At 46.2% G+C, this 143,136-nt stretch overlaps 3 protein-coding genes across 3 annotated transcripts in view; 2 read left to right on the top strand and 1 right to left on the bottom strand.

The window, feature by feature from the left end:
• LOC119400018 (protein CLEC16A homolog) overlaps positions 1-44,564 on the top strand; it is a 68,707-nt gene extending 24,143 nt beyond the window's left edge. The window contains exons 9-27 of the mRNA XM_037666927.2: positions 1,228-1,414; positions 1,625-1,675; positions 4,139-4,252; positions 8,879-9,134; positions 12,027-12,153; positions 13,104-13,204; positions 19,990-20,042; positions 20,859-20,928; positions 24,130-24,284; positions 24,944-24,994; positions 25,536-25,664; positions 26,609-26,729; positions 27,888-28,039; positions 29,572-29,890; positions 30,826-31,018; positions 31,124-31,271; positions 31,928-32,154; positions 35,866-36,101; positions 43,979-44,564. Coding sequence (XP_037522855.1) covers positions 1,228-1,414; positions 1,625-1,675; positions 4,139-4,252; positions 8,879-9,134; positions 12,027-12,153; positions 13,104-13,204; positions 19,990-20,042; positions 20,859-20,928; positions 24,130-24,284; positions 24,944-24,994; positions 25,536-25,664; positions 26,609-26,729; positions 27,888-28,039; positions 29,572-29,890; positions 30,826-31,018; positions 31,124-31,271; positions 31,928-32,154; positions 35,866-36,101; positions 43,979-44,082 — 2,794 coding nt within the window. The 3' untranslated portion in view covers positions 44,083-44,564. The remainder of the gene's footprint in view (positions 1-1,227; positions 1,415-1,624; positions 1,676-4,138; positions 4,253-8,878; positions 9,135-12,026; positions 12,154-13,103; positions 13,205-19,989; positions 20,043-20,858; positions 20,929-24,129; positions 24,285-24,943; positions 24,995-25,535; positions 25,665-26,608; positions 26,730-27,887; positions 28,040-29,571; positions 29,891-30,825; positions 31,019-31,123; positions 31,272-31,927; positions 32,155-35,865; positions 36,102-43,978) is intronic.
• A 4,263-nt stretch (positions 44,565-48,827) lies between these two features.
• Positions 48,828-106,652, top strand: LOC119399059 (protein CLEC16A homolog). The gene is made up of 24 exons (XM_049417517.1): positions 48,828-48,834; positions 53,508-53,575; positions 54,960-55,040; positions 57,232-57,337; positions 59,272-59,334; positions 64,799-64,919; positions 71,798-71,984; positions 72,193-72,243; positions 72,795-72,908; positions 76,644-76,902; positions 80,040-80,166; positions 81,100-81,200; positions 84,609-84,661; positions 85,471-85,540; positions 87,592-87,746; positions 88,396-88,446; positions 89,034-89,162; positions 91,999-92,119; positions 92,634-92,785; positions 97,565-97,883; positions 98,823-99,015; positions 99,121-99,268; positions 100,018-100,244; positions 106,021-106,652. The coding sequence occupies exons 1-24, from the start codon at positions 48,828-48,830 to the stop codon at positions 106,274-106,276; spliced, it is 3,159 nt and encodes a 1,052-aa protein (XP_049273474.1). The 3' UTR covers positions 106,277-106,652.
• A 17,653-nt stretch (positions 106,653-124,305) lies between these two features.
• Positions 124,306-124,816, bottom strand: LOC119400908 (acanthoscurrin-1-like). Its single transcript, XM_037667798.2, has one exon. It carries the CDS (start codon positions 124,737-124,739, stop codon positions 124,329-124,331), a length of 411 nt encoding a protein of 136 aa, XP_037523726.1. The 5' UTR covers positions 124,740-124,816; the 3' UTR covers positions 124,306-124,328.
• Between the last annotated feature and the right edge of the window lie 18,320 nt (positions 124,817-143,136).

The following is a 143,136-nucleotide window of genomic DNA, read 5'->3' on the forward strand; positions in this document are numbered from 1 at the left end:
GTTCCACCTTTCTTTGTTCGTGTTTCATCCTTTGAGTGATACATATGCACCTTTTTTGTAATCTATTTCACAGCTGCAATCTTGTAACGACTTGAAAACAAGGTAAACAAGCCAAGAACAAACTCTTGACCTCGCTGGGTCAGAATAGCACTTTTGCAAATGGCAGTGTGATTCTGAATAGCCATGAAAGGCAGGCAGCCTGTTTATGTTCGGAACTATTGTATCGTATTAGTGTGGCCTGGAATGATCCTGTCACAACTCTCAATAATTAATAAATGTACTATTATTATTATGCCCACGAGAGCTGTTTATTGAGATGCCACGTAGCAATAGCTTTGATGGTTTTGATCAGCCGAGAGCGTACCGAGATTCTGCTCACTAGCTGAAGGTCTTCCTCTTGTTCCCCAGCCATCCTGTGTGCCGCACTTCTTCTTGGAATGCAAACCCAAGATACATGTAAGGCTGTCGCAATGTGTGATTGAAGATGTGATGCACTTTGACAGGCTTAATGACCGTGTTTGTACAACAGTACCATTGGTGACAGTGTCATGGTAACAGCAGTGATGACAGCGTTGCAAAAAAGATGACAAGGACAACAGCATAATGATGCTGGCGTGATGTTTGCACCAGCGATGACGTCACAGCTGTGATGTGTACGATGACAACAGTACCATAGCATTGATAGCAACGGCAGTACTGCAGTGCAGTGGCAGTGGCACACAAACAATCGTGTAAAGTAAAATCTTGTTAGAAGAACCTCGTAAAGATGAAGTGTCGAGAAATACACCAGGAATTGAGGCAAGACGGGTCAGGTCGTGCCATGCAGAACCGAAGCGATGCAGGTTGCTGAAAGAGGCAAGATATGTTTCCCACAAAAAAAAAAAGAAGGGAGGGGGGGGGGTTCCATAAGTAAATGTACTAACAAGACAGTCGTTCAGGAGCAGATGTGGGCTTGAAGTTATGAGAAGTGGTCAAGTGAGGAACGCGCTGGAGCAGACGCTTTAACAATGGGAATTGTCTTTGTTCAGCAAAGACAAGTCCGCTGGTCGAGACGACATTTCCAGCAACATTTCTCGTTCGGCGACATTTCGCTAGTGAACGTCATTCATGGCTCTCCTTAATGGTTCCTTCTGGAGCCTTTGTGAGCTTTGTAGCATTAGGTGTGTCCTGTGCAATGTTTCACACGTAAGCACGTGTGTCACCGTGTCTTTTTTCTTCAACGCGCAGGCATGGCAACAGTACGCGTCTGTCCGACCTGGTTGCCGAGCACCTGGACCACCTGCACTACGTGAACGACATCCTGTGCCTTCGCATTGAAGCCCTAAATGCGGTGCTCACCGACCACCTCCTGAACCGGCTCCTGGTGCCCCTCTACGTGTACTCCCTCGTCCAGGGACCCCACCCGTGCCTAGCGGTGAGTGTGCATTGTGATCCAATGGCGTTTTCTCCTTGCAAGTTACGATACTTGGTCAGGAATAATGTAAAGTTATTCCACTCCGTTATGTGTGTGAGAGAATATCTTGACGTGTGCGTCCATCCTCGCGTGCTCTTTCACACATGTCTGTTTGCTGTGCCGACTTGTAGGCTGTCATTTTCGTGACCGGCGTGGCGTGACTTCTTGCAGGACGACCGGAAGAAAGTCAGCAGCATAGTCTCCTTGTTCCTCCTGTCACAGGTGAGTGTGATGAAATGTTGCCAAATGACTCTCCCCTTTTTTATCATTCCGGCGCTTATAACTGGTGTGTTGCTATTACGAGTAATCAGTCAATTAATCAACTAATCAATTGGTTTTACCAATATTTTTTTTTGCCGTTTCCCTAGCTGCCACTCTTACGTTCCAGCACCTCTTGCAGGATGCTGACTGCAAAAATTCGTCAAGTTGGTCTGCTTTCAGACAGAAATATCAGATAGGAAATAAATTTTTAGTACTTTCAATTCGATTCAGTTTCTACGAATCAAAATTTGTTACCACCCACTACTGTGACGCTCCTCTAAGCATAGTTTGAAAAGAGCCACTGTAATTGTAGCATGAGTTTATGCAGTGTCATGCTCACACCGTGGCACTTCGTCAGTGTCACAAACGAGCGTGTTATAAAGCGCGCGCGCGGCCGCTTTCAAGCAGCTGCGAGACAGAACGGCGCGAGCCGCGCGCCCAACAAGCGCGAAAGAGGAAAAAAAAACAAACATCAAAAGACGCCGGCGCACCGCATTGTCCTCACCCACTGGAGCCAGACGCAGACAACGCGATCAAACGCCCGGCAAAACCTGGATGTTTCTAGAAGGAAGGGGGGACGCATCCCCGAGCGATGCCGCCGCGATTCGAACCTACGAGAAAGCTCTCGCCCTTTCTCTAGCCTCAGCTGTACTGCACGCCGAAGAACTCTCCCGACGCTTCTGGAAACCGGGGGAGAAGGGATAAAAGCGTGCGACGACGGTCAGTCAGGGAGAAGTCGAGAAGTCAGTGAAGGAGTGAGCGAGTCAGTCGGCCCGGATGGTGAAGTTATGCTACGTGTGGCTCCGTTAGCCAAAGAAGACGTGTTTATGATGGTGTGCGGTCAGTCGATCGTCAATTTGGAAGAATCCGATGACGACACCGTGTGAGCCGTGACAAGTCACGACGACGGTTGAGCTACGACGATCAACGCTGGAGCTGGCGTGAGTGTTTCCTTGAAGAGAAGCATTCGATTACCGTCCAAGTATTGCGGACTGGATACGCCATTGTACATTCAGGACTTTAACGGTCATTGAATAGTTGTAATGCATGCGATTGCATTTGTAGCGTGTGATCTGTTTGTTTAGCTCCCGTTGTGTAAACACCATCTGAGTTATATTGTGAAGTTGTAACTGGTACCAGCCGAGTGTGCACGTGTTTGTGATACAGTAGAACCCCGCTGATACGTTTTTGAAGGGACCGTAGGAAATAAACGTAAGAGACGGGAAACGTAAGAGCCGAAAAACAGGAAAAACGGCAAAATATTTAGTGGTACAGAATTTTATTTCAATTCTTACGAGCAGCACGAAAATTGGCGCGCTCAGCCGCGATCTAGTCGATGGATAGAAACGCGGAGCTTAGGACGGCCTTATCCACAGAAATGTAATCAACGTATGTGATTTTTTTAACACCAACAGCTGTAGGCATGAAAGAACTAAGCACACGCAATCACGACCGGCGCGGCGAGTCCGACCGCGAACCGCACGCACGACCATGCGAGCTCCAACCAGCTCGAACTCCTCCCGTTCTCCGACAAATAACGATGATGATGAGTCTACGCCAACGCGATACGCGATGGCAGAAGTGAATGCCAATCTCGAAGGCCTTGCTTTCGCAAGCAATTACGTCATACACGCCATGTTTGTGCAATGCAAATCTCAGAGGCTATGCTTTTGTCAATAGTAAATGCCAATCTCGAAGGCCTTGCTTTCGCGAGCAGTTACGTCATAGACGCCATCTTTGCAATTTGAATCTCGAAGGCCATGCTTTTGTTTGCATCAATTGAAAGATTCTGTTGCTTGCACCTCTCATGCGGCTAATATTACGGTCAAACGAGGCCAAGCTGCGTGAAAATGCACCATGGCCGCTCTCTTTGGTAGTCACTCAGTCGGCTCCGGGCGCACTTCGCGACGTATCATACGGGAACGGTCCGACAGTTACGACGTAACAGCGGGGTTCCCAATACATTGTATCCTATGGGAGCTATGCCGGGACCGGCGGAAAACGACGTAACAGCCGGGAAAACGCAGCAGTGAGGAACGTAACAGCGGGGTTCTACTGTATTTGTATTGCCTTAACTGAGAATATATTTCGTTTTCGTTTGTGTTATCGACTCTCGGCTCTGACTCGGTCTTTGGACCACAACCGGCGTTCGCTGGCGCACCAAAGGACCAACTCTAAATTGTCCGCGCTTTCGTGGTGCGTTTTCGGAGGGCCTTGACGCCAGCCCTTAGAATCCGCCCGGCGATTGCCAACCCGATTAACGGGATAAGTGACAGTCAGTCACCGTTGATCCGGTGTCACCAAGAAGAAATGCACTTGTTGAAATTTGCAGTCGAAAAGGAGGGCTACATTAAGTTTGGCAGCGGTCGGGGGTTCAAGTGTGTCGTAGCAGTGTACTCTCAATGTTCATGTTCACATGTGCAGGTGTTCCTGATAGTGTCCCACGAGCCGTTAGTCAGGCAGCTGGCCAACATTATTCTGAACCGAGACATGAAAGTGTTCACCGCGAGGGCCAAGGACGACTCTGCCTCAAACAAGGTAATTGTTCTGTTCCATCACGCTCTTCGTCTTTTTCTATTTCTAACTATTTTTATTCTATTTGTAAATTTTCTTTTTCTGACTTCTTTGCATCAGCTTTGATTCCAGTGTCTATGATAAAGAGTTTCTGCTTCATGAACCGGAATTTGTGTACAAAAGCATGTTCTTGTGCAACGCTTTCGCAACTGGTTACATACTAGGGCATGCAGCTACGTACACAGTATACTCTCTGTAAACGGAAATCTCTTAAACGGAGCACAACATGAGTGGTTTCATACCTGAATCCTGCACCCCTGTTTATATCTCAGTAAATAGAACCCTTAAAATTAGAATGTTTTTCCTGGTCCCTTGAGGTACTGTTTAACGAAAGTCTACTGTAGTTACTAGCCCCCAAAAAAAGTGTTGGTACAGGACATAGCGCTCTGTCCTGTCCAAACAATTTTTTCCCCAAGATTTTCACGCTTATATAGCTTAAATATATCTCATATGCAACTTGCCGTATTTACTCGATTATACCGCGCCCTCGATTGTAACGTGCACCCATTTTCCGCAACAAAAAAAAAAAGTAATGCATCGATTGCAGCACGCACCCATTTTTCGTGAGAGAAAAGAACAGAAAAAGTCCGCAGGAGTCAAACTTCGCGCATTCAGAAGAACAAGTATTTGTGTTTTAAATAACTAAAATTTCAAAAAAGTAAAACACAAAGTCAAAAAGCAGGCCTTGCCGCTAAAACTGTCACCACTACGGTGGCAATACGAGTCGCGTAATGGATCAGTCCTCGTCACTGTCGGACACCACCTCCTCGCTGTCAATGCTCTTCAATTTCGGGAAACTGGCCCTGCGTTGGTCCACTGAAACCTTTTCGTGAAGCTTTGCTGTAAAAAATCTTCTGCTTCTGTTTGCGCCAGTCTCGCACGCACGTTTCAGGAACTCCGAACGACCGCGATGCGGCCTGATTTCCATCCGTCTCTGCACATGAACTATTCTTTTAAATGCGGCATCGTGGTGCACTCGTCGAGTATTTGAAGTCGGCACTTCCATGCCATCGATGCGAACGCAGAACGGAATGACAATCTCCTCAGCACACGAGAAATAGCCAAGGCGCGTAGGAGGCGGCCATTTCGAAATGCCGATGGCAATCTGACAACAGAGTTTCTTTTTTTTTTTTTTCGGTACTCGATTCTAACGCGCATGCAATTTTTGGACTCGTTTTACCGGAAAAAAGGTGCGCGTTAGATTCGAGTAAATACGGTATATGTCACAGAAGATGCATCAGAAACAACTAGCCCAACTTTCTTTTTAGCCAGGGCATGCAGGTTTATTACTCAGCAAGGCACATCCTTTAACCCCTTAAGTGCTTTATTTTTTTGAAAATTTCCCAACCAAAAGTGCCTATTTTTTTTATTGATGATTTCAAATCTGATTGTACGAAAAAGCAGCTTCTTGATGTTGAAAAAATTATTTGTACCACATACTTAGTCAAATCAAAACACGGAATAACGCAAGGGGGCCTGTTGCAGCTCGTGCACCAAGATCGAGTATCCTTGCTCAATTTTTTCCCGTTTTCTCCTCGCTTCCGAGAGCAAACGAAGCACATTTGAAGAAACTGCTGAATATATTCCATAATGTCATCTGGCAATGACAGGTTGAAAGTCTTGCCTGGAATCGCCAAGAATGGAAAGCGAGGAGGCTTCCCAGGAGGATTGTCCACATCAAGCAGGATCCACTGGCAAGCACTCGCGATGTTCGCTTCCGAGCTGTTTTCATCATCACCGGAGGAGATGCTCAATTCATTGCCTTCGCTGTCTCCACTTCCGGACACAAGATAAACATCTGTATCCGAATGATCATCACTCGAAGAAGATGAGGAAAATGAAAAGCCTCTTTTTCGTGTTGACGAGCCAGTTATCATGGGTGACCGCCACCGCAAGCCATCTTTTCATACAAAAACCGCGCTCTTTCCGCTGGAGAAAAATAAATTGCCAAGTAAATGCTGCCATCTGGTGGATTACATGCAATCTAAGCTGTAGAAGAGCGCCTCTTGTCTAGAACGCTAGAGGGGAGTACCTATTCCGCTAGGACGAGCTCTGCTCGTCCAAAGCAGTTTGGGGACAGTTTGGGCAGGACGAGCTCTGCTCGTCCAAAGCAGTTAAGGGGTTAAATTAAACGATGTCAGGCAGGTCACATGATTTTTGAAATTCTTATTTGCCACACACCCCTAACAAGTGGAATCGCGTTCTTGAATTCCTTGTCAGCATTGTAAATCGTGGCTCGTTCGTGAAAGTACTACCTAAGGTTGTGTGATTTTTTTTTTTTTTTTGTGAATGTACATATACTTGTGTATTTTTTATCTCTTCTAGGTGAATTTTTTTATCCGTACCTTTATTTTGCACATTTGTGTTCTACATCTCTGTGGTTACATCTCTGCCCCACTCCTCTCAATTGTTTTGTTCTTGAACGTATTTCAAGTAAATATGTAAATAAACAATGCTTAGAGCATGTAACGAGTGCTCTGTTAGACTTGTAGGTGATGTTGCAACAGCTGCATGTTTGTTGCTAGGACTACTGATTTTTCTTTTTTTTTTTTTTGCAAATTCTGTATAATAATAATAATAATAACTTCTTTATTTCCATCAACGATGGAGGAGACTGCGGGTAAAAGTTGCTTGAAACACAAGCAACTTGACGGAGGCCCACAGCCACCTCTACAATGCAGGCAGCGATGGCACAGTTTCACAAAAGAAAAGAAAATCATATAGAACACAATATTCAGAATACAAATATATCCAAAAAATTATACAATTTCATACAAAACAAACAAAAAAAAACAGCCACAACGGTAAAAAAGAATGAAGAAAGCAATATTTTTCTCCTATTTACTATGTGAGCATGGATTGATGAAATGTTCGCGCAGTGTTCGTGCAGAAGTTATCTGCAAATCAATTTGTAATTTATGAAATGAATTTAAAAGGGTTGGTAGCGTGTATGATATCCAAAGAACTTCTGTATCTCGAAAGATTTGCAAAATTTGGAGATACAGAAGTTCTGCGTGTAACCAACTTTTGTCACCTTCCACAAATACAACTGATGCTAACTCTTCAGTGAGTCATTGCTAAAGGGTGGTCAGCTTTTGCTAGAAACGAGCGGCAAGCAGTATTGATTTGATGAAACAAGCGGCAAGCTCGTTTTGATTGATTTTGATGAAACGAGCGGCAAGCAGTATTGAGAGTTCTGCATGACAACGTTATGCGCTGCCTTCGAAATGATAATGATTAACCACCTATCCCACCAATATTTCCCAACAACTTTTTGCTTTCCAATCAAGAATGAGAAATGAAAGTTTTTTTGTATTTTCTTCTGGATATTTGCGATTGTTGACTGCATTCTGATTGTTGGTCTGTCTCACACTAGCGCTACTGAGCTTGAGGACGTGGGTTCAATTTCAAGCCACAGGGGCCACATTTTGATGGGGACTAAATGCAAGAACACCCATGTACTTGGATTTAGCGGCACATTTAAGAACCCCAGGTGGTTAAAAATGAATCCAATGTCCCCCGCTACAGGGTGCCTCATAATCATATCATGGTTTTGGAATGTGAAACTGCAGAAATTATTGTTAATAAGGTGATACTGTTAAAGAGTCTATGTCACAGAAATTCCGGTGTCAGTGTTGGTGTTGGCAGCGTTGGTTGTGAATGAAAGATTGACGTTGTCCGTGGGAGAAAAATTTCAATGGATCTAAAAAGTCTGGGTTCGAGCTGGAACCAAACTCAACCTTGGCCGCAAATACCACCGGTGGCGGAGGTGATTCTATGCTGCTACCCACCGAATTAGTTGCTTACCCTGTGCCCTCAGCAGTGGCTCTGGGGATAGCTCAGATGTTTCAGGACATTATATTATATGTCTGAGAGTCGTAGACCCAATAACGCTGTTACGTTCCGCTATTAACACTTTGTGGTCCGAAACCCTTTCCCACCTTCCATCCATTCAGGTACAAAAGGTAAAAGACTCAAAGTTCAAGTAAAAGGAGTTCACTTACTCTTTTACGGATGGCGCATAATGTAGTGAGAAAATGCATGCGTGAATCAACCCCGAAAGAACTTGTCCAGCAGTGCCTGACCACAGACCACTGCGGCCGTGTTGTGTTGTCGGGCAGGGGACAATAACGGGCCACAAAGGGTTAAAGGGCCCCTAAATCACCCAGAGATCGAAATTTAGTTGTGGTGTGGCAGTTGTGCGCGAGCCATCAACAAACATGCAGCCACAAGAATTTCTCAAAAATGGTGTTATAATAGCGTAGCTACATGCGTTTGATGATCCAAAAGTGGTCCTCGCTCGTTTCGCTCTTTCCTTCACTACACACCGTTCGCCTGCGCCTCTCCTCCTCACGGCCAACTCTGCGGATACCAAAAGGCCCGGAGAGGACAAAGAATTCTTTTTTTTTATTTTGTGGCACACCTGCTGCTCGTAGTACTGCCACGTTTCGCATTGTTGATTGTGACGACATTCTGAACTCGGTATGCGCGTTTGCTTGAAACGTTAAAAAATTATCAGTGGTGGTATTGGGGCCCTTTGAAGGCTAAGCTTAGGCGTCCTTCAAGTTTTGTCTGATACTTGGTCTACAGAGCGACCTGGGCAGCGAGCCTGAGTTTGTGGCCCCCGAGGAGACGCTTGAAAAGAGCCTGGAGACATGGACGTCCGTGGCACCAGCGAGCGAGGTCGGCATGAGCGCCGAGGAGCAGGGTTGCCACGGCGACCCCCCACATGCTAACAGTTCGGCCGCGGCAACGCCAACCAATGCCTACCCGCCCGGCCTTCACCCGTCGGTGCCCTGTCACCCCGAAGACGGCGATCATTCGCAGCCGGCATCCTCGACCGACTGTGAGTTCGATTATTACCGAATGTGTGTGTGCTGCGTGCATGTGCAACTGTGCAATTTTTTAAACCTGAACTCGCGAGCTTTGACCACCGAGTCGATAAGCACCATATGATTGAGCGCAGTGAACAGTGTGGTGCAGCTTTGTTCTACCAGGCTGTTATTCAAAATGGACCCAACCCCACCTGCTTTTTTGTTCTTGCTTTTTTGTCCTGTTTTTGGCTTGCAGTGGCAGATATCTTTTTTGCCTCGGGAAAGTGCTGCATTAAGCACATGAAACAAAAAAAAAAGCTATTACGCACGTAGCATAATCAGCGGGTGTACATCACTTCCTATCCATCGCAAGCTTGACCACTTTACCTTTTCTTTATAACTTGATAATATGACGATAAGGTGCACAGAAGAAATGGAGGTGGTGTCCAGTTCCCGGAACAGCCTAGCAGAAGGCAGCTGAACAGGACTGCTCACTACGCACATGCGCATATTCTCGTTCATTTCTCCGCTGAGCTCCGTTATGAGGCGCTTATCAACTCGGCCGCTGACGCTTGCGTGTTCAGGTTAAAAAATTGGGCGGCTGTACAGACTCGACCACATCCAAGATGGAGATGTCATTAGTACTCGCGCCGGTATAACTAGAACACTTGTTTAACTTTACAGACTAGACGTCTGTTGTATGACATCTAGTCATGGTGTCGATAAAGGCAATAATAACTTTCCTTAATTATGCATTAAACATCAGCTTCTATGAGGTGTTGAATACTAATGAGGTGTTCACCTCAGATGTGGACGCCCCTGTGCACTCGTGGACAGTCGAAATACAAACAAGTCAGGGTTAACCAAAATGCATCCTTCCATTCTTGTGATGGCCATCACGCTTAACGTCGGCATGATATCGGTATGCATACTTAATTCAACACCCAGACCATCTTTGCAACCACACAGTTAGCTGTCCGAGATAACAGTGTCGAGATGTCACTCACAAAACCTATTCTACTATGCCATGTCTCATTTGCGTGTCATTTGTCGATGACTGGGTACTTCTGTACGAAATAATTCGCTAGTGCTATTGTATAGCCAAGTTAGAATGATGAGCTTTGCTACATGGCAATTTCATTAAGCTCAAGTTAAGTGGCACAGCTTCTGGCGGGATTGATGGGCAGCAGGAAGTGTAGATGTCATTTTGATGGGCCCGCAACAGTTGCATAGCCACCGGTTTCTGCCAGGAGTAGGGGGAAAAATAATCTCTGCATCACATTGTCGTGTGCACGTCGGCTAACGACTGGACAGAACCTTGCTTCCCTCTGATGTCACTAGACGTGTGTGTTGCCCTCCCTGCAGAACTGTGGTTGCTTTTGACATCATCCTAGATGGTTGGCAACATAGTTCTAAAAGCACACGGCGAGTGCCGTGTGCTTGCAAGCCCTTGCAACAGTGCCCTTGCAAGCCCTTGCAACAGTGAATGCAAGGGCTTTAAAGGCAGATAACTAGGCACAGAGTGTCCCCTGTTCTCAACAGTGATCGTTGTGCCATCGATAGCTCCTTGCTCGCATTTATTTAGATTGCAGGGCTTCTGAAGAACATTTGAGTGAGGGGATTATAGAGGAATAAGAAGACAGCTAGAAGATAATCACAGGAATGTCACAAATGTGCAATACAGGAATGATTATACAGGCCCCTAGTAACACAGGCTTCTAGTAATGCAGGCCCCAAGTAATACATTATAACCCCGCTGTTACGTTCCTGCCTGCTGCGTTTTCCTTGCTGTTACGTCGTTTTCCGTCGGTCCCGGCATAGCCCCCATAGGATCTAATGTATTGGTAACCCTGCTGTAACATTGCAACTGCGAGACCGTTCCCGTATGGTACGTCGCGAAGTGCGCTCCGAACCGGCTGAGCGACCACGGAAGAGAGCGGCCATGTTGACTTTTCACACAGCTTGGCCTGGCTTGACCGTAAGATTGGCCGCATGAGGGGTGCAAGTGACAGGTACTTTCAGTTACCGCGAACAAAAGCATAGCCTTCAATATCCGTATTGCAAATATGGCGTCTATGACGAAATTGCTTGCAAAAGTAAGGTTGAGATTGGCGTTCGCTTTCGCCGTCACGTTGGCGTGGACTCAGTCATTGTCGTTACTCGGAGGAGTTCGAGCTGGATGGAGTTCACGCCGTTCGTGGTCGGACTCGTTGCGCTGGTCGTGTTGCGTGTGCTTAGTTCTTTCACGCCTACAACTGTTGGTGCCAAAAGAATCGTATGCGTTGATTACACTTCTGTCAATGACGCTGTTCCCAGTTTCGTGTGTCTCTCTGTCGACTAGATTGTGACTGAGTGCACCTATGCATGCACCAGTGACGAAATTTAGGAGTTGCAGGAGCCGGGGTCATTTTCCTCGGCGATCACTCTCGGGGGTACTTTCGCTTTTGCGAGGCTTTCGACTGTCACTACGAGCCATGGTGACCCAAAACAATGCCAGCAGTGCTACAGTATCACTCGGTGACGCTGACGCATCCGACAACAATCTTGCGGAGGTATCGCGATAAGTGATCACTTGCCAGCTGTCAGCCATGGTGGCACTAGATTTATTAAAAGGATGCAACACTGCAAGTGCTCGAAAAACTTTTCCTGCTGCTCGGGCATGAGTAAATGCACCAGGCAATGTGGCATGGTTTATTTTTCAAGCGTAAGCATTGAAATAAAATTCTGCGCCACTAAATATTTCTTTTTGTCGTTTTTCCCGTTTCTCGGCTCTTGCGTTTCCCAGCTCCTACGTTTATTTCTTATGGTCCCTTCGAAAACGTATCAGCGCGGTTTTGCTGTACAGGGCCCTAGTATAATACAGGCCCCTAGTGTTTGCCATCAGTGCTATGCCTGAGCGTGATGAAAGGCTGGCGTTGTTGCAGGCGAGGTGAACCCCGCGTACCTTCCCGACGGCCTTAACATCACGGACGAACAGAAGGCCCAGGCTGTTCAGAGGCTCAGCATGGCCGCCCTGGAGCAGCTCAGTCAAGGTTGGCCACTCTGTGAGAGGTGAGGATTACACAGATTACACAGTTGCTCTCAAGGGATGTGCCAAATTTCAGACACAGCCTCTTGTAATTTCTCAGTGCCAGCTCGTTTACACTGAAGCTGGCTGTCGTATCTCCCTAGAAAGAAAATGCAAGAATACTCGCTAGCAACTCAAAGCTGCTGTTGCAATCATGTTCATATATTTTTGCTTTTTCCATCATATGTGCAGTCACGCTCAATATGACTTGCAACACGGGAGCTCAAAGATTGAGCACGGCTTCCGGTAGCCCTTATTTCTGCAACTCAATCCTGTTCTCTCACTTGGAGATGATCCCAAATAAGAAAATCTTATATAGTTATGGGACATGAAGGCAAGTTGAAGACATGTGCAATCTTTGACATTGTGAGGCCATGTGTCCCCGTGTTGCAAGCGACTGTACGTGTTGCACATGTTTAGCAGTTTTTTCTTTGCATTCCAAAGTTGAGTATAATATCGATGACGTTTTCAATTGCAGAGCACATGGGTGTATTTTTTATGTCAAATTGGGTTTACTTCTTGTATCAAGTTTCTATGTATTTTTTTTTCTCGAGCCACATGGAAATCTTTGTTATGGTTTAATCACAGTTGAGATAAACCATATAACTTTTTTTGTTGCGGTTTAATGTTCACATCACTGCAAATGGCTGAGTTCCCATTTTGATGTTCCTTTGCAAGAAGTGCGGGTGCCTGTTAATTAATCTGTGCTGCTGGTGAACAACCTCCTCCATATGTCTCGTAACTGGCATTCATGAGTGAACAATGAGCAGCAGTTACAGCTTGGTCGTTAAACAAAGCAGTGGCCTTTAATGTGAACGCTTTCATTGGTGGGTATTCAGACTATGTCAGGATTTCCAGTGTCTTTGTTTCCTTGAACTTGTGTAAAAACAGCGCTAAATTTAACTCTCGCTTCTTCCGACTGTCTTCGTTGAAGGCCCTTCTTGGCAGCCATCTTGAACGCCCTGGACTGCAGTGAAAACGACCACCCGGCATTGTTTGCACTCTGTCTACTCTACGCGTTGGGCCACAACCCTGGTCAGTGGTTTATTTGCTCGCGTTTATTTGTCTTTGCGCTGCTTACACTTAATTGTTCCATCAATTAGCTTCTTAATGTTGTGAATGAGCTGAAGGCATGCCGTGTCTGCGAAGCTTTCGCTAATTTATGGTAATGTTTACGAGCTTGTGTTTGTTGAACCTTCATGCCAATGTTTTCATTGTGTTTTATGATTGCTGAATTCTGTTAACAAAATATTTCACTTGTTGGTCTTTGTGAGCATACCTCTGGATGCCATTTGGTAATGAAAGGACACAATTACTTGCTGTGTCAGTTTAGCGGGTTTTGAGGTGTTTTGCTGTTTAACCCTTTCAGGGTCAATGACGTACACGTACCTCCTTCGCAAGCACGTTTAAAGGCCAGCGTGGTTGCTGTTCTTGTCTTGGGGACTCATAAAAACCAATTCCATCTCGTTGACAATAAGACGAAGAATTATTATAGGTTTTTTACTTGTCTTGTTTACGAGACGTGCGCACATCTGTACAGTATTTTTCTTCAGTGTGCTCACCCGCGCAGTTCGCTTATGCTATGGAAGTGCGCACCGGTTGCTCTGCTGCAAGTTGGTTGAGCAGTGCACTCTGGTGCGCTTATTTTTTTGTACGTCTGTAAACTGTGTTCATTACAATGCATCATTTTTTAAAAGTTGTATAAGCTTTTTTAAAAACTTACTTGGTTGTTACTCGTGATTAAACCGTGTGTATGGAACAACACAAACAATATTTTTTGTCACCTTATGGTCACCCTAAAAAAATTATGACTATTTTTTGAGGTAAGTTCGTCTGAAGAATTTAAATCAGCATTTAAAAAAATCTACCCCGGTGGGGTTCGCATTTGACAAAAAATTCAACTCTCAAAGGATTAAGCTCGAGGACGTGGTTGCGATTCCTGGCCGCGGCTACTGCTGCGTTTCTTTTTTACCCATGTCATGGAAGGCGCAGAAGTTACATAGACTTGTAAGCCTCATAAAATGTGTAATGAATTCTGATTTGTGAAATTTTTTCTGCATGTTTGTGATGGCACAGGGCTAACTTATTTCTTTCTGTAATTGTAATCTCGACTGTTTATCGATGTGCACTTACCTTCAATGTTGCGTTTGTGTGAAGCATTCTTGTGTCGCATTTCTTTCTCAGTGTTTGTTTCCTACGTGGTGGTCGTGTTAAGTGCTTCAGCATGTCTCGTGTGATCCTTCTTCTCTAACGTCCATTTTGTCCTTTCCTTTTTCCTTTTCCTCTCTGGACACTCACATGCAGCTGGTGGGTAAAGTAATGCTTTTCAAACTTTTGACGAGGCTGTCGTCCTTGCGTGGCACAAAACTTGAAAGATTTGCGAGGTTTCAACTTGCAAAGCGTAGTTTAGAATGCAGTGGCAAAACGCAGTTGAGGATAGGGACCGAGACAGATGCATGTCCCTGTTCTATGTCCATCGTCAATGTCTATGCAATGCTGTTGTGAAGGTACAGTCTCAAGCAAAAGTTTAGAGACCGCCAGCAAAAAATGAAAACATCCCTTGCACAGCTCCACAGCATAGGATTGCTTTATTGCATTGCATTGGCAAAACATGCACACTTAGCCTGTGCCATTTGATTTCAACCAACATACTCAGGCTGCAGAGAAAACAAAGATTATTTACAGAACCAATTGGTCTCTAAACTTTTGTTCACGACTGTACAACTTGTAACGCCTACGTTTTACTTTCTGAAATTCGCTGGAGAAGCTTTGTTCTATGTAAACTACCAACAAGGAGGTTCTATAGAACCTCTGGAGTGGCAGTCCCGGCCGCCGCCAACGGGAGCAAGTGAAGCCGGCGGCGGCCATGTAGCTAGAGGAAAAACAGGGCGCGACCGCCATAGACGGCAATGGAATACGCGCGGCGCGTGCGTTGGTTTGCAGTCCCACAATCAAAAAATGAGATGGAAACTGCTTTGAAGTTACACCCACGAACAGTTGCCACTTCTCGTTTATGAAACAAATTACGTCATACACCCATTGTCAGCTGCAGACTTTCAGAATAATCTGTTTTGTCGAAGGGGTGCTTCGTATATCGAGCGCGCTGGCACACTGTAATTACATATGTGTTACTAGGAACTGGGTTTATGTGATGTAACGGCGTCAGTGTTCAAGGGGTAACCACAAGCTAACGTGGAACGCACTTATTCTCTTTACATAAGCACACATATCCATCACGCGAACATTTGGCCAGAAGGAGGATTCGCAAGCATTAACCTACGTGGGCGACGTGTGCCATCACGGCAAGCGCAGCGCGCACAACCTCGAAACGAGGTAGCTCTCGCCCTCTCAGACTAGACGCATAAAAAAGTAAAGCAGCCGCATCCTTCGGTGTTTCGGTTCCGGTTTGGTCGGATTTCAAAAGAGTTACATGTTGCTTTTGCCGCAATTTCTTCTTTTCGTAACTATTTGTGTTGAAGCTACGTCAAGGAGGTAGAAACTAACAGGCTTTTGTAGATGCGCTGGGAAAGCAGGAAAAATTGTAGGTACACTACCAGGCCGTCTGCCCCGTTCTGTCGAAGCAGCATTCTGCGAAGTGAATAGAGCGGAGGTGGTTGGTTGGTTGGTTGTTCCTTGGCAACCTGGCGCAACCCACCGCGGGGGATCGGCCATGAAAAGGGCGGCACCTTATTTTAGAGATAAAATTGTTGTACATGGAGCAGAGGTGGTCAGAGCTGGTCGAGCTGGTCACCGTCCTTAGCTCTCTAACCACTTCTTTGACCGGCACGTTCCCAGGTAGAACGCTGGGCACAGTCTTTTGGAAACATGTAACACGGATAATCACGTCATGGAATGTTGCGTTTGCCAATTCCTCGATAAACATGCATCAAATTCGATATCCATGCACCGGATAAATATGCATGCACGCCGCCAGTCTTGACTTGCAAGAAAACACCAGAAAGCTCGGAATTCTAAGGGCGTTCAGACTTCCTACTCGTACCAATAATGCTCGGTACGTCCAGCTAGACTGCACCCACTTCGTGTATACACTTAAAAATCACGTACAACGTCGTGTCAGCGAACATTTAAAGCGTAAAATTTTCGTCACTACAACTGTACGCATGTATTACATGTACGCGCACCTTTCAAATTGTTTCCAGTTTAACAGCATGCACGAAAAACAGACAATCGTCAGCGAACGAAGTGAGGACACTTACACGTGAAAAGTGATCCCAGGCGTCTTCTTATTGCGATTTGTGCAGCCATAAGCGACGCACGAAGTCACCATGGCCTCGTAAAATGTTTAACTGCTTTACAAAAGCATGCCACCGTCCCCAAAGACAACTGCAACGGCGGGGCAACGGAGCGCACTCCGTCGTCTGCTTCCGAGTTTTTCCTTTTGCAATATGGCAGCGACCGGCTTCACTTACGGGGGCGCCACCTCCACTCCAGAAGAAATAGTATATAACCTCCTTGACTACCAATTATGTGTGTTACCTAAAGTTTGGGATTACCTACTTCAGTGTTGTTGCTGCATTTAAAGGTACGGTCACGAGCGATATGAAAGGGAACACTGAAATTTCATTCAAGGGGGCCATAGCAGCTAAATACATTTACAAAGCACAAAAGTCGATAGATAACACTAAATGTTCAAATGGAAATGCACCTCTTGCGAACAAATATGTTAGATTTGTATAACCGCATCATGAGTAAGATTTGCTTCAACACAAACACGATGTCCCCTTTCATATCGTTCACGACTGTACCAGCAGCTTCTTGCAGGTGTTTAGAGTTGGCTGTACTGGGCTTATATTTGCTTAAAAGCGGAGATGATGGGATGTGTAAAACAGATGAGGCAGACCTGACAACATGGAATGGCTTGCATCTTGACATGCTATCAGTATAACCAGTATCTTCAACAGGCCGTGGTTAGAGGGGCTTTGTAACGTCTATCGAAGAGATTGCTTTAAGCCCAGAGGCGATCATAAGTTGAGGAAAATGTAAGGTTTCTGCGAAGTGCTTTTACAGCAGTGTGGCTTGGCCGTCTTCACGTTTAGTACACCATAGTGAAATTAACATTGTGATTGATGGCCAGGCTTCGTGTGAAGGTGATGTACAGTACGGTCCACTGTTAAAGGGAACACTCCAGTGAGCACCTTTCATTTTGCTGGCCTTCTAACAGCAAGCGGACAAGGAAACATTGCTCATGCACTGCACTAGTCTGTCAAGAAGAGGCAGAACTGTCAACCACCACTAGTCTTATGCACATCTAAGCCACTATGTTTTTGCAAGAGAGCGAAATCCAAACATGCCCTGCACGCAAGTGTTCCCTTTGTGGGGTCTGAAGCGATATACGCCGCCGCTCTCGGAACACACGGAGACAGTTCACGCGGTCGAGCAACGAAAATGTGTAGGTTTATTAAAGACACTTCTTTACATATTTGGCGAGCTCGCCGGCCGAATTAGTAAACACGTAACACGCTGAACTTATGCGCTGACAATGAATACTGGAAAACAACACGCACACTCACGACAATATAAGACAATACAATATAACATAAGACATACATAAGACAAAAAATAAGACAACATAATACAATGCAAATGCGGTGGCGGCGCCGCAGATGCACGACTCACCATGAGGGCCCGAGGGCAGCGAGCCGCGGTACCGTCCCCCGGACCCCGCGACCGTCGTCCATCCGCGCGCGCTGCCACACCCCAAAAGAGACTCACTCCTGTTTCTATGCGCCGGCCTAAATTCGCGGCGGCGATGCCGGCGCCACCGCGCTAAACTCGGGTTACAGCGCCAGCGCATTCCTGACCTTGGACGAACGCCTCGGCTTACGCCAAGCACGTGCGTTCCAAACACAGCGGCCGCGCCCAAGTTACGGCAGCCGCCTTTCAGGGGTGATATAGCACCCCCACATCCCCCCAACCTTAAATCAAACACATATCCCGGAAAAAAGACTTAAAAACAAAACAGCTACACAAGCTCTACAAAAGAACAAGTGGCGTAAATGTCCCTACAGAATGTCCGTGCATCGCGACACAGCCGCTGGTCGACACCGCTGCGCTGGCTTGACCTCAGTCCCGGAACCGCAAAGGCAACGTGGCCGTCGGCGCGAGAGAACGTCGCTCGCACCGACAAGTCTTCTGGTTGCGGGCAGCACTCAACGAGGGCGCTGATTTGAAGGCAGCTACACAGGTCACGGGCATGTCGGCCGGCGGTGAAGACAATGTGCAGCAGACAGCCAGCCGCGGTTTACAACTCCCGCTGCGTACACGCTCGAAAGAACGGGGCAGTCCGGCTGGCAATGACATCGGCGGTGACTGAGATGACAAATGCAATGAACGGTTGCTTTTTCTTAGTTCAATCATGCACGCAAGCTAAAATAAGGGAAGCTGAGTGCAACAACTCGACGCCACGATCCAGCGGGTTGTGTCTCACGTGCAACAGGCAGCTAAGCAAAGCCTTAGGCCTAACGACTCGCTCGACACAACCGGCATCCAAAAACAAGCATCCGCACAGGCGCAGAAGAGGCAGCCGCGAGGAGACATCAGCTCTCTGAGGTGGCCCTAAGCGCTTGCTGCACACAGCAGCTTACCGAGCGATCGGCGTCCACCGTCCCGGACGATGTCACGACGCCCCGGCGTCGAGCCGCAATGCCAGCAGCAACGACACCCGTGGCCCCTGGCCACCCGGCTACACAAGCCGCGACTCCCAGAGTCAAAGAGACAGAAGAAAACTATTTACAGAAAAAACTCGGACCACCTACGAGGCTTCTGTACTCACTCGCTTCGGGCTTGCCTACCATCCACGTTCTCTGTGCTTCGCTCTCCCAGGATGCGGACCATGTGACTCTCGTACCGACACTCAACGACCTTCTTAAAAATAAAAATGAACCACCTGCGAACAGATAAAACTTAGCGTGCCGACAAGTTCCAACACGCCACAGCAACCAATCTCATCGCTCTCGAAAAAGCACGCCGCCGACGGTAGCGATGAAAATCCCCTTCTTAGGCTTACTCTAACCCGGCTACACAAATGTTGCCCCGAACCGCGAAAACTGTCGTCCGATGCTCCAAGAGCCCCACGTTGGGCGCCAGTGTGGGGTCTGAAGCGATATACGCCGCCGCTCTCGGAACACACGGAGACAGTTCACGCGGTCGAGCAACAAAAATGTGTAGGTTTATTAAAGACACTTCTTTACATATTTGGCGAGCTCGCCGGCCGAATTAGTAAACACGTAACACGCTGAACTTATGCGCTGACAATGAATACTGGAAAACAACACGCACACTCACGACAATATAAGACAATACAATATAACATAAGACATACATAAGACAAAAAATAAGACAACATAATACAATACAAATGCGGTGGCGGCGCCGCAGATGCACGACTCACCACGAGGGCCCGAGGGCAGCGAGCCGCGGTACCGTCCCCTGGACCCCGCGACCGTCGTCCATCCGCGCGCGCTGCCACACCCCAAAAGAGACTCACTCCTGTTTCTATGCGCCGGCCTAAATTCGCGGCGGCGATGCCGGCGCCACCGCGCTAAACTCGGGTTACAGCGCCAGCGCATTCCTGACCTTGGACGAACGCCTCGGCTTACGCCAAGCACGTGCGTTCCAAACACAGCGGCCGCGCCCAAGTTACGGCAGCCGCCTTTACAGGGGTGATATAGCACCCCCCACACCTTTAGCAGTGGACCCGTCTGTACTTTGTGGTCCTCTGTGCTCTTTTCCTTTCATTCTGTTTGTTTGTGTCAAAAGAGTGGACAGTTGTTTCTTGATCTCTTTTTGATTCAAAACAGGCATCAACCGTGAGCTGTTGGACACTGTGCTCATGCCATCGCTGAATCCGGAGGTATGACCCGAGTCCTAGCTCCACGTGTTGCTCGTAGTTGCCGGCTTTTGGCTAGGCCTCTTTCAAAGTAACCTTAAAATTTAACAAAAATTTGTTGCTGAGCTGTTTGGTTCATAGTCTAAAATACTGGATAGTGCAGATTCAACGCAGGACCAAGAAAGAAAGTTGCGTGTAGCGCTTGTCCTGTGATTCAGTGTTCTTTCTTTCTTGGTCCTGTGTCAAATCTGTGCTATGCAGTATTTAAAACCTTAAAATCGACTTTCTACTTCTAGTTGTAGGAGTTAACATTTCCGAAATATCAAGACAGCCATTGTTTCTGTGAACTGGTAATCCAACAAAAAAATAATGCAAATGCAGAACGAACGCAGTGCTGCCCGTAATTTCCACACCAGCTTGCTAGGACGTCAATTTTGACCGTATCCGGTTGGGTCTAGTAGTTAGTTTTGTAATGGTTAACAAGGATCAAATTTCTCTGCCAGAGAACTAAAAGGGTCAGCCTAATATGATAAGTCTTCGGAACATCTGTAAAGCAATAAAATAGCCCCAAATATGAGAAAAATATTTTCATGTTCAGGATATCCAACTTGCAAATGAGGTTTCTGGAAAAAAATTAAAAGGGGTGGCATTCATCTTCTAATCATCTCCCCACTTCCCCACTAGTTGTATGAAAATTGTTTCGAACAAATACTTGACAACTCTATACTGACCGGCCGTTACCCTTTGTAATGTCCTTTTTAATGGCACTTAACAGATGTTTTAACGGACATTTGCTAACGTGATATCCGGGTTGTGGTCCTCTCGGTGGTTGTATTTCAGACGAAGCACTGGTACAACGTTGCCCTCATGGACAAGCTGATCCAGATCATCGCCTTGAGCTGTAAATATGGTGAGTGGGCTCTGTGTGTGTTCCTGCTACTTCCGTGTGAGCCTGTATAGTAGTTGGAAGGCTTTGTTACCACTTGGCAGTGTTGCTCCATAAGCGCACATCACCGCGCTGGCCCAGCAGTTAACGGTGCTCAGCTGCTGACCCGAAAGATGCGAATTCGATCCCAGTTACGGCAGTCGCATTTCAGTGGAGGCGAAATGCTACAGGCCTATGTACAGTGTGATGTCAGCACACGTTGAAGAACACCAGGTGGTCAGAAATTGTCTTGTCACTATGGTGTCTCTCATTGGCTGAGTCGCTTTGGGATGTTAGACCCCTCACACGTTAAACCGAAGCATGTGTCAGTTTGCTAATAGCATATGACTGGTTGCCACATAAAAGAACCCCTAAATCACTCTGAGCTTGTGGGTCAGGGAAGGGTTTCTTTTACCTTAAAAGGTAAAAAAAAAATATTTTATTTTGCTATCTTTTTTACCTTTTATGATTACAGTCGAATCACGCTATAACGAATACCGCTACAACGAAATTTTCGCCACAACGAATAATTTTCGATTCCCCGTCAGCCGCCCATAGAAAACAATGTGAAAAATGTCTCGTCACAACGAATACTTTTTCTGGGTATTTCCACTTGAACGAAGTTTTCGCAAGTGCCACCACATAAGGAAAAGGAGCTTGCCTAGGATTGCCGCGAAATTCAGCTAGAAACTCGACCATTTCTCGTTGCCAGAGCCGTGCGGCCGCATCGCAAGACCCGTGTCTTCATCGGAGACATGCTTTCTGCCACCTCACGCACATCCCGGTAAATTTTTCGCCATTGAGATGCCCGGCGACAGATCGTCCATCCGCCATGATGCTGCCGGCGGGTTTGATGCGCGTGCGGGCCGCGGAAGAATCGTTGATGAACTCCCGCCATTGTTTTGACGTAGCACTCAAAACAAAACTACTGCTCGTCGTCACAAGCCCTGCGATCGTGAATGACATCCATGGCGTTTTGAAGGCACACGCGCCGCCAGCGCGCACCTAGTCCAAGCGTAACTGCATTCTGCCGCAACCGCTGTGAATACAAATGCGGTCGTGTCGACGCGATCACGGGCGACCACAAAAATATGCGCGCATCCATCGAACGTACGCGCACCGACTCAATGCAATGCTGCGGCCAAAACCACGGTAGACGCGATCACAGATAGCAACGACGCAGTTCTGAAGGCACACGCACGGCCAGCGCGCACAGATTGAAAACGGAACTACCGTCGCTACCGTTTGCCGGAAGCGTTGCGCAGAAAACCGCGGCAGAGACCGCGGTCGCTATCGTCGCGATTATCGATAGCGAATATGCTGAAGTACGCAGCTAACACACCGGAAGAAAGATTAAAGGCAACAAAGTCGTAAAACGGCATGAAGCGTTTTGACTTTCCTTTCTCTCGCTTATGACTGTGGTAGTGCGGAGCTTCGGCACTTCGTTTTCACTTAGCCTCTACTGAACTTTGGCACGCTCCTTCGCGGCGCAACGCGCTCGGCACGCTTCGAGGGTAGCCTGCATATAGTACTATTTGCTCGTGTATAACTCGCCTATTGACGCAAAGCCGCCTTCATTGCGTTGCCGTGAAGCCAACTTGCGCAACGAAATTCGTGTATAACCCGCACCCCGAGTTTAGCGCTAAATTTTCTGTATATTTTGTGCGTGTTATACGCGAGAAAACACATTCACACGGTGTGCGGCCAAGTGCGTCCGAGTTAGCGACAGTTAAATGCAAAGGACAATGCATGCGCTTGCCGGGACCAAAGGACGAGTCATGATCATCAGATCTTCCTAACTTTTGTGGTCTATAGATGAAATTTCGCTGCAACGAAATTCCGCGACAACGAACTTTTTCGCGCGTCCCGTCAATTTCGTTGTAGCGGGATTTGACTGTAATCACTAAAAAATATGGTTGATCCCTCCGTCATAGGAATCGGAATAAGACGAAAGTAAAGCGTGCCCTTACAGAAGTAACTGAATGTTTACTGTACATTGATATAAGAGAGTTTGCACAATGTATATTGATGTCTGGCAGCTATAGTACCGTTTAACGTGGATGCACCCACCCTGATGTTTGGTGGTACATCTCCATCCCGACGACTAACGTCCATGTCAAATGATTAAACAAACCCTTGTGGTAGCTGTAGTAGTTAATGGTGAAAGCGTAATCAGAGAACAAGGTGTGATAGCCAGAAGAGCGTCGCATATTGGACGCAGAACTTGGTCGCCATCCCGCGGCATGTTAAAATGTGATTGAACACCACAGCCGGACAAGAGGGAAACGCAAAGCGCGTCGTGCCGCTCCGGTAGCCCGGCCGCGATTTTTCTCGGGGCAAGCGCTTGAGCGGGGAACGCGGTGTAACAGCCAGATGAGGCAGGCGCGCGTCGCAGAGCTATTTTTGGTTTGGATTAGCGTCATGCTATGAGCGAGGCCGACGCCTTTACGACGCCTGGGCTAATGTCGCCACCTCGCGGTGTGTTAAGGCATTGACAAAATTGAACTTCTATTGAAAACGCGCCAAATGGGACAGACGTGTAACGCGTTGCAGGTGCTAATCGCGGAGGCCATGGTAATGACGAATTACTTTACCTTACCGCTCCCAGAGGGCAACACCACTCCGCTGACCGGGAGAGTGGTAGATATAAAAGGCGCGTTTGTAAAGCCTCTAGAGTCTGTGATCGTGGCGCAGTGGATAGCGTGCCCGGCATCTGTTGTTGTGGACCGAGCGGTCATGGGTTCGATTCTCATTGACAGAACCTTTTTTTCTTTGCCATCCGATCGTGCGAATGAATTTTTTCGACGTCATTTCAGTGATGGAAATACGTCACTGAAGTCTTGGTGGACCCCGGCATAAAACACTTTCATGTTAAAAATGCACAGGTCAACGCAATACTACCTTCTACTTTTAGCAATAGAATGTCAAGTTCCTTGGGATTAAGCTGTGCAAATTTCGCACATTTATAGACAGGTCCAATGCAATTCAAACCTCAAGGGGATGACCTGAACATGGTCATGTAGTCAAAAGGCACGTTCCTTTTCTTTTTTCTTTTGCTAACAAAGTTGCAAGATGGAATTCTTTGTGTGAAGCTTCCATAGTAAGCCACACATCTCGTATCCGCTTCTCCAAATAGGCCTAGAGCCCTCATTTAAGTTTATTTCTCTATTGGTGCCCGCCTCCCAGGAAGCAAGGTGCGACTGGCGACTCTGGAAATGTCTCTGCTGCTGCTTCGCCAGCTCGCCACGATCGACGGCGAGTCGTGCCTCCAGGACCACCACCTGGCCGGCTTGGAGCAGGCCAAGGAGGAGAGCACTCTACTGCTCAGGAATTTCTACAAGGTGGGGAAGCAGGTCCAATTATAAAGCCTTAATTAACAGACACTTGGCAAAGGATCGTTATGCCTTGCAGGATTACCAACAGGGCTGTTGGGCGGGGAGGCGAGGTGTGGCTTTGTCCTCTTTTTCTAGCAGTTTTAGCAGTTATATAGGGTGCAGACTGGATGCAAAACAAGTAAATGCCATTGTCGGTATAATTTCGGTTTGAGGCGGAGCCTCAAGACCGAGATTTCAGTCTGAGACAGCCTCGCGACTGGGCCCGAGTCTGAGACATAACCTTGAGACTAAGTCTAAGACTGAGCCCTGAGTCTGGGACCTGGCCTCGATACTAAGCCCTGAGACTGGGACTGAGTCTGAGACTTGTCCGTTGAGGCTGAATATGGGACCAAGCCTTGAGACTTGAGTCTCAGACTGAGCCTTGGGACTGAGCGCATCTTAGCGGGTCGACTCATGAGCGAATTTGCCAGCCTGTGCCCATTATTAACTGTCAGATGAAGTACAAAATTATTTTTTAACAGGTCACAGCTCTTTTGCAAGGGGCCATGGTTATGACAAATTTTGTATGAATTGGTGCTATTGAAACTAAGACTTTTTTTTTACCTCTTGTGTATTTGTCTCATGTCTCCCTTTCTCAATCCGCATGTGCTGACACCCATCGACAGAGTGAAGAGATGTTCCTCGACATGTTTGAAGACGAGTACCAGGAGATGAAGGTAAACACCACAGCGTAGTCTTTAACATTGTTATTCTGCCTTTTAGTGCGATAGCGATTACATCTACACTCCAGGCCTACTTTTGTCATCAGCGTTGCCATTAGGTTCTGTGTAAAATGCAAGTTGCGATAACATAGCTTCACGTGTTGTATGTTCTATGTGTAAGTGAAAGCACATGAGGGCTGTTGACGATCACGGTTCAAGCAGCGAGGGAACGCGCCGGCCATTTCTCGTCGTGCGAAATGCCCATGGTGGGGGGGTGGTTTTGGAGGTGGGGTAGTCAACCCGGTGGGATGGGGGTGCTAGAGGCGGAGGTGGTCCCAGAGGGGAGTCTGCAGCACACCAGCGGTGGATGCCACCGCCACCAAAATCGACTGTTGCAGTGAGTTCGTGTCAACTTACACTGTAAAAAAAATGCCCGATATGGAGTATGCGATGATGTTACACTCCGTTCTTGTTCTCCTTGTGATATGGAAGAAAATGTTTAACAGGATGTATATCACGATGTTTTACTTAACTCCTTTTTTTTTCGATGGCGCAGAAGAAACCGCTCAACGTGGAGTACCTGATGATGGATGCCAACCTGCTGCTGCCGCCCATGGGGACGCCCATGTCGGGGGTGGAGTTCCACAAGCGCCTGCCCTGTGGCGAGGTGGAGAGGATGCGAAGGGTCTGGCTATACCCTCCCCCTTTTGTCCTTTTCAGTCTTGGGCTGTTTTTTACATCCTCATGGAATGGCTTGTATCATAGAGCAGCAGGAAATGCAGACACAAGAAGAAACTACAAACTTTGTTGTGGTTTCTTCACACAGTTTCTTCATCAACAAATAAAAGTTCGTTGTTGAAAGTTTGCACCTGTGCCCGCTTGTCATTTCTTGCCGTATCATTATTTCCTTCTGCGCTGCGCTACAACCCATTCCACGATGACAAACCAAGACTACATTAGTACCACCTTCGTTCTTTCCTCATCTCTCTCTCTCTGCTTCTTAGCTGTTTTCTAATCCTCGCCATAGATGGATACCATATTTTCTTATGTATAACCCACCCTGCTAACTACAACCCATGGTTAAATTTAAAGAAAGGTCCCTATGTATTACCTTGAAGCCAGCATGCACACCAGAATTCGTGCATAACCTGCATTCTGGCCAGGGGCAGTGCCAGGGGGTGGGGAGGGGAGAGTTGGAGCCCCCCGAAATTTACACAATGCGTAAGTTCTCCGCCTCCCTGCCCCCTGAAGAAACTCGCTTGTTGAAGGTGCCCCCACAGCAAAAAAATCCTGGCGCCGTCCCTGATTCTGGCTTTCACTTCAAATTTTCTGTATGTCTTGTGTGGGTTCTATGTGAGAAAATACAGTAGATGACCAGGCTGACGTTATTTTTCCGACTACAGTAAAAACAGTGTGCTTGTCACTGTGCGAGTAGTGACTTTGCCTCTAGGTGTTGACGCGTTCGGTGCCAAGTTGTGCAAAGTTTCGTAATAGTCCCATCCCCGATGGTGATGACCGTATTTAAATATGGCCTCTGGCCCGGTTTTAAATGCTGGCGACGTGCATGGCCGACTCTTACTTCTTCGTCATCATTGTCTTATTCCCTCGTTCAACGTTTTCTTTTTACAGGCGATCCGGGTGTTCTTCCTGCTGCGCGAGCTCTCGCTCTTTCTGAGCAACGATCGGGAGACGCAGCTGCCACTCACAAATTTGGCAAGCTGCGTCAAGGTGGACGACGTCCTAGACCTGAGTGAGTGCGCAATTCACCCACACGTTGCAGATCGTGGCCACCGTTTCTCTGCCAGCAATGCGATGAGTTTGAAAAGCAGCGTTGTTGCTAAAGCCAATACATAACTTGGACAGGGCTTCTCCGCAGTTTTCATTTCTTTATTATGCCATGGCAAATGAACTTGCTCGTTTGTAACCCTTTTTGTTTCTGTAACCTGTCATTTCTCAACTTTTCTGAACTTTCTGTAGTTTTAAACTCTCTTTATGATTGCAGAATTCATTGAATAACAAATGCAGCTCTAAAGTTCACGGCGCCTGATAATGCGACGTCTGCGGCTGTGCTCCGTATCCAAAAGCCGCGATATTTAAGGGGGAACATGGGTATTGAAAATTTACTTCTAATTCTTTATCGATTGAGATTAAACTTGCTGAGTTTATGCATATTCTTCTGCAGATTTCAAATACACAGTTATTTTTCTAGTATAAAATGTTGTTTTTAAAATGTCAAACATTTCATATGCTTTTTGGGAGCAAGTGTTTGCCGAAATTGAGAAAATTACAAAGTAAATCAGCTTATCAGAATAATCTGGAGTGAGAACTGTATGGAAGAAAACAAGAATGAATGTTCTAAGCCCATTCGAACAAAAGTTATGGTATGAAGATTTGCGAGTGAGTCTTATGTCAAGCTAGGATTTGAGTCACAAATGTTCAGCATGCCATAACTTTTGTTCAAATGGGTTTAGAACATTCATTCTTCTTTTCGTGCATACAGTTCTCATTCCAGAAAAAAAGGGCTTGTAAATGCAGCCGCCTTGACAGTGCCCTGCTCTGGGAACATGACTGAAAGAAGACATGGACGCATGCATATTGCTTTGTGAAGCTCTGCAGTGTAAGCACACTCGCACAGACTGGGTGGTATGCATAGGCACTTTTCGGCTGTACTGTGCACATGGAGGCTATGCCATGGCTTAGGGACCCTCGCATTTCACGGATGGCCCCTTTTTGTGGATATTTAAGTAATTCAGGGCAATTCATAACAGAGAAAACGACGTGCTGTGGTCTTCTTATCACACCTCTGCCGTCTGTGCCTTTTTCATACGAGTTGTTTTGCATCAAATATTGCATTCGGTAAGGTAAGCAGCTGTTGTGATTGGTGTGCTGCTTGTCTCTCGCGACACAGACAACAGTGACCTGATCGCCTGCACGGTGGTGAGCAAGGACACGCAGAAGATTCGGCGCTTCATGGTGATCGACGTGGCGCAGCTCGTTCTTGTCGAGCCCGATGCCAAGCGGCTCGGCTGGGGAGTGGCCAAGTTTGTGGGCTTCCTTCAGGCATGTGTCATTCCACACTTCATGTTCGTTGCCTGTTGTGAAATGTTCTGCATGCATTCCATTAATTCCATATGTTTTCTGTAAGATTGTTACGGAAACTTAATGGAGTTGACAGGGAATCCACATATACGGAACTCTTACGGACTCTTACGGAATCATACAGAAATCATATGGACTGGCATACGGAAAGTTGTGATAGGGTTTAACTGCGTCAGAAATCGTTTCAAAGCCCTGAGGAGTGTGGTGTTGTTAGCGTGGAGTAGAAAAATTTCAGAATTTCTTGTCTGTCCTAATTGTTAATTCTAACGAGAAAAAATAAGCTGAGCTGTATTAGTTATACACTTCTGCAGTACTGAAAGAAAGCCACTCTTACTAGCAAAGAATAAAAGAAGGCGAATGGATCAAAGTGCTCGTTATTTCGTTTGACACAACTGTATCAAGCCAACAGATAATGAAGTTGAGCAAAGCATAGGGAAGTGTTATTTGTGTCTTTTTCTAAGCACAGGAGGCGTTATTTGTAGTTTGTGGGTGGCTTCTCTAGCCAGAACAGAGCCACAAAGGATAGCTGGGAAGCCCTTTTGTTATAGTTTCCATGCCGTCTTGTCATAATGCTACGGATTTTGAAGGCATATGAATCTGCCTATTTAATTTTTTATCACCAGTGATGGGCCTACAGTTTGTTCTAGACGGACCAAAGTCTCAGCTCAATTGTTTTGCAAATTTAATTAAGCACCTGGGCAGTTCAGCTGCAGAAAAAAAAAAATACTTTGAACTCAGTGGCGGTGTCTCGCCAATTTACTCGTGCTGGAGTATTGGTATGAAAATTTTAAAATATATAGGTAAAACTCTTCTGCCTTCAACTTTCTTTTTCCCCTAGTAATTAACTCTACTTTGTAAATAATGGCACTAAAGTTCTGAAGGAATACTTCGTCAGGTTAACCCGTTTATCTTTTTATAACCTGTAAACACATCATCGTCGTCTCTAACTCCTGATGTTACAGCAGTGATAGCCTGAACGAGAGAAGAGGATTTTTTTCTTTTTGAGGGGCTCATTTCTTTGTTACTCAACCAAATGAATTCAACAGACATTTAGGCTAACGAAAGCATATGGGGAAAATAATTGTTGTCTTTAAATGTAGTGTAGTAGTTATTACCTAAATTGAAAAGAATCTAAGTGGATGAGAAATCACATGTTTCGTCGGTGTGATCCGAACCTACAACCTTCGAATTACGTGTCCGATGCTCCACCAATTGAGCTACGACAGAAGGCGCTTTCTGTCCGCTTCATTGGGTATTTCTGTATGTGTAATCCCTGGAAGTGTTAGCCAGCACCACTCGTAGCCGAAGCGGTGTGGTGTGGAACACTCTAGTTGTAGTGATAGCTTGTCATGGTGCATAAATGGTGGCTTTTTATTTGTAACTCCTCCGCGTACTTTGCTAGATGAACAAACGATTGATTGATTGATTGATTGATTGATTGATTGATTGATTGATTGGTTGATTGATTGATTGATTGATTGCCCGGTCTGCAGGACATTGAGGTGACAGGCGACAAGGAGGACAGCCGGTGCCTACACATCACGGTGCACAGCCGGGGCTCGGCGAGCCGGAACGCGAGCGGCCCCGGAAGTGTGCCCCTCCTGGCTGCGCGGTTCCTCTTCGACGACCACATCCGCTGCATGGCGGCCAAGCAGCGCCTCAACAAGGGGCGCATGCGCGCGCGGCAGCGCAAGATGCACAGCATTGCCCGCCTACTGGACCTGCCGCTGCAGCCACCGTCGCCCCTGCGGCACCACCCGCACACGCCAAGGGCACCGTGCGGACCGGCGGCATCTCTGTCGGCCGCATCGAGTGAGTGCTTTTCTCAGCTCACAGGGATGCGCAACACCTAGCTTGCAAACTGCATGCGGCCCTCAGATGTATTGTTTGAGGCCCGTGACCAAGTTCGGTGCTTCACAAGCCGCCCTACTTAAAGGAGTACTGACACGAATATTAGAAATTTTCATATTATTGCTCTGAATAAAAACACTAGTGTCAAGAACCCTATAAAGAGTATCGTGGGGCCTCGGAACATGTGGAATGTATCTTTAATACCACTGCCCTAAAAAACAACTTTCAGTTTCAATATCAAAGGGGTTTTTTCACAGTGATGTGTCAACACAGTCTGGCATAGGTCTAAGTCACATGGGGACAGCAACTCGTGATGTATTAGCAGCAACTGTGTTGTCTGCTATCAGTTGCACGTGGTGCGCGTAAATGACGATGAGGGAACTGTCGTCCAGCAACACTGACAGCGATTTCGGCTGCATGCAGGACGCAGTGTTAGCAAACCGAGTGAACTGTGTTGGCTCATCATGATTGTGTCCATTGCAGTGGGGCTGGCTTGCAGATGCTGAGCGACGAAAACTTTAAAATCAAAGTAGAATATTTTATACGAGCTTTTTGTCTCCAGAGTGTGGAGATCACTAACACTGCATGCCAAGGAAACAAAAGATGTCACTTTTCCAATGCCTCAAAATCGGGTCAGTACTCATTTAAAATGTAGTGGGACTGAGATGAGGTCACTAAGTGTACCACAAGTGCTTACTAACAGCCGGAGGACTAAAGAGTGGACACAACGCGAGCGCTCGTGTTGTGTCCACTCTTCTTTAGTCCTTGTTTATATTGCGCTGTTTAGCTTGTATTCGCTATGAAACAAATCTCAGTCAATCCCCCCTTTTTCGAGCAAATGAGTGCGCGCGGCACTATGCTGTCTTGGTAAAAACGGAATATTTTTCGTTTCGCAGGTTTGATGCACCGGAGTCTCTCCCAGGACACGGGACTCCGTGGTCGGACTGGCACCGCGGGCAGCGCGGGGCCTCCTCCGCACCACCAGCCGTACAGACCGCTGTTCACGACGTCCTCGAAAGTGCCCGGCTTCGCCACGGCCCGCTCCGGGCACCGGGGCAGCGCCGGCGACATAGAAGGTCGGCAGCGAAGGTACGCCGCCCTGTCATTTGGTTCTCGCTGTGCCTCTGACGCGGTGGTGGGGCTGTCTGAATGGGCGTTTTTTGGTTGTTCATTTGGCACCAATTACGACCCCAGGCGTTCGGGAAGCAGCCCCGTCTCTCGCGGCCGGTCGACGTCGCGGGAGTCGTCTCCACGCCTCGGTCACCGGTCGCGGGACCACTCTGAGGAGATTCCTCTGGAAGACCTGTCGACCAGGGTCACGGGCAGCCCATCTCCCGTGCAGGTGAGTGCTGCATCTGCTTGCGTTACATACAGATCTGTTTACATACAGTCGAACCTTGATATAGTGAAAATAACAAATTATTGGTTATAACAAATTCAATGATTTTAATGCAGTGTTAAAATCATATGTACCTGCCATGATGGTCTAGTAGTTATGGGGCTTATATGGCTGAGAGTATGGCGTCTCTCATGATCATATCGCGGATTTGGGACGTAAAATTCAAACAGGTATTAATTATTATTATTCAGAATATATGTTTATAACAAATTTTCAGATATAACGAAGTTATTTTTGTGTCAGATGCAACTTTGCTGTTACGAGGTTTGACATGTGTGCATCTGTAGCATTGAAACCATTGTCATTTCCAGCCTGTTTATAAGCCCTGGGCATACCAGCGCTTGATATCGAAGGGGCCCTGCAAAACTTTTTGAACATGGTCAGAAAATGCTGTCAATCAATAGTCAAGGCTCCTTGAACATGTATGCCAAATATTATTTCATTTTATTTATTTATTTATTTAATTACAATGGACCTACATTATTAAGCAGGGCCAAAAGATAACGTATAATCACTTTATCTCAGTTACATATTAGGGCACTGCATGTGGCACAGAATTTACATCTACGTTTCAAAGACCCGAGTCATTCGTTACACAGATGAGGCCCTGCTCCGGCAGTCCCGGCGAAGGCAGTTCCAGCGGCGTCTGTAAGAAACCGCGCTCTGAAGAGACAGCCATGGACCAGGCCGTCGCGGCCATGCCAGAGGTTGTGGCACCTCCGGTCTCCCTGGTGGTCACTTCGACAGAGTCGACGGACTTTGAAGTGCCACTCTTGCTTCCTCCCAAAGAAGGCTCCGCCACCCTGCTTCCGTCGCCTCCATCGAGGTAAGCCATCAGGCTCCTTTGATTGGCATAGTTTTTCGTATATGTACGCACATTTATAAAATGCATGCATGTATTGGTTATGTTTGTCAGTATTTTACGTCATTACTTTTTCCTCTACTTGTCGAAAGATTTCTGTTTAATATGTTGTCTATAAATGTATGTGTATGTCACCTTGTGTTTGTGTGCCTAGGCACCTTTAAGCTGTATTCGGTCGCTATTCACCTGGGGTGACCCCCAACTATTGTGTTGGAAGTAAGCTTTGTTTATTGATTGATTGACTGACTGACTGAACATTATTGCAGAACAGTGCAATAACGGGACAGCGAACACACAGGACACAGCACTGTGTGCTGCATGTTCATTATTGCAGAACAGTTTGTTTGGTGTCTTGTTTTTTGCGCGGTTCTGCCATAATGTTCATAAACCAACTAGCCCGCCTAAGAACTCTCGTGCTAGACTGACATTGCACTGAAATGTAATGCGCGTGTTCCGTATGTACGGAATGCAATTTCCATACATATGAAACATACGTCGTAAGTTTTCCGCAAAGAGCGGTTGTGGAGTACGTAGTTTTGCTGTGCCTCGGGCATAATGCATAGAAGTGGCGCTATTTAGCTAGCACAGCGGCTTGTTTGGGAGGTCTTTGCACTATTGCAGCATTTGCCACTGTGGCTCAGCGGCTGGGGTCCAGTCAAACCTCGTCACAATGAAGCCGCGTCTGACGTGAAAATGGCTTTGTTACACCCAGAAATGGCTTCGTTACACCCGAAAATTTGTTATAAACATGTATCTGTCACATTGTAGTAATGGCGAGAGTATTCATGATTTACTTTGTTGTGCCTTGTACAGTAAGATACCGCTTGAACGAACATCAGTTAAACAAACTATTAATTTGTACAAACTAAACAAACTATTCAGTTGTACGAACTTTTTTTAAATCCCCCGCCGAAGTGCCATTGGATCCAATGCTAACGCATTTCACTTTAACGAAATATAGTGCAGAGCGCATTTTCAATTCTACGCACATGTTTTGTGACACCCTCCAATACCTCCCACATCATATCGATCACAAGTACAATCGCACCTTCTGTTGCATAGCTTTACCGCTGCCTTTGTGATAAGCTCCGCCAGCGGCGCCCATCGCGGGGGGCATTATTTTACGCGAATAACGGCACTTCATACCACATGACAACGATCAGTCCTCTTCGGCTTTGAACTGGTTTGGCTGGCTACATTGAGACATGCGCCACTCTGTCTACAGAAGAGATTGTAGCGAGCATCCTACCTCAGGAAGAAGAAGAGGAGGAGGAGGGAGTAACCATTGTAGAGGAAGCACCAAGAATTTCAGCTGGAGAAGCAGTGACATAGTTGAAAAGAAGTAAAATCTTTCGCTGCCCACCAGAGTGTTGTACCAGAGAAGGTTTAAGAGCTTGGACACAGTGACTCAATTCATGACCACTGCAGTCCTAAGTGCACAAGTGCAGCAAAAGATTACTGCATTCTTCGAAACATGCTAAATAAGCAGAAATTCACATTTCAAATCAAAGCAGTATTGCAAATAAAAGGGTTCAAATTTCATTTCAATAATTCACATTTTCTTTAGCTCCTGATTAAAAGTTGCAACATAGATATTTCAGTTCAGCAAACTTTCTCTTTAACGAACTCTTTCCTAGGGTCCCTTGAAGTTCGTTCGTGTGAAGTTTCACTGTAATTGATTATATCCATGTTTGGTATAATGAGTTTTGAGTGTAGTCTGCTGATGAGGTCTCATGTGCGATTTCAGGTTGCGGCCGTCATGCCTTGCTCTGGAAAAAAGGCTTGCATGCTTCACTTGCATGTAGCTACACAAGGAATTCAACATTATTCCTGAGCACTCAGCTGTGTTGACCCTCCTAAACGATTCACTGGACACTTTAGAACGCTAAGTTCGATTATATTTTTTAGCGTCTGCAGATGCCCGTTAATGTGTCGGCTAAACTTTTGTGTTAAGCCTAAAATTTGTTGTCGGGCTTACTTTTATCATCTTTCTTATCAGTGTGCTTTTTTTTTTTTTGTTTCTTCCGCATTAGTCGAATGTCAGTGTACTAAGCATCCATAGAACGAATGATCTGATATGAAGATGTAAATGGAAGATAGCACCGCCATTACAGTGGAAACGTCGATTATACGTCGCCCGGTTTCGCGACGACCTGCATTTTACGACGAATCGGTTTGATCCCGGCAACTCCCATATAGAAATAATATACTAAAAACCTTGATTGTACGCCGAAATTTTACGCCGACCCCGGATCATACAATGATTCTCCGATAGCACCTTAGAAAAAGAATCACCTTTTTTTACTCGAATCTGACGCCCACCATATATTTATGGATGTGAAAGAAAAATTTGCTTGCTCTAGGTTAACAACTAGAAAAAAAAAAAGACATAGTGAGACAGGTTCAGTACGGCTTCTTAGAATGGAACATTTATTCTCCTTGCAGTTCATTTTCTTCTGTGATCCACTTTTCCTGGCTTTAAGATCGCTTCTAGATGCGCCTTGATCGCAGGAGAGTATCCCAGGGCCGTTACTTGGACAAGCTCAATCTACTCAGAGTAGCTTGAGCTAGTCAACAAGCTCATCTTCGAGATCTGGATATTTTCACATTTTCAGTCTGGTGGAAACTCCTGGTCGACATGCAGCTGAAGATCTTCCTTTGCTTGCGGCACCCGCTGTCACAGGCCTCGAGCACGCGAAAGGTGGCATCGCAGCTATCTTCAGCGTGCAAAATAACTTTCCCTTGACATAAGCATTCCTAATAACGGTGGCACATCAACAATTGCACTTCACGAGGGAAAAAATACGACACACACAGCTCAATCATCCACGAAACTATCCTACTCGGACTTGCAACAAAATGGGCTCCATCGCCATTATGTGATGGTGATGACACTGTATCTGACTCTCTTGATGAGAGGCCATTGCCAACGCAGTTTTGGCTTCGTTTTTATATGCAGGCTATTTTTGGTCTCGTTTTTAGGCAAGAAGATGCACATTAGATTAGATCTTTTTTTTTTTTAAAGCTGAGAATAAAGATTCGCTCACAGCTCCTCCAATTAGGTGCTTTGCTGTCACTTTAAAAAGTAGTGTAATCTGCCTTTCTTGGAGAAGTGCAGGGCAGTTCTGCAGGCTTATTCAGGCAGTCGGTACCCGTTTTTTGTGCAAGACAGAGTGTCACTGCCCATATTCTTAGTTCTTCTATTATACTACGCCTGGATTATAATAATTGTCGGGGTTTAACGTCTCAAAACCATGATACGATTATGAGGGACGTCGTAGTGGAGGCCTCCATAAATTTTGACCACCTGGGGTTCTTTAACGTGCACCTAGATCAAAGTACACGGACCTCAAGCATTTTGCCTCCATCGAAAATGCAGCTGCTGTAGACTGGATTCAATCCCACAACCTTCAGGCCAGCAGTCGAGCACCTTAACCACTAGACTATCGTGGCGGGTTAACACCCAGATTATGCAACAGCTTTGCGTAGTCCCCTCAAAGTCATATAATCGGGTTCTACTATATTTATTGGGACAGTTATCTTCGTCACAAATATTGTTTATAATGAACATTTTTTCTCAAATGCAATTTCATTATAAAATTTTGCTGCATAAGTATTCTTGCCTGTTAGTCAAGTTGTCGTCCGGTCACCCGATCTTGTTCATTTCCTGCCCAGCGTCGACGAGACGGGCGAGAGTCCGGCAACCGAGTGCCGGAAGCCATGCTGCTTCAGCGAGACGTCGTTCTCGGAAGAGTCCGGCGGGGCGGAGCACTGCAATGGTGACTTCTCGGAGGACACGACGACACCGACGTGCCGGTCGTCCTCGGACGAGACGACCGTCCTCGGCACGGAAGTTGTCGACGATGGCTTCGAGGCAACGCTCACGTTGGCCGCGACATGCAAGGCCAAAGGTGTGGTGCACACGGTCTGACATGGACGGAGCGGCCCGTCACACCACTCGGGCCTCTGAGCTTCTCAATGCCGTCTGTCTATAGTCCGCAGTCTATAGCGGCGGTCTATCGTCCACAGTTGCGTAGAAAGTACGCTCCCGAGCGCTGTGGTCCGTGGTTTGCGATTGCCTCGCATGAGTTTAAGAAGAGGCGTTATCTCTGATACCAAATCGGGTATTCCTATTTGAATGCGTTGTAAAATGCAGAGAATGGTTCCATTTTGATGATTCAGTAGCGAAGCGCTATACTCCGTTTCATACACAAGGTGCAATGCTGTTGAAGCTGTGCACAATGTTCAGTCAGCAAAATGCATGAGTCCATACTTTTTGCACTTTGATTTCGTCATTTTAAGCATAGCCTACGCAGTTGGCTCCAGCTGCACGCTATCGGAACTAATCGCGGAGACCACGATACCAAAACAGAGATGCCATGCAATCCAGAACAACCTGTTGACAACCGTTTCAATAACGGGGTTTGTTTATACCTAAGGCGCAAAGCATTTTTGTTTATTTCTCAGTCTAAAAACGAAAAAAAAAAGAGCGGGTGGTATTACGGGTGGTAAAATCATCGAACTGTTTCTTGGTGTTAACGCATCTACCGCAAGAAATCTCGCTAGCTTGCATAGTGTTGCACCTGATGTATGAAATGGAGTATAACAGAGACAACGAAAGAAGATACAGGGACAAGCGTATGTTCTTCCTTCGTCTCTGTTCGTGTTGCGCTACCGTATCGTCAAAATGGAATCGTACCAACTTGCCCAGATGTCTACCCTTCTACGCAGAGAATGTCCTGTTTAGGCAACTGCTGCACTGTCTTGAATGAAAGTTCTTAAATTCGAGAGATAAATGGCGAGAGCTTGATATTTTGCCGATTGTAGGACATTGAATTCTTGTTTACGGCCTCTGAGATTCTGCAAACACTAGTCAGGGTTAAAAAAGAAATGGAAGCACAGAGTTTACAAATCTCGTACTCCGCTTTGTTGGAGTATCCGAAAAGGAGAAACGTTGATGGGCAAGTGCAGATTACATGAAACTGAATAGTTTGGAGAGATTTTTGCGGGAGTTGTAGGTCCTACAGTTCGTGTCATATTGGCATAATTTTGACTGGAGCACTTTCGTCAGAGCCCACATTACCTTTAGCAGCCAGATTTGCAGCGACACGACGCGGTTATCACCAGCAATTGCTCATAGCTGTTGTCGTACTCAAAAAAAATTGTCATGTTTCAACCCGTGACTACTGTACAGTGGCATCAAGTTTTCTGGCTTTTTGATTGTACAGAATTGTGATGTCTTTCCTTTTTTTTATCATGCTGGCCAGAAGCCATGAGGTTTAATGCTAGAGTATTCTAAAACTTCGCGATTTTCAGCGATTAAATTGTATTGAAAATTCACTTTAGGAGTAACTAGCTTTGTTGACTCGTTTACAATTTTACAATCTTCGTCAACATCGGTGCTGCAGTTGCTTTCCCATGTATTCATGTAACAACCTCCCGGAGCTACAAGAAGATTTGCTGGCAGGCTAATTGGTGATGCGTAGGTCAAGGTATAACAGCACAAACATAACAAGAGATCTGTCCTGTGGCTTGGCTTCTTGCTGTGTTTGTTCTGCTATGCCTTGAAACCCTGAGCTAACACTTCCTCTTGTCAAGTGGCAGAAGAGAAGCATTGTCCTTGCTGTGAAAGGGGTCGAGAGCCAAGTCCACAGCGCTGCCTGTTTCCTGCACAAATAGATTGTCCCATACAACAAGTGAGAACCAAGAGAGATTGACAGAAGCTGGGTGCAAAGGAAATGCATATTTCGTGACGTCACGAACAAGATTTCAAAGTGCATGGGCTTAGCGAGCTAACCGTAGTACAAGTAGGATTCTCACTAAAGTTTTTTAGTCCCGAGAGAATACAGCCTCGCCGTGAATTTCTCCTCTTTTTGTGCAAACTTGCATGGCACGTCCTGAGCTATATCAGACGTGGTGTAGTATTCGCTGTGGCCACATGCGTGGATGCATTATGCTCGCAGAAATACATCAGTAGCCTATACTTGCATTCTTATGTATTGGGTATTGAAATTTCTTTGTGTTGGGCACTTCGTAGTGCACGCTTATTTTCAATTCGTACTTCTCCGTCTGACAAGAAACTCTGGAGTTTTCAGACTTTTGTTGCATCACTTATGTCTGTAGATGCTAAAGTTGTGGTGGGCGACATAGTTTTAACTGAAATAATTTACAACGTATTCTCCGAAACATTCACTCTGGTGCAGAGGTACCGAGATTTTATACGGAAAATTCTAGAAGCAGAAAGCATGTGTTGATTTTGCTCTTTTGAATTTTGGTATGTTGTGGTGCCCGCAAAATGTCGATGCCTGTCGCTTAACCATGTAGTTCTCGCCTTTCAGCCGTTTTCTGCGGTTTGGCATGATTTTTTTTGCCACATCTCATTTCATCACGTCCTTGTCAACTTGATTAGTGCTTTCTTTCGGACTGTTCTCGTAGACCCTGCGAGCATTTGTACTTCGTCCTTCACCGAACCGCGCTACGTGTGCTATCTTTTACCGTGATGTCAGAGGAATGAGAAGACCTGATTGGCTGGTGGATCTGTGCAATCCTCTTTTGCTGGAATGTGGTGTACAGCTCTCCACAGAATTCTTAATGTCATTGCTGGCTATAGTGTCCATTAACTTAAGAGGCAAGTCTCTTGCTCAGAGGCACGTGGGTGGTGCCTTGTTACTGGAACTTCTTCTTTTTCCTTAGTTCACTAGCACAGACTTAGATTCGAGGCACTGAGCGTTGCTTTCACAGGACGCGCGACGCTTTGTTCTTGATAGTAGGAGTAGTAAGAGTCACTAGCTCAGATTTTTTTTTTTACGTCGAAATGGCATTTCGTCGCGTAAGAAGACGCCTCACAAACTTTTGTGTGTCTTGTTGTAATGGAGAGGCGTCTGGCTGTGATGGGCTGTACAGCCTGTACAAAGTAGTGTTTAGCGTCTTTTTTTTGTTTTCCTTCTGTACAAAGCGCACAGTTTATGATTACTCGAAGCGTCCAGTCTCCACGCGTGCGTCGTCTTTCAGCGACGATTCGTCTAGGGGACGTCTTGTAGCCGACTTTAGACCTCTAGCCACGCAGCCGACCTATGTTGTTAGCTGTAATATGCCAAACTATCCTCACGGGTCTGCTCGCGCATGGCCGCGAACGCTGTTGTCAGATCGACGATTGCGAAGTTGTGACAAAGGTGGTGTTCTTTTGCATATTCATAACAAGGGGAAAATAGTTTTGGAACTGGGGTTAAAAGGAGAGGGAAACATAGTGACCAGTTCGGATGATTGTGTAGTTGCAAAGAAAGATAATAGCAAGTTTTAGTACAGCAAGTTGCGGGCATAACGCCGTTGAACGCCGCATTTCGTGTCATGCGCATGATCAAAAGCTCAGTGCACACACTTTATGTGAAACATGGTGTTCTTGTGGATGCAACATATGCATTACTAAAACTCACTAATAACTGTATGAAATCTTTGTGTGCAGTTGTAATCTTGGAACACAGATCGTGTACATAGGGTGGTAGTATTTAAGGAAGTGATGCCGTGTGTCCATTGTGATTGGGGGTGTACACGTGAGTGCTAGATTTGTCGAGTGGCTTGCCGAGACGGAACTGTGCCAATGCACCTTTTGCTGTTGCATCTGTCGGCGCACTTGCGTTAAGCATCATTGGAGCAATGGCTGTATGCTTGTGATGTTGTGTAGTAGCCCTGGTGGTGCCTCTGAATGAGAGAGCTTGGATTTATGTAAAAAAAAATTTTCATTATGTATGTATTAGCTCTTTTGTTTGTGTTTGTGCCTAATGAATCTGCTCAAACTGTGTGCTTCTTCCTTACACTGTTGGAAAGAAAATCGAGCAAGTGCTGGCGTGTGGTGACTGTTCCTTCATTTTCTGACGTAGTGGTGTCACCTTATAAGAACTTCATTGACAGTTTGCAGAGGTCCGATAAAATTTTAGCGTTTTTGTCGCTTTTGAACAAGCTGTGAATTTTTTTTTAATACTAACCAGCTGGCAAGCAACTGCTGTCACTGTCGATTCGGTTAACTTCAGCTTCTTTCACCAGTTGAAAATTTATGTCAGTAGAAGATACGCTTCTTGGAAATCTAAATTTGTAACCTACGTAACGTGCACAGAAGTGACATTATGCGGAAAGTTAATGGCGAGGATTTTTAAAGTACGACGGACATTGCCTCCGCAATGGTGTTGGCATACACAGGGATTCCGTGTTACGCCTAGTATGCATGAACAGAAGTTCCATGCTTTCTGCAAAACGGGGCATTCTTACAGATGCAACGTACACTGTACTAAAACTCGCTAACAAGAAGTAACTGTAACACTGCATAGGGGTGTCTAATATGTTTACTGCGATCACATTTTGAGTGTAGTAATTCTCCTGCAATAGCTAACGTAACGTGGAGTGTATAAGCAAAGCATTTCTGTAATGTGTCTGGCACATGTATTGGTTTGGGGTTACATCAGTAATCAGTACAAACAACACAGCCTGTACCGAGATGCCTGCGACCGGTCTCAAGCCACTGACTTTTATATATTTTGTCTGCCTTTGAATGCAGCCTCTTCCGTGTTATGCCATTTCTTACCGCTCTTGCTGTGATGTCTCGGTAGTGAGTTGCTTTGTGTATTTCACGAGTGCTTCACGTGTGTCGCAGTTGTATCATTGGTTAAGCTTCGTTGTGACAGTTGCATCCAAAGCTGGCCTTACTTATATTCGGCACAAGTGTGTATTTGGCACTCACTGACGTCACTTCGTTTGGAGCTCATTCGTTACACACTGATAACAGGAAGACGTCTTGTTAAGTTTAATTTCTGCATTTTCTTAGAAATTGCTACATTGAGGTGGAGCTGAACTTGTCTGTTTGACTGAATGTTCAACGAACTGAACGTGAGTGCAAAAATCAAAGGTGTCTTTGCACGAACGAAGTAGCCTGTGTGGGAATGAAAGTTCCTGTTGTGTGCAGTGAAACCAGTGAGTAGTGTTTGATGGTTGACGTAATCGCAGTTTTTATGGTGTGGTTAGTGAAGCCATCTTTTGCTCCACATTCAGAGTGCACTAGACGCAGATGTAGCCACTACAGAAGGAGAGAATGCAGTTTTTAAGATCATTGGCAATGACGCACTTATCGGAAACGAGCCAGCATATGTTCTCGGTGGGTGGCGGAATGTGTAGAAACTGGCTTGAACAAGAGCTGCAGTAGTCGTTTTGAAATTTCTACAAATTTAGCATAGCAAATGGCATTTCTAGTTGTATTCCACTTCCTTCTTAACGAAGTCCTGTTTAATTAACATGGTGGAGCAGTTTGGCATGTTTGTATCTGTCTGGGAGTTATAGTCTGGTCATACTGGAACATGTCTGTTGATGTTGTCAAGACTTTATTGTAAAATACTAATCTTCAATACACACTAATTTAATTAGTCTTGAAACCTCTAATGTTTCACTGGAAGCATACAACTTTTTACTTGAGACTTTCACAGTATATGCGGTCATGTTTGCGACTAGACTTGTCCACTTCTGAGCAGTGTTTGATTCATGTTTGATGTGCATCAGTTTTTTATATTCTACAAGTGCTTATGGGGAGGCTTCTGCTAGAGAGAATCAAACTGATTTTCTAATGGAAATGCAACTGCTGGAGTGCAAAAGTGCTCCTCGTTAGCAAGTGTTGAATCAGTACTATTTAAACTTGTTAGTAGTAAAAAAGAAAGAAAGGGAGGCGGAATCAAACTGCAGTGCGTTTCAATAGGTACACTTTCCGTTAGCATTTTAGCAAGTACCTAATCTAATTTTAGCAAGCAGATCTAATCAGGTGCTACAGGTTTCGTGCAAAGTTCACTAATGCATGGTGAATTGAGGTTTCAAGTTTGTGCAAGCTCTTCAGAGCATGATGGGTTACATGAAGAAAAAGATTGTATCGCAAAAGTCGCCTTAATTGTCGCCTTAATCTGATTTCATTTTTAAGTGTGGCTAACCTCGTTTGAAGTTTGAATTGGTTCAGCACTTGCCTTACAAGGCCTATTTCTGCATTTCAAGCAAATCTGAAGAAAGAAATGAGACATAGCCATAAGTCAGAGCTTTTGCTTCAACTGCATCGCAATATTTCAGCCAAGCGTAATACTTATTGGCAATCAAAGTCGTTTAGTACATTCCAATCCTTTTGATAGTAATATATATGCCCTTCTAGATGTATTCAGGTGGCTTTGTACTCCATGCAACCTTTGCTGTTGACAGAGGCGATGTAGTCTTTCCACTTCTTCAGAAGCCCTGGGAGTGTATTGGACATGTTGCGCAATGTAAAAAAGTGGTTTTGTCTGCCGGAAGTTAGATTTCAGCTGGTACTGTAGAGCACCATCTCAAAGTAATGTGTTGACACTTCAGGACACAACGCGAGCAGGAGGAAACTAGTAGAACATCGTTTAAACTTGATCTTTCAGGATGACTGCAGTGTAGCCACCAAATAGCTTGCTGTAACCGTTGGTCCGCACCAGAGTTGCACTAGTGTCGCACCCACTTGCGATTGTGCAGAGAAAGAAAGGACAACATACCTCCTAGTTTATTGTGATAGCTAACCAGCCTTGCAATCACTTTGCTAGCACATACTATAGTTTGTCGTGTTGAACATTCTTGTCACCAGTTTGATCTGCACAAGCTGCAAGATTGTTGTACTAGTCTACCTTATTTTCTTCTTTTTTTTTTGTATGTATGTATATGTTCTTCTGTGTGTCTGGTATGTCTTTAATGACTCGTTCACATGTGTTAACATTTTTTTTTTCGTACTTTCTAGCCATCTTTCGTGTACTCTAGTGCAGCAGCTCCACGCTGAACTTTGATAGTGTTAGAAGCGTGCACAGGATGTAACATTAGAAGAGGCTAGTGCGATGGCATTACACTGTCACTTGCGACTGCACGGTTTTACCGGGTTGTTAGAATGAGAAACCGGTGCCGACATTAGTTGTGTAACAACGCGAAGTGTGACTGTAACGTTCGACAAAGTGCTCATCTGCTGACACTAGCCCCACTTAGTGGACCACGACTAAAGAATAGCGTTGAGAAGCCTGTAGGTATTGCGTGACACACACTAAACATGGGCCGAAGGTTTTTGACCCGGCAGTTTCTTATTTGTAAGCACTGTTACCCCATAATGAGTGAGTATGCCTCACTGAAACAACTCGCGAACACCTGAATGTTCCTGCCAGCGTTTGTAGTTCCTTCGCATGTTCTGGCACTTCATGAACGCTCTTTTAGCACGGTACGCCTGGAGACAAAAGTTCACGGGACGTGGGCTCCGCGCCAAATGCAAATTTCTGCTCTGTTAGGGAATCACGCTTCAAGTGTAGCATGTCACTATATAGGTCGCAAGAACTACTACTGTGCAGAAGGTAATAACGGAATGCAAGGCAAAGAAAACCAGAGGGACAGGAAGGAGCGCTCTTTCGTGTACCTCTGGTTTTCCTCACCTTGCGTTGCATTATTACCTTTCGCACAGTATGAACCAACTAGCCCAACAACATGCATCATTACACTACTACAGGCTGGAACATTTTCATTGAAGGCTCTGTTCCCAGGGAAAACGGGGAATGTTGCTTTTCTCGAAAACTTCTCGTCCTGTTAACTTTTTGCTGCAGGGTATTCACGCAAACATATTCACAGGTTCCAATCCTCCAACGTTTTAGTGAGTAGTGCTGAAATGACTTTTGCCGTTCACTGTCGCTAACGTTTCCCATTCAACATGACACTATAAAATAGTTGTCGATGAAATAGCGTTGAAAAAGTCTCGCGTCTTCTGCCTCCGCATTTTCAGATGTCTGGTGCGCACAGTCTAGCGTGTTTGCGCCGCTGGGAACGAGCGTTCAAGCCAGCAGCACGCAGCTGCGCCGGCCCTTCAGCCACCCGTCTTGGATCTAGCTTCGGCTTTTGTCGGCTCCGAGTGCAGCTTGTGGCCGCTGTAGAAACGGCAATTGCGACGGTAGGCACAGCAAGCCTGCTTCGATCTGTACAGTTTCGCAAAGGCGGAAGTCGACTGCTCCCTTTTCTTTTTCTCTCTCTCTCTCTCGCAATAAAGCAACGAGTTGTTGAGGTCGACGACAGCCTGGAGACAAAAAGAAAGAAAAGTTTTTATTGTACGCAGAGTTACCTGTTTTTGTCTTTCAGTGTGTGCGCGTGGCATGTTGTATCTATAACGGTCAGAATGAGTGAACTTTTCTTTGCTCTTTTTTTTTGGTTCCCTTGATTTAGGGCTGTTTTGTAGTGAGAAATGATGCCCTCTTGTACACACACGCATGCTGGCGAAACTACTGTTTTTTTGACGCATTTGTTGTAAATAGGAGAGAACCATGAATTGTACGTAGGAGCAGGAGATTCAATATATATTTGAAAATTTTGCACAATTTGTGGGTCCTGTCTTTCTTTTTTTTTTTGCTTCTGATGTCAGCTGGGACGGTAAGCGCAGTATTCACATACTTTCTGAAAGGGCACTAAAAAGTAAAAAAAACCTGGAGCCCTTGCCTAATCGAAGGAAATGGGGGCTAATGAAACTTGCCGTGTGCGTGCCAGTCATTACTACTTTCTTTCGTATTGCGCAGATGGGCCCTCCTAACTTCTTATTTCCTCCATGCCGGGAATTGGACTTTCATTCACGTGCTTAGTAGCGCAACGCTTCAATTGCTGCAGGCAACAACGACGGGTCACGCGTTCACATCCAGGCAACAATTATATGTGGCAACGTGAAATGACAAGTCAGCTCGATAAAAGATCAGATTGCCGTATCAGAAACGGCCGATGCCGACAAGTTCACGATCGAGAGAGCACCGATTATTGGAAAACGATGCATACAAATGCGCACGTCACCTGCACACCTTCGAGGGACGCATTTCTGTGGACCCTCATTTCTGGTCACTCGACGGTGCCGGGTTTCGCGCGTACGAAGCCGTCGCCACTCAAACCTGCAACTCTTATTGGCCTCGAGATCTTGGAGTGGCGCCCTCTCACGTGTGACGTCAGAGCGGGGAGTCCGCTCTCAACCGCGCTGCAGCAGCCGCTGCTCCTGTATGCGGATCATCTGCTTCAGGCGGGAACTTTGTCGAACGAACAGCCTCGCGACGGTCAACTAACGCCTGCAACGAATGTTTTCGAGTGTAATCTTGAACTGTTTTAGTTGCGGCCCAATCGACAGGGCGAAGAAACCCACCGGATGCCACCGACCGCATTGCTGATAAGAAAGTGAAACTATGTGTGAGTGTTCTCGCTTGTTATCTTGTTTCCGCCGTACGATACTAATTAGTTTGAGTGTTTCTTTCCATATTTCAGTAAGCGTGCCGTTCTCCAGCATCTACAAGTATGTAGATGAAGCTTGTGAGAGGTCGCGGTGCCTCATCGAGGGCGAGGCGGTGTACGACGCAGGCCACAGTGTTGAATGCGCGGTCGAGGCCGTCAACGGAGATCGCATCCCCGTCGCAGCTCTCGTCCTGCAAATAAATGCTCAAGTGCCGCCTTGTTGCACACCCCCCTGCCGATGCCCATGATCGCAGTTTGTCCCGTATGTTGGTTCAGTGAGAACGATATTACGTCGTAGTTCATATTAACACCGCACAGGGCCGTCGCATGGGTATATTAGAATATAATAAATAGTTAATCGCTGATTATACCACGCACAGTTTCACGCCATGCAGCCTAACGAAAAGCTGAAAGAGCTCCGCTTTTAAAAAAGTGTCTGCTGCATCAGGTGAAAACTTTTAGAGAATGTGCACTAAACAGCGGCAGCAGGTTTCGCTTGTGAATTTATGATAAGCATTCCCCTATAGGCGCGCGCTTGCCCTCATAAGTAAAATACGTAAGCACACCATCCAAATGCAGCCGTAGTCTCGGATATCCCGCGCCGCTCAGTTGAGCTCACGAGGCGCGCTTTCCTGCGAGGCGATTCGGAGGCCGCGTCGTCAGCTTCTTGTCTAGGGGCCTTCGCGGCAGGTTGTGGGACGGCACCGCACCTGGTGTAAGTCGCCTATGCTTATAGCCTGCGTGCAATAAACGGCTTAAATCTTGGCGAGGCGCTTAAACGCGGTCACAAGCTCACCTAAGAGTGGTGCGTACGGTGGGTAGCAGAAGTCACTGTCCGCGAAGTGCTTGCTGCACACTGTCGATGAAGGCGTGGGGCGCTTTCCCATTCTGAGCTTGACTATCCACTTCTTCAGCTTCGGGTCCTTAGGATATTTGTGAAAGCTAACGCCTTTTTCACGTGCGGACGAAGTACACTGAGGCACAGAGCAGTACTTCACCATTGCGCAGCACTCGCCGCGGAGACAAGCGGCCCCAGTTCTAAGAAACAAAGAGCTGTGGTTCTAAATGAACGTTAAAAGCAGACCCATGGTTGTTCGAACAGCGTTAGTAGCCACCATACGCAAGATAAGCAACTGAACAGCTTTTTTATTGAGATTTGCCACAACGGTGGTTTCAACACTGCGCTGGGCCTACGTAGCAGACGAAAGCGCGCGAATCCCCGCTCTGACGTCATACAGGCGCCCTTCGCAGCGCCGCCATCGGTCGCACACCAGGCCAATAAGCTTCGCTTAAAAACGGGCATATGAAGAAAGGAAAATGGAGATAGTCAGCCATGATATTAGACTGCAGAAGGTAGAGTAACACGTGAATATAACGAACAGTCTAGGATCACTACTGATTGCCGTAGCGAAGACTGGCAGTTATGACCGCTGGATAGATTATAACAGACACCAGAAGACACTGCTTCACGTCATACACGACATCGGCCTAACGTTTCCATTAATAAGTTCATCGTCGCAAAAAAAAATAGCGGGAGTGTAGACGCTTCCATTTGCATGATCCTTAGATCGTCTTCCTTGTTTTTCTTGTGTGTTTCTTCAATAATAGGATAGCCGGCTCTAATGTAGCCTACGTTATGTCTTTTTTTCATATATAAATAAATAGGAAAAAAAACTCGCAGGATCCCTTCGCGTAAGACCACTCGAAGGCGAAAGTCATCTTTTCTCCGCCCGGGCCGCCCCCCTCCGAAAGCTTTCAGTGCGCCTACGTGGTTTTTTGCACTGCCTCCTGGATCGAAGGCATTGCGAGCTTTCTACACCAAACCTTGTTTTGCACTGCCTTCGTGATCGGCCCACCTTTGACCAAGCCACGATGTCGTGTGATATGACGTCATCATGTGACGCCACACATTTTGGCGACTTGTGACGTCATGATGACGACATCAGATCGATCACATGGTGCCTTTTTAGGGGCGAAGCTCCTAAAGCCGTGGCTCTGTCCCTCCTAGCTCGTACGTGACCGTCTATGCCGCGCGTATTGCCAGTGGTGATGGCAACGAAGCAGCGCGAATGTTCTTGGCCCAGCGCAGGGACGAAGAAGACGTTGTAGTTCTTTCTCTGATCGATAAAGCGTGTTTGTTTGTCGTGCTCGGTGTCCTCGTCGATCCCACGTCGTTACACTGGTGGAGGTGCGGGGTAAGCTTCATGCTTGGCACTCCATCGCGGAGCCGACAATCGAGCCCGGAATCGCCACCACGCGTCGAAACACCGGTCCACCGATTCAGTCGCCGTCATGACCGTGTACCTCGCACCCAACCTGTCTATCGGGGACGTCAAGTCGTTTATAGACGCTGCGTTACGTGACCACGACAACAAGTACAAGAACCGTCCGTTTGTGCTGGTTGGGACTTCAACGTGGACCTCATTGCCAATGACTGGATCGTGCAGCACATGCTTTCCAAATACGCACTCAGATGTATCCATATGCAACCTACCACGATCCGAGGGACGTGCATAGACTTAGTGTTTGCAAACTTCCCACTGCAGCCAGTACAAGAACCTCTCTCGCTTCATTTCACGGACCATAAAGCCGTCATAATGAAGGGACCTCGCAATCCAGCCGCCATGACAACGACGAAATGAAAAGAACAAACGAAGAAACGAAACAACAAACGAACAAGAACAAAATAAAAGTTGATTTTGTATAATATACGCACAGTCTTACGTCTTTCTAATTATGTAATGGGCTAACTTTCACGGGAGGAGAGTTGCGATTTACCGATGATCTCCCCCTCTCGAGCTTCGCCCACTTATCATTCATTCCGTGGATATGGCGTGATTTTTTTGCATCACTCGCGTGCTGACACCACCGACGGTCATTTTCCTTTTTTGGTGAAGCATCTGCCTTAATAGTACGTGATTATAACGACGTCTAGGATAACTATACTGGTTGCCGCTCCGTTTCAAATGGGGATGGATGGACGGATGAATAAACTTTATTTTGGTCCCTCGGAACGCGCCCTAGCACACTGCGGGCCGCTCCCACGTCGGAACAGAAAGACCAAGTCTCTCTGCTGCATCGCGGGCCCGTTGGACTGCCCATTGCTGTTCTTTGAGTCCGGAGCTGGTAATAGCAGCCTCCCATTTTGACGGTGTCATGACTTCGCCGCCGCGTAACGCGGGGCACCGCCAGAGCATATGATTCGCTATATCCGCGCATAATGAACATGCATTAGTTGGCTGTATTTCTGGATAAATCTTGTGCAATAGCGCGGGGTTAGGGTACGCCCCGACCTGAAGTAGCCTGAGTGTCAGAGCCTGTGGTGTGCTTAATTTTCTGTGTGTACGTGGAGGGTACTGTCTCCGCCCCAGGTAAAAATGTTGGGTAAGTTCGTTATACGAACTCGCCAAACGAAACGGGGATGCTAACAAAGAATATTATTGCAATCATCACCAAAACCCCAGGGGGGTAATTCCATTAATAAGTTCATCATCATCACAATCATCGCCAAAATAGCGGGAACGTACAGACGCTCCCATTTACACGACCAGTAGAACCTGTAACATAAAGAGGACGCGTCGATGTAACATGGTTACATATGCATACATTGTAAGTGCCAATAAACTCTCCTGGCGAGGCGATTAGGCCTAATGACCCGTGCTACGCGAACTGGTCCTTTTCAGGCATCCCGACCGTATAGCCAATTAAGACGCCCCAATGGCCATCGTTGCGTAGGATCACCCAATCGCGCATACTGCTTCATTGTGAATTGTTCTTGAGCAGAGGATCTTTTTTTTTCTTTTTTTTATCCGAACGACCATTATGTGAGGAGCCGAGTAGGAGGAAGGAAATAGCATCCTGCTTCCGAGAACCGCGAGCCGAGAAGGTTTTTTTTTTTTTTTAATGGCGGCGCAACGTTGCACATACACGTTACGCGGATCCCGTGCCTTCATCCCGTCCGCTGTTCGCTTTTGCGCGCTATGGTGTCTGCAGGTTCGCGTCTGCATTGCGTGCGTTTATTTCGTCTTACGACGGTTAATGCGAGATCTCCAGCAGCCCTCCTATCATCAGAATCCTCTTTTATATGTTTCATCATTTTGTTTTTTTGGTTTGTTTTTTAGTTTTCCTAGGAGAAGGCAAGTCGTTCGAGTTGATGCGATGCAGAGAACTCGAGGCGATAAAGAGTTGGCGAGGAGGAGTGGGCGATGCGGGGTGTTCGCGAGGAAGCCATGCACACTTGCAGCTCGAATGGCGATGCATTAAGCAGTGATGCTACCGCTGCGCCAATTGCGCCAGACTGCGCCAAAGTGCCCTGGCTGCTACAACCTGCTACATTTCCTCAAAATTTGGCGATTCTGCGCCAAGCCTGCGCCAAAGGGGTGTACTCTGACTTTCAGAAATGAAACTATAACTACATGAGGTTCCCCCATTGAGAGCGACATCGCGCTGTACGCGGACGTACGCGGACGTTCTCCATGAGAGTGATGAAAATGGAGACAAAATAGTATAACCTCGTTACAACGGATCTGTTTACAACAGACATTCGGATATTACATACCAATTTGCGGCGTTATGCCGACCTCCGTATTAGTTCCATTGATTGAGCTTCGTTTACAACGGATTCTGGTACAACGGACATTCGGATATAATTGACTAAAATTTCAGGCCAGCAAGGTGGTCAGGACTCCTTTAGAGCGGACTTTTCTACCACGGTCATTAACTTCCGACTTCAAACAGCATACTTTCGGGACGGGAGCAGCGCACCGCGGATATCGACGTACCGATTTAAGAACGAAGGTCGCCGATCCCCGGTCTGTCAATGATCAGCTATGCCTAGCTGTAGCGACAAAAAAAAAAAAAAAAAACACGGCGCGCAGCGTGCTTGGTGCTGCGTTTGGGACGCTGACACGCGAAATTGCGAGCCGCTGCCACCGCTTCTCCGCGCGGTCGCTGCGCGGCGAGCTTGGCCGGGGTGTCCGCTGCCGATGCGCAAAATGCCCATCCGCGGTTCTGAGGAGCCAGCGGGCAATGCGATTCGTTGCTTGAGACGAAGGACATTACGGCTTCTCCGCTTTCGCATGTCCGCTAGCGCGATGTTCTTGCCCGCAAAGTTCGGATTTGGCTCGTACACGGCACCGTGAACGGAGTTAGGCCTAACCACGACATTTAGTGGAAAGCTCGGTTGCGATGTGCGTGGCCGCGGTGCCCGATGTTTCAAAGTACGTCATGCTCGATTGCGAGTACAAGGAGTTGTCCCGCGGTGGTCTTCGTCATAAGCTTCGAAGTGCTGATAAGAAGAACCTCGAACAGCGGGTCCAACGAGTCAACGCTATTAGTCGTACGTCTGCGATGTTCGCGTCGAGTGCGGCGCGCTATCGTAATCTGATGATTGAGCTTCCGCTTGGAGCTGCCCAACTAAAGCGTTACAAATTATCGTCGACCCGTAAACACAGAACGAGTGCGAACGCGTCACTAAGTAGCGCAATTTTCGACAGCCACGACCCTCGCGACGCACAAGCAGCAGACGACGATCCCGAAGCGAGCATTAACACGTTTTGGCTGCTTCTGCGGTAATACCGCAGAAGCAGTAATACCGCAATTTTCGCCAAGTCTACTGCGGTAATACCGCAAGTAATGCTGCGGTAATACCGCAATTTTCGCCAAGTCGGCAGGCGCAAAACAAATTTTTTATAGCACTTCTACGTAGTTTTCATTGAAGATATTTTGGAATCAGATAGAAATGGGCTACAGAAACTGAAAATGCGATTTTCCAAAAATCGCATTTTTTTGGTCCCCCGTTAAAAATAAGACCATGTTTGTGACTCGTAATTCTCTCCGGTTATAACAGACCCATTCAGTGTTTACATGAAAGTCTGTTGTAACAGTACTTGGATTTCACATACTCCCTTTACAACAGACCAAAATCCTCTTCACTATGAAGGTCCGTTGTAATGAGGTTATACTATCAATATGGTGTTGTCAAGCGGACGAAGGAACTGCGTTTTGTGTTTTTTTTTTTGTAATCAAAGCTGATCAAAGCATCAACTGTAAGCAACATGGCGTAGCAGCAGTGAAGCGACATGCAGCCATGAAACGGCACATTGATGCTACCAGTCGTCATTGAGACGCTTCAGGTGAGCTGCAGCGGCCGAAAACGATCCAGCCGACTTTGGAATTCGGCAGTCCATGGAACGTTTTGCGGTGTGACCGCGTGACAAACGCAGAAACTCTGTTTGTGCTTGGCATGACTCTCAAGGGCATCCCCTACTCGTGGGCCGACACAGCAACTGCCTTGTTTCCCAAGTTATTTGGAGATTCCGAAACAGCGAAGCAGTTTAGTTGTAAGAGGTTCAAGGCATCCTACATAGTTAGTGATGGCCTCGGGCCGTATTTCAAGAAACTTGTGCTTGACGAGCTGAACAAGCCGGATGTGGTTTTATCTGTTAGCATTGATGAGACCCCTCTTCCTGAACAGAGGTGCCAACAACTTGATTTTGTAGTTAGGCATTTCTCCAACAAAATGCAGCGAGTTGTGGAACACCTACAGTCTTTCTGGCTGGGCTCTGCGACTTCGGAAATTTTGGCTAGTGAAGCGCGGAGAGCAATAATGGACCTGCCGCAGAAAAATGTCATTTGCTTTTCTACGGATGGCCCTAATGCAATGAAAAGCTTCAGAAAAAATATCCAGGAAGCATACCCTGACATCATAGATGTAGGAGAGTGCTGCTTGCACAAAGTGCACAACTCATTTGCCCGCTGCTTGAGTGCCATTGGCTCGGATGTCGACGCTGCTGTGGTCGATGTTTATTACTTTTTTAAGAATTCTTCGGCTCAGAATGAATTGTTGAAGGCAGAGCACCTGCTCCAAAAGCTAGTTTTGCTGCTCCAAAACGCAATTTTGCCTGCTCCAAAAGCTGCTCCAAAGTGGCCTAAGCCAGTAGCATCACTGTAAACTGAATTGAACAATCCACTCGAATTACATGCGATAGTTATTTGGTAGCATTGAACATTCGTAAAAAGATAAAAAATATATTTGAAAATTCTTGCCAAAATGCCCTACTTCGAACTTCTTGTTAAATACGGTACTACTGCCTTCGTCAAATTGTTTGTGTGCAGCAAAATATTTCAGCCAGAAGTGACAAGGAACTGTAGGCAATGAGAATGCTCAATTTGCCATTAGCTCAGCATTTACGGTCTCGTCCTTGCCAAAGTGCACGGAAATGGCAAAAGTAAGTCGCGTCTACAAATGAGGACGCCTTAGTGCAAAGGGCTAATGGAGCTCCTCATTGGACTGTTACGAGGTTTCAAACTTAGCTACAGCGTAAAACAATGCATAGGAAAGAAGACAATGGACAAGGTGCAACACTTCATCTTTTGTCTTCTTTCATCCGTGTTGCTCTGCGCTGTTGTAAACATTGAAAAGTGTATCATCAACTGGTTCTCTGTTACGAGATTAACGCACCACGTCAGCTTAGCTACTAAGGCTTAGCGGTAATAAGCTACAGGCGTGGGTTTGATTACTTGCCACGGCGGCCGCGTTTCAGTGGGGGAGGGCGCAGGCATGGCAGGCGCTCGTGAAGGAAAGGAAAAAAAAGGAATGAAGAGGTGTGTTGAAGTGATTTCAATGTGTCCTGTCAAAACATCATTGTTATCCTTCAACTGGTCTTAAATATTTTTTTTCTTTATCTGCTCTACTGGCACTCGTGTATGGTATGCGTACTGGGATGAAAAATTTTTTTTTAAATTAGTCGTGTAGTTATTTAATGAAAGTAATATTGTTAGTACCTGCTACTAGTGTAGTAGAAGTTTTTGATTGACAACTACACTGCTGCTCTACCCCTATTCCCCGTTCACGTTTTTTTTTTTAGGTAGCTGAACTTGAAGATAACATGAAAAGCACACCGTGTGAAGGTTTCGGGGATAAACACTTTTGCTTATATATTTTTCTTTATTACATAGTTATATGCTTGCAATTTACGTTATATCAAATTGACTGCAAAGTGCATTAGCTACATGTCTAAAAAAATGACATTGGTCTTTTTTTCTTGTAATTTCAGATTACCTCTTGTCGAACAACCACGTCAACTCCATCATTGTGCACAAGTTCGACTTTTCCGATGAAGAGGCAAGTTTGATGGTTCTTTGCTCATCTTGCATTTAATTCTGCGCAATTAGTAGCGGAGATGATCAGGAAAGCTTACGGAGGGCATGAAACACAAAAGATGGACGAAAAATGAATGGACACTGCACATGCTGATGTCCGTTCAATTTTCGACGTCTTTTTGTCTCTCTTTTGCTCTATAAGTTTTTCTAATAACTCAGTACCAGCTGTCCCACTCATTTATCCTAGTACGTTGTAACAGAGACTTGCACGACATAAATTACTTTTAATACTGCCACGAGCGTTTCTTGCTATATTTGGATGTATTCAGGTTTGAGCCACGAGAACTGTTGGCAACGCTCGGTGCAGACCACGACGCAATGTTCAGGAAGCTTCGCGATTGTTTTACATCATTCTGTTAAGGTTGCATGCAGGACGCAAATAGTCAAGTTTATTCAAGAGCTTGCGCGAGCACCAGTGATAACGCTGGAAGGGTCGATGACTGCTGTATAAAAGACGCGTTCAGCCGATGATCAGACTACCGTCGGCCGACGACTGTGATCGCTGCTATCAGTGTACAGCCTGTATTCCTTGTCAGTTGACTTTTCATTTCCCGGGCAACGTTCGACCAAATAAAGAGTTGCATCTTGAACACACCGACTGCTGCCTTCTTCTTCATCACGACTCCGTAACAATATGTTTGCATTATATGTCCCCATGAAGCAGAAAGTCCAGCAAGAGTCGGCCTTAGCATTCAATAGCAAGAAATTTTGTGCAGTCTAGTGATGAGGTCACATGGGTATTGCTGCCCATTTCGAAAACTGAGTAAAACACACGACTGAGAGATCACGTCATGTGATGTGGTCATGTTATCACGTAAGAGCCCTAAGTTTCAAGGACGCGTTACCAAGTGATGTCGTCACGTGACATTATAAAATTGAGTTAACCCAATTCGAGCAGGTGACCAAGTCATCACATCATGTGACATAGTCACCTGACCACATGACTGAATTTGTAAGGTCACATGACCAAGTGCTGCCATCGTGTGTTATAGTCATGTGATCACATACACGCTTGTACCTTGTTCCAGGTTCCTTCTACTTTGTCCATGTTATTTTGCACTGTTTCTTTTCATGAGACCACATAAGAGCCTTTTCAAAGTCACATGACCAAGGATGTCGTCATTTGACAGTGTCATGGGACATGGATGTCAAGATAACTTATCGACGCAGGCACGCCGTGTTTTCACATTCCATGCGTGTGAGGAGACTCTGTACTAGAGACACTAGAGGCATGTGAAAAGGTCTCTGTAACGTTTTTCTCGTGTACAAACGCATAAGTGTTTTGTTGCAGTTGTGACCTCAGCGACGTTATATCGTTTTATACGTTCTTGCTTTTTTTATCGCAGGTGATGGCGTATTACATATCTTTCCTGAAGACGCTCTCGCTCAAGCTCAACAATCACACCATCCATTTTTTCTACAACGAGGTGAGAGCAAGCGCACGTTTCGAGATGCTCTGAAATCCATGGAATGTCGAAATTTGGCTTATTCTAAATGGCAGGAGCGGGTAAATAAACATACAGCAGGAAGAAAGTGCTCAAATAAGAAATTATGCATATGCACGCATGGGCAGAGCAGTGATCTTCAAGACCATTGCTGGTGGCTTCTGCAAACCTTGTTGCAGTTGTTGATGGTTGTGGTAATGGTGGTGTCATATCTTATGGCAGCGTGTATCATGAACGTGGATGACACCATACATAATAGGCAAAAGACGCAGTAGATGAAAATAAGTGCTTAATAAGTGCTTACGTCTTTTGTCCATTCTTATGTGCTGCGCCGACAAAAGACATAAGCCAAAAGGTGTATCCATATAAAAGACATCACTTTTGTACTTCGTCTATTCTTACATACTGTGTCGTCCTTGTTTAAGATGCACGCTGCCATAAGCTATTATCACTAACCCAATAGCCTATCATTACGGTTTAAAAGGGTCATGACACCCAATTTTCCCCAATATGGCTATCTGGCCTAGCTGGAATCGGTTGATGCTTCTGAAGCGCGAAAAACACGAGGACGAAGCAGAGATACACAAAGGACAGGCACTTGACACGCTTGTCTTGTGTGTATCTCTGCTTCGTCAGGGGCCGTGTTTTTCGCACTTCATAAGCAAGAACCCAAATTTGTACCATAATTCGTGTTATATGGGTTAATCCTTGTGCATTCACAAGCAAGCTGGCAAATTTTAGCACATTTGGTCAACCACTTAATTTATAAGTGAATATTTTTATGAACACGCGAGCGACCTGAGGGTTGGGCAACACTGGTGCACTCACGAGCCTTGATGTAACGAGCTGCTGACCGTTGGAGCGTCTGCATTCCGGTGAACAATGTTGTTCCTTGATCAGCTAGCTTTCTCCAGCTTGGCACTGAAATTGAACTATTAGCAGCAGCTGAAGCTTTGGTAGAAGACGACGGCCTTGGCAAAATGGCGGTCGCTGGCACTGGGTGGGGTTTATAGCTAGCGACTTCTAGGGCTTATTTTGGACTGAAATATTCTCTTACAGTCCATTTTTCGTACATGTATAGACACAATAGACCCTCTACTACGTTTTTTTGCTGAAAACCACGAATTGTTGGGTGACCGTGTCATGACCCCTTAAAAGTGACTTGTGTTGTCATTACAGTAGAACCCCACTGTTACGTTCCTCACTGCTGCGTTTTCCCGGCTGTTACGTCGTTTTCCGCCGGTCCCGGCATAGCTCCCATAGGATACAATGTATTGGGAACCCCGCTGTTACGTCGTAACTGTCGGACCGTTCCCGTATGACACGTCGCGAAGTGCGCTCGGAGCCGACCGAGTGACTACCAAAGAGAGCGGCCATGGTGCATTTTCACGCAGCTTGGCCTCGTTTGACCGTAATATTAGCCGCATGAGAGGCGCAAGCAACAGAATCTTTCAATTGATGCAAACAAAAGCATGGCCTTCGAGATTCAAATTGCAAAGATGGCGTCTATGACGTAACTGCTCGCGAAAGCAAGGCCTTCGAGATTGGCATTTACTATTGACAAAAGCATAGCCTTTGAGATTTGTATTGCACAAACATGGCGTGTATGACGTAATTGCTTGCGAAAGCAAGGCCTTCGAGATTGGCATTCACTTCTGCCATCGCGTTGGCGTAGACTCATCATCATCGTTATTTGTCGGCGAACGGGAGGAGTTCGAGCTGGTTGGAGCTCGCATGGTCGTGCGTGCGGTTCGCGGTCGGACTCGCCGCGCCGGTCGTGATTGCGTGTGCTTAGTTCTTTCATGCCTACAGCTGTTGGTGTTTAAAAAATCACATACGTTGATTACATTTCTGTGGATGAGGCCGTCCTTAGCTCCGCGTTTCTATCCATCGACTAGATCGCGGCTGAGCGCGCCAATTTTCGTGCTGCTCGTAAGAATTGAAATAAAATTCTGTACCACTAAATATTTTGCCGTTTTTCCTGTTTTTCGTCTCTTACGTTTCCCGTCTCTTACGTTTATTTCCTACGGTCCCTTCAAAAACGTATCAGCGGGGTTCTACTGTATTTGTGTTGTTAGTGTTGGTGGTGGCCGTGATGTCGTTTTTAGACTGTGGTTTTGCCTTTGATTGGACATTGACTCCTCGCTGAAACGCCCCGTACGCCGTGTTGCAGCACACCAACGATTTCCCCTTATACACCGAGGCCATCAAGTTCTTCAACCACAGCGAGAGTATGGTGCGCATCGCCGTCCGTACGCTCACCCTCAACGTCTTCAAAGGTGAGCCAGTGGTGATTCACCCTTGATGCGACTTGATGCGAATGCAGTTCGGTCACCTCCTCGTTTGACTGGGTCTTAATATCATGCAGGCCACTCTCACGAACGCTGGCTTCCTCTCGTTTACATTAATGAAGTGCTAATGTGATACCTCGTTAGGGGTTCGCTATGAATGCGATGCCACAAACACAAATTGTTTAAAAACAAACGTTGTGAGACTTAATGTTAGGATAGGACTTTTCATGTCACCTAGATGGGTGGTTTCACTTGTGCGCTAGCGTTTTGTGCTTGGACACACGCGCGACTAAGTGAAACAGCGTCACAAGTTTGAGCAATGCAGACTTGGTTTTAGCTTTGAGCACGCTAAGCTTTGGTATGGGAGGCACCGATACGGCATCCCTAAGTACTCCGAATTGATGCACTTGCTGGGTATAAAATAGAAATGGTGGATTGATTAGACATGTTCGCCTTTAGATGTTATAATAGTAAGTAGAGTGAGCAAGCGTGCGCTGTTGCAGCATTGCGATGTTGTTGGGGTGGTTACCGGAAAATAGTGCAGTGCAAGCGCACATACGAAACGACAGAAAGTGAAAAAAAAAGAACAAAGAAACAAGATGCATGCCAGTCGTAACTTGAAAAACAGATCAAGAATGTAAAGGTACCAAAAAAGAAAATTGGAACGAGCTAGTCGCAAAGATGCAGACGCCCTAGCAGTGGGGTTCTACGTTTCTGCAAGGAAGAATAAAGGCCATGCAGCCAACCAAGCATAGGAAAAAAAAAACAGTGGTTGTAATTTTTTTATTCCTTTTTGTATTGCTTTCGGACTTAGTCAAGCAATATCAAGATCCAAGAATCAGTTGAAAGTAGCAGTGACTGTTATCCCTGCTTCGGTTGCACAGACAATTTTTGTTGTTACGACTGTCTACTGACTGATCATTTCAAATTTCGAGAAGTGAGGTAAGCCATCCCCTGGTCAACGTTTCGGAGCTAAAGTTGTCTTACTTTCGTAATAACGTCTAAACGTCTTGCTTGTTATAGTTTCTTTTGTCTAGTTATGTTTGCTTTTTTGTCTCGTTTTGTATTTCGTTGTTTTGCGTTTGTGCTTGTGGCATTGGTTCTTTTTTAGTGAGCTTGGGCATTTTGTTATGCATTGTTTTTTTGCTAAACGTCAGCAGCACATGTTACACGTGTTGTCACTTTTGAACTTGACTATCACATCCAATAGAGAAGGTAACGTAGGAAATGCAGGATCAGTACAGCGATTGCGGTACTGGAATCAAAAACACACAATGCCCCAGCACCGTGACGCTCGGGGCAGTTGTAAATCAGTAATGCAGTAAAGTAAGTTGCATTGTGCTGACAGCCTTTCGCTACGTTCTGACATGTAGCTGCTCAAATTTATGGGTATCTTCCTGAACGGCGTAGCGGTCAGTGCTTGTCACGTCTTTGCGGTTCGTTTCAGCGCCATACTGTCTTCTATTAACCATTAGTCTGGACAACGTGGCCTGACTAACCAGTTTTCTTTAGTGTTGATGCATTTGTGTGACCAGTGTTTCAACGTGAGCTAGTTGCTTGGTACATTGAACCGAGTTTCGATGGCTGAACCGCCAACGACAGACGGGAAGACGTCCTGGGCCGGCTTAACGTAAGGATTCCATTTTCATAGTTCTATGACATTCGTACGATTTGTGATTGCTCAAGATTTCATGCAAGAACATGAGCAGAGCATTGCTCACAATATTTACGAAATGAAAAAAAATGAATGGTAATTTGAATCGAATAGGTAGGTTACATTTGCCCCAGCATTTCTTCTAACTGTCGTCTGCGGTTCAAAAGTCGAATACGGCTCGAAAGCGTTTGTGTAGCGATGTCATTAGTCGGCAGGCGGCTCAGGGGGGGATACCTCTCTCTTTTTTTCGGAATCCATCCCGTTGCAGAAGCTAATGCCAGCAGGCCCGAGGGCATGCTGCAATCCAAACATAAGAGAAAAAACGGACGTGGTAAGCATACAAAAAGCCGGCTGCTCACGCGAGGCAGACGACGTGTCGCTGTTGTACATACCTTCTTTTGTTGGGTGTAACCCTCACCTCACCACTTGACGATGTCCACATACACCACACACGCGCTGCATGACACCTCCCGGTTCGGTTGGTCTCCGCAGTTTTGGAAGATTTTTGGGGGCAGGGCTTGGAGGCCTCACATTCTTTTTACGGCTATAGTTGGTTACAGCCTAAGCATAAATGCAAGCTCCGCCTACAGCCGTCGCTGTCTCACCCAGAGAAAATTTGCGTAGATGCCCCATCCAATCGCATTCACTCATTTCCATGATGTCGAGCACCTTTCTTATATTTCAGTTATGTGATTTTTGAGGTGGTTTTCTTGTACACACACATCTTCGTGGTGCTGGTTTTCGGTCGAAAACTTAGAGCTTCCAGCAAATTTCAGCAGTTATTCCAACATCACTGCTATGGGGAAACGAAATATTATAAGTAGGGACGACGAACTTTTAATTAATAATATGCATAGTATTTACATTAACAGCGAAAAAGTACTTGCGGTTAAAACGGAAACCACCTAGCACGACACCCTTGCACAGATGAATGGCAGACAGGCCGCACTTCTGGGGGTGGAGCTCGTATTTATTAGGTTGTAATCGACTATAGATGCCGCTGCTGACAGTGTATGTCTGTTGCATATCGCTGTTGCATCTTCTGTTGTGTGTATCGTCACCGTAATCACGAGGGCACAGATTTGGTTTTCGTCATTGTTGTTGCATGACCCTAATTTGCATAAATCGGGGACATTTGCTTATGTTTTTGTTTTGTTTATGTTTTGTTTTCCCTAAAAGAAGATATCCGAATGAAGCTGTTTGCATGTTTTGTTTCCTTTGTTTCGTTATTCTTCAAGCAGCGTTTCAGTATTATGAAAAGTTGCCAAATGCATTTTTCTGTACGTGAATAGGAATTGAAGTGTCAAAGTTATCGGCAACCACATGTAAGTCACACACTTGGGATGGTCATATCATACATAACATAGCTGTGTTTTTTTTATTTATGATGTATAGAGAAATTAATTTTTTGCTTAATTTAGTCAATAAGTTGTTCATAGAGGCATTTTATTTCTGAGAAATGTGAGAGGAGGGATGGATTAGAAAAAAAAAGCTGCGACTTGAAACATAACGAGGCTTTGTCTTCCTGCAGTGTTAAATTCAATTTTAATGTAAATATTAGCATTAAGATTAAAACTCTCGGTCTTTATATTATCATGTCATTTTCTAGCAAATTTTCTTCCTAAAACCTCATTGAAGATTACGTCACAGTTGTGCTGTACAAAAAATCTGTGCCTACACTTGAATCGTAATATATTTTTTCATTGCTTATAAGTTATTAAGTTATACTTACACCAGAATTGTAACAATTTTTTTTGCTCCAAATGAACATAACTGAAAATGAATTTGCACTATATTTCTAGCCTGAGGTTTGATTCTATTTATGCAAAAACAGAACATGAACGACTTCAGGATAAATAGGTATTCAGTTACAATTTACTTAAGGGGAGACACTGGTCTGGGAGGCGGAAAAATTTTGAAAAAAACAATTTTCTGAAATATTTTTTTTGATAATCTAGAAGGTCTAAAAAAGTCATTTCCAAAATATTACAGACATGTAATGGATACTTGTCGAGTTATTTGGTCTTGAAGTCAGTTTCATGACCATTTTTGCTAGCCAAAGCACCTCAAAAAGTCCCATTCAATAGCACACCTTGCAGGAACCACATTAAGGCCCGTATTCAGAAACCAACCTTATCCTTATCTTTTGCCCTCCTTACCTTTTCGGCACCTTAACGCGTTTCATAAACCAACCTTATGCCGCAATCCAACCTTTCCTTAACCTTATCGCCGTGAAAAGGTGGCGTTCGATAAGGTAGCCCGGCAGGTACCTTAAGGCGCCACTTATGCGGCGCGCTACGGCTGATTACGCAAGAAACTTTACAAAATCATCAAAGTAAAGGTGACGTATGCTACCGGCGTCCACATGTGCAATTTACGCTGCGAGTGCTTGGGAACCGTCCGAATTCCATGGAAGGGTTCAGCGACGGTGTGTTGCTGAGTAGATTCCGCTTCTCGAAGCGAGCAACTTCATGTTCCCGAGCTTGCCGCTGGAAACGAGCCCCAACAACGTCGGTTCTCCCGTGCCACCACTCCTTCAGCTGCTGGTGGCGCTATGTTTCTACGGCGCAGGCACTTTTCAAATTGTCAATGGTGACTTGGTGGACATACCCTAGCCATACTGCCCCGCATTATTAAACGTGTGAAAAAATCTGCGCGGGTACGGCGGCGAAGCGAACGTGTTTCACTACAGGATGGGATATTTTTTACCCATTTTTGCACTCGCGTAGCTGCAGCTGCTCGGTGCGCATGTCGCTCTTGCTGCTTTGAGCTGCTCCCACTTTCTCGTGTTGTCCTTCACTAGCACCGCGTGCTATCACAATGCAATGCTTTCAAGTCGATTACAAGCGCTGGATCTTCAGTGAAATTCAATTTTCATCTTTCTGTCGCACTAAGTAACAAGCGTTTGTATGATCCACGCAAACAGCTACACACGCACACACGCAGGCAGACGGACAAAATCCGCTAGCAACTTCATGCGCCCGTCGGTGCCCTCGTAGAAACCAGCGCTTCGTGGACCGGCGCGTCTGTTTCCGCAGGTGCCGGCGCGTCTACGCGAGCCGCCGGTTGCTATGACAACGGTCAAACGTTAACAAAGAAAAGGAGCAAAAGGCGCGGCCAGACGAGGCGCGTTCTTACCGAAAGTTTATGCGTTCCTACATTTTTCTTATTGTTTTGTGAAGCATACGGCTCTTTTTTCTTGCTAATAAACCAACAATGAGCACGTAAAAGTTCATAGCCTCGCTCCCATGCTCGTTCCTTATGACGACAAGGCCGACTTCCGTAAGGCTGCCTTAAAACCGAATAAGGCGAGCTTATGAAACGCACTGTCACCTTTACTTATCCTTACACTTTTCCCTTCCTTACAAAAGGCCGCCTTATAGCGTTAAGATAAGGTTGGTTTGTGAATACGGGCCTAAGTAGCACAGCCATTTTGGTTTCATTTGAAACACACACTTTTCTATTAGCTGTTCCTAGCACAAGAACGCTTTTCATCTAGCAGAGGCAAAGCCATTGCGCTTTAAAAAAAAAAAAGTGCTCGCACAGCATTGGTGCATTTCAATCACACGGGGTAAATTATTCCTTCCATCTTGGATGCTTGAGGATGCTTCTGCTAGACAGTGATGCATCGTCGCATTGTCCGCCATTTTGCGGAGATGCCTAACTGATGACAGTGCAATGGCAGGCAGTTGTTAGAAGTTCAGAATTGCTCGTACATTCGGGAGGAAGTGATATCGGCAGCTGCAAGAATGCAGCATATCACAAGCGAGACCAGAGTGAAAAGAAACCATACTAAGAAGAATAATCATGACTATGTTCCTGGTGGCTTCTACTATCCTAAGAACACCAATTCATGCCTCTTCCAGTTCAAAATAAGTGCCCACCATGTTTCTAAACTTCTTTTCTCATTTTCTCAAAACCACATTTTTCATCACATTATAGGCTGTTGCCCACAATATCTTTTGATGTAGCAGTCAGATTTTGATAATTTTTGCGGTATTTGAAAGCTTATGCATTGATTAGTGCAAGAAAACCAAGAAATTACAACATTTTTATTAATAACTGTGATTAAATTAGCAGTAAAATTAAGCAACAGTTTCTGATTTCTCATTAGTGTACTTGTTAAGGCCATAACTTTTGAATGCATACAGCTAAAAATTAAGTTATGGTTATGTTGCACTCTCTGGTCTTTATAGGATGCAGTGATATCAAATTCATATAGGTATTTTGTGAGAAAGCCGTCAAAAGTCTGGGCAGAATGCAAGTGTATGGAACAGTCAATATCTTACAATCTGTGCACGATAGACAAAAAGTAATTGCATATTTGTTTTCAGCAGTCGAAAATACATATTGTGTGTAAATTTCAGCCAGAAATACTAAAAATTGAGACAAGCAGTTTTCAGACCAGTGTCTCCCCTTAAGATTTAAATTGCTATAAAACACATAAATCAACATATGGCATTATTTTTGTGTCAGTGGGATATCGAGTGCCTTGAAGTAATGTGTAAATCTGACACATTTACAGACAGTGCTTCAAAGGTGGCTTCTGAAAGAGTTAAGCATCATTCGTCACCTGTTGTTCCTTCGTGTTACCCTTTCCCACCGAGCATAAACATCGATGCCCATTCCTAGTGCCTGCTAAGTTACTTAGTGAATCGCATTGCCATGTGACTTTAGTAACGCTTGTTACAAATGAAGGACAGAATTGGCATGTGCACGATTGTGATCACACCTGTGACCTTGTATGCTCATGAAACGTCCTCATTGTTCGAGATTGGAGGATCTGCACCACACCTGAAATCCAACACTGGGGTGTGTTTATCTTGCACTGGTGACAGTGTTTTGGTGGCACTGCACGTGACTATCTGACTGCTGCAAAAACTCCATCGGTTTATGTGAAATTTATGTGTTATACAGGGTTCTGAAAACTCGCTACAGAGCTGTATCAGGACAGAGCTGTTATCAGGACAGAGTTGTCGTTAGTACAACCGAGGCGTTATTAGTGCTACAAGGGCTGTTATCAAGGAGTACATCTCGACAGGACAAAATTTATGTGTTCAGTACAGGGCTGTAAAAGCACAAAAACAGGGATGTTACCATAACAGGCCTGTATTGTGATAACTTATCAGAAATCACAGTACATTCTGTTAACAGCCCTGCACTGTTTAGAAGCTGTTATTACAGCGTAGACCTGTTAACAGTTCTGTACCGGGGCTGTTATCACAGTATTACAGGGCTGTTGCAAGAGTAGTCCTGTATTGTGGTCTTACAGCACTGTATAATGTATCATCTTGCTTAGAGTGCATGTTGACTGATTTGTTCATTGTGTTGGGATAACAACACCCCTATGCAAAAGCTGTTATCATACCAGCTGTAGGGGCTGTTATCACAGCGCAGAGTTCTTACGATAACAGCCCTGTATTGGGACCTTTCAGCCACATTTAGCATATCTTTGTTCTTCAGTCTAGCTGTCTCAGTTCAGGCAGTTAATCAGTACAATGGTCTTGATTGGAAAAATGAATTTTGTATGGGGCTTTGAGATTACAGCAGCAGGAGGTGATCCAAGTCGAAATTGAGATTTTTTTCAGTGCGTGTTCTGAAAGTGAAGTTTCAGCTGTGAAATTTCATTATTGCTGCAAATTAAGCCACTTTCTTTTTTTTTGCCAGTATTTCGGAGTGTTTAAGAACTAGAGTTTCTCAAACTTTTCCTCAGACGCTCCCTTTGATGACGTCTCTGTTACGCTGCGTTCTTTCTCTTCCCGTTTCCGCCTTCCTCCGTCTTTCTCTATCTGCAGTGGAGGACAGGGCAATGCTGAAGTTCATCCGCGACCGGACAGCCGCGCCGTACTTCTCCAACCTCGTCTACTTCATCGGCAAGCACGTTCTCGAGCTGGACAGCTGTGTCACGCACGCCGAGTAAGTGTAGTTATCTGTCTGGGCTACTTGCATAGCAGTTTTCTAGACAGACACGAGAAAGACGACACCACCTGCGTCCTGTTATTTGATTGTAGCTTGGGTAGATATCATTCCACCCTTCTTTGTTCGGGTTTCATTCTTTGAGTGATACATTTGCATCCTTTTTGTAATCTATTTCACAGCTGCAATCTTGTAACGACTTGAAAACAAGGTAAACAAGCCAAGAACAAACACTTGACCTCACTGGGTCAGAATAGCACTTTTGCTGGTGGCAGTGCCGATTCTGAATAGTCATGAAAGGCAGGCAGTCTGTTTATGTTAGGAACTATTGTATCGTATTAGTGTGCCCCAGGATGATCCTGTCACAACTCTAATAATTAAGGGGGGACCCTGCTTCAGAGACATATTTCTTTGTTTTTGAGTAAATGTTTACGAAACTTTCGCAGCTTATGTATTTTTATGTCCTGATTTCAAATATGCAATTATTTTTGTAGTACACTATGTTCTTTTCAAAATATAAAATATTTCATGTATATCGTTGGGAGCAAGATTTATTTATAAATTGTGAGGGTTAAAAGCAAATCAGCATATCACAATAAGCTGGAATGAATACTGTATGCAATAAAACAAGAATGGATGTTCTAGGCCCATTTGAACAAAAGTTATGGTACGTTGAACACTTGGCAAGTGAGCGATGTCGAGCTCGGTCAAACTGGGATCAAGCTGGGAATGTTCAACGTACCATAACTTTTGTTCAAATGGGCCTACAACATCCATTCTTGTTTTGTTGCATACAGTATTCATTCCAGGTTATTGTGATATGCTGATTTGCTTGATAATTCTCACAGTTTAGAAATAAAGCCTGCTCCTAACAATACAAAAACTATTGAATAATTTCAAAACTACATATTGTATTAGAACAATAATTGCATGTATGAAATCAGCACATAAAAATACATAAGCTGTGAAAGTTTCATAATGATATGCCAGAAAAAATTGGGGGACCCTTAAGCTTCGCCTTTAAGAGTTGAACGCGATAGCGAAATCCGGCCCCTAGTGGCACTTCAACCACTAAGTGCATACTTATTAATGTGTGTTGTTACGCACGCGCACACTATGTATCTATAGTAATGGTCCAGATTTTCGATCTAAAGCACTTCCCTGTGCTAGAGCTGAGACATATTTCTCACAATGCTTCACAGATGACAGCACATAATCTAATGTTTGCTGTTCGCTTGATCAACGCCTCCTCTAGAAAGAAGGCGTTGGCTTGATATGTTTTCCACTAGATGGACATAGTTGTCCATTTTTGGAGCTGTTTGAAAGTTCATGTGTGTTTTTAGCGGCGATGGCTGCACTATCCTGGCTTTTCTCGAAGCATGGCGTCGCGCAAAAAACGTAGTTTGATGGCCTCGCCAATGCGCCTACAAATCGCCGAATGGGCTCATTTTCGTCATGACAACTGTCGAACAAAATGCGTTAAGGAGACTCCTTCCGCTGCATGACATTTATGTAGTGTTTTTTCCCGAAGCAGTTGCAAGTAACATCGTGGCTTTGTGGTAGGACACCTGCTTGCCACCCAAACGGCCCGGGTTCGATCTTCAATGGGACCGAAGATTTTTAGTGTTTATTTTATTTGCATCTTTCTCGATTTTTCGGTCATGGACAATTTTTCACTCACAAGCGACGTAGCGACGCTGACACCGATGGCAGCATTTCTGCGAAACGAGCTCTCTAACGCTATCGCGTTAAAACAAAAAGGATGTTTCAGAAGCAGGGTCTCCCCTTAATAAAGGTACTATTATGCCCATGAGAGCTGTTTATTGAGATGCCACGTAGCAATGGTCTTGACTGTCTTGATCAGTCGAGAGCCTACTGAGATTCAGCTCACTAGCTGAAGGTCCTCCTCTTGTTCTCCAGCCATCCTGTGTGCCCCACTTCTTCTTGGAACGCAAACCGAAGATACATGTAAGGCTGTCGCAATGTGTGATTGAAGATGTGATGCACTTTGACAGGCTTAATGACCACGTTTGTATGTGACCACGTTTGTAATGACCACGTTTGTATGACAGTGGCATTGGTGACAGTGCCATGGTAACAGTAGCGATGACAGCGTTGCAAAGAAGATGACAAAGATGACAGCATGGTGACGCCTGCGTGACGTTGGCACTAGCGATGACGTCACAGCTGTAGTAGTAGTGGTTCTTGGGGGGAAAAAAAAAGGAAAAGGGCGCTAATTTCTGTCTGCCAATAGGCGACACGGCTAAGCGCCCTGTAGGGGTAGGGGGATGGGGATAAAAAGAAAAGTAGAGAGAAAAGAGAAAGAAGTGATAGGTGGTCGGCAAGAACGACGAAGAGAGAAGAAGACAGGAAAGATGGGGAGCTGGTCACAAGAGTTCAGAGACGGGACCACGATTCAGCCAGGGGCACGATGCACGTCGGTGACGAGGCGGCGAAGGCCCCGTCGATGAGAGGCGCACGGCATGGCGGTCGAGGCAGCCGTCACGGGGCGTCGATCAGCGAGAGGCACGAGGAGAGATCCAGGGCGTCGCGGACGATGCAACCGTTCTTCATGAAATCCTGCGAGCAACTCACAGCTGTGATGTGTACGATGACAACAGTACCGCAGCATTGATAGCAACGGAAGTACTGCAGTGCAGTGGCACTGGTGCACAAACAATCGTGTAAAGTAAAACCTTGTTAGAAGAACTTCGTAAAGATGAAGTGTCGAGGAATACACAGGAATTGAGGCAAGACGGGTCAGGTCGCGCCATGCAACACCGAAGCGATGCGGGTCGCTGAAAGAGGCAAGAAATGTTTCCCATAAAAAAAAGAAGGGAGGGGGGGGGTTCCATAAGTAAATGTACTAACAAGACAGACGTTCAGGAGCAGATGTGGACGTGAAGTTACGAGAAGTGGGTGAGTGAGGAACGCGCTGGAGCAGACGCTTCAACAATGGGAATTGTCTTCATTCAGCAAAGACAAGTCCACTTGTCGAGACGTTGGTTCCAGCAGCATTTCTTGTTCGGCAACATTTCGCTAGTGAACGTCATTCATGGCTCTCCTTAAAGGGCCCGTAAACAGGCTGCGATTTTTTTTTTTACACCCGCCAAAAGCTCGCTAATCCGTACAGTAGACCGCGGCGATCACGTTTTCCGAATATTACAGCGCTGCGCACCGCGCAGACCCTTCATTTCGAAAAAGAATTCCCGCGCTTCTTTCCTACGCCTGACCAGTCCTCCTCGTACGCGCAGTGACGTCAACTCGGCGATCGCCGAGTTGACGTAGCACTGAGCTCGTCGATTGGTCTAAACCAGATCTCAACAAACAATTGTCAAGTTTACGTCAGTTCCTGTTCCCACCCACCGCTACGAAACTGCGCCTTGTTTTTTGGCCCTGCGGTGATGCGGTTTCGGCCACGCAGTTGTCGCGCGTATATTCCTCGCACTGCATAGCACCTGCACCAAGGAGGTTTAAAAAAAACTTCTGGAGTGGAGGTCCCCTATACGCGCCCACGCGAGCGGGTGAAGCCTGGGAAACCGGTTGGCAGCCATTTTGCTCCGGGCAAGAGGCAGCGCAGCTTGAGCACGGACAGCGTAATCGTGAGCTTCCGCGGGGGCGTTTCAGCGTGAGAACTGGATAGTTAGTGTGACTTATTTGGCCGAATTTTTTTGTTGTCCTGCAGGATTGAAGAAGGCAGTTTTTTCCACCATAATACATGGGCTGAAGCGTGCCTGATAACACGTAGAATTCGCTTCCAGCATTCCCGAAATGAAGCACATGGAGGAGTTAATAAGTGGTACATAAAATTTTATTCACCCCCGACTTTTACACAATTTCAAAAGAAAAAAGAAGAATATACAATGTGGTTTATACGTGAATCGATAAAGCAACAAATCGAAAATAACTTCAAAATGCATCATAGTGCACACAATCACGAAACTAAGCGTATGAAACACGCGTCCTTAAAAACTAAACACAGCAAAAGAAAAGATACAAAAGCAAACTAGTTGACCAGTTTGCTGCTGCTCTGGTTTACGCATAATGCAGACAGTCACGAAACTAACCATATGAAACACGCACCCTTAAAAAGTAAACACAGCAAAAGAAGACATACGAAAGCAGATTAATTGACTAGCTTGCTGCAGCTCTTGTTTACACTCGTCTATAATTTTTTTCAAAATAACAGTCCTTAATTGTCAGCCGTGTTCTTACTACGCTCTGGGAGTTTTAAATGCGAGGCATTTCTTAGCGAACCTTTGGCACATTCAGCGTTTTTATCTACGAATCTATCTGCCTAGCCACCTACGCCGAGGTGCTCTCATGATCGCCTCCTTTACTTGGTGCAGACCAAAATCGGCATGGGAGGGTAAGAGGATTGGACGGATATGGCTGTCGTATCATGACATGAATAACGGGAAAATTCTGTCGCTTAGGTCGTCAAACCCTTTCCTCCAGACACGTGTGGCACATAGCCGTTTACCACTGGCCGTGGTGTACGGTATGCGCCACATTTGATTGACAGTTTATATCTACCCAGGAACCGCGAGAACAGACATTGGTACTTTAAATGCGAGAGCGTTAAGAAAAACCGACATCGGCAGCGTTGACCCGACGAATGGAAAGAATAAATATTAAGATCACAGCAGGAATCTAACCCAAGCATTCTGCGTGGCAATCAAGTATTCTACCACAAAGGTACGTCGGGTATATAGACTGGTTCGGAAAAACAGGCGTAATGTCTGTGCAACGTCAAGTGTGGTTGTGGTGCTTGCTATCTAATTTTGCAAGAAAGCAATGCACAGTACGTATGTACTCCTACGATACAGGCGTCATATCAGATTAACGTCTGCGGTTCCAGTGTTGGCTCCGCTTTTATAGTAGTGTAATAAACATTACATTTATATTCCTATGTTTCAGCACGCTATATTGAAGCATTGCTCGACCCAGAGGAATACATTAACGAAAGTTACGTATGATATCCACATGGTTGCACCATAATGTGCACTTAGTTTCGATAATACTGACGTGTGTGTTCTAACGTGAGGGCTGACGTTACGTTGCACCTCAAAGTTACCGTTTAAACGCCAGTGATGACGTGCCTGGTAAGCCCACGATGTGCACACAGCTACTGCACTTACAAAAACACGTTGATCCACCTCGTAACGCTTGGCTCAAAGCCATAAAATACAGCATAGCAGTACTCGCTGACTGCTTCGCATGAAACAGATTCCCACAACGCGTGGGATCTGCCGAATTTTCTTCCGGTTGATTTCTTTTGAAATGTGGTGAAGCCTGATTTTACAGCGAAAGCTTTTATCAAATCACAACAGCTGTGGGATGGTTGTCCGCTGCCGCCGCCGGTGTCCGTAACTACTATCGTGCGAAATAAGAAAAATGAAATAAATAAAAATAAACTGGCTCATATGGGATTTAAACCCGGGTCCTCTCCATGGCAGTCGAGTATTCTACCACAGAGCCACGCTAGTGACTGGAACTCCTTTGCAAAAACATCCTTACAGGCGTCATGTCGGGCAAGGAATAGCGTTAAAAGTGTAATATAGCGTGTCAGAAGAGTAAAATAACGACCAGGCGTCACATAATGCTAATTGCGCAACGAGTGACCGGATCGTTAATTGCTTCAAATCCATTACAAAAGGCTCAGCCATAATTCTTCATCCAGGAACCACAGGCAGCATCAACAAAGTTCACATAATGCCTTACAGATGTGTAGCGGCACCTCGCTTATCCGCAGAAAGACGAATAATGGCATAGTGATTGCTTCCGTACTTCACAAAAATTATGATTTGCGACGTAGTGGGTACCTTGAAAGTGTACTTGTATTAGTTTCCCCAAGAGAGTTTAGAACGGGCTCTAGAAAGGCCGCTCTTCCAGCTTTCGCTGTGTCTGTGCTGCGCGCAGGCCCGGCGTTTTTTATATACAGCTTGGTAATCTTCGACAAATTGTAAATGTGGTTATCGAGTAGATCGCAGTCCAACAAGTGAGACATCCACAACACTCGCTTGTCACCAAAGGAGCGGAGAAATTCGCCATCTGTGGAACTTCCGCGCGGGCTCAAGCGACGACCGACACGTTTTCTGCCCGGAGCAATATGGCGGTCGTCGGCTTCAGCGGCGGCTCGCCGCCTCCACTCCAGAAGTTTCTTTTCAACCTCCTTGACCTGCACGCACTTCGGCGAAGCGTTGTTCAGTTGTCGGTTGCAAATCGAGCGGGGAGAGGGGAATCTCCGGTAGCTCGGACGGGTCGCGCTTGCTCGCGCGGCAAGCGGGGTTCTCCAGGCTTTTCTCTCGTGCCCCTTCGACGTCTCGGAAAGCAAGCACGCATTCCTGCTGCATTGTGAACTGTCACAAAGGTTTAAAAATAGTGAAGAGCCGAAAACTGCCCGTCAAGTTACGGAGCACGTGCGACAATATAAACAATAAACAACCAGGAGCCACAGCAAGCGGAAGTGCATTGCGACTGATCGAGCTCGCCCATGACGTCAATTGTTGACGTCGTGTCACGTTGCCGAAGTGGGCGGAGTCACGACGACGGGCTACGCCTTTTCCTCCATGTGGCGGAGAAGGGTGGTGAGGCTAGTGAGGCCGCGCGAAAATTTGAAACCAGCTGAAACGGATGTTCTAACCCCTGTAACTTCCTTATTATAGCACGTACTCGCAAAATTCTTGCGGCAGCATGTTCACATAGCAAAAGTGCGCATATTTCTTTTCATTACAATTTTTGGACATCAGGGTTGTTTACTGGCCCTTTAATGGTTCCTCCTGGAGCCTTTGTGAGCTTTGAGGCATTAAGTGTGTCCTGTGCAATGTTTCACACGTAAGCACGTGCGTCACCGTGTTTTCTTCTTTAACGTGCAGGCATGGCAACAGCACGCGTCTGTCCGACCTGGTCGCCGAGCACCTGGACCACCTGCACTACGTGAACGACATCCTGTGCCTTCGCATTGAAGCCCTGAATGCGGTGCTCACCGACCACCTCCTGAACCGGCTCCTGGTGCCCCTCTACGTGTACTCCCTCGTCCAGGGACCCCACCCGTGCCTAGCGGTGAGTGCGCATTGCGATTCAATGACGCTCTCCTTGCAAGTTACGATACTTGGTCAGGAATAATGTAAAACTATTCCACTCTGTTATGTGTGTGAGAGAATATCTTGACGTGTGTGTCCATTCTCGCGCGCTCTTTCACACATGTCTGTTTGCTGTGCCGACTTGTAGGCTCTCATTTTCGTGACCGGCGTGGCGCGACTTCTTGCAGGATGACCGGAAGAAAGTCAGCAGCATAGTCTCCTTGTTCCTCCTGTCACAGGTGAGTGTGACGCAGTGTTGTCACATGACTCCCCCCTTTTTATCATTCCGGCGCTCATTCATATCTGGTGTGTTGCTACTACAACTAATCAGTCAGTTTATCAACTAATCAATCGGTTTTACAAATACATTTTCTTGCCATTTTCCTAGCTGCCACTCTTACGTTCCGTGAGCCAGCACCTCTTCCAGGATGCTGACTGCAAAAATTTGTCAAGTTGGTCAGCTTTCAGGCAGAAATATCAGATAGAAAATAAATTTTTAGTACTTCCAATTCGATTCAGTTTCTACGATTCAAAATTTTTTACCACCCGCTACTGTGACGCTCCTCTTAGCATATTTTGGAAAGAGGCCCTGCAATTGCAGCATGAGTTTATGTAGTGTCATGCTCACACCATGGCACTTTGTCAGTCACCGTTGATCTGGTGTCACCAAGAAGAAATGCACTTGTTAAAATTTGCAGTTGAAAAGGAGGGCTACATTAAGTTTGGCAGCGGTCGGGGGTTCAAGTGTGTCGTAGCAGTGTACTCTCAATGTTCATGTTCACATGTGCAGGTGTTCCTGATAGTGTCCCACGAGCCGTTAGTCAGGCAGCTGGCCAACATTATTCTGAACCGAGACATGAAAGTGTTCACCGCGAGGGCCAAGGACGACTCTGCCTCAAACAAGGTAATTGTTCTGTTCCATCACGCTCTTCGTCTTTTTCTATTTCTAACTATTTTTATTCTATTTGTAAATTTTCTTTTTCTGACTTCTTTGCATCGGCTTTGATTCCAGTGTCTATGATAAAGAGTTTCTGCTTCATGAACCGGAATTTGTGTACAAAAGCATGTTCTTGTGCAACGCTTTCACAACTGGTTAAACACTAGGGCATGCAGCTACGTACACAGTATACTCTCTATAAACGGAAATCTCTTAAACGGAACACAACATGATTGCTTTCATACCTGCATCCTGCACCCCTGTTTATATCTCGGTAAATAGAACCCTTAGAAATAGAATGTTTTTCCTGGTCCCTTGAGGTACTGTTTAACGAAAGTCTACTGTAGTTACTAGCCCCCAAAAAAAAGTGTTGGTACAGGACATAGCGCTCTGTCCTGTCCAAACAATGTTTTCCCCAAGATTTTCACGCTTATATAGCTTATATATATCTCATATGCAACTTGCCGTCTTTACTCGATTATACCGCGCCCTCGATTGTAACGTGCACCCGTTTTCCGCGGCCAAAAAAAAAAGTAATACATCAATTGCAACGCGCACCCATTTTTCGTGAGAGAAAAGAACAAAAAAAGTCCGCAGGAGTCAAACTTCACACATTCAGAAGAACAAGTATTTGGGTTTTAAATAACTAAAGTTTCAAAAAAGTAAAACACAAAGTCAAAAAGCAGGCCTTGCCGCTAAAACTGTCACCACTACGGTGGCAATACGAGTCGCGTAATGGATCAGTCCTCGTCACTGTCGGACACCTCCTCCTCGCTGTCAATGCTCTTCAATTTCGGGAAACTGGCCCTGCGTTGGTCCACTGAAACCTTTTCGTGAAGCTTTACTGTAAAAAATCTTCTGCTTCTGTTTGCGCCAGTCTCGCAAGCACGTTTCAGGAACTCCGAACGACCGCGATGCGGCCTGATTTCCATCCGTCTCTGCACATGAACTATTCTTTTAAATGCGGCATCGTGGTGCACTCGTCGAGTATTTGAAGTCGGCACTTCCATGCTATCGATGCGAACGCAGAACGGAATGACAATCTCCTCAGCACACGAGAAATAGCCAAGGCGCGTAGGAGGCGGCCATTTCGAAATGCCGATGGCAATCTGACAACAGAGTTTCTTTTTTTTTTTTTTTCGGTACTCGATTCTAACGCGCATGCGATTTTTGGACTCGTTTTACCGGAAAAAAGCTGCACGTTAGATTCGAGTAAATACGGTATATGTCACAGAAGATGCATCAGAAACAACTAGCCCAACTTTCTTTTTAGCCAGGGCATGCAGGTTTATTACTCAGCAAGGCACATCCTTTAACCCCTTAAGTGCTTTATTTTTTTGAAAATTTCCCAACCAAAAGTGCCTATTTTTTTTATTGATGATTTCAAATCTGATTGTACGAAAAAGCAGCTTCTCGATGTTGAAAAAATTATTTGTACCACATACTTAGTCAAATCAAAACACGGAATAACGCAAGGGGGCCTGTTGCAGCTCGTGCACCAAGATCGAGTATCCTTGCTCAATTTTTTCCCGTTTTCTCGTCGCTTCCGAGAGCAAAGGAAGCACATTTGAAGAAACTGCTGAATATATTCCATAATGTCATCTGGCAATGACAGGTTGAAAGTCTTGCCTGGAATCGCCAAGAATGGAAAGCGAGGAGGCTTCCCAGGAGGATTGTCCACATCAAGCAGGATCCACTGGCAAGCACTCGCGATGTTCGCTTCCGAGCTGTTTTCATCATCACCGGAGGAGATGCTCAATTCATTGCCTTCGCTGTCTCCACTTCCGGACACAAGATAAACATCTGTATCCGAATGATTATCACTCGAAGAAGATGACGAAAATGAGAAGCCTCTTTTTCATGTTGACGAGCCAGTTATGCATGGGTGACTGCCACCGCAAGCCATCTTTTTATACAAAAACCGCGCTCTTTCCACAGGAGAAAAATAAACTGCCAAGTAAATGCTGCCATCTGGTGGATTACACGCAATCTAAGCTGTAGAAGAGCGACTCTTGTCCTGAACGCTAGAGGGGAGTACCTATTCCGCTAGGACGAGCTCTGCTCGTCCAAAGCAGTTAAGGGGTTAAAGGGACTGTCTACCGTCCTTCATCGCTTTTCTGTTTTGTACCGCAATAGAAAGCGTACCATCTGAAGTGTCCAACCTTGCAGCGGTTTCTCTGGAAAGTGATTAGAAATTTTTAAAACAGAATTGTTCAATCTGCGTTCGGTCTTCCATTGGCGTGAAACATGCCCACAACACTGGTTGGTGGACGCGATGACGATTGTAGTGCCGGTAAAAATTAAAACCGAAAGCATGTGTGATTTCTGTAGGATTACTTTATTTTCGCTGAACACTATTGTAATGAATGTAGCAGTCGTTTTCAGCGCGCTAGCGGTTAAATGAAGCCTTATTATATGGTTACAGAAAACTTGTTTTTCTGTAATCGCAGTCTGTGTGTTTATTTTAGCACTGCTGCCACAATCTAAGCCAAGTCGATTCATCAAAAAGAGACAATATATGCGCACCTACACAGCGCAGCACATGTGAGACATCCTAACAACAATACAGCGGCACGGTGCGATGAGTGCAGAGAGCCGCATGGCATAACGCATGAGTTGACGCAGAAGAAATCGAAGACGGTGCCGCAAGCAGTGCCACCGGGCGCCTTTTTGGATGCGTGAGAAAAAAAAGCCAAGAATCTACTCTCTTACGCAACCGAAAGGTGCCTCAAGTGTGTAAAATACAATTTCAAGTTATACATGTTTGTTTTTAAGCAAAATGAGTCTACTTTTGAGGATTTCTTGTCCTACCAGTGGATTGAACCACATCACCGTTGGGTGACGCTAGCGGTCATTCTTTCACGATTTTCAACATCAAATTAAAAATATAATTCCTTTTTTATGGGGCAAAAGCATGCTCGTTGCCGCCGTTGTAACGAACGATCTTCTCATTTTCACCACAATCGGAACAATTTTTCCGAGCGGTAGACACTCCCTTTAACACTTTGCAGTCCGAAACCCTTTCCCACCTTCTGTCCATTCTGGTACAAAAGTAAAAGACTCAAAGCTCAAGTAAAAGGTGTTTACTTACTCTTTTACAGATGGCGCATAATGTAGTGAGAAAACGCACGCGGGAATCAACCGCGAAAGGACTTGTCCAGCAGCGCCCGACTACGGACCGCTGCGGCCGTGTTGTGTTGTCGGGCAGGGGACAATAACGGGCCACAAAGGGTTAAAGGGCCCCTAAATCACCCAGAGATCGAAATTTAGTTGTGGTGTGGCAGTTGTGCGCGAGTCATCAACAAACATGCAGCCACAAGAATTTTTCAAAAATGGTGTTATAATAGCGTAGCTACATGCGTTTGATGATCCAAAAGTGGTCCTCGCTTGTTTCACTCTTTCCTTCACTATGCTCCATTCGCCGGCGTCTCTCCTCCACGGCGCCTCTCTTCCTCACGGCCAACTCTGGGGATACCAAAAGGCCCGGAGAAGACAAAGAATTCTTTTTTTTATTATTATTATTTTGTGGCACACCTGCGGCTGGTAGTGCTGCCACGTTTCGCATTGTTGATTGTGACGACATTCTGAACTCGATATGCGGGTTTACCTTGAAATGTTAAAAAATTACCAGAGGTGTTATTGGGGCCCTTTGAAGGCGAAGATTAGGCGTCCTTCAAGTTTTGCTTCATACTTGGTGTACAGAGCGACCTGGGCAGCGAGCCCGAGTTTGTGGCCCCCGAGGAGACGCTTGAGAAGAGCCTGGAGACATGGACGTCCGTGGCGCCAGCGAGCGAGGTCGACATGAGCGCCGAGGAGCAGGGTTGCCACGGCGACCCCCCGCATGCGAACGGTTCGGCCGCCGCGGCAACACCAACCAACGCCTACCCGCACGGCCTTCACCCGTCGGTGCCCTGTCACCCCGAGGACGGCGATCACTCGCAGCCGGCATCCTCGACTGACTGTGAGTTCGATTATTACCATATGTGTGTGGGCTGCGTGCATGTACAACCATGCAATTTTTTAACCTGAACTCGCCAGCTTTGACCGCCGAGTCGATAAGCACCATATAACGGAGCGCAGTGAAGAGTGCGGTGCAGCTTTGATCTACCAGGCTGTTATTTAAAACGGACCCAACCCCACCTGCTTTTTTGTTCTTGCTTTTTTTGTCCCGTTTTTGTCTTGCCGTGGCAGATATCCTTTTTGCCTCGGGAAAGTGCTGCGTTAGGCACATGAAACAGAAAAAAAAAACTATTACGCACGTTGCGTAATCAGCGGGTGTATATCACTTCCCATCCATCGCAAGTGGTCGGGTGGTGTCCAGTTCTCAGAACAGCCTAGCAGAAGACAGCTGAACAGGACTGCTCATTGCGCGCATGTGCATATTCTCGTTCATTTCGCCGCTGAGCTTTGTTATGAGGCAATTATCAACTCAGCAGTCGACGCTTGCGCGTTCAGGTTAAAAAATTGGGCGGCTGTACAGAGTCGACCACATACAAGATGGAGACGTCATTAGTACACGAGCCAGTATAACTAGAACACTTGTTCAACTTTACAGGGAAAATGTCTGTTGTATGACGTCTAGTCATGGTGTTGATAAAGGCAATAATAACTTTCCTGAATTATGCATTAAACATCAGCCTCTATGAGGTGTTGAATACCAATGAGGTGTTCACCTCAGATGTGGATGCCCCTGTGCGCTCATGGACAGTCGAAATGCAAAGAAGTCAGGGTTAACCAAAATGCGTCCCTTCATTCCTGTGGTGGCCGTCACGCTTAAAGTTGGCATGATACCGGTATGCATGCTTAATTCAACGCCCAGACAATCTTTGCAACCACGTAATTAGCTGTCCGAGATAAGTGTCAAGTTCTCACTCACAAAACCTATTCTACTTTGCCATTTCTCATTTGCGTTTCATTTGTCGATGACTGGGTACTTCTGTTCGAAATAATTCGCTAGTGCTATCGTATGGCCAAATTAGAATGATGAGCTTTGCTACATGTCAATTTCATTAAGCTCAAATTAAGTGGCACAGCTTCTGGTGGGATTGAGGGGCAGAAAAAAGTGTGGATGTCATTTTGATGTGCCCGCAACGATTGCATAGCCACAGGTTTCTGCCAGGAGTAGGGGGAAAAAATAATCTCTGCATGACATTGTCGTGTGCACATCGGCCAACGACTGGACAGAACTTTGCTTCCCTCTGATGTCACCAGACGTGTGTGTTGCCCTCCGTGCAGAACTGTGGTTGCTTTCAACATCCTTGGTGGTTGGCAGCGTAGTTCTAAAAGCACACGGCGAGTGCAGTTATACACGCAACAGTAAATGCAAAGGCTTTAAAGGCATATAACTAGGCACAGAGTGTCCTCTGTTCTCAACACTGATCGTTGTGCTATCGATAGCTCCTTACTCGCATTTATTTAGATTGCAGGGCTTCTGAAGAGCCATTGAGTGAGGGAATTATAGAGGAATTAAGTACACAGCTAGAAGATATTCACAGGAATGTCATAAATGTGCAATACAGGCGTGATTATACAGGCCCCTAGTAAAACATTATAACCCCACTGTTACGCTCCTGCCTGCTGCGTTTTCCCGGCTGTTACGTCGTTTTCTGTCGGTCCCGGCATAGCTCCCATAGGATCTAATGTATTGATAACCCTGCTGTTACGTCGCAACTGCGAGACTGTTCCCGTATATGTCGCGAAGTGTGCTTCGAGTCGGCCGAGCGACCACGGATGAGAGCGGTCATGTTGACTTTTCACACAGCTTGGCCTGGCTTGACCGTAAGATTAGCCGCTTGAGAGGCGCAAGCGACAGGTACTATTGCGCTCAGTATGAGCTATATCACGCGAGCGCGTGGCCGAACGCTCTGCAAGGTTGTACAGTGGCGCCGATCTTGGCATATTTTCGAGTTATCAGGAGAGAGTTTGGCTGCTCGTGCGAGCGTGTATCGCCCCCACTTGCTTGCTTTCACCCGCGAAGTTATCATTTTCTAAGCTGATATCACTGCAGGGCAAAATGAGGGCGAGGGAGAATGCAAGTGGAGGCCATGCGCGCTCGCAAGAACAGCCAATCTCTCTCCCGATACTAACTCGAAAATATGCCAAGATCGGCGTCACTGTACAACCTTGCAGAGCGCTCGGCCACGCGCTCGCGGGATGTAGCTCATACTGAGCGCGATAGTACTTTCGGTTACCGCGAACAAAAGCATAGCCTTCAATATCCGTATTGCAAAGATGGCGTCTATGATGCAATTGCTTGCGAAAGTAAGGTCTCCGAGATTGGCGTTCGCTTTCATCGTCGCGTTGGCGTGGACTCAATCATCGTCGTTACTTGGAGGAGTTCGAGCTGGTAGGAGTTCGCGCGGTTCGTGGTCAGACTCGTCGCGCTAGTCGTGTTGCGTGTGCTTAGTTCTTTCACACCTACAACTGTTGGTGCCAAAAGAATCATATACGTTGATTACACTTCTGTCAGTGACGCCGTTGCCAGCTCCGCGTTTCTATCCGTCGACTAGACTGTGGCCCGAGTGCGCCTATGCATGCACCAGTGACGAAATTTAGGAGTTGGTGGAGGAGGGGTCATTCTCCTCGACAATTGCTCTCGGGGGTACTTCACATACGCGAGGCTTTCGACCGTGTCCGAGCCACGGTGGCCCAAAACTATGCCAGCAGTGCTACAGTAACACTCGGAGACGCCGACACTTCGGCAACAATCTCGTGAAGGTATCACGATAAGTGATAGCTTGCCAGGTGTCCGGTGTGATGGCGCTAGATTTATTAAAAGGAGGTGACACTGCAAGTGCTCGAAAAACTTTTCCTGCTGTTCGGGTATGAGTAAATGCACCGGGCAATGTTGCATGGTTTTTTTTTCAAGCGTAAGCATTGAAATAATAATAATAAAATTCTGCACCACTAAATATTTTTCTTCTCGTTTTTCCTGTTTCTCGGTTTTTGTGTTTAACCGGCTCTTACGTTTATTTCTTACGGTCCCTTCGAAAACGTATCAGTGGGGTTCTACTGTACAGGGCCCTAGTATAATAAAGGCCCCTAGTGTTTGCCATCAGTGCTATGCCTGAGTGTGATGAAAGATTGGCTTTGTTGCAGGCGAGGTGAACCCCGCGTACCTTCCCGACGGCCTTAACATCACGGACGAACAGAAGGCCCAGGCTGTTCAGAGGCTCAGCATGGCCGCCCTGGAACAGCTCAGTCAAGGTTGGCCCCTCTGTGAGAGGTGAGGGTTACGCAGTTGCTCCCAAGGGATGTGCCAAGTTTCAGGCACAGCCTCTTGTAATTTCTCGGTGCCAGCTCGGTTACACTGAATCTGGCTGTCGTATTTTCCTAGAAAGAAAATGCAAGAACACTCGCTAGCAATTCAAAGCTGGTGTTGCAAACATGTTTATATATTTTTGCTTTTCCCATCATATGTGCAGTCGCGCTCAATATGACTTGCAATGCGGGAGCTCAAAGATTGAACATGGCTTCCAGTAGTCCTTATTTCCACAACTAAACGCTGTTTTTCTACTTGGAGATGATCCCAAATTAGAAAATCTGATATAGTTGTGGAAATGAAGGCAAGTTGAAAACATGCACAATCTTAGACATCGTGAGGTCATGTGCCCTTATGTTGCAAGCGACTGTACGTGTTGCACATGTTTAACAGTCTTTTCTTTGCATTCCAAAGTTGAGTATAATATCGATGATGTTTTCAATTGCAGAGCACATGGGTGTATTTTTTATGTCAAATTGGTTTACTTCTTATATCTAGTTATGTATTTCTTTTCTTGAGCCACATGGAAATTTTTGTTATGGTTCAGTCACAGTTGAGATAAACCATACGACTTTTTTTGTTATGGTTTAATGTTCACATCACTGCAAATCGCTGAGTTCCCATTTTGATGTTCCTTTGCAAGAAGTGCGGGTGCCTGTTAATTAATCTGTGCTGCTGGTGAACAACCTCCTCCATACGTCTCGTAACTGGCATTCGTAAGTGAACAATGAGCAGCAATTACAGCATGGTCATTAAACAAAGCAGTGGCCTTTAATGTGAACGCTTTCATTGGTGGGTATTCAGACTATGTCAGGATTTCCAGTGTCTTTGTTTCCTTGAACTTGTGTAAAAACAGCGCTAAATTTAACTCGCTTCTTCCGACTGTCTTCGTTGAAGGCCCTTCTTGGCAGCCATCTTGAACGCCCTGGACTGCAGTGAAAACGACCACCCGGCATTGTTTGCACTGTGTCTACTCTACGCGTTGGGCCACAACCCAGGTCAGTGGTTTATTTGCTCACGTTTATTTGTCTTTGCGCTTACACTTAATTGTTCCATCAATTAGCTTCTTAATGTTGTGAATGAACTGAAGGCATGCCGTGCCTGCGAAGCTTTCGCTAATTTATAGTAATGTGTACGAGCTTGTGTTTGTTCAACCATCATGCTAATGTTTTCATTGTGTTTTACGATTGTTGAATTCTGTTAACAAAATATTTCACTTGTTCTTTGAGCATACCCCTGGAGGTTCTTTGGTAATAAAAGGACACAATTACCGTACAGTATTTTTCTTCAATGTGCTCACCCGCGCAGTTCGCTAACGCTATGGAAGTGTGCACCGGTTGCTCTGCTGCAAGTTGGTTGAGCAGTGCACTCTGCTGCGCTTATTTTTTTGTACGTCTGTGAACTGTGTTCATTACAATGCATCATCTTTTAAAAGTCATATAAGCTTTTTTTAAAACCTATTTGGTTGTTACTGTATGTAACAACACAAAAAAACATTTTTGTCACTTTATGGTCACCCTAAAATAATTATGACAATTTTTTTCAAGATAAATTCGTCTGAGGAATTAAATCAGCATTAAAAAAAATCATCCCTGGGGTGTGGGGGGGGGGTTGCATTTGACAAAAAAAATTTACCCTCAGAGGGTTAAGCTCGAGGACGTGGTCGCGATTCCTGGCCGTGGCCACTGCTGCGTTTCTTTTTTTTTACCCATGTCATGGAAGGTGCAGAAGTTACATCGACCTATAAGCCTGATAAAGTGTGTAATGAATTCTGATTCATGAAATTTTTTCTGCATGTTTGTGATGGTACAGGGCTAACTTCATTGCTTTCTGTAATCGTAATCTCGACTGTTTCTCGACGTGCACTTATCTTCAATGTTGCATTTGTGTGAAGCATCCTTGTGTCACATTTCTTTCTCAGTTGTTTGTTTTCTACGTTGTGATCGTGTTAAGTGTTTCAGCGTGTCTCGTGTGATCCTTCTTCTCTAACGTCCTTTTCATCCTTTCCTTCTCCTCTTCCTCTCTGGACACTCACATGCAGCTGGTGGGTAAAGTAATGCTTTTCAAACTTTTGACGAGGCTGTCGTCCTTGCGTGGCACGAAACTTGAAAAAGATTTGCAAGGTTTGAACTTGCGAAGCGTAGTTTAGAATGCAGTCGCAAAACGCAGTTGAGGATAGGGACTGAGGCAGATGCATATCTTTGTTCTATGTCCTGCGTCAATGTCTATGCAAAGCTGTTGTCAATGTACAGTCTCAAGCAAAAGTTTAGAGACCACCAGCAAAAAATAAAAACACCCCCTGCACAGCTCCACAGCATAGGATTGCTTTATTGCATTGCATTGGCAAAACATGTGCACTTAGCTTGTGCCACTTGATTTCAACCAACGTACTCAGGCTGCAGAGAAAACAAAGATTATTTACAGAACCAATTGTTCTCTAAACTTTTGCTCACGACTGTACTGTCGGCCGCAAAAGATTGCGGGATCTGCAGCGTGTGGCGGAGTGATGGAAAACTGCATTGCTGCGTCACCTACCGTGACGCGGCGGGTGTTGAGGCTATTGGCTGCTGCCTCCGCGATCAGATCCGGCAACAGCGCGTTGTCTAAACGCGCAGTTGCTAATCGCCGAGGCCGTGGCCGATAGCCTCAACACAGGTCGCGTCACGGTAGGTGACGCAGCAATGCAGTTTTCCATCACTCCGCCACACGCTGCAGATCCCTCAAACTTTTGCGGGCAACAGTACAACTTGTATTGTCTACGTTTTACTTTCTGAAATTCGCTGGAAAAGCTTTGTTCTATGTAAACTACCAGCCATGTGTGTTACCTAAAGTTTGGGATTACCTACTTCAATGTTGTAGCTGCATTTAAGGGGGGACATGGCACTTGAAAAAAAATTTTTGTTCCTTGATTGATTTTGATGAAACTTCCTGAGTTTATGTATATTTGTGTGCTAATTTCAAATATGTAATTACTTTTCTAGTATGATGTGTACTTTTTAAAATACTAAATATTTCATGTGTCTTTTGGGGAGCAAGATATTTTCTGAACTGAGTTAGTTACAAAGTAAATCAGCATATCACAATAATCTGGAATCAGAACTGAGTGCAGTGCAACAAAAATGGATGTTCTAACGCCATTAGAACAAAAGTTATGGTTTGTTCAACATTCACGAGTGAAATTCCAGCTTAAAATTGACTCACTCGCGAATGTTCAACATATCCTAACTTTTATTAAAATGGGTTCAGAACATCCATTTTTGTTGCACTGCACCCAGTTCCGATAGCAGATTATTGTGATATGCTGATTTACTTTGTAACGCACTCAGTTTAGAAACAATCTTGCTCCCCAATAGGCACGCGAAATATTTTGTATTTTAAAAAGTACACACTATATTACAAAGGTAATTGGATATTTGAAATCAGCACATAAATATACATAAAGTTGTCAAGTTTCATCAAAATCGATCAAGAAATAAAGAAAAATTTTTAAGAGCAGTGTCCCCCCTTAAAGGTACAGTCGCGAGTGATATGAAAGGGAGCACTGAAATTTTGTTCAAGGGGCCATAGCGGCTAAATACATTTACAAAGCACAAAAGTCGATAGCACTAAACGTCCAAATGGAAATGCACCTCTTGCAAACAAGTATGTTTGATTTGTGTAACCGCATCGTGAGTAAGATTTGCTTAAACACAAACACGATGTCCCCTTTCATATTGTTCACGACTGTACCAGCAGCTTCTCACAAGTGTTCAGAGTTGGCTGTAGTGGGCTTATATTTGCTTAAAAGCAGAGATGATGGGATGTGTAAAACGGATGAGGCAGGCCTGACAACATGTAATGGCTTGCATCGTGACATGCTGTCGGTATAACCAGTATCTTCAACAGGCCGTGGTTAGAGGGGCTTTGTAACGTCTATCGAAGAGAGTGCTTTAAGCCCAGAGGCGATCATAAGTTGAGGAAAACGTAAGGTTTCTGCGAAGTGCTTTTATAGCAGTGTGGCTTGGCTGTCTTCGCGTTTAGTACACCATAGTGAAATTAACATTGCCATTGATCGCCAGGCTTCATGTGAAGGTGATGTACAGTACGGTCCACTGTTAAAGGGAACACTCTAATGAGCACTTTTCATTTTGCTGGCCCTCTAACAGCAAGCCGACAAGGAGACATTGCTCATGCACTGCACTAGCCTGTCAAGAAGAGGCAGAACTGTCAACCACCGGTAGTCTTATGCAAATCTAAGCCACTATGTTTTTGCAAGATAGTGAAATCCAAACATGCCCTGCACGCAAGTGTTCCCTTTAACAGTGGACCCGTGTGTACTTTGTGGCCCTCTGTGCTCTTTTTCATTTTGTTTGTTCGTGTCAGAAGAGTAGACAGTTGCTTCTTTGTCTCTTTTTGATTCAAAACAGGCATCAACCGCGAGCTGTTGGACACTGTGCTCATGCCATCACTGAATCCGGAGGTATGACCCGAGTCCTAGCTCCACGTGTTGCTCATAGTTTCCGGCTTTTGGCTAGGCCTCTTTCAAAGTAACCTTAAAATTGGACAAAAATTTGTTGCTGAGCTCTTTGGTTCATAGTCTAAAATACTGGATAGCACAGGTTCAACACAGGACCAAGAAAGGAAGTTGCGAGTAGCGCTTGTCCTGTGATTCAGTGTTCTTTCTTGGTCCTGTGTCGAATCTGTGCTATGCAGTATTTAAAACATTAAAATCAACTTTCTACTTCTTGCTGTAGTAGTAAACATATCCGAAATATCAAGACAGCCATTGTTTCTGTGAATTTATAATCCAAGAAAAAAAGAACGCAAATGCAGAACGAACATAGTGCTGCCCGTAATTTCCACACCAGCTTGCTAGGACGTCAATTTTGACCGTATCCAGTTGGGTCTAGTTAGTTTTGTAATGGTTAACAAGGATCAAATTTCGCTACAAGAGAACTAAAAGGGTCAGCCTAATATGATAAGTCTTCGGAACATTTGTCAAACAATAAAGTGACCCCAAATATGAGAAAAATATTTTCATTTTCAAGATATCCAACTTGCAAATGAGGTTTCTGGAGAAAAATTAAAAGGGGTGGCATTCGTCTTCTGATCATCTCCCCACTTGCCCACTAGTTGTATGGAAATTGTTTCGAATAGTTACTTTACAACTCTATACTGACTGGCCGTTGCCCTTTGTAATGTCCTTTTTAACGGCACTTAACAGACGTTTTAACAGACATTTGCTAACGTGATGCCCGGCCTGTTGTCCTCTTGGTGGTTGTATTTCAGACGAAGCACTGGTACAACGTTGCCCTCATGGACAAGCTGATCCAGATCATCGCCTTGAGCTGTAAATATGGTGAGTGGGCTCTGTGGGTGTTCCTGCTACTTCCGTGTGAGCCTGTATAGTAGTTGGAAGGCTTTGTTACCACTTGGAAGTGAGATAACTATTATTTATTCTCCAACCAAAGTTACGAAAATACGTAAGAATCCGACGTTTCGGAACCAGCTCGGTTCCTTCCTCAGGGGGGACTGTGGCGGCTTGGCAGCGGCCTCTTTAAGGCACTCTTGCGGCGGTTAACGATCCCACGCATTACCGCGGAGCGTAGCCCATGCGCATGCACCGGGGGGAGAGTTCCGAGGGAACGGTTGATATTTTGAGTGGTCCTCTGTATGTGCCACGACTCCAATAGTAACCTCCTCCTCCATAGTGTTGCCCCATAAGCGCACGTCACCACGGGTGGCCCAGCAGTTAACGGTGCTCGGCTGCTGACCCGAAAGATGCGAGTTCGATCCCAGTTGCGGCAGTCGCATTTCAGTGGAGGCGAAATGCTACAGGCCTATGTACTGTGTGATGTCAGCACACGTTGAAGAACACTAGGTGGTCAGAAATTGTCTGGAACCCTCCACTACGGTGTCTCTCGTTGGCTGAGTCGCTATGGGACCCCTCACACGTTAAACCGAAGCATGCGTCAGTTTGCTAATAGCGTATGACAGGTTGCCACATAAAAGGACCCCTCAATCACTCTGAGCTTGTGGGTCAGGGAAGGGTTTTATTTACCTTAAAAAGTAAAAAAAATGTTTTATTTTGCAATCTTTTTTACCTTTTATGATTAATCACTAGAAAATGCACAGGTCAACGCAGTACTACCTTCTATTTTTAGTAGAGCTGTGCGAATAGCAAAATTTGGAGTGCAAAGCGAATTCGAATATTGAAGTGTGAGTGCGAATCGAATCTAATATTTTTCGAATACTTCTCGAATATTTCTAGAATATTTTTCGAATACTTCGAAGCGAAATTGCAGAAAAAAGTTAGAGAGGATTCCTAAGCATATTCTTATGAGATAGCAACATGAAAGTGTTTCTTTTCGCTAGGTTGATGAAGCACTGGCGGTGTGGTGTTTCATAGTTGTCTTATCAAGAATGAGGCAATGTAGAGGCCGAATTCTATTTATGTACATGATTTGGTGCAACCAAAGTGTTGCTAACAACATTTTACACGTGATAGGCAAAGATGCCATTTCCTCAGCCTCTCCTCCTCTTTCAAATTCTGTGGAAGCCCAACTGATGTGGCGGACAAGGGTGTGATCCCTTCAAGTCCGGAGTTCCAAATCTGCCTCGTAGACGTCAATATATAAAAACATTTGAAATTTTGGATGCTAAAAAGCTTCGGCTTCCGATTTTCCTGACTGCCCAAATTTCCGGTCAAAAACAGCATTAATTGAGCCCCCACTTCTGCCTTATCTTTCATCTCCATGTTGGAACCAGCGTTTTCTTGAGTTAATACATTTGCGACCGTAACGAAGCTTGAAAGGCAGCTTTGCCGCAATACCGGGGTGTGATGAGGTGAAGCATATTGAAAAATCTAGGGATCACTTCCAATCGTACGTTGACTGTCTCTTGCAAAGTTCGACCGTAATGGAGCTTGAAAGGCAGCTTTGCCGCAATACGAGAGTGTAATGAGGTGAAGCATCCTAAAAATCTGAAGGGTCACTTTCAATCGGACGTTGACTGTATTTGTTTTTGGGAAGTTCGAATAGTTCGAATAGTAAAATTCCAGTGCGAATCGAATCGAATAGCAAACAATATTCGAAAAATATTCGAAATTTCGAATATTCGCACACCCCTAATTTTTAGCAATAGAATGTCATGTTCTTTGGGATTAAGCTGTGCAAATTTCGCGCATTTATAGACAGGTCCAACGCAATTCACACCTCAAGGTGGCTGACCTGAACATGGTCATGTAGTTAAAGGGCACGTTCCTTTTTTTTTCTTTTGCTAATAAAGTTGCAAGATGGAATTCTTTGTGTGACGCTTCCAAAGTAAGCCACACATCTCGTGTCCGCTTCTCCAACTAGGCCTAGAGCCCTCATTTGAATTTATTTCTTTCTATTGGTGTCCACCTCCCAGGAAGCAAGGTGCGACTGGCGACTCTGGAAATGTCTCTGCTGCTGCTTCGCCAGCTCGCCACGATCGACGGTGAGTCGTGCCTCCAGGACCACCACCTGGCCGGCTTGGAGCAGGCCAAGGAGGAGAGCACGCTACTGCTCAGGAATTTCTACAAGGTGGGGAAGCAGGTCCAATTAGAAAGCCTTAATTAACAGACACTTGGCAAAAGATCGTTATGCCGTACAGGATTACCAACAGGGCTTTTGGGCGGGGAGGCGAGGTGTGGCTTTGTCCTCTTTTCTGGCAGTTAACAGGGTGCAGACTGGATGCAAAACAAGTAAATGCCAATGTCGGTATAATTTTGGTTTGAGGCCGAGCCTCGAGACCGATATTTCAGTCTGAGACAGCCTCGCGACTGGGCTTGAGTCTGAGACATAGCCTTGAGACTAAGTCTAAGACTGAGCCCTGAGTCTGGGACCTAGCCTTGATACTAAGCCCTGAGACTGGGACTGAGTCTGAGACTTATCCGTTGAGGCTGAATCTGAGACCAAGCCTTGAGACTTGAGTCTCAGACTGAGCCTTGAGGCTGAGTGCACCTCAGCGAGTCGACTCATGAGCGAGTTTGCCAGCCTGTGCCCATTATTAACTGTCAGATGAAGTACAAAATTATTTTTGAACAGGTCACAGCTCTTTTGCATGGGGCCATGGTTATGACAAATTTTGTATGAATTGGTGCTATTGAAACTAAGACTTTTTTTACCTCTTTTTGTATTTGTCTCATGTCTCTCTCTCTCAACCTCCGCATGTGCTGACAACTGTCAACAGAGTGAAGAGATGTTCCTCGACATGTTTGAAGACGAGTACCAGGAGATGAAGGTAAACACCACAGCGTAGTCTTTAACATTGTTATTCTGCCTTATAGATAGCGATTACATCTACACTCCAGGCCTACTTTTGTCATCGGCGTCGCCGTTAGGTTCTGCGTAAATGTCCAAGTTGCGATAACATAGCTTCACATGTTTTTTTTTTTTTATTGAAATAGAAAATAAATGAAGGAGTTGCTTCACGTGTTGTATGTTCTATGTGTAAGTGAAAGCACATGAGGGCTGTTGACGATTGCAGTTCAAGCAGCGAGGAAATGCGCCGGCCATTTCCTGTTGTGAAATGCCCATGGCCGGGGGTGGTTTTGGAGGGGGGGTAGTGAACCCGGTGGGATGGTGGTGCTAGAGGTGGGGGTAGTCCCAGAGAGGAGTCTGCAGCACACCAGCAGTGGATGTCATTGCCGCCACAATCGACTGTTGTACCGAGTTTGTGTCAGCTTACGCTGTAAAAAATGCCCTATATTGATTATGCGATGATGTTATACTCCTTTCTTGTTCTCCTTGTGATGCGGAAGAAAATGTTTAACAGGATGTATATCACAATGTTTTACTTAACTCCTTTTATTTTTTTCGATGGTGCAGAAGAAACCGCTCAATGTGGAGTACCTGATGATGGATGCGAACCTGCTGCTGCCACCCATGGGGACGCCCATGTCGGGGGTGGAGTTCCACAAGCGCCTGCCCTGTGGCGAGGTGGAGAGGATGCGAAGGGTCTGGCTATACCCTCCCCCTTTTGTCCTTTTCAGTCTTGGGCTGTTTTTTACATCCTCGTGGAATGGCTTGTAGCATAGAGCAGCAGGAAATGCAGACACAGGAAGGAACTACAAACTTTGTTGTGGTTTCTTCACAGTTTCTTCATCAACAAATAAAAGTTCACACCTGTGCCCGCTTTTCATTTCTTGCTGTATCATCATTTCCTTCTGCACTGCGCTACAACCCATTCCACGATGAGAAACCGCGACCACATTAGTACAGTGAAATCTCGGTATAACGAACTTCAGGGGACCGCGGAAAAATGTTTGTTATTCTGAAAGGTCGTTATAGTGAAAGCCCAAAAATTTACCATAACAATAGAATTTCAGTAACACAAACGTCCTACCTTTGCAACGGTACGTCCCTGTTTCTCACAACAATGCACACGTGAACGTCAGACAAGGCATGTTTATTTGAAATAGTCCGTGATCGTTTTTTTGACGGGTGCAGCACAAACTCTGCGTCACGAACGATTCTAGACCGTCCGCATTTTTATCCGCCGCTTCGGTCGCTGTTCCGCTTTTTTCTATGAATATGCGGAGTTTCCTCAAGTAGTCCAACGCATCTGTGGCCGACACGGACTCGTCGCGATCTTCGGGTGCTACCGTGACATCGTCGTCCATGTCATCGCTGCAATCCTTTAAGGCCCAACTGCATGCACGCGAGTTATGAGCGACGGCTGACAGGATTTGCTGTCGCGGAGGGCCATCCATCGCCGTCGCTTGTCGCAGGGGTGCAATCGCGAAACGATGCTATTTCCGATTCCACACGGCTGGCTGATCGCGCTGATAACGCGGACGGACCGTCGTTCTGACCACTGGCCAAGCGCGAAAAGCACGAAAGGCATTGGAATCTGAAATAGAATCGTTCGTTCCGCGATAGCATCCCAGGTTTCTGGAAAGCCAGAAAACATCGCTTGTCGCCCGGAAGTGAGCATGACGATATCCAACAACATGGCAGCATCTCTGACCCTTGCTTCGGTTGCAATTTGCTCGTGATGCTTCCAATCGGCGCGTACTTCAAGGAATGCAAGTTATAGACTACCTTATTTACAGCCCCATCTCACGCGGAGAGCGAGGCAGCGGCCGTATTTTGTCGTTATTTATGATCGACGGTTCGTTTTGATGTTTCGGTGGTAGCTTGCTGCAGTGGTGGTAGCTTGCTGCAATGTCAACATCGTCGTCGTGTGAGGTAGCCCTTCTCCCTGCGAAGCAACGACGTGAGGCGCTGCGGCTTTTCTTAAACGTTCTATGACAGCAAGAGGAAACGTTGTCGAAATGCGCCTCGTGGACTAACCCAAACATAACGCAGTTTGCAAAGTGCGACATAGCGTAGGCAGCCTACGCTTCCGGGCGCCCCATGGGATCACAGCAGATACTACTGCCGCGGTTAAACATAAGATTGCGAAAAAAGGAAGTCCCGAAACGCTTTTATGGCATCTTTATCTCAAACAAGACAAAAATAAATTTGGCATATTGTCATTCATCTACTCTGTAATTCTTTTTCGTAATTTGCCTGCGTGCGCGCAATAGTTTTCAATCGAGCAGCGCGACGGAGCCCGTTTGTCGCAGTCGCCTTCGCTCGAAAGTCGCGTGCTATGCATGCGGTTGGGCCTTTACAAAGCCTGATGCGTTGTCGCCTCCGCAACGAAGGGAAAAAAAAAACGTTCTCCGCCCGCGTCTTTCTCCTCCCGTGCCATCTCAGGTTTTAGCGGGAGGGCGTCCGCTCTTCGCGCTGCGTCGTCTGCTACCTTACAGCTCCGACTGCCATGACCGATACACTGAAATCTAAGAATCCTCGCATTTCGGGATATAAGTTCGTAGTACTGAGGCGTTGTTAAGATTACACGGGAATTAAATAACGATCGTTATTCTGAAATGTTCGTTAATCTGAAGTTCGTAGTAGTGAAATATTTTTACATTGAAACTATAAGCAGTCGGCACGGGATTTCTTAAAAGTTCGTTAATTTGAAATGTTCGTTAATGTGGTGTTCGTTGTAACGAGATTTGACTGTACCACCTTCGTTCTTTCCTCATCTCTCTGTCTCTGCTTCTTACCTGTTTTCTAATCCTCACCATAGATGGTTAAATACCATACTTTCTTGTGTATAACCCACCCTGCTAATTACAACCCGTGGATAAATTTAAAGAAAGGTCCCTACGTATTACCTTGAAGCCAGCATGCACACCAGAATTCGTGCATAACCTGCATTCTGGCCAGGGGCAGTGCCAGCGAGGGGGAGCTGGAGCCCCCCTGAAATTTACGCCTGCCCCCCTCCTCCAAGAGCAAACATAGTCAAAACACAACGCGTAAGTCCTCCGCCTCCCTGCCCCCCTGAAGAAACTCGCTTACCGCAGGTGCCCCCAAAGTAAAGAAATCCTGGCGCCGCCCCTGATTCATGCTTTCACTTCAAATTTTCTGTGTGTTTTGTGTGGGTTCTGTGTGAGAAAATACAGTAGATGGCCGCCCCTGATTCTGGCTTTCACTTCAAATTTTCTGTATGTTTTGTGTGGGTTCTATGTGAGAAAATACAGTAGATGACCAGGCTGACGTTATTTCCGACTACAGTCAAAACAGTGTGCTTGTCACTGTGTGAGTAGTGACTTTGCCTGTAGGTGTTGACGCATTTGGTGCCAAGTTGTGCAAAGTCTCGTAATAGTCGCATCCCTGATGGTGATGACCGTATTCTAAAATACGGCCTCTGGCCCGGTTTGAAGTGCTGGCGATGCGCATGGCCGACTTACTTCTTCGTCATCATTGTCTTATTCCCTCGTTCAACGTTTTCTTTTTACAGGCGATCCGGGTGTTCTTCCTCCTGCGCGAGCTCTCGCTATTTCTGAGCAACGATCGGGAGACGCAGCTGCCGCTCACAAATTTGGCGAGCTGCGTCAAGGTGGACGACGTCCTCGACCTGAGTGAGTGCGCAATTGGCCCACACGTTGCAGATCGTGGCCACCGTTTCTCTGCCAGCAATGCGATGAGTTTGAAAAGCAGCGGTTTTGCTAAAGCCAATACGTAACTTGGAGAGGGCTTCTCCGCAGTTTTCATTTCTTTATTATGCCATGGCAAATGAACTTGCTAGTTTGTAACCCTTTTGCAAATTGCAAACCGCATGCAAATTGCTTTGTGAAGCTCTGCAGTGTAAGTACACTCGCACAGACTGGGTGGTATTCATAGGCACTTTTCGGCTGTACTGTGCATGTGGAGGCTATGCCATGGCTTAGGGACTCTCGCATTTCGCGGATGGCCCCTTTTAGTAGATATTTAAATAATTCAGGGCGATTCATAACGCAGAAGACATGCTGTGGTCTTCTTATCACACCTCTGCCCTCTGTGCCTTTTTCATACGAGTTGTTTTGCATCAAATATTGCATTCGTTAGGGTAAGCAGCTGTTGTGATTGGTATGCCGCTTGTCTCTCGCGACACAGACAACAGTGACCTGATCGCCTGCACGGTGGTGAGCAAGGACACACAGAAGATTCGGCGCTTCATGGTGATCGACGTGGCGCAGCTTGTTCTTGTCGAGCCCGATGCTAAGCGGCTCGGCTGGGGAGTGGCCAAGTTTGTGGGCTTCCTTCAGGCATGTGTCATTCCACGCTTCATGTTCACTGCCTGTTGTGAAACGTTCTGCATGCATTCCAGTAATTCCATATGTTGTTCGTAAGATTGTTACGGAAACTTAATGGAATTGACAGGGAATCCGCATATACGGAACTCATACGGACTCTTACGGAATCGTATCAAAATCATATGGAATTGCATACAGAAAGTTGTGATAGGGTTTAACAGCATCGGCAATCGTTTCAAAGCGCTGAGAAGTGTAGCGTTGTTAGTGTCGAGTAGAAAAACTTCAGAATTTCTTGTCTGTCCTAATTACTAACCCTAACAAGAAAAAAATAAGCTGAGCTGTATTAGTTATACACTTCGACAATACTAAAAGAACTCTTACTAGTAAAGAATGAAAAGGTGAATGGATCAAAGGACTCATTATTTCGTTTGACACAACTGCAGCAAGCCAACAGATAATGAAGTTGAGCAAAGCGTAAGGAAGTATTATTTGTGTTTTTTTTCTAAGCTCAGGAGGCGTTGTTGAAGATAAAGAAGTGGGGCATGGGCTCGGGGAGAGGCGCGAGAGGGAAGAGAACGAAGAGGGATTCGGAGCTAGCCCTTGAACAGTAAAGACGTCTATGACCACGGGTCCTCGTTATTTACATTTTGGTGCCGTGAAACCCGGGAGTGGTCATTCCGGGACTGCCATGACTTCGGCCGAGCGTCTTCGGAAGGTGCGTGGGACTGTCAGGGCCAGCGTCTCACGAAATATTACGCTCCTGACAGGACTACCGCAGGACCCCGACACCGAGGCGCGCGAGGTCAACAGGCAAGTCGCCGTTTTGAAGGCTAAGGAAACTGAACTCCGCCAGCTAGACAAGGACGTTCTCGACCTCACGGAAGATGAAGCTATTGAAGCCGAAGTCGAGGGTGCAACCGACTACCACGATAAGATTCTGTACGCGATAGCTGACGCGCAGTTCTTCTTGTCTCAGCGAGAACAGTCGACTCATCTCAGCGAACCGTCTAGGAGTCGACCCAATGGCGACCGGGTAGCAGCCACCCAGAGCAACATCGCATCTGCTGAGGCGCCGCAAGGACCAGTCAGTACGCCACGTTACCGGTCTGTCGCACTTCCGACGCTTCAAGTCCCGACGTATGCCGGCGATTTACGTCAGTGGCAAGAATTCTGGGACCACTACAGCGCCACCATTCACAATAATATCGAGCTGCCACCGATCGAGAAATTCAAGTATTTACTGACATACCTGAGGGGAGCAGCCAAGCGAGCGATCGAAGGCATCAGGCTGGCCGACAACAACTACGACATTGCTGTGAAGACATTGAAAGAGCGCTTCGGTCGACAAGAACTTCTAGTGAACGAGCACATCGACCAGCTTCTTGCACTGTCCCCGGTAAGGAGTTCCAAGGAAGTGGAGAAGCTTCGAATGTTGCATGACGCCGTGCGTTTCCGCGTAAGTGCGCTCGAAGGCCTGGGTGTACCACCTGATCAGTACACTGTGGTGCTTAATTGCGTCCTGATGAGATGCTTGCCAGAAGACTTGGCTATATTGTACCGACAAAAGAAGAAAGAGGAGAGCACCCAGGATGGTGATGCATCAGCTGAGCACACAACCCCTGAAGCAAGAACGCACAAGGCGACCGACATTTTGTCTTTTTTGAAAATCCAGGTCGAAGTGCGCGAAGAAGGAAAGGAAGCAGCGCCGTCGTCGCATCCTTGCCACTCGACCATGGTACATGATGACATGAATTCGCCGACGAGATCTGCACATGCCATTCCATCAGCATCTGCGCTGGTTGCGACGGAGTCCCTACAGCAGCGCACTCTGTCTTGCGTACTGTGCAACAGCAGAGCTCACAGCCTCGCAGAATGCACAGCTGACATGTCTGTCGAAGAGAAAAAAACCAGGTTGCGCAACTCTCGTTGCTGCTACAGGTGCGGAACGCGCAATCATGTCGCGCAATTTTGCCGAGTTTCCCGGAATCTCACGTGTAACAAGTGCCGATGCCGACACCTAACGGTCCTCTGCGAATTGTCATGCGCTGTTGCAATGACCGCTTCTCCAAGAACGACTGAGCAGCTGGTTACGTCTGGCACTACTCCACCGACAGTAACCACGGCCTCAACTGGTGAAAAGGGAGCCAAGTCAGTGCTGCTTCAGACAGGTAGTGTTTGGGCGGAGAGCGGACCACGACGACTCCTGGTGCGTGTGATGCTGGACAGCGGCAGCCAGCGTTCGTTTATCCGCACCGATGTTGCAAAGAGATTGCGGTGTAGAGCCCTTGGCATCGAAGAGCTATCATTGGTGACGTTCGGAAATGCAAAGCTGCGGCATCAATTGCGCTGTCAACGCGTTTCCGTCACGCTGCGTGGACGATTCAACGACAGCACCGTTACGTTGGAAGCACTAGAGGTACCTGAGGTATGCTCCGCGACAAGTCCACTGCTGGACACTGAAGTGCTCGAGCTGTTGTGCGCCAGGAAACACGATGCTGCGGATCTGTTCGATCCAGAGACTTGGCACCCAGATGACATCAGCATCTTGATTGGCTCAGACGCTTACTGGAAGGTTGCCACCGGAAGCATCGATCGCCTCAATGAGGAACTCACTGCGGTCGAAACGTCTTTTGGGTGGACCGTACAGGGAACAAGTTCACCTCACGAGGCTACAACGACTTGTGCCCTCCTCATGTCAGCTGGTGTCGAGTGCGACGAATCGGCTATGTGGCGCCTCGACACGATTGGTATTGAGAACCGGATGCCAAAGAAAACACAAGAACTCGATATGTTTGAGCCTTGTCTGAGCAGACAAGCTGGATGTTACCAAGAGCATTTCATGATTACGGAGCCTCGTATCCCTGCCGATAGCTTGCCCACCCGCAACGATGACTCCTCCCATCTGCTGGTCGGTGAAGCTAACAGTTCCGCTGTGCTTCCTGTGGTGTCCTCATCGTTGGATGCGCAGCCTGGACGTCAGGATTGTGTTCCGCTCAGCTTCATGGAACTAGAAAAGGTTGTGACCAAACAAGTTGATCACCTAGGCAAAGAAGAGAAAGCACTGCTTCTGCCTCCGGAAGTGAAGTGCAGTGCACTGCAAGCGGCGCCGAAGCAAAACAGCGCTATCCATGTACCCGAGCACCTCAACGAGCTTAATCCCTGGGAGCAGAGGAACAGCCACGTACTGAGACTCGCCCCTGATATGTTGAACCTATCGGAAGGAGATGCGTCCATCTCGACATCCGTCTCCAAGTTCGTGATGACGCATAGTTCGTGCCACAGACGCGAAGGGCGCTGCAGACATACAGGCACTTCGTGGAGAACACCACGGCAATACGCTGCGGCAAAGTGTCTGCAGGAGAACCCGAATGCGGAGCACAACAGCAGTGTCTTGCCGGGATGGAAACGTCGGAGATGGAAACGCGCACACCATCTCCATGCCAGATCGACACGTTGCGTCCCGGACCGATGTTCATCGCAGATTTACATGAGAGGCGCGGCAGTGGTGCAAGAAGAGAACGCTTCTGCCATCGAGTGACATCGCTACACTGCCATGCATTGCCGACTTTGGATGGGAGAGACCTTGTTTCGTTCGCCTTGAACCGGACCACGTTCTGAAGCCCTGTACATAGGTAGTGCATGTTGTCAGAAACGAAACAACCTACGTCACGTTCGTCCCGTCCCCTCGGAGGATGTTGAAAATAAAGAAGTGGGGCATGGGCTCGGGGAGAGGCGCGAGAGGGAAGAGAACGAAGGGAGATTCGGAGCTAGCCCTTGCACAGTAAAGACGTCTATGACCACGGGTCCTCGTTATTTACAGGCGTTATTTGTAGTTTGTGGGTGGCTTCTCTAGCCAGAACAGAGCCACAAAGGATAGCTGGGATTCCCTTTTGTTGTAGTTTTCATGCCATCTTGTCGTAATGCTACGGATTTTGAAGGCATATGAATCTGCCTGTTTAATTTATCACCAGAGATAAGCCTACAGTTTGTTCGAGACGGACCAAAGGCTCAGCTCAATAGTTTTGAAAACTTAATTAAGCACCTCGGCTGTTCAGTTGTGAAAAAAAAATACTTTGAACTCAGTGGCGGTGTCTCACCCATTTACTCGTGCTGGAGTATTGGTATGACAATTAGAAGATATATAGGTAAGGCTTTCCTGCCTTCAACATTTTTTTCCCCTGGTATTTAACTCAACTTTGTAAATAATGGCACTAAAGTTCTGAAGCAATACTTCGTCAGGTTAACCCGTTTATCTTTTTATAACCTCTGAATACATCATCGTAGTCTCTGTTTGCAGCTCCTGATGTTACAGCAGTTATAGCCTGAATGAGAGAGTGGGATATTTTTTTCTTCTTGAGGGGCTCATTTCTTTGTTAGTCAACCAAATGAATTCAGCAGACATTTATGCTAAGGAAAGCACAGGGGAAATTCATTGTTGTCTTTAAATGTAGTGTAGTCGTTATTACATAAATTGAAAGGAATCCAAGTGGACGAAAAATCATGCATTTCGTCGGTGCAATCCGAACCTACAACCTTCGAATTACGCGTCCGTTGCTCCACCAATTGAGCTACGACAGAAGGCACTTTCCGTCCACTTCATTGGGTATTTCTGTATGTGTAATTCCTGGAAGTATTAGCAAGCGCCTCTCGTAGCTGAAGCGGTGTGGTGTTGAACACTCTAGTTGTAGTGATAGCTTGTCATGGTGCATAAATGATGGCTTTTTATTTTGAACTCTTCCGCATACTTGGCTAGATGAACAAACATTGATTGATTGATTGCCCGGTGCGCAGGACATTGAGGTGACGGGTGACAAGGAGGACAGCCGGTGCCTACACATCACGGTGCACAGCCGAGGCTCAGCGAGCCGGAACGCGAGCGGCCCCGGGAGCGTGCCCCTCCTGGCGGCGCGGTTCCTCTTCGACGACCACATCCGCTGCATGGCGGCCAAGCAGCGCCTCAACAAGGGGCGCATGCGCGCACGGCAGCGCAAGATGCACAGCATCGCCCGCCTGCTGGACCTGCCGCTGCAGCCACCGTCGCCCCTGCGGCACCACCCACACACGCCAAGGGCACCTTGCGGACCGGCAGCATCTCTGTCGGCCGCGTCGAGTGAGTGCTTTTCTCGGCGCACAGGGGTGCGCAACACCCAGCTTGCAAACTGCATGCGGCCCCTAGATGTATTGGTTGAGGCCTGTGACCAAGTTCAGTGCTTCACAAAGCCGCCCTGTTTAAAGGAGTAGTGACACGAATATCAGAATTTTTCGTATTATTGCTCTAAATAAAAACACTGGTGTCAAGAACTCTAAAAAGAGTATCGTGGGGCCTCGGAACACGTGGAATGTATCTTTAATACCACCGCCCTAAAAAACCACTTTCAGTTTCAATATCAAAGGGGTGATTTCACAGTGATGTGTCAACACAGTCTGGCATAGGTCTAAGTCACATGGGGACAGCAACTCGTGATGCATTAGCAGCAATTGTGTTGTCTGCTATCAGTTGCACATGGTGCGCGTAAACAACGACGAGGGAATTGTCGTCCAGCTACACCGACAGCGATTTCGGCCGCATGCAGGACGCAGTGTTAGCAAGACGAGTGAACTGTGTTGGCCTGTCATGATTGTGTCCATTGCGGTGGGGCTGGCTTGCAGATGCTGGGCGACGAAAACTTTAAAATCAAACTAGAATATTTTACACGAGCTTTTTGGCTCCATAGTGTGGAGATCACTAACACTGCATGCCAAGGAATTATAAGATATCCCTTTTCCAATGCCTCAAAATCGGGCCAGTACTCATTTAAAACGCAGTGGGACTGAGATGAGGTCACTAAGCATACCACAAGTGCTTACTAACAGCCGGAGGACCAAAGAGGTGTGGTAACAACACGAGTGCTCGTGTTGTGTCCACTCTTCCTAAGTCCTTGTTTATTTTGCACTGTTTAGCTTATATTCGCTATGAAACAAGTCTCAATCAATCCCCCCTTTTTCGAGCAAATGAGTGCACGCAGCACGATGCTGTCTTGGTAAAAACGGAATATTTTTCGTCTCGCAGGTTTGATGCACCGGAGTCTCTCCCAGGACACGGGACTCCGCGGTCGGGCTGGCACCGCGGGCAGCGCAGGGCCTCCCCCGCACCACCAGCCGTACAGGCCGCTGTTCACGACGTCCTCGAAAGTGCCCGGCTTCGCCACGGCCCGCTCCGGGCACCGGGGCAGCGCCGGCGACATAGAAGGTCGGCAGCGAAGGTACGCCGCCCTGTCATTCGGTTCTTGCTGTGCCTCTGACGCGGTGGTGGGGCTGTCTAAATGGGCGTTTTTTGGTTGTTCATTTGGCACCAATTACGACCCCAGGCGTTCGGGAAGCAGCCCCGTCTCTCGCGGCCGGTCGACGTCGCGGGAGTCGTCTCCACGCCTCGGTCACCGGTCGCGGGACCACTCCGAGGAGATTCCTCTGGAAGACCTGTCGACCAGGGTCACGGGCAGCCCATCTCCCGTGCAGGTGAGTGCTGCATCTGCTTGTGTTGCATATGGACCGGCTTATATACAGTGGAACCTCGATGTAGTGAAAGTGGATATAACAAATTATTGGTTATAACAAATTAAATTATTTTAATGCAGTGTTAAAAATGTATGTACCTGTTATGATGCTTGACTGTGGACCCACAGGTTGCGGGATCGAATCCTGGCCGCCGCAGCTGCATTTTGATGGAGGCAAAATGCTTGAGGCCTGTGTGCTCAGATTTAGGTGCACGTTAAAGAACCCCAGATTGTCAAAACTTCCGGAGCTCTCCACTGTGGCATCTCTCATAATCATATCAAGGATTTTGGACCTAAAACGTAAACAGTTATAAATTAACGAATTTTCAGATATAACGAAGTTATTTTTGTGTCAGATGCAACTTTGTTGGAACGAGGTTTGACATGTGTGCATCTGTAGCATTGAAACCATTGTCATTTCCAGCCTGTTTATAAGCCCTGGGCATACCAGCACTTGATATCGAAGGGGCCCTGCAAAACTTGTTGAACATGATCAGAAAATGCTGTCAATCAATAGTCGAGGCTCCGTGAACATGTATGCCAAATGTTATTTTATTTTATTTATTTATTTATTTAATTACAATGGACTTACATTATTAAGCAGGGCCAAAAGATAACGTATAATCGCTTTATCTCAGTTACATATTAGGGCACTGCATGTGGCACAGAATTTACATCTACGTTTCAAAGACCCGAGTCATTTGTACACAGATGAGGCCCTGCTCCGGCAGTCCCGGCGAAGGCAGTTCCAGCGGCGTCTGTAAGAAACCGCGCTCCGAAGAGACAGCCATGGACCAGGCCGTCGCGGCCGTGCCAGAGGTTGTGGCACCTCCGGTCTCCCTGGTGGTCACTTCGACGGAGTCGACGGACATTGAAGTGCCACTCTTGCTTCCTCCCAAAGAAGGCTCCGCCACCCTCCTTCCATCACCTCCATCAAGGTAAGCCATCAGGCTCCTTTGATTGACATAGTTTTTTGTATATGTACGTGCATTTATAAAATGTATGCATGTATTGGTTATGTTTGTCAGTATTTCACGTCATTACTTTTTCCTCTACTTGTCGAAACATTTCTGTTTAATATGTTGCCTATAAATGTATGTGAATGCCACCTTGTGTTTGTGTGCCTAGGCACCTTTAAGCTGTATTCGGTCGCTATTCACATGGGGTGACCCCAACTATTGTGTTGGAAGAAAACTCTCTTTATTGATTGATTGATCAATTGATTGATTGACTGACTGACTGAACGTTATGGCAGAACAGTGCAATAATGGGACAGTGAACACACAGGACACAGCACTGTGTGCTGTATGTTCATTATTGCAGGAGAGTTTGTTTGGTGTCCCGTTTTTTGCACGGTTCTGCCATAATGTTCATAAATCAACTAGCCCACCTAAGAACCCTCGTGATAGACTGACATTTTCGAAACGGAATGTGCGTGTTTCGTATGTACGGAATTCAATTTCTATACATATGAAATGTACGAGTTTTCCGCGAAGAGTGGTTATGGAGTCCGTAGTTTAGCTGTGCCTCGGGCATAATGTAAAGAAGTGACGCTATTTAGCTAGCACAGCGGCTTGTTTGGGAAGTCTTTGCACTATTGCAGCGTTTGCCACGGTGGCTTAGTGGCTGCAGCCCAGTCAAACCTCATTACAATGAAGCGGCATCTGACACGAAAATGGCTTCGTTACACCCGAAAATTTGTTATAAACATGTATCTGTTCACAGATAAACAAACTGTTCAGTTGTACGAACTTTCTTTAAATCCCCTGCCGAAGTGCCATTGGATCCAAATCTAACGCGTTTCAGATTAACGAAATATAATGCAGAGCACATTTGAGTTCTACGAACATATTTTGTGACACTATCCAATGCCTCCCACATCATATTGATCACAAGTACAACCGCACTTTCTGTAGCATAGCTTTACCACTGCATTTGTGATAAGCTCCGCGAGCGGTGCCCATTGGGGGGGTATTATTTTATGCTGATAACGGCGCTTCATACCACGTGACGAACGATCAGTCCTGTTTGGCTTTGAACTGGTTTGACTGGCTGCGTTGAGACATGCGCCACTCTGTCTACAGAAGAGATTGTAACGAGCGTCCTACCTCAGGAAGAAGAAGAAGGGGAGGAGGAAGGAGTAACCATTGTAGAGGAAGCACCAAGAATTTCAGCTAGAGAAGCAGTGACGTAGTTGAAAAAAGTGAAATCTTTCGCTGCCCAGCAGAGTGTTGTACCAGAGAAGGTTTAAGAGCTTGGACACAGTGACTCAATTCATGACCACTGCAGTCCTAAGTGCACAAGTGCAGCAAAAGATTACTGCATTCTTCGAAACATGCTAAATAAGCAGAAATTCACATTTCAAATCAAAGCAGCATTGCAAATAAAAGGGTTCAAATTTCATTTCAATAATTCACATTTTCTTTAGCTCCTGATTAAAAGTTGCAACATACAGTAAAACCTCGTTAATTCGAAGGCCTCGGGACCGAGAAAAATATCCCAATTAAGCGGGATTCCCAATTATCCGAGACAACGCGAAATCAAAGAAATCAGCCAGAAAACGTGATGTACGGAAGTCGCACCTTTATTGTGGCAAGTCAGCCTACTTGGAGAAAAATTCCTCCATGCGTGACTGACGCGTTCGGTAGTTCCGAGCACTGAAAGTCATATTTTCCAGCCTGTCAATGAGGCGCAGCATCTCAGCCTCGCCGCCGTTGCACTCGACGAAGCTGCGCACAACACTCAAGGCATCGATGACATCCGCCAAAGGGGGTGCTCGGGAGGGCTCGTCATCGCTGTCAACATTAGAGGCCGAATCGGTCGATCTCGCAGCTATCTCGCTGTCGATGTCGGCGTAACACGTCTGCACTGTGCACTCGACATTTGCGTACTCGGAGAATCCGATTGGAGTGCACTCCTCGTCCGCGTGCAAAGCCTCATATCGAGTGCAGAGAGTCTCCCCTTCTTCATCAAACGGGCAAGTGACAGCGGTGACAGCAAACTCAGCGGAGGTTGCCTCTTCTTTCACAAAACCGGCGTGCTCAAAACACCGTCGAATAACGGTGGCCTCCACCTGCCTCCATGCGTGAACAATGAGGCAAATACCACCGAGGAGGTCAATGTTATACTCCTTTCCGTTGTCATAGCAAAGGAGCATTCGCTTCAACAGATTGTAGCGATATATTTTCCTGGTATGGTGTATGACGCCCTGGTCCATCGGCTGCGATAGCGACGTCGTGTTCGGGGGTAGAAAGACCAGCCTGATTGCCTGCAGGTTCTGAATGTTGCCGTGAGCTGGGCAATTATCGACGACGAACAAAACGCTGCGCCCTGCGGCCGCAAACTTGCGGTCAAGGTGCCGCACGTATTCTTCAAAGAGTGCAGCCGTCATCCAAGCTTTCTTGTTGTTTTTATAGATCAGGTCATCCTTGGATGGCAGTCGTGCATTTTTGAAACAACGAGGCTTTTCTGTCTTCCCAATAACAAGCAGTGGCAGCTTGTGCTCACCGCACATGCTTGCACCAAACAAAACAGTGATTCTATCTTTGTTCTGTTTCCGCCCCTTAATGTCTGCCTCCTTCAAAGCGAACGTCTTCGTAGGCAACATTTTGTAGAACAGAGCAGCTTCATCAAGGTTGTAAACATCTGCTGCTTCGTACTTGGCGAGTAGTGGAGCCAAGGTGTGCTGCTTCCAGCCGTCGACAACAGACTGATCCGTGCTGCCACTCTCGCCACAAACAGTCACGAATGTCAGGTTGTTGCGCTCCTTAAATCGGCAAAACCATCCATTGCTGCATTTAAACTCAGAATGTCCAAGTTGCAGCGCCAGCTGGTTGGCCTTCTCACGCAATATGGTCCCATTCACAGGAAGGTGTGCTGCGTTGGCTTTCTGCAGCCAGTCGATCAGAGCTGCTTCAACGTCGGCGTACGTAGGCGGGCGTACTCGTGTACGCTTTGACGAGTGCGTCTTGCTGTAAGCATCGAGAATTTTCTCCTTATTCTTGATGATGTTGCACAGCGTTGACAGAGGCACGTGGTGCTTTTCGGCGAGAGCCGTTTTCGACGCCGTCGACTTGCTGGCCTCTTCAATTAAGCACACCTTTTCGTGCAGGGACAAGCTCTTGTACTTCGGCATCTTCCTTCCAAGCACACCTCAATCAACTAATTCACAGGGAAGACACTCAAGCGGAGACAGGAGACAAATGGAGCAGTCGCACCGAATCGCACAATGCTCGCCAGCCGACATCCAAATGGCACAAAGACTCCACAAAACATTCACTTCGCTAGAGTGGCTAACATCGCTGTTGAGATGATGATGATCATGATCGCAACCGCACGCATCGCCGCCTGGCAATTGCTAAAACATGGCGTCTACGACGTATTTCCGGTAAAAAAAAACATGGCCTTCGAGATCCGTACATCAAAAAAAAATGCATGTTTTAGTTACAGCCTCCGAGATTCGCAACACCCTTTGCATATCTTGGAAGTCGCGGCCAAGTGTGCCAATTAACCGGGAAGTCTCAGACTGGCCGCACCAATTATCCGGTTAAATTTACATGTAAAAATTTGGGACCGCGCAAATAATACAAATTATCCGGGATTCCCAATTAACCGAGTACAAATTACCGAGGTTTTACTGTAGATATTTCAGTTCAGCAAACTTTCTCTTTAACAAACTTTTTCCTAGGGTCCCTTGAAGTTCGTTCTAGTGAAGTTTCACTGTAATTGATTATATCCATATTTGGTATAATGAGTTTTGACTGTAGTCTGCTGACGAGGTCTCATGTGCGATTTCAGGTTGCGGCCGTCATGCCTTGCTCTGGAAGAAAGGCTTGCATGCTTCAATTGCATGTAGCTACACAAGGAATTCAACATTATTCCTGAGCACTCAGCTATTTTGACCCTCCTAAACGATTCACTGTACACTTTAGAACGCTAAGTTCGATTAAATTTTTTAGCGTCTGCAGATGCCTGTTAATGTGTCGGCTAAACTTTTGTGTTAAGCCTAAAATTTGTTGTCGGGCTTACTTTTATCATCTTTCTTATCAGTGTGCTTTTTTTTGTTTCTTTCGCATTAGTCGAATGTCAGTGTACTAAGCATCCATAGAACGAATGATCTGATATGAAGATGTAAATGGAAGATTGCACCGCCATTACAGTGGAAACGTCGATTATACGTCGCCCGGTTTCGCGACGACCTGCATTTTACGACGAATTGGTTTGGTCCCGGCAACTCCTATATAGAAATAATATACTAAAAACCTCGATTGTACGCTGAAATTTTACGCCGACCCCTGATCATACAATGATTCTCCGATAGCACCTTAGAAAAAGAATCACCTTTTTTTACTCGAATCTGACACCCACCATATATTTATGAATGCGAAAGAAAAATTTGCTTGCTCTAGGTTAACAATTAGAAAGAAAAAAAAGACATAGTGAGACAGGTCCAGTACGCCTTCTTAGAATGGAACATTTATTCTCATAGCAGTTCATTTTCTTCTGTGATCCAGTTTTCCTGGCTTTAAGATCGCTTCTAGATGCGCCTTGATCGCAGGAGAGTATCCCAGGGTCGTTACTTGGACAAGCTCAATCTACTCAGAGTAGCTTGAGCTATTCAACAAGCTCATCCTCAAGATCTGGATATTTTCACGTTTTCGGTCTGTGGAAACTCCTGGTCGACATGCAGCTGAAGATCTTCCTTTGTTTGTGGCACCCGCTGTCACAGGGCTCGAGCAGGCGAAAGGTGGCATCGCAGCTATCTTCAGCGCGCTAAATAACCTTCCCTCAACGTATGTGTTCATAATAACAGTGGCACATCAACAATTGCACTTCACGAGAGAAAAAATACGACGTACACAGCTCAATCGCGCACGAAACTATCCTACTCGGACTTACAACAAAATGTGCTCTATCGCCATGATGTGATGGTGATGACACTGTATCTGACTCTTTTGATGGGAGGCTGTTGCCAACGTGGCTTTGGTTTTGTTTTTATACGCAGGCTATTTTTGGTCTCGTTTTGTAGGCAAGAAGATGCACATTAGATCTTTTTTTTTTAAAGCTTAGAATAAAGATTCGCTCACACCTCCTCCAATTAGGTGCTTTGCTGTCACTTTAAAAAGTAGTGTAATCTGCCTTTCTTGGAGAAGTGCAGGGCAGTTCTGCAGGCTTATTCAGGCAGTCGGTACCTGTTTTTTGTGCAAGACAGAGTGTCACTGCCCATATTCTTAGTTTTCTATTATACTACGCCTGGATTATAATAATTGTCAGGGTTTAACGTCTCAAAACCATGATACGATTATGAGGGATGTCGTAGTGGAGGGCTCCATAAATTTCGACCACCTGGGGTTCTTTAACGTGCACCTAGATCAAAGTACACGGACCTCAAGCATTTTGCCTCCATCGAAAATGCAGCTGCTGTAGACTGGATTCAATCCCACAACCTTCAGGCCAGCACTCGAGCACCTTAACCACTAGACTATGGTGGCGGGTTAACACCCAGATTATGCAACAACTTTGCGTAGTCCCCTCACAGTCATATAATCAGGGTTCCACTGTATTTAGTGGGACAGTTATCTTCATCACAAATATTGTTTATAATGAACATTTTTTCTCAAATGCAACTTCATTAGAAAATTTTGCTGCATAAGTATTCTTGCCTGTTAGTCGAGTTGTCGTCCGGTCACCCGATCTCGTTCATTTCCTGCTCAGCGTCGACGAGACGGGCGAGAGTCCGGCAACCGAGTGCCGGAAGCCATGCTGCTTCAGCGAGACGTCGTTCTCGGAAGAGTCCGGCGGGGCGGAGCACTGCAATGGTGACTTCTCGGAGGACACGACGACACCGACGTGCCGGTCGTCCTCGGACGAGACGACCGTCCTCGGCACAGAAGTTGTCGACGATGGCTTCGAGGCAACGCTCACGTTGGCCGCGACATGCAAGGCCAAAGGTGTGGTGCACACGGTCTGACAAGGACGGAGCGGCCCGTCACACCACTCGGGCCTCTGAGCTTCTCAATGCCATCTGTCTATAGTACGCAGTCTGTAGCGGCAGTCTATCGCCCACAGTTGCGTAGAAAGTACGCTCCCGAGCGCTGTGGTCCGTGGTTTGCGATTGCCTCGCATGGGTTTAAGAGGAGGCATTATCTCTGGTACCAAATCGGGTATTCCTATTTGAATGCATTGTAAAATGCCGAGAGTGGTTCCATTTTGATGATTCAGTAGCGAAACGCTATACTCTGTTTCATACATCAGGTGCAACGCTGTGGAAGCTGTGCACAAAGTTCAGTCAGCAAAATGCATAAGTCCATGCATCTCGCACTTTGATTTCGTCATTTTAAGCGTAGCCTGTAGTACAGTTGGGACAGCCACGTGCCAATGGAACTAATCGCGGAGGCCACGATACCAAAACAGAGACGCCATGCAATCCAGAACAACCTGTTGACAACCATTTCAATAACGGGGTTTGTTTATATCTAAGGCACAAAGCATTCTTCTTTATTTCTCAGTCTAAAAACGAAAAAAAAAAAGGCGTATTACGAGTGGTAAAATCATCGAACTGTTTCTTGGTGTAAACGCATCTACCGCAAGAAATCTCGCTAGCTTGCATAGTGTTGCATCTGATGTATGAAATGGAGTGTAAGAGAGACAACGAAAGAAGATACAGGGACAAGCGTATGTTCTTCCTTAGTCTCTGTTGGTGTTGCGCTACCATATCATCAAAATGGAATCGTACAAACTTGCCCAGATGTCTACCCTTTTACGCAGAGAATGTCCTGTTTAGGCAACTGGTGCACTCTCTTGAATGAAATTTCTTAAATTCGAGAGATAAATGGCGAGAGCTTGATATTTTGCCGATTGTAGGACATTGAATTCTTGTTTACGGCCTCCGAGATTTTGCAAACACTAGTAAGTTAAAAAAGAAATGGAAGCACGAAGTTTACAAATCTCATACTTTGCTTTGTTGGAGTATCCGAAAAGGAGAAACCTTGATCTGCAAGTGCAGATTACATGAAACTGAATAGTTTGGAGAGATTTTTACGGGAGTTGTAATCCTACAGTTCGTGTCATATTGGCATAATTTTGACTGGAGCACCTACATCAGAGCCAACATTACCTGTAGCAGCCAGATTTGCAGCGACATGACGCTCTTATCACCAGCTATTGCTCATAGCTGTTGTCGTACTAAAAAAAACTGTCATGTTTCAACCCATCACTACTGTACAATGGCATCAAGTTTTCTGGCTTTTTCATTGTACAGAATTGTGATGTCTTTCCTTTTCTTTTATAATGCTGGCCTGAAGCCATGAGGTTTAATGCTGGAGTATTCTAAGACATTGCGATTTTCAGCGATTAAACTGTATGGAAAATTTACTTTATGAGTAACTAACTCTGTGAACTGGTTTGCAATTTTAAAAGCTTCATCGACATCGGTGCTGCCGTTGCTTTCTCACGTATTCATGTGGGAACACCCCAGAGCTACAATAAGATTTGCTGGCAGGCTAATTTGTTATGCATAGTTCAAGGTATAACAGCACAAACATAACAAGAGATCTGTCCTGTGTCTTGGCTTCTTGCTATGTTTGTGCTGCTATACCTTGAACCCCTGAGCTAACGCTTCCTCTTGTCAAGTGGCAGAAGAGAAGCGTTGTCCTTGCTGTGAAAGCGGTCGAGAGCCAAGTCCACAGTGCTGCCTGTTTCCTACACAAATAGATTGTCCCATACAACAGCGAGAGCCAAGAGAGATTGACAGAAGCTGGGTGCAAAGGAAATGCATATTTCGTGACGTCACGAACAAGATTTCAAAGTGCATGGGCTTAGCGAGCTAACCGTAGTACAAGTAAGATTCTCACGAAAGTTTTTTAGTCCCGAGAGAATACAGCCTCGCCGTGAATTTCTCCTCTTTTTGTGCAAACTTGCATGGCACGTCCTGAGCTATACCAGACGTGGTGTAGTATTCGCTCTGGCCACATGCGTGGATGCATTATGCTCGCAGAAATACATCAGTAGCCTATACTTGTTTTCTTATGTATTGGGTATTGAAATTTCTTGTGTTGGGCACTTCGTGGTGCACGCTTATTTTCAATTCGTACTTCTCAGTCTGACAAGAAATTCGGAGTTTTCAGACTTTTGTTGCATCACTGATGTCTGTAGATCCTAAAGTTGTCGTGGTCGACATAACTTTAACTGAAATATTGTACAACATATTCTCCGTAACATTCACTCCGGTGCAGAGGTACCGAGATTTTATACGGAAAATTCTAGAAGCAGAAAGCGTGTGTTGATTTTGTTCTTTTAAATTTTGGTATGTTGTGGTGCCCGCAAAATGTTGATGCCTGTCGCTTAACCATGTTCTCGCCTTTCAGCCGTTGTCTGCGGTTTGACATGATTTTTTTTTTCTGGAACATCTCATTTCATCACGTCCTTGTGAACTTGATTAGTGCTTTCTTTCGGACTGTTCTCGTAGACCCTGCGAGCATTTGTACTTCGTCCTTCACCGAACCGCGCTACGTGTGCTATCTTTTACCGTGATGTCAGAGGAACGAGAAGACCTGATTGGCTGGTGGATCTGTGCAATCCTCTTGTGCTGGAATGTGGTGTACAACTCTCCACAGAATTCTTAATGTCATTGCTGGCTATAGTGTCCATTAACTTAAGAGGCTAGTCTCTTGCGCAGGGGCACGTGGGTGGTGCCTTGTTACTGGAACTTCTTCTTTTTCCTTAGTTCACTAGCACAGACTTAGATTCGAGGCACTGAGCGTTGCTTTGACAGGACGCGCGACGCTTTGTTCTTCATAGTAGGAGATGTAAGAGTCACTAGCTCAGATTTTTTTTACGTTGAAATGACGTTTCGCTGCGTAAGAAGACGCCTCACAAACTTTTCGTGTGTCTTGTTGTAACAGAGAGGCGTCTGGCTGTGATGGGCTGTGCAGCCTGTACAAAGTAGTGTCTAGCGTCTTTTTTTTGTTTTCCTTCTGTACAAAGCGCACAGTTTATGATTACTCGCAGCGTCTAGTCTCCACGTGTGCGTCGTCTTTCAGAGACGATTCGTCTAGGGGACGTCTTGTAGCTGACTTTAGACCTCTAGCCATGCAGCCGACCTATGTTGTGAGCTGTAATATGCCAAACTATCCTCGTGGGTGTCAGTTCCGAACGCTGTTGTCAGTTCCGACGATTGCGAAGTTGTGGCGAAGGCGGTATTCTTTTGCATATTCATAACGTGGTGAAAATAGTTTTGGAACTGGGGTTAAAAGGAGCGAGAGGGAAACATAGTGACCAGTTCCGATGATTGTGCAGTTGCGAAGAAAGATAATAGCTAGTTTTAGTACAGCAAGTTGCGTAACGCCGTTGCGTACGCGAGAACACCACATTTCGCGTCATGCGCATGATCAAAAGTTCAGTGCACGCGCTTTATGCGAAACATGGTGTTCTTATGGGTGCAACATATGCATGACTAAAGCTCGCTAATAACTGCGTGAAATCTTTGTGTACAGTTGTAATCTTGGAACACAGATTGTGTACATAGGGTGGTAGTAAGTGATGCCATGTGTCCATTGTGATTGGGGGTGTACACGTGAGTGCTAGACTTGTCGAGTGGCTTGCCGAGACGGAACTGTGCCAATGCACCTTTTGCTGTTGCATCTGTCGGCGCACTTACGGTAAGCATCATTGGAGCAATGGCTGTATGCTTGTGATGTCGTGTAGTAGCCCTGGTGGGGCCTCTGAATGAGAGAGCTTGGATTTGTGTAAAAAAAATGTTTCACTATGTATGTATTAGCTCTTTTGTTTGTGTTTGTGCCTAATGAATCTGCTCAAAATGTGTGCTTCTCCGTTACACTGTTGGAAAGAAAATCGAGCTAGTGCAGACGTGTGGTGACTGTTCCTTCATTGACAGTTTGCAAAGGTCCGATAAAAGTTTAGCATTTTTGTCGATTTTGAACAAGCTGTGCTTTATTTTTTTTAATACTAACTAGCTGGCAAGCAACTGCTGTCACTGTCGATTCGGTTAACTTCAGCTTCTTTCACCAGTTGACAATTTATGTCAGTAAAAGATACGCTTCTTGGAAATCTAAATTTGTAACCTACGTAATGCGCGCAGAAGTAACATCATGCGGAAAGTTAATGGCGAGGATTTTTAAAGTACGACGTACATTGCCTCTGCAATGGTGTTGGCATACTCAGGGATTCCGTGTTGCGCCTAGTATGCATGAACAGAAGTTCCACGCTTTGTGCAAAACGGGGCATTCTTACGGATCCAACGTACACTGTACTAAAACTCGCTAACGAGAAGTAACTGTAAAAGTGCATAGGAGTGTCTAATATGTTTACAGCGATCACATTTTGACAGTGTAGTAATGCTCCGGCAATACCTAACGCAACGTGGAGTGTATAAGCAAAGCATTTCTGTAATGTGTCTGGCACATGTATCGGTTTGGGTTTACATCAGTAATCAGTACAAACAACACAGCCTGTACCGAGATGCCTGCGACCGGTCTCAAGCCACTGACTTTTATATATTTTGTCTGCCTTTGAATGCAGCCTCTTCCGTGTTATGCCATTTCTTACCGCTCTTGCTGTGATGTCTCGGTAGTGAGTTGCTTTGTGCATTTCACGAGTGCTTCACGTGTGTCGCAGTTGTATCATTGGTTAAGCTTCGTTGTGACAGTTGCATCCAAAGCTGGCCTTACTTATATTCGGCACAAGTGTGTATTTGGCACCCACTGACGTCATTTCATTTGGAGCTCATTCGTTACGCACTGATAACAGGAAGACGTGTTTTTAAATTTAATTTCTGCATTATCTTAGAACTTGCTACATTGAGGTGGAGCTGAACTTGTCTGGTTGACTGAATGTTCAAGGAGCTGAACGTGAGTGCAAAAATCAAAGGTGTATTTGCACAAACGAAGCAGCCTGTGTGGGAATGAAAGTTCCTGTTGTGTGCAGTGAACCCAGCAAGTCGTGTTTCATGGTTGACGTAATCGCAGTTTTTATGGTGTGGTTAGTGAAGGCATCTTTTGCTCCACGTTCAGAGTGCGCTAGACGCAGATTCAGACAATTCAATGCCTAGCCACCACAGAAAAAGAGAATGCAGTTCTTAAGATTATTGGCAACGACGCGCTTATCGGAAACGAGCCAGCATAGATGTTCTGAGTGGGTGGTGGAATGTGTAGAAACTGGCTTGAACAAGAGCTGCAGTAGTCGTTTTGAAATTCTACAAATTTAGCACAGTAAGTGGCATTTCTAGTGGTACTACAATTCCACTTCCTTCTTAACGAAGTCCTGTTTAATTAACATGGTGAAGCAGTTTGGCATGTTTGTATCTGTCTGGGAGTTATAGTCTGGTCATACTGGAACGTGTTTGTTGATGTTGTCAAGACTTTATTGAGAATTACTAATCTTCAATACAGACTAATTTAATTAGTCTTGAAACCTGTAATGTTTGACTGGAAGCACACAACTTTTTACTTGAGACTTTCACAGTATGTGCGGTAATGTTTGCGACTAGACTTGTCCACTTCTCAGCAGTGTTTGATTCATGTTTGATGTGCATCAGTTGGTGATATTCTAAAAGTGCTTATAGGGAGGCTTCTGCTAGAGAGAGTCAAACTGATTTTCTAATGGAAATGCAACTGCTGGAGTTCAAAAGTGCTCCTCTTTAGCAAGTGTTGAATCAGTACTATTTAAACTTGTTAGTAGTAAAAAAGAAAGAAAGGGAGGCGGAATCAAACTGCAGTGCATTTCAATAGCTACACTTTCCATCAGCTTTTTAGCAAGTACCTAATCTAATTTTAGCAAGCAGATCTAATCAGGTGCTACAGGTTTCGTGCAAAGTTCACCTAATGCATGGTGAATTGAGGTTTCAAGTTTGTGCAAGCTCTTCAGAGCATGATGGGTTACATGAAGAAAAAGATTGTATCGCAAAAGTCGCCTTAATCTGATTCCATTTTTAAGTGTGGCTAACCTCGTTTGAAGTTTGAATTGGTTCAGCACTTGCCTTACGAGGCCTATTTCTGCATTTCAAGCGAATCTGAAGAAAGAAATGAGACAGAGCCATAAGTCAGAGCTTTTGTTTAAACTGCATCGCAATATTTCAGCCAAGTGTAATACTTATTGGCGATCAAAGTCGTTTAGTACATTCCAATCCCTTTGATAGTAATATATATATGCCCTTCTAGATGTATTCATGTGGCTTTGTACTCCATGCAACCTTTGCGGTTGACAGAGGCAATGTAGTCTTTCCACTTCTTCAGAAACCCTGGGTGTGTGTTGGACGTGTTGTGCAACGTAAATAAGTGGTTTTGTGTGCCGGAAGGTAGATTTCGGCTCGTACTGTAGAGCACCATCTCAAAGTAATGTGTTGACACTTCAGGACAAAACGCGAGCAGGAGGAAACTAGTAGAACATCGTTTAAACTTGATCTTTCAAGATGACTGCAGTGTAGCCACCAAATAGCTTGCTGTAACCGTTGGTCCGCACCAGAGTGGCACTAGTGTCGCACCAGTGTTGCACCAGTGTTGCACCCACTTGCGATTGTGCAGAGAAAGAAAGGACAACATACCTAGTTTATTGTGATAGCTAATGAGCCTTGCAATCACTTTGCTAGCACATACTATAGTTTGTCGTGTTGAACATTCTTGTCACCAGTTTGATCTGCACAAGCTGCAAGATTGTTGTACTAGTCTACCTTATTTTCTTCCTTTTTTTTGTATGTATGTATATGTTCTTCTGTGTGTCTGGTATGTCTTTAATGACTCGTTCACATGTGTTAACATTTTTTTTTTCGTACTTTCTAGCCATCTTTCGTGTACTCTGGTGCAACAGCTCCACGCTGAACTTTGATAGTGTTAGAAGCGTGCACAGGATGTAACATTAGAAGAGGCTAGTGCGATGGCATTACACTGTCACTTGCGACTGCACGGTTTTACTGGGTTGTTAGAATGAGAAACCAGTGCCGACATTAGTTGTGTAACAACGCGAAGTGTGACTGCAACGTTCGACAAAGTGCTCATCTGCTGACACTAGCCCCACTTAGTGGACCACGACTAAAGAATAGCGTTGAGAAGCCTGTGGGTATTGCGTGACACACACTAAACATGGGCCGAAGGTTTTTGACCCGGCAGTTTCTTACTTATAAGCACTGTTACCCCATAATGAGTGAGTATGCCTCACAAAAACAACTCACGGGCACCTGAATGTTCCTGCCAGTGTTTGTAGTTGCTTCGCAAGTTCTGGCACTTCATGAACTCTCTTTTAGCACGGTGCACCTGGCGACAAAAGTTCACGGGACGTGGGCTCCGCGGCAAATGCAAATTTCTGCTCTGTTAGGGAATCACGCTTCAAGTGTAGCATGTCACCATATAGGTCGCAAGAACTATTACAGTGCAGAAGGTAATAACTGAATGCAAGGCAAAGAAAACCAGAGGGACAGGAAGGAGCGCTCTTTCGTGTACCTCTGGTTTTCCTCACCTTGCGTTGCATTATTACCTTTCGCACAGTATGAACCAACTAGCCCAACAACATGCATCATTACACTACTACAGGCTGGAACATTTTCATTGAAGGCTATGTTCCCAGGGAAAACAGGGAATGTTGCTTTTCTCGAAAACTTCTCGTCCTGTTAACTTTTTGCTGCAGGGTATTCACGCAAACATATTCACAGGTTCCAATCCTCCAACGTTTTAGTGAGAAGTGCTGAAATGACTTTTGCCGTTCACTGTCGCTAACGTTTCCCATTCAACATGACGCTATAAAATAGTTGTCGATGAAATAGCGTTGAAAAAGTCTCGCGTCTTCTGCCTCCGCATTTTCAGATGTCTGGTGCGCACAGTCTAGCGTGTTTGCGCCGCTGGGAACGAGCGTTCAAGCTAGCAGCACGCAGCTGCGCCGGCCCTTCAGCCACCCATCTTGGATCTAGCTTTGGCTTTTGTCGGCTCCGAGTGCGGCTTGTGGCCGCTGTAAAAACGCCAATTGCGACGGTAGGCACAGCAAGCCTGCTTCGATCTGTACAGTTTCGCAAAGGCGGAAGTCGACTGCTCCCTTTTCTTTTTCTCTCTCTCTCTCTCGCAATAAAGCAACGAGTTGTTGAGGTCGACGACAGCCTGGAGACAAAAAGAAAGAAAAGTTTTTATTGTACGCAGAGTTACCTGTTTTTGTCTTTCAGTGTGTGCGCGTGGCATGTTGTATCTATAAAGGTCAGAGTGAGTGGACTTTTCTTTGCTCTTTTTTCTTGTTTCCTTGATTTAGGGCTGTTTTGTAGTGAGAAACGATGCCCTCTTGTACACACACGCATGCTGGCGAAACTACTGTTTTTTTGACGCATTTGTTGTAAATAGGAGAGAACCATGAATTGTACGTAGGAGCAGAAGATTAAATATATATTTGAAAATTTTGCACAATTTTTGGGTCCTGTCTTTTTTTTTTTTTTTTGCTTCTGATGTCAGCTGGGATGGTAAGCGCAGTATTCACATACTTTCTGAAAGGGCACTAAAAAGTAAAAAAACCTGGAGCCCTTGCCTAATCGAAGGAAATGGGGGCTAATGAAACTTGCCGTGTGCGTGCCAGCCATTACTACTTTCTTTCGTATTGCGCAGATGGGCCCTCCTAACTTCTTATTTCCTCCATGCCGGGAATTGGACTTTCATTCACGTGCTTAGTAGCGCAACGCTTCAATTGCTGCAGGCAACAACGACGGGTCACGCGTTCACATCCAGGCAACAATGATATGTGGCAACGTGAAATGACAAGTCAGCTCGATAAAAGATCAGATTGCCGTATCAGAAACGGCCGATTGCCGACAAGTTCACGATCGAGAGAGCACCGATTATTGGAAAACGATGCATACAAATGCGCACGTCACCTGCACACCTTCGAGGGACGCATTTCTGTGGACCCTCATTTCTGGTCACTCGACGGTGCCGGGTTTCGCGCGTACGAAGCCGTCGCCACTCAAACCTGCAACTCGTATAAGCTTCGCTTAAAAACAGGCATATGAAGAAAGGAAAATGGAGATAGCCAGCCATGATATTAGACTGCAGAAGGTAGAGTAACACGTGAATATAACGAACAGTCTAGGATCACTACTGATTGCCGTAGCGAAGACTGGCAGTTATGACCGCTGGATAGATTATAACAGATACCAGAAGACACTGCTTCACGTCATACACGACACCGGCCTAACGTTTCCATTAATAAGTTCATCGTCGCAAAAAAAATAGCGGGAGTGTAGACGCTTCCATTTGCATGATCCTTAGATCGTCTTCCTTGTTTTTCTTGTGTTTGTGTGTTTCTTCAATAATAGGATAGCTGGATCTAATGTAGCCTACGTTATGTCTTTTTTTCATATATAAATAAATAGGAAAAAAAAAACTCACAGGATCCCTTCGCGTAAGACCACTCGAAGGCGAAAGTCATCTTTTCCCCGCCCGGGCCGCCCCCCTCCGAAAGCTTTCAGTGCACCTAACGTGGTTTTTTGCACTGCCTCCTGGATCGAAGGCATTGCGAGCTTTCTACACCTAACGTTGTTTTGCACTGCCTTCGTGATCGGCCCACCTTTGACCAAGCCACGATGTCGTGTGATATGACGTCATCATGTGACGCCACACATTTTGGCGACTTGTGACGTCATGATGACATCAGATCGATCACATGGTGCCTTTTTAGGGGCGAAGCCCCTAAAGCCGTGGCTTTGTCCCTCCTAGCTCGTACGTGACCGTCTATGCCGCGCGTATTGCCAGTGGTGATGGCAACGAAGCAGCGCGAGTGTTCTTGGCCCAGCGCAGGGACGAAGAAGACGTTGTAGTTCTTTCTCTGATCGATAAAGCGTGTTTGTTTGTCGTGCTCCGTGTCCTCGTCGATCCCACGTCGTTACACTGGTGGAGGTGCGGGGTAAGCTTCATGCTTGGCACTCCATCGCGGAGCCGACAATCGAGCCCGGAATCGCCATCACGCGTCGAAACACCGGTCCACCGATTCAGTCGCCGTCTGCTAGTCGCCGTCATGACCGTGTACCTCGCACCCAACCTGTCTATCGGGGACGTCAAGTCGTTTATAGACGCTGCGTTACGTGACCACGACAACAAGTACAAGAACCGTCCGTTTGTGCTGGTTGGGGACTTCAACGTAGACCTCATTGCCAATGACTGGATCGTGCAGCACATGCTTTCCAAATACGCACTCAGATGTATCCATATGCAACCTACCACGATCCGAGGGACGTGCATAGACTTAGTGTTTGCACACTTCCCACTGCAGCCAGTACAAGAACCTCTCTCGCTTCATTTCGCGGACCATAAAGCCGACACAATGAAGGGACCTCGCAATCCAGTCGCCACTACAACGACGAAATGAAAAGAACAAACGAAGAAACGAAACAACAAACGAACAAGAACAAAATAAAAGTTGATTTTGTATAATATACGCACAGTCTTACGTCTTTCTAATGATGTAATGGGCTAACTTTCACGGGAGGAGAGTTGCGGTTTACCGATGATCTCCCCCTCTCGAGCTTCGCCCACTTATCATCATTCATTCCGTGGATATGGCGTGATTTTTTTTGCATCACTCGCGTGCTGACACCACCGACGGTCATTTTCCTTTTTTGGTGAAGCATCTGCCTTAATAGTACGTGATTATAACGACGTCTAGGATAACTATACTGGTTGCCGCTCCGTTTCAAATGGGGATGGATGGACGGATGAATAAACTTTATTTTGGTCCCTCGGAACGCGCCCTAGCACACTGCGGGCCGCTCCCACGTCGGAACAGAAAGACCAAGTCTCTCTGCTGCATCGCGGGCCCGTTGGACTGCCCATTGCTGTTCTTTGAGTCCGGAGCTGGTAATAGCAGCCTCCCATTTTGACGGTGTCATGACTTCGCCGCCGCGTAACGCGGGGCACCGCCAGAGCATATGTTCGAGATTCGCTATATCCGCGCATAATGAACATGCATTAGTTGGCTGTATTTCTGGATAAATCTTGTGCAATAGCGCGGGGTTAGGGTACGCCCCGACCTGAAGTAGCCTGAGTGTCAGAGCCTGTGGTGTGCTTAAAATTTTCTGTGTGTACGTGGAGGGTACTGTCTCCGCCCCAGGTAAAAATGTTGGGTAAGTTCGTTATACGAACTCACCAAACGAAACGGGGATGCTAACAAAGAATATTATTGCAATCATCACCAAAACCCCAGGGGGGTAATTCCATTAATAAGTTCATCATCATCACAATCATCGCCAAAATAGCGGGAACGTACAGACGCTCCCATTTACACGACCAGTAGAACCTGTAACATAAAGAGGACGCGTCGATGTAACATGGTTACATATGCATACATTGTAAGTGCCAATAAACTCTCCTGGCGAGGCGATTAGGCCTAATGACCCGTGCTACGCGAACTGGTCCTTTTCAGGCATCCCGACCGTATAGCCAATTAAGACGCCCCAATGGCCATCGTTGCGTAGGATCACCCAATCGCGCATACTGCTTCATTGTGAATTGTTCTTGAGCAGAGGATCTTTTTTTTTCTTTTTTTTATCCGAACGACCATTATGTGAGGAGCCGAGCAGGAGGAAGGAAATAGCATCCTGCTTCCGAGAACCGCGAGCCGAGAAGGGTTTTTTTTTTTTTTTTTTTAATGGCGGCGCAACGTTGCACATACACGTTACGCGGATCCCGTGCCTTCATCCCGTCCGCTGTTCGCTTTTGCGCGCTATGGTGTCTGCAGATTCGCGTCTGTATTGCGTGCGTTTATTTCGTCTTACGACGGTTAATGCGAGATCTCCAGCAGCCCTCCTATCATCACAATCCTCCTTTATATGTTTCATCATTTTGTTTTTTTTGGTTTGTTTTTTAGTTTTCCTAGGAGAAGGCAAGTCGTTCGAGTTGATGCGATGCAGAGAACTCGAGGCGATAAAGAGTTGGCAAGGAGGAGTGGGCGATGCGGGGTGTTCGCGAGGAAGCCATGCACACTTGCAGCTCGAATGGCGATGCATTAAGATAACGCCACTTTAGTATGAAGTGTGTCTATGAGGGAGGGCGGAGCGGTCCGTGAATGGCAGTGAACGGGAGAAAAGAACCTACAGAACTCGAAATAATAATGATATCCGGGGTTTTACGTGCCAAAACCACCGTACGATTAGGAGGCATGCCGTATAATGGAGGGCTCCGAACATTTCGACCATCTGCCATGGCGTTCTTTCAAGCGTATTGACATCGCATGGTACACGGGCCTCAAGCATTTCGCCTCCCTCGAAATGCGACCCGGCGGCCGGGATCGAACCCGCGACCTCCGGGTCAGCAGCCGAGCACCGTAACCTCTGTACCACCGAGACGGCCCAGAACACGCAAAAGCTTTCCGGACACGCTCAAGCGCCGCCATCTTGGACTGATGACGTTGCAGTTTTGTATCCGTCGAAAACGCTTGGGCCCGTAACATTCAACGTTTCATGACCACGAACATTTCATGTTGCGACATACAAAACAGGCAGAACAATCGCTTATCAGTCCAAGATGTTGGCGCCCGTGAATCGAAAAACTTTGTTGTGCACAAATGTGTACAAAAAAACTATCATCATCAAGAACGGGTATGAGCCGCAGAAATTGGGCAAATCCCAAGAATTTTTTTTTCGCCAAGAATTCCTCTCTCTCTCTTTCTGTGCTCGTTCCCTCGCCCATTGGAGTTATTGCTCCCCGCGCACGTGCTCTGGTCTGGGAGCGATGCAGAAGATGAAGAAGAGGACGAGAAGAGCGCGTGCCGGTTCATGATGATGATAATTTCTGTTCGCAACTAACGGGGCTGCTTCGAGCTTAAACAACTCCGCTGTTAGAACGCGATCGCATTCACCGGGCGAAAATACACAATGGTATACATACGGGACGTATCATATGATTCGCGTCACCGTTGGCCATGAAATGAAAAGGAAACCCGTTACATCCCGAAAAAAAATCATTTTGATACATAATCGTATCATCGAGAATCCACTGTAAATTGTGGTTAGACGAAACGTCTAGACGTCGCTACAAAAAAACTACTTACGGTCCCTTAGGCATTTGCCTAAGACAACTCGAAGGCGAAAGCCATCTTCTTTTTCTTGTCAGTCGATTACATGATACCCCTTCACCCCCCACCCTCAAAGAAAAAAATATTTCTGCACCCAACAGCCACTGTAACCCAACTATGTTTTGCATTGCCTCCGGGATCGGAAGCATTGCAAACTTTCTGCACCCTACGTGGTTTTGCTGTGCCTCCGGAATCGGCCCACTCGTGGGGCCCACCTTTGACCAAGCGACGGTGGCTAGGGGCGTAGCCAAGGAAGGGAGGGGGGGGTTCAAACCACCCCCGAAAATTTTCAATTTTGCTTGCGTATATTACAGGCACACATACAAACGCACGCACGAACTTCATAAACTTCAAAAAAAAAAAAAGGGGGGGAGGGGGTTTGAACACCCCCTCCCCCCTAAAAAAAAAACATTTCTGGCTACGCCCCTGGACGGTGGCATGTGCGGAGATCGTAATGTGACGCCATGATACGTCAGAAAACTCGAGTACCTGCAACGTCATGATGACGTCATATTGTAACGTCATCACGTGATGTTTTTTTTTTCGTCACTCGTGTTGACGCCGACGGTCACTTGGTGAGGCATCTAAGGCTTTCGGCTTATCAGAGCCTCTTAGCAAGTTACGGAAATACGCACGCAAATGCGGTACGGTATGACGATACCGCACCTCCTTTCTCACTCGTAGTGCTTTTAAGCCGCTCGAAGTTCCAGTGACAGTTCGTCCCCCGAACGACAGGTTCCTCGTTAACAATGCGTAAAGCAGTAATGAGGCGTGACAACCCCACAGTAATTTTCGAAAAAGCTTTTGTGGTGTTGGGGTGCCTTCACTGGAATTAGGCGAGGCAAAAGCACAACAAGCGAGAAAGGAGTAGCGGTACCGTAATACCGTACCGTATTTGCTACCGTATTTCCGTAACTCGCTAAACCTACCCCGGTGTTACGCGAACGCCACTGCGCGTACCAGAATATAATTGGGCAAGCTGAAGCTCCACACGTAGCAGCATCCATACGTGGACGAACGTTGAGCCAAGCGTATGTCCTCGGCATGGTTTTCTTTCCTGCCATACGCTTCGGCCCGCGGCCATTCGCGCTTCCAGAGTGCGCCGCGGATTACCGAGCCCCGTTTCCCGAAATGATCACGAACGTGCCGCCGCCGCCGCCGAGGAGTAGCAACAGCTTATGGGGAGGCTGGGCCCGCAGTTCCGCGTTAATGCGAGTTCCTCACACATTTCGCCGATGCTTTATTATAACGGGCCCGTCGTTGAGTGGGCCATTTCGGCCTCGCGCTGTAGCTTTTTGGAGAAGCCTCCGCCGCCTCCTGGGCCCCCGCCGTCATAACAATAATACTTTACGCTCACACGTCGCGCCTTCCCCTATTCCGTTCCCCATTCTTCTTATCGCACGGTGTTAGGTAGGACTATGTATCCAGCACCTACGGCTTCATATACCCTCTCTGGCTCTCTCACCTTCTCTCTCTCTATGTGTCCAGCAGCTAACGCTCCATATACTCCCCCCACCACTCTCCATCTATCTTTCTCTCTCTCTCTCTGACACTTACGGCGCCGTGCTCCCAACTAGGGCTGCAGAAACAGCGTCTTTTCCTCTCCGCAACCTCTCCTCCTCCCATCTTCTCCGAAGCAGCAATGTTGTGCATTGTTATTTATTTACTTTTTTCTTGAATTTCTACCTCCCGTTTCTTGCCACGTAGTGTGTAATGCTGACTGCACACCGTACCTATCTCACTTACGTTTTCTTTTTTATCTACCCTGCAATTTATCCCTAAAAATGCCGTTTCGTTTTTTTTTTTTGTTTTTTTTTCAGGGAGTGGTAAACCCGAATGCAGCTTATGTAACACCATGGGTTACTACTCGTCGAATGTCATCCCACGAGTGTGAAGGCTTCACACTTAAAAGAACAAAAAAAAAAAAAGACAGTCACGCCTTATATCACCGCCACCTCCTTGCCCACTTTACTATTTGTCTTTTTATTCTCTCATTCGTACAGTAAACTGACGATGCGATTAATTGATAATGCAAACGACGAGAGGGAGAACATCAGTCTAAAGACCATTACCAATCCGTATGCACAGATCAGCTATATACAGACGGGCACATATGAGTCAGCTGTCTTCGAGAGTTACAGAAGGGTTAATTCGTGTGTCATTCCGTGTTGGTGAGCTGTGAGGTCACGGAAGGCTATGTATATTGTGCACATCACACTGTCCACGAAGTGTGTTATACAACACAGCAAATGGCATATTTTATATGGACGACAAACTGCTTTGTACATCACCGCTATTCCCTCCATCTTTATGACCCGTCATTTGGGACATCATACCGTCGTCTCTACGCGCATTTCCTGTTTCTTCCTCCGGGCTTCCTTTTTTTCCCTTCCCGTTTCATCTCTCCAGATGCTTCCTTCCGCCTCTAATAGCTTCCGAGAGGGAGAGCCGCTGATATCTTATCGCGAGGCAACAAAAAAGAGAGCGCTGGCACTTCGTTCACGTGGGGTATAATACTACACGAGTCCTTCGCCGTATGGTTTGCGGGGTGGGGAAAAGCGGGCTCGTTTCCTGGAAATCCTGGCCACTGTGGTCTAGGCCTCAGTTTCGTGCACACACACACACACACACACACACACACACACACACTCACTCGCGTATTCATTTACTCACTTGCACACTCGCCACCACTCACAAACTCACCACTCATTCACTCTCACTCACTAACACACTCACTCACCCGCTAGTTCGTACACTCAAGCCACGGAGAAAGAAGTACACTACTCTTTCACTCATTAACACACTCACTCATTCATTCATTCGCTTCTCATTCACTCGCTAAAACACTCACTAACCCACTCATTCGTTCAATCACACTCGCTACTCATTCACTCACTCACTAACACACTCACCCATTCATTCACTCACTCACAAACTCACCACTCACTCACCCACTCATTCATTCACTCACGCACTCAAGTGACTCAACACTCATTTACTAGCACACCCAATCATTCACTTACTAACACTAACACTCAGTCCCGCTTAATGACACATACATGTGTCGTAAGGTTGCTCTAAAGGGTAATCGGCGACATTGCGACATTGTTTCAACTGGTGAAATGTTCGTTTATTATTTGCCTGGAAAATGGTATCCACGCTTGTCCGAGTTATCTGGCCAGTTATCAGGCGGAGAGTTCTCTGTAGCCAAATAACTCTGACAAGCTTGCGCACTGTTTGACGTGCCAAGGGTGATTTGTGTAAATTCCGTTACAGATATTTAAAAAAAAAATACATTCTGCACAGATGAGCAGCAACGAACTCAGGAGCGACTGCTAGCTCTCCAATTGCGTCGCATATAATGTAAAAAATCGCAGTTTACTGGCCTCAATATGATAATCTTAAGACCGGGAAACTGTCTAAAACATATAGTTTCGTTTCTGACGTGCTAGAAGGTTTTCAACTGCAGGTGTAATGCAGCAAACTGTTCGCCAGTAATTTACTACGAGGACTAAGAACTCTAATAATAATCGTTGGGGGCGTTGGGGGGTTTTACGTCCGAAAACCACGATATGATTATGAGGGACGGGAGGAAATTTCCATCCCCTGGGGTTCTTTAATGCGCAGCTAAATATAAGTACACGGGCCTCAAGCATTTCCGCCTCCAACGAAATGCGGCCGCCGCGGCCGGGTTTCGATCCCGCGGCCTTAAGTGATGGCGTCATCGCATGCGATGACGCCATCACTTACGCCATGTTATGTGACGTCACAAATTTTGGCGACATGTATCGTCATCACGTGATATTGATTTTTTTTTGCGTCACTCGCGTTGACGATGCCGCCGCCAACAGTCAACTTTCTCGTTGGATGAGGCATCTAAGGCTTTCACCTTAATAAAATGTATTGGTTGTTTCGTAAATTTTAATAGCAGTGTGGCGCATAGCCCGGCAGTGCAAGCATCCTCGGATATCTTTGTAAACTGGTTTAGTTAATATGTGTCAGCTCGCTCACTTCTCTCGGAAAGTAGGACAATTCGAAGCAGTTCGAGATCGTGTGAGTATTCAGCGAGTGTCGAAGAGTGACTCATGGCGTACGTGCAAGCCTTGCTGACGTTTTGGAAATAAACCCAAAAGCCGACGTCTCAGGTTGAGAGATGCACAAGCGCGATGTTATGAAAATGTTTTTTCTTTATTTACATACCGTACAGGGGCATTCGCGTGCCCGAGCAATTAGATGACGTTTCCTGAGAAATATAAAATGACTTGATTTTTTTTTCTTTTTGAATCATTTGTTTTGTGTTTGCTTGTCCGGAGATCACAGCGCTGCTGGCTAGATGTCATCAGCCCGCCGTCTCTTTGATGGATGTCGTTATTTCTGCACGTGAAAAAAAGAAAGGAAACAAACACACACAATGTTATCGTCGTTAACGGTGATCACAGCAAACGTGAAACTTTCCGAATGCACGCGAAACAATGAAAGCTGCGATTTAAACCACCCTTTATTTTATCTACGTACTGCGTTTACTTCGTATGTGTAGGTGTACATATATGTTATTGAATTAAGCGAAAAGACGAGGACACAAAAACATACAGAACACGACGAGCGCATATTTCTCTTTAGAGCAGTTTAATAACGTCTAAAAGCTATCAGCCAACTAGCCCGCCAGAACGTCTTACTGGCGTAGATATACACATACAAAATTGAAAAATTTAGGGGGGGGGGGGTGTTACTTGTTCCCCGGCGACCTACCCTGGATACCTGCCTGGCTACCCTCGCTACCCTGGCTGATGCTAAATTCCGATATTAGGGGCTACTTTAAGAGCTCGGCCGAATCCGTATGCTCAGCCCTTGAAGCCGTAACCTTTCTTGTAGCTGACTACAACTGTTTGTCTCTCACATGTCGGTACGGTGTCCTAGGTTTCTCAGTACCGATATAGGCACTACCTTTAGAGTGTTGACCAGGTCCGTACAGCTCAACCCTTGTGACCGTGACCGTAGCCGCCGCCGTAGCCGTAGCCTCCTCCATAACCGAGGCCTCCGCCGTAGCCGAGCACCGGCCCGGCGAGCACAGGTCCCACGACGTAGCCGCCTCCGAGACCGCTGTGTGCGACTACGGCGCCACCGCCACTGATCTTGTTGACGTGGTGGACGGTCTTGACGAGGAAGGACGGCCCGGCGACCACCTTGCCATACCCGCCGTGGCCTCCGTTCAGCAAGACCACGCTGCCGCCCAGGCCGACGCCGCCCAGGCCGCCGTAGCCCAAGCCGTAGCCACCGCCACCGTAGCCGCCTCCCAAGCCGTAGCCGACCAGCCCGCCGGCAAAAGCAGCGGCCACGAGAGTGGAGAACGTAGCGAGCACGACCTGCGTCGTTGTCATTTCCATGTCATCGTCAAGACACTGTCAAGTCATATAGCCAACCCATTGTCAAGTAATCACCAAGTCAACGTCGAGACATTCTCTAATCGTTGTCAAGTCGTCCTCAAGACACTGTCGCGACATTGTCAAGTCATCACCAAATCACCGTCAAGTGATCGGCGAGAGGTTCTCAAATCATTGTCAAGTCATCCTCAAGACACTGTCAAGACATTACCAAGTTACTGTCAGGTCGTCGTCGAAAGATTCTCAAATCATTGTCAAGTCATCGGCAAGATATTGTCAAGTCATTACCAAGTCACCTCAAGTCATCCTCGAGACATTTTAAAATCATTGTCAAGTCATCGTCAAGACTGTTGGCCAAAGACATTGTCAAACCATTCATTGTCAAACAATCGTCAAGCTTCCTAAAAGGCTTTTACAGCGTATTGGTTCTTCATGAACTTCAATCAAGTCTTCCAATATATCTGACATAATATATGTATATATCGCTTCTTTTAATAACCCTGTGTCGATTATGTACCGAGATAGTGTGAGAACAATCGCGAAAAAACATACAGCAGGGACATTTTTTAACAGGGACAATTGTTTTGCCTCCCGTGTCTGTGTCTCGAAATTTCGCGCTATTTCCCTGCCTGATAATTCAATTCAATTTTAATTTATCTCGAGTCTTGCCTGAAGACGCGGAGGTCAATGGCTGCACGTGCCTGAGAAGGACTTCCTCTGTCGTCCCTCAATACGCGAAGAATCACTATTTTTTAATGGCTTTCAGGCAGCTACCATATACAGGATGAGTTATCGAATATTTCTTCAAAATTATGAGACAAATCAACTCGCTTTTTACGTTGAATTAGCAATGCGAAAACAATTAGTCGCATGCGAGCTGTGCTGAAGAAAAACCTTATCGTATCTGCTGTCTAGTCGTTGCCTGTTGAACACAAGCACAAAGCCCTCGTTTTTTAGCCCAGGATGAGTTGTGAAAAAGATTCTGTCGTTACATGTCGTCCACACTTTTTCAAGCCGTGTTTATTGTTTCTTCGTGATTTGATGGTTTGTTACCACGAACTAGTGCGTGCGCATGGGCCAAGGCAAGACCACAGAGAAGGAATATCTCAGTTTAAAGAAAAACAACAAGAGCAAGCCGAGATCATGAGCTCGCTTCAAGGAGCAACGACATCGATAATCCATCCACCCATGCCCATTTACACGCATCGATTATTTGTTCGAAGCATGTTTGCGGGCACTATGTCGCGCTGGCCCCGAACTACTAGTCATGTGATGCGTAATTTGTTTTAGATCACGAACGTTTTCTTTGGAGTCCTAAAGAGGAAACGAAACGACAGTCGTTCGAGAAAATAAGACATTCGTATGTATTCATGCGCTGCCACCTTCTCTATTAACGCTTTTCTGCAAATTATAATACTAGAGCTAAATGTTGGTTTAGATATTTTTGTTAGATATTTATAACCTAGTAGTTCTATGTGTATTGAAGTTCTCTTCGGGGTAGTAAACAACGCCCTGAGTTGGTTATCGTTTCTCTTTAATGTAACTACCTGCATTGATTCGAGCGCGAACGATTTCGAAACTATACTCCTACACAAATTGTTTCGTTGCGAGCTTCAGCTGGATTAGTAACAGGGCCCCGAAATTTACAATCCAAAAAAAGGACACCTGGAATCGCTTCACAGTGAAACCGACTGCGCGGCGTAATTACGCTTAGAAAACGTTCGTGGCTGATGTGCTCGCGTTTTCATTTACGCTTACTGTATATGTCCCTCTGAAACGAATTATTTCGTTTCCAGTTTTATCTGTATTGTTTACGGTAGCTCGAATTCGCTATCCGAAAACGGACTCTTGGGGCCGCTTGACGCTTGGAAAACTGGCTATCTAGCCATCACACGTTATAAGCAGCGTACAAAATCACGTTTAAAAATACATCCTTTGCTGTTTGCGTTTCAATCGACGCCGACAGTGCGTGTCTTCGAGAGCGATACGCTTCGCCGAGGGCAATCTTAAGACCGGCCATCCTCAGAAATAAACGTTAGCTCCGCCCAAAGCCATCTCTCCCACAGAGAATTTGCATAAATGCTCCATCCAATAGCGCTTACTTATTTTCGTGACGTCAAGCGATTCTCAAGTATTTCAAATAGTTGATTTTCCCATACAGACTCACGTTTGTGTCGTTCGTTTTAGGTCGGAAACTTGAACGCCCAGGTAAATTTCGTCTGGGATTCTGACATCGCTGTTCTGGCAGCCGTAATGTTTTATGCAGTAACGACGAACATTTAACTCTTAATATGCGCAGTATTTGCATCAGCCGAGAGAGGGAGAGAGAGAATAAACTTTTATTATTATTGAACTTACAGAAAATCATCGTAATAACAGTTCTAACTGTTCAAGCGGAAAACAGCTAGCTTCGCAGGCGAAAAAAGGCAGGCGCGCCGTGGTTCTGCGGGCGCAGATTTTGTACGGTTGTAAGCGAGTGTAGGCGAAGGTCGCAGATTCACTCACCAAAGTGTTCATGATTCCGAAGTCTTGGGCGCGTCGATCAAAGGACTTCTCTGAGGACGGCTTAGAAGAAGCGAGCTGTGTGTTCTGGTGTGTATGTTCCGTCTAATGAGTAGAGCAGTGGGTACGAACTTCTTATATATGTCTCGAGCGAGAGTGCCTGAACCCCCCCCCCCCCCCGTGACCCCTCCTCACCACTCCCCCGTGGCTTTCCTCCGTACGTCTTCATACGTCGCAACCCCCCTCCGAAGACCGATACCACCACTAGGTATTCCAATATCGCAGTCCACACCCGCAGGTACAACCGACGACCGAAAAAAGTAAGAACGAAAGTCGTGCCATCGTGTGTTGTGATCCCAAAGAAGATGGTCCTCGCGTACCAACACCATATCGTCCATGAGATCGCGATCACGTTCTACGGAGTGTCGCCAGTAGCTCTCCTTATACTCACTATGTGTACCGTTCTTCCTGCAACACCACTCGAAACGAATGCTGAAGAAATACTTTCACGAATGTTGGCCACACGTGGCGCCTCCTAGCGGTGCACGTCGACAGGAGGGAAATACGTTTCAGAGCCCTTGTATAGAAGCGATTCCAAACACGGAGGCAAAACGTTAAAACAAAGATGCGTGACCAAGTTTTTCCCTTCTTTCCGCGAACGCACACGCACGCTATAGAGGAAGAAATAAAATTGAAAGTTCTCACGTCTATGTTCTAAATTTGACTTTCGTGAGCGGATAAGCTTCTTTCGAGATAAGAAGTGAACCGTATTGGAGCGGCAGAGACGTACCGTTCGCAACGTATGCCGCGGTTAAATACGGTGCAGTATTGAAAAGTTGAAGGGCGGCTTGAGAGCCAAAAGCTACGCGCGTCTGTCGGCCGTCTGCTACTGCGCATCGCTAGCAGACGACGCTCATAAAATGTGCCAATTAGAGCACGAGAGAACGGTTCGTTTGTGACGTCGAAGAGGTAATACGGTCTTTTAGCAGTGACGGTAATACCGGACGGTAAGTACGGAAATATACCGTACCGCCGTGGTCGGCACACCGCTTATTGTTCTTTTAAGGGACATTGAGGGGAGAAACGATTTTTCTCATATTAGCAAATTACTCTGTCACAATTCCAAAAACACCATGCCTGGCACGGGAAGACGCTTGTTAAGCGAGAAAACGCGAACAAAGAAAACGCGGGTGGCGACACCACCTCGAAATTCCTTCACTAAACACCGTGACGTACGTCATAGATTTTGACGGCATCTACTAGGTCCTACGGTGTTCCTAACCGGTAAAAATGAAGTACATTGTCTTCTGAGGGGGCTATGGACTTAAGATAGCAAATTTCAGAAAATTTCGTTGAGAAATGTGGCCAAAATACGAAAAAATATGCCTTGAAATCCGTGACGTCACGTGCGGTGATTTCGGCGCGGAGTTTCGAAATGAAATATTGTCCTTGATTTCTTCCTCTGTTGATAAACATATGATGGTGAAAATAACGGCTTTGGAATTATCAGGGTACAATTTCTCAGTCTAAATCGATTAATTGTTTCAATCAATCAATCAATCAATCAATCAATCAATCAATCAATCAATCAATCAATCAATCAATCAATCAATCAATCAATCAATCAATGGGCGTTATTTTCATGAACCGAAAACTGAAATACAACGATTATTTGGACCGATAGCCTAAAGTGGCTAGTGGCCGGTCCAATACAACGTGCAACAAAAAATGTACAGAGCAGCTGAGGGGAGAAAAAAACGATCATATAAATACATAGATATACATTTGCTCTTGTAATACATGCACGTTTATTAGCTTGTAACTTATAGCTAACTTTAGTGTCGCTTCTTAAAACTTTTTATCTGCGGCAGTTGCTCATTGCGTGCGGCAACGCGATGAGATGATCAAAGTGTCTAGTAGAGATCTTGTAGACTAAAAAAGGTACGTGCCAGCCACGACGGTACGGTATTTCCGTACTTACCGAACAGCATTACTGTCACGGCTAAAAGACGCCAATAAATGTGTAATAACGTCGCGGCAGTGACGTGTTTACGGGTCTCGGAATTGTATTCGCCACGCTTGCAATACCCAAAAGCATAGCCTTATGGATTTGTACCACTTACAAGAAGCCGTAGTGCAGGATGCGAGGTTTTGACAACAGCTAAATAGCGACCGTGGCGTTATTTTTCTTTTCTTTTTTTTCTCCTATTATTGCTTTTGGCGTAGCATAGCCTTCAAGATTGGTCGCTGTGATAGTGACCCGTCACAGAGGCTTTAATTTATCTGTGCGTACAACCTTGGATACGCTCCGCATACTCTCACACAGAGCTGCAGTAGTGAATGCCCGTTGATGTCGTCTGGTTAACGCGTGCCGTCTGCTTTGGTCGAGCGAAGCAGACGGATACGTGTAGTTACGTCTGCACGCGTAAGGAGGATTACAGTTATCGGTTATTCAAGTTCAGGTAGCGTCAACGTTTACGCCATTTTGTTGTCCGACTCGCAGCTTCCGCTCTGCGTCTGGAGATTAAGCGATCGAGATAAGGCGCAGCTCTTCACTGAGCTGGTTGTACAACAAGATGGCGGCCTCGATGGCGTCAGCGTTACGCCCCATAGTGAGGGCCTCACAGCTATTCTATAGCCGCTACACTGCACCGTTTTACGGAGAGAACACTACAACGTTTCAGACGCGTGCACTGCTTATCAAGAGTCGGTGTTTTTCTTCCTCTCGCATTAGCGGGAGATTTACAGCGTCGAAAAGCACTCTTCTTCTCTTTCTTATCGGCAGCACGTAAGGTTCCGGGAAAAAAACTTCGACGGAAGTCTTATCAAAGCAACAATGCTCGCCCCTTCATGTTACTCGGAAAAGATACATTGTCGCGATATTCCGCGACTGCGTTGCAGTGTAAAGATAAGACTGCCTGGTGAAACTGGAGCCTTTGCAGTGCCGCGACTGCCGTCTCTGCAGCGAGTGTGAAGTGGAGACGTGTCTTACTACAGAGCATGCGCGTTTCAGTCTTGCTCGTTGGATAGATTGACAACCAGAGGCGTAGCCAGAAATTTTTTCTTTTTTTTTTGGGGGGGGGGGGGGGCTCAACTATACTTTATGTATATTCGTGCGTTTCTATGTGTGCGTGTATATATGCGCAAGCAATATCGAAAAATTGGGGGGGGGGGGGGGGGTTGAACACCCCAACCCTCCGCACCTTGGCTACGCCCCTGTTGACAGCAGTGTTGCAAGCGTGCCTGTAAACAATACGTAATGTAACGTGGTAGAAGGGTACAATAACAGCCAGGCGGGCACACAATGCGAATTGCGTAACGAGTGGGTGGTTCAAAGGTTCCCACCCATGAGAAAGGGCTCAGCCACAATTCATCATTGTCACCAGCCATAGCGTCAACGAAGTGCCCATAACGCCCTACAGATGTGTAGTGGGTACCTCGCTTCTCGGCAGAATGATGAATGATGGAATAGTGGGTACTTCTTTACTTGGCAAAATTATGATCGTTTATGGCGCAGGTACATTGCCACTGAACCTGCAGTAATCTCCCCAATAGAGTTTACAACGGGCTCTAGAAAGGCCGCTCCTCTAGCTTTCGCTCTGACTGTGCTGCGTGTTCCGCGAAGGTGGCGTATTTTTAATTACTAATACATACCGTGTTTTCGTTCGATGCCTCGGCGTCGCTCCAATAAATGCCCCTCATCACACCACGCATAGGCATGCGCACAGGGGGGGCAGGGGGGGGGGGGCGGCCGCCCTCCCCAGTCACCTATGAGGGGGGGCGCAAAATCTGGCCCGTACATTGACTTAGTAGGGTGGGGGGGCGGTACGATGAACCTTTGCCACCCCCCCCCTCCCTGATGGGGAACTCTGCGCACGCCTATGACACCACAAGACGTTCGCCGCCGAAAATTTTGAGAGCTTTGCCATCGTACACTTCCAGCTCAAATATGGGCAAACTAATGTTGCGGAAGTCCAGATCATTTCTAAAGGTTCTCTAAATGCGTTTCCGTAGCCATAACAGAAGCTTATAGGCGCAAAGTTGAGAAACGCAAAGTACAAACGGCTATAGAATTGAAACTGCGTATACCTGCAGGGATAATTTCTTTTCGCACTCGATTGCGTTGACAGCGTCAAGTTTGACCATGGACGTCGGCAGAGGGGGTGCAAAAGGGGCATCTGCCAGCCCCCCCCCCCCCCCCCCCCCCCTTGGAGCCACACCAGCGCTCCCCCTCCCCAAGCGCGATAAAACGCGGGTGTGCACCCCCAAGACAAAATCCTGCCGACGCCCATGCGTTCGACATACAAGGGGATTTCTTCAAAAAAACAAAACAAAACAAAGAAAACAAAAGAAAGCAAACGCTTGCGTCATTTCATGAAATCCTGTTCCTGGAAGGGAATCGAACCCAGTGCTTACACCCCCACCACGTGAGCAAAAACGGCGTTCCAAAACCACCGAACAAATTCCCAAGAAACGCGTCTTTTATCTTTCCATTGAGCGTACTCGGAGAGTATCAAAGGCGCATAAATTAAAGCCTCCGAAACGAATAACTCATTCTAGCAGCTGCTTATCTCGAAGGCTGTGCTTTCGCGCTCTGCAGAAGAAAAGGAGTTCCGTAAACAATAAACAAAGAATGAAAAACGTCACGGTCGCCATGGTCTGTCACGGTATAAAACTACGGCGGAATAAACGAAGTCATGCAATGATATGCAGAAATAGGATAGGGCCTTTTTTTTTCACGTTTTGTCATTCTGCGCACTTCTTTTCTTCACCAACGTCTGTTTGGCCGCTATCGTTTGATGCGCCAGTAGGTGGCGCGTTCGCCATTATCGTTTTTGATCGTCGTCTGTCTTTCGTCTGCTTCTCTGCTGCTTTCTTCACGCGTGACAGCTTTATTATTTTTGTTTCTCCAGTCTACTGTATAGTCACTGTAGCCTAGCGCGCTTTGCATTTGCTTGGTTTGTGAACTGGTCAGTGTTGCGACAATGCAAGACGAAAGTATGAACCAAGTCAAGAAGGCTTTCAACTGCCCGGCTATTCGTGAATCGTGCGCCGAACTCGTCGAATTAAGGACAGCGGGGCCACTTTTTTTCGTCAGCATCGCAAGCAGCAGCAGGTAAGTACGCTTTTCGTACGCAGAATATATGAATCGGATGGCCGTTGTAACCTATATACAGAAACAGCCGTAGATGTTTGACTAGGGGAAACCATTTTTAGTCAGCGGAAAGTTTGAAGAATAGTATCAACAACAGCGCACGCTAGGCAGTTTTAGAATAGGGTTCGTAGCGTTAGCGTTGCTTGGATACGATAGGCTATACTTGACGTGTGTAACTCAAGAGGCCAGCGTGTGACACATGCGCAGTGGCGTGAAAGACGCTAACGCGAAGCTTAATTTTGCGTGCCCAATTCTAAAACTGCCTACTAACAACCAAGTTTATTGCTCAGATGATGGGAATGTGTTCTCAAAGATTCATCTCCAGCCGGCAGAAGCAGCCACCTTCTTGTAACCTTGGGTAGTGCGAATTATATAGGTTATTCACCGACTCCGTGCGTTTTGCGTGCGTGCACGCAAGAGTTGAATATTCACAGTGGCTGCTGTGTCGGGAGAAATGGTAAAGCTCACACATAATGTCGATTTCGCGTCATTGCCTTTAGGAACTATAAGGCAAAGAAAACTGGCGAGTTATGTTTCTGAAGATGATTGCATGACATGGTGACTTCAGGGTGAAATGAGGCGGCTTAATCTACTTTATTTACGAATGCGTCAGCCGTGTATATTTGGAGACGTAGCCTGTGTTGGTGCAGATTACAGCAGCAACAGAACAAACGCCGAAATTGCACAAAACACGATTAACGAGTGATACGGTTGCAGATGATTGCTCGACATACTCTTTCAAGAGGCAATGTGCGATGCGAATTCCATCCAAGTTCCAAATTTCAACTGCGTGTGGTTACACTAGCGTAGCCAGCATTTTTTTTTTTCCAAAAAGGGGGGGGGGGTTCAACCATACCTTACGTATGCTTGTGCGCGCGTTTGTATGTGTGCGTGTATGTATACACGAGCAAAATTGAAAAACTTCGGAGGGTCTAAACCCCCCCCCCCCCCCCCCAAAAAAAAAAAAAAAAAAAAAGCTCGTAGCGTTGCGGGCCGATCCTTCGCGAGGTGCGGAGAAACACTCGGCAGGCGCGAGGTAAAACAACAGCAAAAAAGCAAGATCACGGCAAGCGCTTTCCTGTCGTCTCGGCGCTTACCAGTTACACGGCGCAGGGGATCACGTGACGTGACGAAGCGAAAAAAGAAATCAATCTCTGCGAGCCGAGAGATAAGACGGCCGGCTCTTCCGTTTATCTGATGTAACGCTAAATGTGCGATGTGCGGTGTGTTTTGCGGTTGTTTGTCTGAGAACGAAAGTTATTCGAGCAGCTTCTTAATGCGTGGCAGAACAGGGCTTCAGTGAACGGCAGGTCAGAAAGATAGCGAGTGGATTAGAAAAAGAAGAAACAGTCACCGCCGAAGTTAAATTGACCGACAACCAATTTTTGCGGTAATCGCGTGACGGAAATCTTACGGGTCATAGTGTCCATGGCCTCCGAGATTAGCCGGCGGCGCGCCGCCGGCTAATCTCGGAGGCCATGTAGTGTCCATAGAGTTTCCTAAAATGACCTAGAGGGAACTCTGGCGCTGCGATCGTTCAGCCACCATGGGAATGATGGGTAGTACACGGATTTGCCTAGTCTTCGTGCTTGTGGGCTTCGAACGCACTTGTGGCTTTGTTTATTGCTATGTTTTGGTTTTCTTTCGGATAAAAGAATGGATCGTTGTGAACTTTGTGACCAGATTTGAATCGGCGAGCCTAAAGAAGTTAAAGTGGTGAAGTGAAACTGCTGATTTTTGCTGAACTTCGTTTTGCGACAAAGCGGATGCAGGCGACGCGGAGCCAAACGGAGCCGAAAGAACGAAGTTTAGACAAATCCGTGTACTACCCATGATTCCCATGCCGGCTGAAGCGCGATGCATACGCCACCTGACGGTGGGCTTTTCGTCAGTTTCGCTTCGCAAAGGAGCGTGGGATAGCCAGCGCCATCGTGAGGGCATGGAAAGCGAGCGAGCCGTCAAATGTGTGAGTGCTGTTAGGGTCCATAGTGCTGTGATGTTTGTGTTGGCGGCTAGTTCTCCGTGTCATCCGCTGAAATCTCACCGTTTGCGTGCTTGAACGAGCTCTTAGTACTCTCCGTTGGTCTTTCTGAGGTGCTTCCGATGCACAATGAGCAACATTTTGTACCCTTCAACGGGTTGCACGAGCAGTTTGGCTCGACTGCCGCGGTTGCGGGACCGTGACCACAGCGAACTCGCGTGCGCGCACGGACCGGGAAAAAAAGGCTCGCCGAAGCTCCAAACTACAAACTTCTCACCGAAGCAAAGGAAGGACGTCACTGTCGCGGAACTATATGCAACCGCAAGCGCTGAAAATCCTGTCTGCCGCAAGCCACACCACGCAACTATTTTCCGGATGGCACGCGTTGGGTATATTTGTATGCAGTGGCGTAGCCAGGGGGGGGGGCGCACACCGGGCCCATGTCTCCCCCCCCCCCACCCCGAAATTTTTTTTTTTTGCCATGGCACACAGAGCACAAAATGACACTCGACCACATGTGCCTGCCCGGCCCTTACTTCAGATCAAGGTGGTGCCCCCTCCCCCCTGAAAAAAATTTCTGCCTACGCCCCTGTTTGTATATATGTACTAAAAAATGTTGACACGTGGCTTACGATATGCGAGTAGTGTCGCTACTAAATGAACGGTACGCAACTTCATTTTTATTTTTCTGGCTGGCCTTACGAACCCTCGCAGTATTTCTGCACAAACAATCTATCGCAATTCACCGCAGGCAGGCACTCGGGAGAAGACCATTCATTCGTAAAAGCAAGGCTGCACATGGCGCTGTGAAATAAGCACGTTCGTTTCTGTAGCGCGTTTATAAAACGGCGCCCTTCCGCACGTCCGTTTGACATCACGTACGGAGAGAGAGCGCGTGCGTTTGTTGTTCACGTTTTATCGCGTACCTTATCGCTGTTCTCGTCGCGATATCATCGATGGTGGCACATGGGAACGCAGCACGTCTGCACCATTGCAGCACGCCGTCTCTACGAAAAACGTTGATGACAGTTCACGATTCGGCGGTGCTGAAATGTAACGCACTGGCGCGTTGCCGAAGCCTGCGTCGTCTGCTGCGGTGCCCTCACAATGGCGGCAGACTGTAGTTTTCGTGCGCGGCGCTAGGGGCGCCCTTTCGGACAGTCAAGATGATATACAGCGACTGGCAGATATATGCGGAAGGGAATGTGAGGCTTTAGGACTAGGATTTAGTGCAACAAAATGTGGATTGATGGTATTCAATGATCACGAAGACCATGCGGTCTTTATACAGGGCCAAAAAATACCGAGGGTAAGCGAGTACAAGTACCTCGGAGTATGGGTAAATGAGGGGGATAGATATATGGAGGTACAAGAGAAAGCATCGGTAGCAAAGGGAAAGAGGAATGCTGCAATTATGAAGCACAGAGCTTTATGGGGGTACAATAGGTACGAGGTGCTTCGAGGGCTGTGGAAGGGTGTGATGGTCCCGGGGCTTACATTTGGGAACTCAGTGGTGTGCATGAAGTCAGAGGTACAATCAGGAATGGATGTAAATCAAAGGACGGTGGGCCGCCTCGCGTTGGGCGCTCACGGGAAGACGACAAATGAGGCTGTAAAGGGTGATATGGGATGGACAGGCTTTGAAGTGCGGGAAGCTCAGAGCAAAATGAGATTCGAAGAGAGGCTGAGGAAAATGAAGAAGAGTAGATGGGCAGAGAAGGTTTTCAGGTATTTGTATAGAAAAAGCGTTGACACGCAGTGGAGAAAAAGAACTAGGAGGCTCACCAGTAAATATACGGCTAGCAGTGCGGGCGATATGGCAACAAGGAGCATTAAGCGGAAGGTCAGAGAGGCGGAGAGGACTTATTGGATGGCAGCGATGGAAAAGAAGCCGGCTCTGAGTAACTACCGAAAGGGAAAAAACGAAATAAGGAGGGAAAGGTTTTATGATAATTCAAGGGGAAGCGCTTTACTGTTTGAAGCAAGGTCGGGCTGCCTTAGAACGCGTAGTTATAAAGCGAGATTCAGTAACGAAGAAGAACAATGTACATGCTGCGGGGGAACTAAGGAAACGATGGAACATGTACTGATTGAATGTGGCGATATTCACCCAGCTATACGTGTGGGCACGAGTCTACATGAAGCCTTGGGTTTTAGGGACAACAATGGAAAGCTGAACACGTCCGCGATAGAAATAAGTAAGAGACGGTTAGAGTATTGGTGGCAGAAAAGTAGAGATAAAGAACAAAAATAAATAATGGGGGAAAAATAAGGTCATTCTGCCTTAAGAGGCAGAGAGATAGACCGTGAATTTATATTTTCTTGGTATAATAACATAGATTTAATAAATGTAAATAAGGTATTAGGCCAACATAAAACAAGGAAGTTTTTTTTTTTTTTTTTTTTAAATTTTTCGAGCCTGGTGGCAGACATGTCACCGCCCCGTTACAAAGGGGACGCTCATAGCATCCATCCATCCATCCATCGGTCTTACTAGCGCCAGAGTTCCCTCTAGTAAGTATTGTAGGAAACTCTATGATAGTGTCCACTCGCGGAATTGTAACGAGGAAAACGGCGTGAAACACTCATAATCACGTTTCTCGATCTGCGGCCACTGTGAAGTCGTATACACATCATATAAGCTACAGTGGCGGTTCGTGTTTGTGCGAGAGCGAATCGTGTCTGTGCGTGGCGGTTTGCTGCGCATGCGTGCAGCAACGTGTAAGTTGTGTTTTGACTGTTTGCTCTTGGGAGAGGGCCAAAAAAAAGGGGGGGGGGCAGTTTCCCCTGGCGCAGCCCCTGCGCAACAGCCATAGTAGTATATAATTAACACTCGACACTGATATACATTATAATGCGAATTATAGGTTTTGTTTGCGTCAGACTAGCATGCCTCATTTTTTACTTTATTATTATTATATTTAAATCTGCGATTAAGTATCTTGTTCACTTACAAGCTTAAGCGAGCTAGTGAGTGAATAGGTCACCTAGGAGGGGAGGGGGGGGGGGCAGGCAGGCAAAATTTTGGGTGGCTGCCGCCCCCCTTGCCCCTGCCCTGACGCCGCCCCTAAAAACCACTCAATCGATCATTCAACGAATCAATCAACCAATCAGTCAATACACAAATAAGTATTCCGTCAGCGATTCCCGTAACGGCAAGTGACGAGCAAGAGCGCAACTGCGTAAACCGCAGCACGTGCAAGCTTTACAGGAACATCGGCGAATAAATTAAAGAACAAAATAAAAACTAGAAAAAAAGGAAAAGAAAGAATGAAAAACAAAAAGACTGCTTTCGCTTTCAGCATCTTCTCACTTCTATAGCTTCCCGAAGAGATAAGTATACAGGGAGCTAAAAGCTTTGGTGTATTTTTTTTTGCAAGTCATTTTGCGGTATACAACCCTGGAACATATATTTCACGTGGGTGGTTGCCTAATATGGCGTGCTTGCAATCTCCTTACGCAAGATCTTTTTATTGTTTCGCCTTATTAACATAGTCGCAAGCTTCTTTCGTTCTCCGGTTTCCTGCGCAGTATTAAGTAACGTTACTTAGAACGCAGGAATGCAATACTCGCTTTAAATTTATTACTTTGTGGTTTTGTCGATGTATTGTACGCTTCTGTAACAGGCTCGAACTGAGTTGAATGTAATATGAATTTTTCCCCTGTCTTTTGTACAATGTTTTGTAATTACTGACTGAACCCTCTGTCCCTTGGATTGTTCCGAGGTCAGAAAATAATCTTTATTGTTTTCTACAGTGGCGCTAATGACAAGCTAAACAAAGTTATAAAAAGTCTAATACTTTTTTGTTTTTACGTTGAAGCGCTGCTTTTCGTTTGCCTTTGAGTTCGAATCGCATTTCTTCGCTTATACTTCTTGCGTTACTGCTGCATGATTCTGCATTGCAAATATACGTTTTGATGTATTTTTGTCTTATCTCGTTTAATTACTACGACTTACCCACTCCTGCTTAGGCCTGAAGAGGGCCTGCAATATTTGTATGTAAATAAGTAAAAGAAAGCTCGCACGTACGATATATATATATATCAAGCCCGCAGCCTAGCCCCCCCCCCCCCCCCCCGACATTTTGGTGAAGTAGGCATTTTTACAAAAATAATCAAAACAGGCGTTTTTTTAAATAGTCAAGGTTTTCAGCAAGTGCGCCCCCCCCCCCCCCCCCCCCGAAAAGAACTTCCTGGCTACGGGCCTGATATATATATATATACCGGGTGTGCCAGCTATCTTTAGCCAAGGGTTAAAAATACAATATTAGAGGCAGGCCAGTGAAATAAATCAGTTGCAAATTGCTGACAGCCACCTTGCGCACTACAGACAATTTTTTGTTTTGTAATTAATTTATTTAACTAAATTGCTTAATGTTGACTTTAGGTAAGAAATACGACTTCCAAAGTTCGAGAGCGTCTTCAGAAACCCCAGTTGCATTATTTGCGATAAAGAAAATCTCACGTATACCATTTTTTCGAAGCTTCAAAGAGAGCCGGCGAAATACAAAAAGAACCACGTGACTAGCGCATTCGCGCGGCAGCGAACGTGCTGCCCTCAGCCGTGGTTTGAGCGAACGAAACCAGCTGCGGCCGCGACTCGCCGGCTCCGTTGCAGCGGTAGGCCGATAAGTTGACGGTGGTTTGTGGTTCTTTTCTCTTCGTCTTCGTCGTCGTTGCGCTGTTTGAAGAATGTTCAAATGGCGGTGGTTTCTTGGCCCGCGTCAGCCAGTTGGCGCGCGTAACGGTGCAAGTAGTAGCGAGCGCGGGCCAAGAAACCACCGTTAACTTATCGGCCTACCGCTGCAACGGAGCCAGCGAGTTCTAGCCAACTTGATCCAACTCTGTCGAGTGCTGCTGGTATGTTAGCAAATGCGGTAATTGAAGTCACGTGACTCATTGAGACGCTTTGTTCGAGTGCACTGCCTTGGGTATCGGCCCCATCCATATTTACGGTCCAGAAATCATGATACTCCTTTACAAAATCAGGGTTAAAGAGGCCGAAAATGAAGACGGTGTCTTGAAAATGTTACATATGCATCGAGTCCTTTCGCAGGCACTATGCCGCCTACTAACTTTTGAATAACGCTGTGCGGTCACGATGTTTAATAGCGTTTATTATGCTACGTCCCGATGGATTCTGTGCGAACTGTCTTACACGTTCGAAGACGTTGGAATTATATTTTGCCACGCATCCATTTCAACCCAACCTTTTCTCATTCAAATCACCGAGCATCCTTCGTGAGCGTTCTATTGCACAAGCTAATTCCCAGGATTTCGCAACGTTGTCACAAAGAAATCGTCGTCTGCAACACAATAGAGTCGTCTGCTTCCGCATCTAGGATATAACACACGATGCAACAAAGCTCGCACCCTACGTTTTGTTTTACATCAATCAGTGCAAAAAGATTCCGTCACAATTTTTACGTCACTTTGTTTGGATAACGTCTTCCATTGTGTCCCATCTATTCACTTCCTAATGCGTTCTTTCTTTTTTTTACGTCACAATTAAGCGTGTCTCACTCAAGTTAGCTCTGTATTCTACTCGGTATTCTCTAGCACAACAGAATGAATCGTCTGCTTCCGCCTATGCATATATATAGCAGACGACGCAACGACGTTTGCGCCTACGCTTTGTTCTGAATCGATCAGTGGAAGCTTTGTTTGAAGCTCTGTTTTGTTGTGTCACCTGTGTAGGTGGCGAAACGTTTGTTTTGTTATTTTATTGCGATAGCAATTATATGGACACCCTCAGCTGATTTTTTGCCGTCGCCGTCATGCCCCGGATATGTATATGTATATATATATATATATATATATATATATATATATATATATATATATATATATAGAAGGCACAAAGAAAAAGGTTTCGAAGCACCCGACCGGGGATTCGAACCATCGACCCCTCGCTCCCCAGCCCACTGCATTAGAAAACTCAACCATGCCCCATGCATGCGCTGGCGAAATAACGGCGAGCTATTTATATACACCATTTACCGCTGGTGGTAAGCGAATCTCGGAGGAGCTTGAGCGTGTTTTCTATCACGCAACGCTCCTAATTTTCTTTCAATTAGAAAACTGCCCTTGAGACGCGGACGACGAAGTGGCCCTTTTCTGTACCCACTCGCGATGGGGAAGAAGAAAAAAACAAAGAACACCGGCCACACCTTGCATCAGACTCCCCCGTGTGGCAAGAAGGTCACTCCAAGCGCTACACTTTAAAAGAAAAAGAAATACCTAAGCGCATCTGATTCACCATTGTCGACACTTGCAGCGCGTTGCTCAGGCACAAAGACGTAACAACTGTGATAGGCGCTGCAAGTATCGAGCTTCTTCTCGTTCTTCATGTGACATTCAAATTTCTTGCTGTCGCATTCATTCCTTCGCCCTTGCGGCGAAACTGTGACTTTTTTATTGTTAAGTAAAGCCGGTGATCCAAAACGTTGAATATGAATTCCCCTGGCTTTTGGACCATTCTTTTCACCTGTATTCAGCTGCGATATATTTTTTTTTTTGTTTTGTTCACAGCTAAGCGTGTTTCGGCGTGTTTCAATCAAGTTAGCTGTGTCGTCTGCTGGATATTTCAATAGACAAAATCGCCTGCTTCCACCTGTAGCATACATAAAGCAGACGATGCCACTGACGCTCGAATCACGTTTTGTTTTACGTCGATCAGTGTAAACACATTCGTCACAGTTTCAACGTCGCTTTGTTTCATAACTCCATTCTGTTTCGTCACTAATTGCGTTCGCTTCCGAATTTATTTCAGTCCTGCACAGTCAAAGCGCGTTTGCCTGTGTTTCGTTCAAGTTATAGCTGTGTCGTCTGTTCGCAATATTCGACGCGCGCAACAGACAACAAATGAACAAAACACGAGTCGTTTCGTTCAAGTTAACGTTGTCGTTGGCTCGCGATATTCGACGCGCAACACAGGGCAACAAACAAAACACGGGTCACTTCATTCAAGTTAGCGTTGTCATCTGCTCGATATTTGACGCGCGCAGCAGACGACACAATAAACAAAACACGCGTGATTTCGTACAAGTTACAAGAAAAAAAAAAGCCCATCAACAAGTTTTACTATCGTGCAAGTTAGTTTTGTCGTCTGTTCGCGGTATTCGATGCGCGCAACAGACGACACAATAAACAAAACACGAGTCGTTTCGTACAAGTCACTTTTGTCGTCTGTTCGCGGTATTCGACGCGCGCAACAGACGACACAATAAACAAGACACGAGTCTTTTCGTACAAGTTACTTTTGTCGTCTGTTCGCGGTATTCGAGGCGTGCAACAGACGACAACAAACGAACGAATGCGATCCTGTTGCGCCGCTGTTAAAGGAAATAACACAAAGGAGAAGGCAGCCACGTGCTATACAGTATTCACGCGTTCCCGACATTCGTTGCGACACAACCTGTTCGTTGAAACGTGCCCCCCACGCGCAGCTCTCCACGTAACATCCAACAACGCCTTCCCGGGATTTCCTTTGAGAAGGAGCGCTTATATATATAAAGCGAGGGAACACCGTTTGCGCAACGCGTCTTTTTCGAGAAGCGGAGGATTTCGGGAAAAAAGGAAACAAAGTCGTTCGCGATATTCCCGGCTGAAGAGACGTTTTCTACGTTTTATTTTCCTGAGCGTGTCTGCTTCGGAGAAGACGTCTTTCTGATAGAAAGGTCACGTTCCTGGGAGGGAAATACAAAAGCCCGTATAGGCGTTTGAGTCCTTTTTATATCCCTATATTTCCCCCTACACCTGTAGCTCCAATCGCGCGCATGCGCAGTGAGGTACGGCCCCGTGGTTAGGCTTAGGTTGACCGTAATACGCAGTACGGAGATCAAACAAACAAAAGCTACCGGGATTAACCCCAACAATGTTGCGAAAAGGTTTGTTGGTGTATTTCCAGCAAATCTCCTTATAACTCACAGATTTGGGTGCCAGCGGAGTCGTACGCAAAAAAAAAAAAAAAAAAAAAACCCCGACGCCGGCGAGCGTATATACAGAAAATGCGGCCCCCGTATATATAGTGCGCCGGTCACACGCGTATACATGTATGCGCAGTTTTACAGTAATCGGTGCTCTCTCTAGATCGTCGCCTCGTCGGCCGTTTTTAGGGGCGAAGCTCCTTAAAGGAGTACTGACACGATTTTGAAGTGCAGCAAAACGGACGTTTTTGGTTTCCTTGGCATGTAGTGTTAACGCTCTCCCCACACCGCATCCGGGAAACACGTATAAATATTTAAGTTTGATTTTAAAGTTTTCATCTCCCAGCATCTGCAAGGCAGCTTCACCGCATGGAGAGCTCTATGACGTTTCAAGTCAGCTCACTTGGTTTGCGAAGTCTGGGTTCTGCATGCAGCCTAAATCACAGAAATCGCTGTCGGAGGCACTGGACGACAGTTCACTCATCATAAACCACGTTCGACTGACAGCAAAGGACAGCAGGTGCATATTTCGTAGGATGCAGTCTGCCCGTGACGTCACGGGCAGACTTGACACGTCACTATGAAGCCGCCCTCTCGAAACAGAAACCGAAACTGCTGGTTGAAAGAAGCGGTATTAAGAATATATGCAATGCATCCCCAGGCACCACGACACTCTTTTTAGGGTTCTCGACACCCGTGCTTTCATTTAGAGCAACAACCCGAAAAAATTTTAAATTCATGTCAGTACTCCTTTAAGGCGGCACCCGTTCGTCCCTCGTCGTGCTTGTAGTAGTGAGTAACAAGTCTTACGCTTTGACCTCCAAGGTGGTGCCG

The sequence above is a fragment of the Rhipicephalus sanguineus genome, chromosome 7, assembly GCF_013339695.2.
Source record: "Rhipicephalus sanguineus isolate Rsan-2018 chromosome 7, BIME_Rsan_1.4, whole genome shotgun sequence".
Taxonomy (NCBI): domain Eukaryota; kingdom Metazoa; phylum Arthropoda; class Arachnida; order Ixodida; family Ixodidae; genus Rhipicephalus; species Rhipicephalus sanguineus.

Coding starts and splice junctions, on each gene's coding strand:
- LOC119399059 (XM_049417517.1), top strand. Junction 59,335..64,798: donor TAAGAGAAAAAACGGACGTG/GTAAGCATACAA, acceptor CTCTATCTGCAG/TGGAGGACAGGGCAATGCTG. Junction 97,884..98,822: donor ATCTCTGTCGGCCGCGTCGA/GTGAGTGCTTTT, acceptor TTCGTCTCGCAG/GTTTGATGCACCGGAGTCTC.
- LOC119400908 (XM_037667798.2), bottom strand. CDS start 124,739: ATGGAAATGACAACGACGCAGGTCGTGCTCGCTACGTTCTCCACTCTC.